Source organism: Dasypus novemcinctus, chromosome 2 (genome assembly GCF_030445035.2).
Source record: "Dasypus novemcinctus isolate mDasNov1 chromosome 2, mDasNov1.1.hap2, whole genome shotgun sequence".
NCBI lineage: Eukaryota > Metazoa > Chordata > Mammalia > Cingulata > Dasypodidae > Dasypus > Dasypus novemcinctus.
The window spans coordinates 39,553,162-39,694,278 of record NC_080674.1 but is presented as its reverse complement, the minus strand read 5'-3'; the positions used below and the strand labels follow the sequence as shown (position 1 = coordinate 39,694,278).

General features: G+C 40.0%; 1 protein-coding gene across 2 annotated transcripts; it reads right to left on the bottom strand.

Annotated features, from left to right (window-relative positions):
- Nucleotides 1–21,292: 21,292 nt before the first annotated feature.
- Nucleotides 21,293–100,141, bottom strand: SLC1A3 (solute carrier family 1 member 3). 2 transcript variants are annotated; one of them, XM_004447208.4, is made up of 10 exons: nt 98,697–100,141; nt 96,776–97,052; nt 76,189–76,326; nt 37,684–37,888; nt 34,887–34,929; nt 31,184–31,476; nt 28,330–28,563; nt 27,591–27,785; nt 25,399–25,533; nt 21,293–23,503 (listed from the first exon to the last, which is right to left on the bottom strand). In XM_004447208.4, the coding sequence occupies exons 2-10, from the start codon at nt 96,954–96,956 to the stop codon at nt 23,299–23,301; spliced, it is 1,629 nt and encodes a 542-aa protein (XP_004447265.1). In that variant the 5' UTR covers nt 96,957–97,052; nt 98,697–100,141; the 3' UTR covers nt 21,293–23,298. The 2 variants fall into 2 exon arrangements, with proteins under 2 accessions (XP_004447265.1, XP_023443514.1); XM_023587746.3 differs by having other exon boundaries at nt 75,744–76,326; nt 98,697–98,830.
- Nucleotides 100,142–141,117: the final 40,976 nt, after the last annotated feature.

Below are 141,117 nucleotides of genomic sequence, written 5' to 3'. Positions count from 1 at the left end.
GGGCTGCAGAACTCCCTTTAATATCTTTTGTAAATCTAGTCTTTTGGTAACATATTCTCTCAGTTTTTGTTTGTCTGTGAAGACTTTAAGCTCATCCTCATCTAAAAAAGTTTTGTTAGTTTTTTAACCGTCATTTTTGAAGCACAGTTTTATCAGAAAAATAATTCTTGGCTGGTAATTTTTCTCTTTCAGTACCTTAAATACATCACCACTGCCTTCTCTCCTCTATTGTTTCTGATGAGAGACTGGCACTTAGTCTTACTGAACTTCCTTTATACATAAGGCATTGTATTTTTCTTAATGCTGCCAGAATCCTCTCTTTATCTCTGGTATTTGTCATTTTGAATTGTACGTTCTCAGAGTAGGTTTATTCAGATTTATTCTGTTTGGGGTGTGTTGTTCTTCTTGGATATTGATGTTTATGTCCTTCATAAAGGTTGGGAAATTTTTGGTCATTATTTCCTCAAAAATTCTTTCTGTCTCTCCTCTGTTCTCTTCTCCTTCTAGGACACCTGTAACACATATGTGTTGTCATTCAATTCCTTGAGACCCTGTTCAATTTTTTCCTTTATTCTGTCTTTCTATTCTCCTGTCTTTTCAAGTTCAGATGTTTTGTCCTTTTTTAATTTATTCATTCTTCTGCCAATTAAAAGCAGCTATTATGTGTCTCTAATATAACTTTAACCTCATCCATTGTGTCTTTCATTCCCATAAACTCTGTTACTTTTCTTTGCAGGCTTTCAAATTGTTCTTTATGCTCATTCAGTGTCTTCTTAATATACTTTATCTCTTTAGCTGTATTTTCCTTCAACTCCTTGAATTGATTTAGGAGATTTGTGTAATTATCATCAACTAGTTGTTTTAAATCCTGTGTCCATCAGGATATTTGGTTTGTTCCTTTGGCTCAGCCATCTCTTCTTCTTTCTTAGTATGGTTTGTAATTTTTTGCTGATGTGTAGGCATCTGATTATGTTGGTGAATTTACTCTGATGGTCAATTTTTCTCTCTCCTAGTTGATTTTGTTTCATGGGTCTTCTTAGACTTTTGTTTCAACTTATTCTAAGTCTTAAAATATGCCCAGCTTAAGTTATCAAAATAGGTGCCAGGGACCCACTAATGGGGCACAGATCAGATCCACGGGTTCTGGGACATGAGAGACTCCAAAAACAATTTTTCTTCCTGCAGTTTCTCAGCTTGCCAGCAGATGGCACCATTTGGCAACTCTTTCATGGAGGTGTCTCTTCAACCTCCACATACCTGTGATTCTGGTCTGGCCAGAGGTGAGAGTCAAAGCCAGTTATCCTGGCCAAACTCACTGAAGAAAAACCACTCCCAGCCCTCCATTGCACCCCTCCTCTTCCTAGGGAAGATGCCTGTTCCCCTCTCAGTTGACAGCAGTGAATCACAGGTTTTACCCACGCTGTTTGCCTTGAGGGTGGGGGCTGGGTGCCATTCCCAGCCACAGGTCCTAGCAATGCACGGTTTTAATTTCAGCTTCTTTGTCTCCATTCCTTGTCCTCCTGGAGGATGAACATTACTCTCCTAGTCTGCAGATCTCCAAAGCAGCTCCCTTGGACAGCTTTTTGACATTTTTCTATTACTTTTTTTTTTATAAGAGAGTTAAGCCCTGTCTACCTACTCTAATGCCATCTTCCCACTGTTTATTATATGAGAATATCAGCTAGTATTGATTCATTCTTTGCTGTTTTCTTATTAGCCTTCCACAGTAGTTTATTCCTAATTTTTTTTATTTTCTGAAAATTTCCAAACCCATCTTTCTACTCCTGGTCTAGTGAATGATTACACCTATTTCTTTTTTCCAGGAAGTCATTGTCATCCTGTATGAGCTTTCCCTGTTTTGCATTTGTTCCTTTTCTCTTCAGTATCTCACAACATCTACACTCATCTTAAGACCCTTTCTTCCCATCTGAGAGTCAAAGATGTTCAACCACTGGTCCAAAAATAATCTCACCTGTTCTCATAAGTTGTTTTCACAGTATTATCCTGGAACTGGCCTCTTAATCAACTCATCTCATGCTGTATCTGATTTTTCCTTCACCTTTGCCTTCTAACATGTTAGTGGTGCTCATAAATGAGCAGGGGTTATTTTACACAGGTGTGTACACCCCACAGTGCTCAGCTGATTGACAGGGAGCTTATCACCCATTTGTCAAATGAAAGAATGTACACTTGAGGAATGTAAGTCTGGTCCCTGGCATATAACAAGTGCTCAACAAATATTTTTATATGCATTTGAAGGCTTCTCCCATGCTACTTCCTTAGGCTACTACCTCATCATTAGCTTTTCTTTCACAGCCAAATTTCACAAAAGCCAACAGTGTGGTCTCCAAACCTCCTCCACATTCACTCAACTTCCTCCCTTCTAGTTTCCATCCCAAATCCCACCTCCTCATTCCCCCAGGTGCCCTTTCAAAGGAGGGTTCTTAGAACCTCTATGTCCAGTGCAAGAGAAGATATGTTTAATTCAGAATTACATTCTGCTATCACAGAGTAGATATCCAGTAAATGTTTATTAGATGAATGAATATCTAATGACTCTTTTATAATTATAAAATCATGAAATATTTGATCTAGAAGGGAATTCAGCCAATATCATGGTATGGGCAGAAAATAAAAATTGCTTTAGAGAAACACAACAAGTAGCAGTGCTTATCAGCAGGGAGAGGAGTGAGATAAGGGGTGAATGGCAACTTCTATAGTTTTTTTTCCATATATTTCCCCATTGTTCAGATCTCTTATAGAGACTGATTTTATATATTATTTTAAATAATATGTAAATGTAACAACTTTTAATACATCTCTTTAAAATGACTTAGAACAAGTAGTGTCTGCAGAACCATGTTTCCAAGATGCAGTCTTGATTATTTGTGATTGACATGAAGAAGGGCCAGACCATTCCACAACATACCATTTAATGTCATGATATCATGATCAGACAGAAAATATTAGATCATAATACACTCTTTGAAAGTTACCAAGTATGGCCATTTTATTATAAAGTGCATGTTTATTTCAGATTTTTAACACTAACTCAAGCTTTTCCCATTCCCTCCCTCCCTCCCTCCCTCCCTCCCTCCCTCCCTCCCTTCCTTCCTTCCTTCCTTCCTTCCTTCCTTCCTTCCTTCCTTCCTTCCCTACCTTCCTCCTATAATTGAAGGACTATGTTAGATACTGTGTGGGATATAAATAACATATATTCAACTCCTGCTTTCATCACATATGGTCTTGGGTGATAAAATACCTGAAAAGGACAGAAGATTATTTATTATAGAAGAAATGATGTTATAAGCCCAAACTATATGTAATTAGGTTCTAAAGTGTAAACTTTTAATACTGATGCCAATTATAGCTCCCCATGCAAATGTTAGTTTTGAACCATACTTAACCCTTTTTTTCTTAATTGTTCTAGTGCATCAATATTGTACACCTCCATTCTCAAATTGTTATTGTGAGATTAAACTTGCTGACATTTTCCCTTAACCTAAGAAGTCTCAATGAAGTTCTACAAAGTGATTTTACCAATAGTGTCCATTCCTCTTTGCAAACAGTGTTGTGCTCAGGCTTGCACTGTAATATCTCCATATTCACCTGTCACTTGGGAATGTTGCTGTTGCAATGCAGCGTGCCCAATATCACACAGCCAGTAAGAGGCATAGTCAGGAGTTGAACCATGCTATCTGCCCCCGGAACTTGCATGTCTAGCCACTGTCTCCAGGAAAGTGAAGGGAAACTCAACTGAATCGAGCATCTGCTAGGTACCAGGCACTTTGGTTAAGCACTTTCCCATGAATTATTTCATTTAATCCTCATGGCAGTCTTCCAAAATAGCTATTATAATCCCCAGTTCTGTAGATGAGGGAGGAAATGGAAACCCAGAGTTAGGTAAGTTGCCCTAGATTACACTGTTTGCAAGTAGTAGAGCTAGGATTCAAACCCTAGTCTCTCTGGTTTTAAAGCGACAGCAGGTCCACTATTTCAGGTAACAATGATAAACTCTTTCAAAACGTAGTGATGGGAGTTTAATGACACATGGTCCTTGGTGATAAAAATGTTGGGGATTGCTGGTCTATGCTTTCTGCTTGCCTGGCTCCATATTGGGCTTGTATTTGTCAGTATTCCCACTCTTTCATTTCTTTTCTCCAGTCTTTGTTATCTCCCTTCTGGGGTCCTTTCTTACCCCCTGATCCTCTTTTCCTTCCATCCTTCAGCCTCTAGCATTTTCTCATCTTTAATTTCCATTAATAACTTCCTGAGTACCCTGTATCTCTCTTGCCATGACGCCTTTGGCACTGCAACCGTATTAAGTTGTTTTGTAATCATTATTTTTGTTTCCTTTTGTCCTACTCTGAATACCCTGAGGGCAGGAACCACATCTCATTTATTCATCTTTGTTATTCTCAGTTTTTGTGCTCGGCTGGGCCTGGAGTTGGCAATCAACGATATTCCTTCACTTGAATTCCTATCTGGTTATTCATGAAAGCCCATTGCTACCTTTCTTTTATACCACTTATTCCCCAGGCCCCACCCTTCACCATCTGCTTTCTATGTCCCGAGCTCACACTTTCTGCCACAATGGCAATGTTCAGTATCTGTGCTGTCCAACATGGTAGCCCCTAGCCACATGTCATAACTGAGTACTTGAAGTGTAGCTAGTCAGCTAAAGAACTGAAATTTGATTTTTTTTCTTTTTAAACAAGCTTAAATAATTAATTCAAACCATGGATTTAAATAACTTATTTCAATTAATTTAAATGGAAATTGCCACTGCCATATTAAAAAGCACTGCTCTAGAGGAATGTGAAACAACAAAACACATCATGAAATAATATTTGCAGATCATGACTAACAATGAAGGAAAGGCATTGTGCCCACAGAAAACACTCTCTCCAAACATGGAACAAACCAGCTCCTCAATGTGAAACACAAACTGGCGAGCAGACTTTTGCAAGAATGCTGAAGAAATGTATTCCTGAGTTTACAGAAATGAGGTCTGATGGAAAGCTGTACAATTCATTTCCAGCATCGTGTTCACATTTGTTCTCCTGTTGTCTTTGGCAAATCATCATGCAATCTATCAGTGGAATAACCTTGGAGACAACACCTGTCATCCATAGGGTGGCAGCTCCATTAAAATAACATTCATGTCTAAAGGAGAATAAGAGGGAGATGCCTAAGTGATCTGTTATTGAATTGCTCTAAAATCCCTTCAAAGACCATTGAAACGCTAACTGGAAAAAATCCCCTCCTTATCCCTCCCCTTCATTTCTGTCATATTTAATTTTCTTGTTTTCTTTTCCTGAAACTCTAGTAGCTGTCAAGAATATATTGCTGGGAGCCAGGTTTGTCATATTATCTTCAGTAGTTGCAGAACTTTGATTTTTTTTTCTTTCTAGGGGTAATGCACCTCCATTTAGAGGACAGCTAAGTGAAAATGCACTCCTGAAACAAGATTTGTTCTGCCAGCTTCCTTCAATTTGTCAAAAAGACAAAAACCTCACCAGCCTCACTTTGTAATAAAGGCTTGAAATTATTTGGAATCATCTTCCACCTACTTTTCTTGTCTTTATTACCTAACATGGGTAGTAGGGAAGAAGAAAGTGAACACATTTACAATTTAATGTTCTGCTTATGAGTGTTGTCAAAGCTAATTGTTTTAAGCAAGGTATTTTATCTTTAATTAAAGTGATCAGTGCCTAGGAGCATAAAAGAAATGAGGGATTTCACAAAATGTTTTCATAATTGTCCCAAACTTAACCCTTCCATGTGCTGACACTGCTAATCAAGACACAAGGCCTGACTTACGCAATGGTTCTGCAGAAGGAAAGGTGGGTGGAAGAGTCATTTATGAAATTCCTTAATGTTCCTCTGCGCTCTACCTATTTAGAAAGAGTCGTATTTTTAAATTCCCATTTGCAGAGAAGGAAACCGATCACCAATCAATGAAGGGGTTTTTTGTTTTTTCTACCCAACTGAGTAGAAAGGATGTTGAATATTCAACATAACTCGAAAACCTCCTAAATCCCAGCACCAACTTCAAAGCACATAAGGCATCTCTTCAGGGTAGCCGTTTGCTCCTGACATAGACTTGATGTCTGCTGTTTACATACTAGATGTTAACAATGGATAATGAGAAGTCAGAAAGGAATTTTTATTGTCTTCACCAAGGAATCAAATAGAGAAGGGCAAATGCTACCTCGTCCTGACCCTGGCAACATTTCTTTTTTTCTCCCAGATTCCTCCTCCTCTCCTTCCCTCTCGTCCGTGTCATGGGCAGGCTTGTCACAACAATGCTATTTCTGGACAGTTCAAGTTCCCTGTCACCCAAGAGGGTCTCCTGGAGCTCCACCTATGTACCACATCTTTTCCTGAGCTAATCTTCAACTTCTTGTTGACTCTGCGATCATGTGGCATTTCCATTTCATAAATGAAAAATAGGAACCTTAATGAGGTACAGTGAGTCGCTCATGTTCTAGCTGGTAGAAGGTGAAAGCTCAACTTGGAAGTCCTGTCCTTGATTCTAAAGCACCATGCCGACTGCCCTCTTTGCAAAGGATAAAGCTCCACTTCATAGATGGAGCTTTAGCCTCATGGTGCTTCCAAACTGTGAGGAGCAGAGCACTAAGCTGGAAAATCTCTTTGTGGGAGGAAACCTGGCACAGGCTTTTGTGGTAGGTCGAATAATGTTCATGCAAAGAAGTCCACTTCCTAATCCCTGAAGCTTTTGACTGTGTTACCTTATGTGGAAGAAGGGACGCTACAGATGTTATAAATTAAGGATTTTGAGATGGGGAGATTGTACTGGTTTATCTAGGTGGATCCGATGAAATCATGAAGGTCCTTATAAGAGGGAGGCAGGAGTTTCAGAGTTAACAGGGGAGAAGGTGGAAACAAGAGGTCGGTGTGATGTGAGGCAGGGGCCTCCATGCAAAGAAGGTGACTGTCTTCTAGAAACTAAGAGAGCAAAGGAAAGGATTCTCCCCTGAAGCCTGCAGAAGGAACGCAGCCCTGCTGACACCTTGATTTTAGACTTCTGACCTCCAGCACTGTTAAAGGATAAATACGTATTGGTTTAAACCACCAAGTTTGTGTTAACTTGTTGCAGCAGCAATAGGAAACTGTACAGCTTATTTTCAAAGCTATGTATGACCAAAAAGAAAATGGTCACCCAAGGGTTCAGAGGCCAATTGCTGTCTATTCATCAGAGCCAATGACTCCTGCACTTTTTTTTTTGCTCGATACTCCAGGAAGGCCTCATATCAAATATATCATGAAGAGCTCAGTTCTTAAAAGGTGGTTGAATGGTTCTTGTGCTAGATACATGTTTGTTTATATTTGTATACATACATGCTTATGTATCTATATATATTGTGTGTGTGTGTGCATCCAAATATATACACATTGTAGACACTATACTAATGAATACCCCAAAGGTAATACAAAACTAAAAGAAATGTTCTCTAAGTTTGGTTTCTGTGGCTTCACAAATCAAAGTAATGTCTTACAGGGCATCACGCATCTTACAAAACAGAAAGAACATAGACCTGGAGTAATTTGCAAATGACAAGTAACTGACAAGCAAAGGTATTAGATAAAATTCCAGAAACGTCATGGATGCTTGAATCATGGAAAGTATATTCTGTCCAAATCAAAACTGCCTTTCAGCAACAGTGGTTCTCAGCCTGGGAAAGGAACATCCCAGGGGACATTTGAAAATGTGTGAAGGTAATTTTGGTTGTGGCAGCAACAAGAATGGGAGGGTGGGGTATGGGGAAGGATGGTGGTGAAGGTAGGTGGGTGGGAGGATGGGGGTGGGCACTTATACCAGAATTTGATACCCACAGGTCAGGAACGGCCAATGCCTGCAGTTCTCAGGGCAGTCCCACCTGAGGAAGAATTGTCCCATCAAAACTGTCAATAATGCTTCTACTGCAAAGCCCTGAAGGGAGATAGTACCCAAATTCATTTATATTTATATAAATATTTAGTGTTTACTGTATGCCAGGCCCAGTGTGAAAAACACACACTTTGGCCTCAAGAAGCATGTAGTTTAATGGTGGACAGACCACATCCTTCCATGGTAGTGGTAAGGCAGGAGGCCAAAGGAGGAGACCAGAAAGGCTTCCTAGAGGACATGCTGCCCCCACTGAAGTTGGAGTCAGCCAGGAGAAGGGGGGCAGGATGGTCTGGGGATGTGAGGGCCCTGGAGTTAGGGAGGTGAAAGGTTTCTGAGCTGGTAAATAACGTGCCCAATTAAGGCCTGGCCGTTGAGTGCACAGGGTCATTGGGGTAAAGTGAGAAGTTCAGTCTGCCAGCTGCCTCGTTTCTAATGTTGGGGAGTATTGAGAAGTGAGTCTTGAGAGGGAAGTAGAGGTCAAGTAATGGAGGACCCTGAGACTGTTTATTGGACTTTATTCTGGGGCCAGAAGAAACCACTGGAAGATTTAAAGCAAGGGAATGGCAAGACTATAAGTCAGATATGGAACCACCTAACTTGAGGAGCTTCACTAGTGACAGTACTGCTGTCACTTGCCTTCAGACATGGACAGGAGAGTCACCTGGGGCCGGAGCTATCTCTATCTCTTCTTAAGGCTCTCCCGAACACTTGTGGAGGTTGGACTGGCTTCCCTCACTAAGTTGGCCATGACCACCTCCACTGTCATCACCCACCTGGCGAGTGAGTGCCTTCTACGCACAGGCAGAGACTTTTCTGCCTTCGAAATCATGGGCTAGTTTTTAGGAGGCTGGAACTACACGAAAAGCTAACGTAGGAGAATGGCTAAGAACAGTCTCTAGAACCAAGCTATTTAACTTGGAGTTCCAATTTTGCCATTGTTTGCTTTGTGAACTTTGGGAAGCTATTTAGCCTCAGATTTCACATCCTTAGAATGAGGACAATGATAAGTAACATCTCACAGGGCTTTTTATAAAGATTTGATGAGAAAATGCATACAAAGAGCCCCGCACGGCTCAGGTTTGAAACAGAAAGCTCCTGAGTCCGGCCAGCCGTCAATAAATCATTTTTCCTTCTCAAAATTAAAAAAAAAAAAAAAGAGCCCAGTATTTCATAAGCAGTCAGAAAATGTTGCCTATTATAAATGAGAAGCAGCATTTATTATTGACCAAGAGTCAAATTTAGCTCAAAGATTAGAAGTGTGCCCTCTGGAACCAGATGACTGAGTTAAAAAAATTAAGTCCCACCTTGTGACCTTGGGCAACTTACTTTTAACTCACCCACCACATTTTCCTCATCTGTATAATAATAGTGCCCCCTTCAGATGGCTGGCATGACTTGATTTTTTTTTTAAACATGATTTTAAATCTCTTAAAACAACCCCTGTAATGCAGCAAGCACTCCATAAATATTAGCCATTATTTTAATTGTGTGAGCCTGACTGGAAAGAAGACAGACTTTAGATTTTGAAGGACAACTAAGACTTAACATGATAGAAGGGGTAAGGGAATTAATTAAAAAAAAAGAGCATCTGGAGCTTACCATGAAGTAAGTTGTTTTGAGGGTTGAATAGAATAATACACCCCAATGTCCATTGTAGATTACTGTTTTCTTATTCCAATTTTGCAGCTGAGACTTTATAGAGTTTAAGAAGTTTGCCCAGGGAAATGGATGTGGCTCAACCAATTGGACTCTCATCTGTCATATAGGGGGTCCAGGGTTTGGTGCCCAGGGCCTCCTGGTGAGGGCAGGCTGGCCCACGTGGTGAGCTGACCCACACGGGAAAGCTGTCCCACACAGGAGTGCCAGTTGGCCTGCAGAGCTGGCACAGTAAGATGATGCAACAGGAGACACAGAGGAGAGAGAATAAGAAGATGTAGTGGAACAGGGAGCTGAGGTAACGCAAGAGAGTAATTGCCTCTCTCCCACTCCAGAAGGTCCCGGGATTGGTTCCCAGAGCTGCCTGGTGAGAATGCAGGTAGACACAGAGGAGCACACAGCTAATGGACACAGAGAGCAGACAATGGGAGGAAATGGGAGGGTGGGGGAGGAAATAAATAAATAAATAACTCTTTAAAAAAAAGAAATTTGCCCAGAATCACAGGATACGAGAAAGCCCCTGGCTACGCGTGACTCTAAATCCTTGTTGTTCTTTCCCTTCACCTTGCTGAGTCCAGCTGCACAGAGAAAGGAAGTGATTCAGAAGAGGGGTGGGGTCTCGATGCATAAACTGGGCTGAAGTAGGGTTGGTTCTGGTTCCCAGTTTGATGTTTTCCCTTAAATTCCATACTGGGGTGCTGGCCTCTCGACGACCACCAGAGGTCAGTGCTAACAAGTGCTAACAAGAACTCCCGCCAGAACAAGTGGCAGGGTGTGTGCGCTACTTCATTTGGCAAGCAGTATCTGCACATAGAGGGGACTAAGAGGAGCTTAATCTGGTCATAGAGCCCTATGTCCAAATTTACCAGAGTGTGGGATGATTTTCGAGAGTGGGTCAGAGGAAAATCTATTAGCAAAGCACAGACTTTGGAAAATGTGTGGTGGTAGAACACTTGGCTCTTAAAGAAAAAGTCCAAATCATCATCTCCTAAGGAGATGAAAGTTCCTTGAGAGTTGTCAGTTGTGGAAACTGAAAGACACTCTTGAACTCTTAAATCTCACAGGTGAAAAAATATATTGATTGGTTATTGGTTGTTGATTAGCAAAGGCTTGGAATTGCAGCTTAAAATCTTTTTGGGGAAGCAGATTTGGCTCAATGGATAGAGCACCCACCTACCACATGGGAAGTCCAGGGTTCAAACCCATGGGCCTCCTGACCCATGTGGTGAGCTGGCCCACACACAAGGAGTGTGCCCTGTAAGGAGAGCCGCCCCGTGAAAAAGTACAGCCTGCCCAGAAATGGTGCCGCACACATGGAGAGCTGATGCAACAAGGTGATGCAACCAAAAGAGACACAGATTCCCGGTGCCTCTGACAAGAATATAAGCAGACACAGAAGAACACACAGCGAATGAATGCAGAGAGCAGACAACTGGGGGGGGGGGGGGGGGGGAGGGCGGCGGAAAGGGGAGAGAAATAAATAAAAAATAAATTTAAAAAAATCTTTTTGACTATGAAATGTAATTTATTCAGGATGCAAGACTATACATACACACACAATGGAAATGATAATTTTCTAAGACAATGCTTTACTACATGTGATGCACTCTGATTTTTAAATTCTATGCTACGCTGCGCTATGCTATGCTATGCTATCCTATCCTATGTTATTGTATTCCATTCTATTCTTACATTTAAAAAAATGTTAGATGGGAGCAACTGAGCTGATTTAATGACCCCAGATTGAAAATACTGACCTAGAACATCATTCTACAGTATATTTTAGATAAGGTCCTGGGTTTTCAATGCTTGCCCAGAGTTTGTTTCCAGATTTAGAATAGTCTAAGGGGGGTGGGGTGGACATCTGCTTTGGATTTAGATCTGGATTCAAATAGCAATATTACCTTGATTCTCTGAATCTCAACTTTCTCACATATAAAATGATTTTAATGATGCCTGCTAGCAGGGCTGTTGTGAGGTGGATGGTATATAACTGGCTTTCAAGATACGTGTCCCTTTCTGTGCTTAAAGATTTTTATATATGCTAAGAGAATTTATAATTTAACAAAACGCAGGTATTTCTGATGTGGGAGGGGGAGTAAGCACTAAAACAAGTGACTGGGAATCTTTAAGAATGGAGCAATCCTACTTGGGTAGTAAGGGCATAATTGTGCTCAGGGCAGAGTGCTGGACTGAGGGCCTCTTAGAGGTTAGGGGAGAAGAAGACACACCCAGTATACAGTGGTGCTTTCACTGGCTGATCCTCTCCTAGTCCTAATCGCACAAAATATTATTATTACTTGCGTAAATGTTTTTCCTTGGCAAGCGGATGTGGCTCAAGCAGTTGGACTTCCGTCTACCATACCAGGGTTTGATGCCCAGGGCCTCCTGGTGAAGGCAAGCTGGCCCGTGAGGTGAGCCAGCCCACGCGGAGTGCCACCCCACACAGGAGTGCCGACTGACATGGAGAGCTGGTACTGCAAGATGACGCAACAAAAAGAGACACAGAGGACAGACAATAAGAGATGTAGCAGAACAGGGAGCTGAGGTGGCACAAGAGAATGATTGCCTCTCCCTTACTCTGGAAGGTTCCAGGATCAGTTCCTGGAGCCGCCTAATGAGAATACAAGCGGACACAGAAGAACACACAGTGAATGGACACAGAGAGCAGACAATGGAGGGGGTGCAGAGAAATAAATTTTTTAAAAAAGTTTTTTCTGCTAGGATCTGTGTTTGACTGGTAAACAGTAGGTGCTCAAAATATTGTTGAATTCATGCATAACTATGAATGAGCTTGAGGCTGGTGGGTCAGACAGCCTATCTGGAGAATCTTGACCAAGAAGCCCTGTGAAGTGCTGAGGGAGGAGCTGGGAGGGTTGAGGTTTTAATTTTCAAGGTAATAAACACTACAGAAGGAACTGATTTGTTTTATAATGGAGCTGCGTACATTGGCATTCTCGGAGTCTGTGGGAAACTCATGGTTGTGCTGCCCGAGGAAGAGACCCAATTTTCTTGCACTTCTGCTCCTTTTAACCCCCGGCATGATAATCCATACCATTGTTGACATTGTTTCTTGTGATATATTTATTTCTCTCCTCCCCATTTGGATTGTAAATTCCTTGAACCTGTATTATAATAACCCATTTTTGTGACCTGCTCTATGTGTGCATGCTCACGTACCCTCTATGTGTGCGTGCTCATGTACCTTAGCAAGGTAAACATTGTTAGTTATCCCTATTTTACAGATGTGAGAATCAGAGATGGAATAAAACTTCCCTAAGGTTATACAGCAAACAGCAGAAACAGGCTCCAAACACCCCTCTGAGGTCAGAGCCTGGGTACATACATTCCCACAACACTCACGGCCTCTTCCTCCTTCGTGGCTCTGCACAGCTGCTAACACCGCACAGCATGTCTGTAGCACTCAGTAAATGCATGCTGATGGTGGGTCGGGTGATCGACCCAGGACTCTGTGGTCCTAGAGAAGGTAACAGCTGCCTTTCAACTCAGCTCACATCTGATTCTCTCCTCACGCCTACTCTCCAGACAAACAGGTTGGAACTGAGTGCCCCAGAATCTGGGTCTGGCCTGTAAGGGCATCACTTCAGAGAGCAGTCAGGGGAATGATGGGTGCCTTGGGGAGAAAGGAAATAGAAACCCAGTAGTCAGGGGGAGGGAGGGGGGAGGAGAGAGAGAAAGAGAGAGAGAGATTGAGCAATCAAAGGAGAGCAGAGAAGAAAAAGAAGGAGGAGGAGAAATTCCGTGAGCCTCAAAACGAGTTGCAGTCTCTCAGGACACCTGCAGATTCCCACCTGCCTGCGTGGGAAGGAGCAGGTGAGGGTGCTCCTTCCAGCTTGGACCCCTGGCCTGTGCTACAACCTGACCCTCTTTGAAATGACTTGATTCTATCTATAGATTATAATAGAACCATGAACCTTGAGAGGTGGGAAGGATATTGGAGATTATTTGCTGCCATCCTGTGGCAAGATTTCTCTCTTTCCAGATAGCGTTATTATAGACAAACTTAAAAAATATGAATACTAATATTGATAATAACAATAGCTAGAAGGTGAGAGTGAAAACACTTTGTAACATGCAGTCGGTGGGCACAGGTGCTGACCACGCAGCAGTGCCATGGAGGTAGGTCACCAGTGTGCCCATGGGGTGCACCCAGCTGAATTTCAGTGCTGGGCATAACTATTATTTACTGAACACATGTATGTGTGAGCACAAACTAATTATTACCTAATTAAATATCCAAACATTCCATGATCCTAATGATGTTTCAACAGAGGAGGAAACTTTAGGTTCTGAGATGTGAAGTTACTGTCCAAGGACATCCACTGCGTAAGCAGAGGAGATGGGATTTGAACCAGGTCCCTGTGACCATAAAGCTCAAGCTCAGGCTTAACCATTCTGGGGGACTCACAGGAGACAAGTGGGAACTATGAAGCATCTGCCTGGAGTCTGCCGAGTATGAGATGTGGATGAGGAAGTCTTTTTTATTCTGCTTATATGGACTCTGATTTTTTCCAACAAGGAGTTCCAAGCGGGGCCGTTATTTCCATCCTGGTCTCTGGTTCTTGTGTGGTATATAGTGACTTCTTTCCTATGTCAAGATGTTCCTTGAGCTTTTCCTGGAAGATCTGAGAAACACTTGTATTATTTTTACTTCAAGTCTCCTCTGCACATCAAGAGGAAAAATGGCCAGATTGGATCCAGGCACGGCTCTGCAGGACTAGCCGCTCTTGCATGGGTTCCAGTATAGCTTCGGAGCTTCATAATCCTGATCTTTCTCCAACAGGGATGGATCCTTAGCCTTTTCTCTCATGAATCTTAGTCCTACTCTAAAGTGGAGCCAAGAGGTCCAGGGTGACCTGACAGCATAACCTGAGTCACAAACCCAGGGGAGGTTAAAGTGTAGGAAATTAAGGGAGTGGTAGACATAAAAGCCCAAAGTAGTTTGAATTTTATAAATGAACAAATCTCAAAGGGAGAAATAAGAACTTCTTTAGTAGGAGTGGAAAATCAGCCTTTGAAAAGACACTGAAAAAAATCCGTGGACTGAAAAAGGACCCCCGTAAGGATTTCCCTGCCTCTATGCCTTATTTTTCTATAAAGATGATGATGGTGATGATGTAATATGGGGGGGAGGAGGGTTAAGTTGATATGATTTTCTCTTTTGCTTTTTTGAATATACTTTCTTCCAAGCCAGCCAGGGACATTCACCTACCTTAAAAAATTAGGATGGTTACAGCAGAAGGAAATCAATGGTACTCAGATTCTAATACTCAAAATAGGAGCTTATTTCAAGGCAAGAAGCTTGAGAGCAGGCATTGTGCAGAGGGAAGATTTTCTAAATTCCCTCATCTTCTTGCTTAGCTTATCAAGAGCTGGGCTTGGTGAACGAGACTCACAGAATTTTACATGACCCACGCAGGAAAAGAAGCGGGTTGCAGAAAATCCGCTCCTTCCAGCCATGGAGGTGGCTGAACAAAGAAGGGAGACCACGAGGAAACAGGGGCTCTATACGCTGAGGAGAACCCTGCGGGCAGAGGGCTCTCACCCCTCTCCCTCATTATGCTGGGCAGCCCGGTGCCAGCGTGGCATCAGGTTTGCATGTCTGAGCCTCTCTTTCCTTTCCTGGGAGGTGTGGATGTCAGGTTGAGAGCCAGCGGGTCTACCCCGGGCCCTGCCTTGGTAGGAGCACATTCCAGGGCCAGATGAAGAATGTGGAGAAGAGGAGGGGATGGGGGGAGCCTGAAGACTATGGGCTTGCCGTGAACAAGCCGAGCATTTAAACAGAAAGTGGCCGAGTTACCCAAGGGAGGCGACTTAAAGGGGCAAAGACAGGATTGTGAACCTACAGGGAAAACAGACAAACTAGAGATCAATTATGCCATCTCCCAGCTACCAAACCCCCAGTGGAACCCCCTCTCACCTAAAATAAAGTCCTCACTGTGGCCTGCAAGCCTCTACCAGATGAGCTTTCGGCCCCTCTGGCCCTCTCCAAACTCCCTCTCCCTCCAGGCACACTGGCCTCCTCATTCTCCTCCAATGCAGCAGGCTCATGCCCACCACAGGGTTTTGCACAGCCTTTTCCTTCCTGTTGGGAATCACAGGCTTGATCTCTCTTTTCAAATCTCCCCTCTCCCCCTCAGGAAGCCTTCCTTAACTGCCCTATTTAAATAGCACCCACATCCCTCTCTAGCCCTTATCTGCCTTTATTATTCTTCATAAAAATTATTGCAGCTTGATTCTACACTACACATCATGTGTACTCTCTGGCTTTCCCATTGGACTGTAGCTTTGTGAAGCGGGGGACTTGAATCTGTACTTCAGTGTATCGACAGTGCCTTGGCACGTATTGGCACTCCATAGATATCTGTTAAATGAATGAAGGAACTGCATTTTCTCAGCACATTTGGTGGTAGTATGAACAAAATGTTGTCCCCACTATAATGGCTCCCCAAACAAACACCATTTGACCGGACCTCATATACCTGTGAATTTACCTTTGTTTCCAATGTAGTCCTGGCAATCCTAGGGAACCGGAATGATTATCTTCATGTTAGGGATGCAAATGGCGACATGGAGAGGTTGAATAACTAGTCCAAGGTCGCACAGCTCAAAATTGGCAGAGCCAGGATTAGAACCCTGGTCTGTCAACTCCAAAGTCCTCTTTTTTTTTCAGGCCCTAGACCAGTGGTTCTCAAACTTTAGTGAGTATCAGAGTTACCTGGGGCGCTTGTTTGGACAGCGCTGGGCTCTAACCTCAGTGTCTGTTACGTCTGGAGCAGGAGCTGAGAACTTGCCTCTTTAATAAGTTCCCGGGGGTGCCGATAACAGAATCCCTGCTTTAGACACAGAGGGCTTCGAGATCCTTTCTCCGTCAGACTTCTGAACTACTCTCTGTTTCTATGGCCTTCGGCCGAGCCCATTAGCGTCTGCAGTTGAACGCTCTGCTCCACGGGGTCTGGTCAGGGTGCTGTGGGCCGACTGGGCCTTGGCCACAGGGTGGCAGCACCATCTCAGATACGAAGGCTCGCCTCCCGCTCTGGACCTCTCATTAGCACACGGCCCGAGTTCCCACAGAGCGCTGGCCTGACGGGCTCTCCTTTCCCCTTGGCAGGAAGGAGGGTGGGAGGTCGCTGGCGTACAGACGGGCTGTTTTGTTCTCCGGGAGACTTGGGAGGAAACTGGGTGGTCTCCGTAGAGCATCGAATTGTCCCCTTCACAAAACCACCACGCAGTGCGTGGCTGCTGAGAGAGCCGGGTCTCACAAAAGGCCGGAGGAGACGGGCAGGGGCTGCTCCGGGCACAGAGGCCTGGGCCCCTCCTGGAATCGCCCCGGCGTTTTCTCGTGATGCCAGTTTCCGGGGGTGACGGGCCTCAGCAACGCTTCCCGCCCAGAAACGTACGACTGAGGCATCCTCCGACGTCCTTCCTGCTCACAGTAGGCCCAGATGGAGGCCGGAACTAGCCTCTCTTCCCCGTCAGTGTTACAACCACGCCTCGAAATCCTTTATTGAGCCAATTTTGTTCTGAAACATCTTAAGAAGCTTCCTAAGTGGCAGGAACTGTGCTGAGAATTTTATGTATATCATCTGTTCTCATTGCAGCCTCACGAAGAAAGCATTATTAAGTCCATTTGAAGACGAATCTGCCATTTGCCAAGCTTATTTGACCATAGAATCCAACTTTAACCTGGTAAAAGAATTTGGTTGGAGGTTGCTGGTTTAATCCAATTCCTACATGTGCAAATGAAGATTACTGAGTTTGAAGGAGGCTGAGTGATCAGGCCAAGGTTGGTTAAAGGCAAGACAGGCTAGAGCCACGTTCCTGATGGCCCATCTGCTTTGCACTGTATCTGCCCAGTGAAGTCATAGGAAAACTACACTAAGTTGATACAGTGTGTGCTAGGGTTAAACTGGTTCTAGGGACCCTGATGAAACTGCTCACAAATCCAGGTGTAACTAGCATGAATTCTACCCACTACTGTGTACAAGTTTGGATTCAACCGTCATGTTGAAGCTGAAGTTCTTTAGGTTTTGGAAAGATGGAAGCTATTTTAGGTCTAATTGTTAGTTTCCTAATATACACACTGACTTTCTTGAGTTTGTTTTCTACTTTGTTAGATAACAGTCATCCTCCTTGTAAATGAAGTGTGGTCATGCCAAGGCAGTGGAATTGGGTGACAACTTTTCAGACTTGTGTTGCTGACAGAATCTTTGTGTGTTAAGTTTTCCCCAAAGCAGGCCAGTCACCCGTCCATTGAGTTTACTTCTGAATAGCCTTTATTTTCTCCTGCCACAGCCATGTCTGGAAGTGCCTGGCTGGCTGCCTTCAGGACTTTCATGATCTCTTGAACCTACGGAATTGGAAAAGAAATCCAGAAGTTGTAATCTGATACCATCTTCTAGGAGACTCATTGCAATCTTTAGCATATGTGGTTATGATTTTTAAGAGGCATATTTTGTCCCCCTTCTGCAGTACCAATTGGGCCTTTCTTTCCATTCCCTTCAGCCTTGGCTTAAAAAGGGGAGTTTTTGTGAGAATGATGCCCAGGCTTCTAGACTAGAATACCCTAAGAGACTGAAAATTATCTCATTCCCAACCTCACAGTGTCTGGAAAAGGATCATTTTTGAATAGCACAATATGAAAAAAAAAAAATACAGGCACTTTTTAATAAAAGTTGCACACCTAATGAAAAAAATGTGTGTCCATCATTGGAAACCAACATGCGAATGCCAAGTTTTTCAGCCTGTACTGTATTGCAGAAAATATTTTATGTTTGGGGAGGCAAGCAGGAGTGAGAAAGGAAAGGGAAGAAAAGAAAAACAGATGTCTTAAAATATTTCAAGCATGGATAACTGAAACACTGCTTAATTTATTTAATATATCTGTGAAGTCTTAAAGGTGATTGATCCAGCTTTTTAAACTGCAGCCACAAGATTTATAAGGATATAATGAGTGATAATGTCCCTAGAACAAATAGTTGGAAATGTCCCAGATCTGGAATGCCTTTTGTAGCATGTTTTTGCCTGCAGAGAGAAATTAAAATAGGGATAATTATTTTAAAATGAAGGCTCCCCCCCCCCAAGAAAAATACCCAAAACTCTTTCACCTATAATATCCACTTCATTGAGGCAAACATGAATTTTCTTGCGTTATTTCACTTGTAAGACTGCCAGATTTAAGCAAATAAAAATGTAGGATGCTTTTGTAATATTTTGGGACATGCTTATACTAAAACATTGCTATTTATCTGGAATTTGACAGGGTGTTCTATGTTTTATCTGGCAACCCTACTTGTATGTGTATATACAGTAAAATGTGACTATTAGAATGGAAGGGTGAGGTAGCAGTTCTGTGGGGCTTGATGAGGGAAGACCCTCTAGAAAATTTTACTGTGTTGACTTCTGAGTACTTGTCTGTGCCTGGGAAATCTTAATATAATATAAGCCATGGAATGGGAAGATGAGAATCCTGAACAGGATGGTTAAAAGAGGGTAGGAGGAGAGGAGAGAGGCAAAGTACAAGGGAGGCAAAGTAGAGCATACCCAGAAAGGAAAGGTGCTTCTGGGAGAGAACAGGGGGGAACCTGTGTGAGCTCTGCTTTGGGGGAAAGTAAGTTACCTGAGGGAAAAGTGAAATGGGAACAGATTGATCTTCCCTTTACACTGCGGATCCTGTAACCCAGTGTGGAATTTTCTAAGTGCATTTTCTTGGAAGGTCAGCCCCTCCTGATGGGGCTCCTGCAAAAACTCCCGGGATGAGCTCCCGGGTTCCCGCTGCCAGCTCGGATTCCCCAGCGATTTCTCATCTTCCACTTTCCCTCTAACCACACTGCCCACCAGCCTCCTTCTCTCTCTTCCTTCCTCTTTTTCATTTGGCTTATTCAGGCCTGCTCTCGGCGTGACACCTCCCAGCTACCCTGCCCCTCCTCCCCACCCCCCCTCCCCAGGATGAGGCCACACAGAGCTGGGCATTGTCGACCCAGTTCTGGGACCACCCGGGTGGGAGCAGGGGAAGCTCGCCAGCCGCGGAGGCCGGTGACTGACAGCAGCCTCCCCGGGTTAAGTGCCCCGCAGGGGCCTTTGGAAACGAAGTCCCTGCTGCGGCTGGGTTGCCCTCGCCAGGATCATCTGCTCTAGGCTCCTTCCAGCAGAAACGGGTCGTTCCTTCGGCTCCATACAATTACTACGTTTTCTGTTTTCAACGTGGTGTATATGAGTATAAGCCTAGGGGAAAGAAAAAGGATTTTACTGGGACAGTGAGATTTTTCAGCCGGGAAAAGAGAAGTTTACTTGGGGTAGGGACAGCAATCATCAAGGGGTGTGTATGGGGAAAGGCGGACCTAGACCCCCTACTACTCAGAGGGGATGCTTGTGAAAATTTATTAGGAATGTTTTTATTCAGGAAAAAAAAATGCTACCCTGAAATTTTTTCATAGTTCCATTTCTGAACAGATCTGTGACTACCACGTGTAGGGAAGGATTTGTGCTCCTCTCGGCATCATCCTAGTCTTATCCAGAGAACTGCCACCTCCCTTAACAGTAATGGCGTTACCACACATCTTCCGCAGCTTGGTGACCAGCTTCTCAAGTTTGCACTGTGGAGGTGCGCGGAATCTGGCGACTGGAGGTGGAAGCAGTTCCTAGCAGTGGCTGTGTGTGGGGGGAGGGAGGGGCACTTCCCTAAAAGCTTCCCAATGTCCAGAATGTTCCACAAGTGTGTAGATATTGATCTCCTCAGGATGGCCAGAGCTGGTTTAGTTCCCCCAGCTTCTGAGAGCTTCCTCCCCTTTCCCTCAACCGGCCATGCAAATATCACGCATTCCTTAAAAACAGGATGCATTGTTCAAGCAAAGTGATTTGTAAATTTTTTGGTCCTAGGATCCTTTAGAAGAACCTGCTGGAAATGGAAGATTTCATCATAGGTAAAGGAAAACGCAAAAAACTTTCTCCACAATTTCAAGGGTTTTGTGAACTCACTTAAGTCTTCTTCACTTAAGTGACTTGGGGATCCATGGGCTCCTTTTAGGAGCCTCTCTGCTATGTGGCTGCCACTTACAGGCAGAGAGAGGGTCAGATGAAAGGGTCTCAGACACAACTTCACTCTTGGAATTCCAAGCTATCGTCTGCCAATTCTTTTTAATAATTGTAATAAGTACAACAGAAATAAAATTGATTTGCTTAAAAAAAAAAAGCTCAGTGGAAAAAAGCAGTTGTCCATTAAGTTGTTGTGAACGATTAGAGTGGTTCACGGGCACAATGGCTGTTTCTGAAATACCCCTTGCGAGCTTCCTCAGTTCTTTTCAAAAATGACAGTAGTAATCACAGCAATAAATCTACCTAATTTGATGGTCAGACAGGAAATCACTTTTTTTTTTTTTAAGAACCAATAATGGCATTATACTTTTCTAAACCGAACAGGAAAATGATTCAATTTATCTAAGAAATTTGACCTTGACATGAACAAGTAAGTAACGCCTCCTCCCGTTTGCAGCTCCAGTTCTAGGAGTTGAGCAGGGAGAGCTGGTCATTACTTAATTTCTTGTAGTGAGCTCCCCGCTGCTGGCTCTGCCAAGATTTTACCTTCCCCTTAGGCTTGCCACGTGGTATCTTTCCCCAGCATTGCCCTGAGCAACTTGCAGTAATTGCATGAATGGAGAATTTAGTTTCCTTTGGGGAGAAGAACAACAACATGCAAAGAGATAATGTAAAACTATTTCTTTTTCTTTATTGAAAATACATCTACAAAGTAATGCTTCTCAGTCCACACTGGGTGCATGTACATACAGAGCCTGTGATGGGCTGGTGAGAGGATCATTTCCAGAAGACCTTGTTTCCAGAAGAAATAGTTAATATAAAAACAGATCACACTATAACAGAATTAATTTGACATGATTAATTTTGTTCTATTGACATGATAAAATGTCAGCCATTTATATTAACTTTTGTAGTGTATTTCCCAAATAGAGCCTTGACATTAAATGTCTACTCCACCATAGCCTAATGTTAACATTTTTTTTTTTTTTAATAATGCTTGCGATCTCTATAAAAATATCTCTAACTGTATATCAGAGGATGTTTGTCTAGATTTTCAGTTTGTTAGCATAATTACATCCATTCTTCACCATTTTCATTCCGGGACTCAAACACAGCTGGTATATTCTGACAGCTCCCACACTTCACTAGATATTCCTTAAGAGGTAAAAATTAATCTCTAAACCTGGGTGCTGCCTTACCTGAAACTAATACTCCTGCTGTTACTTGCAATCTCATTGGCAATGCCTTCATACCAACTGTCTTCTACCATTTCTCTCAGGGACACAAATGAAATGAAACAAAATAAAACAAAAACCTACTCCAGCTGAAGGTTTTAAATGATTTGGTAAGTGGAATTCCAAAACAAGAAAATATCTTGTTTCTCTCATTCTAAAGTAAAAAGTTTCAAATAAGAGACCACCCGCCTGGCTCATGGATCCCTATTAGGGCTCATTCATTTCATTCCTGTAAAAAAATATAAGGAAATGACCTTATAGTTTGATATGATATGCAGACTTCCTCTCCTTAGAGGATGATTTTGAACTGAAGAGAAAATTATTTCAGGTATTTAAAAAAACCAAACAAACCACTCCTTTCCTATTCTTCCTTAAAGAAGACAGATAGCATTGGTGCTTTAAAATCCTCTCTTATTACTCCATTCTTTCCTAACTGGCTTTTTATAGTGTTTCATAGTAAGTCCATAAGCACCCTCACTAGTCTGATGTTTTATTTTCTAAACATCTATGGTCAGTTGAGGAGTGGCAGGAGAGCTCTTTCCTAGAGCAGTCTCTCCTGTTTGGGAAGAGTAGGAAAGCAATGAATACTTCAAAGGGTTTATGAATCATTCCACTCCTGGAAGGGCCTTTGGCCTGGTGACTCACAAAACTTGTCATTTTGGACCCAGACCTGGTGAGCTATACAATGAAATGATCACTCCCAACAAATATCGATTCTGAAAGCCTCACATTCCGAAGAATGATACTTGGTAGAGGATATTCTGAGGGGAAATAGACGCCAAGGTCTTTCATAATGTCACAGGGGTGTTCAACCTAGAAGAGACCATAAGGGCATCTAGAAACACACCCGTTTTACAGATGAGGACACTGAGGCCTGGAGATGAGAAATGGCTTGCTCAAGGCCACACAGAAATTTTACTTTCTACCCCTCCTCACAACTGTGCAAGATGTGTGTGTATTTTATCCTGCTACCAATAAAATAAAGACACAAGTCAGAAGAGAAAGGAGAAAGCCTTTCTACTGTCCAACTAATAACCAACTGTAGTTTCTCAAATTATATATTGAGACTAAACGGAATTGCTCTGAAGGATTTAAAAACATCTTTTTTTTTTGCCTACTATTTGATTCTTTAACTTATATTAAAAAAAAATCACATTTACAGGATTGTGTGCCACATAAACTGATCAAGAATATTTTTGATCTCAGTACCTTATTATGCAAGACTAACATGAAATGATTTAAATTTTTGAAATGTCGTATGAAAACCATGCATTTTGGCCACTGAAAAATTCTCCCTTGCGTTTGGATGAGTATGTCCAGTATGGGAGGAAAAGCAAAATAAGGGGCTTACTGTTTAAAACTGAGTTTGAATGGGATGGAAACATTACAATGATTTTCAAACATCTGATGCTCAAGAAAACGTTTCTTTGTGTTAGTTTACATCTTGGTCTCACTGTCAATAGGCTTCTCAGTTTCATTTTCCTGGGCAATCAGCTGATATGGTTTCTTCATTTCGTTCTCTTCAATCACTGAGTTTCCCATTTCAACATCTTGATTCTTCAGTTCATGTCGTGACAAGTGCTCAACAATCCCGGCTCCAAGGGAGTCTCCCAGCACATTGGTGGTGGTACGGAGGCGGTCCCTGGGAGGAGGGTGGGGATGGAGGGAAAAGAAGAGTCCTGTGAATATCACACAGTTTCAACTTACTCCACAAACTGCCTGGCTAAGTGTTTAGAAGCATCTCTTAAAATTTCATTTGGAGTATCCACCAACTGCTTGATTATGATACATGTAATGTTTATCATAATAGTTATTAAATATTATAAGGACATAGAGATTATTAATTTTCAGTGACTACTGGACTGGAAATATCAATAATGGGGAATGACCCTTCCCTTTCTTCTTTTATTTAAAATTCCTCTTTGATTCTCTAGAGAACCTTGAGGTCAAAGCAATTTTCAAAATAATGCTATGGCATTGGGGAGCAGATGTGGCTCCAGTTGAGCACTTGCTTGCCATATGGGAAGTCCTGGGCTCACTTCCCAATGTCTCCAAAAACAAAAAAAGAAAACAAACAAAAAAACCAATGCAGGTGAGCCAATGTGGCTCAGTGGTTGAGCGCTGGCTTCCCACATGGTGAGATCCTGGGTTCAATCCTCCATCCTGGTACTTAAAAAAAAAAGATGTTACTTGCCCTTTTCACTCTCATTTTCTTATGGATATATAGTGGAATTCTGCAAAGACTTCGTGATGTGTGATATCACAATAGGTTGAATCAGAAGTAGTTAGAAGACTTGAGTGGACTTCCTTCAAGCCAGACATAAAGGAGAGTTGGAAAAAAAAACGATACCACAGTTTTCACTAAATTTTTGATTTGGAAAATGGTTATTTTTTAATAAAAATGTTTATTGAACATAAGATGGATTTCTTTGTAATCTGCAGTTGAATTTAAAATTTTTAAAATTTCTTATTTTAAAAAATATGGTAAATATTGATATATTTAACCCATGTAAGTAAAAGCTTTTGGGGCTATCAAAAAGTTTTAAGGGTAAAGGGGTCCCCAGATCAAAACTTTGAGAACTATAGCTTTCTATTATAAAAGTGCTCACATCGGATAAGGGTTGACTTGGACCAGAAATTGGGCTAAATATTTTCCATGCATCATTGCATTTAATCCTTCCAGTATCACTGGGAGGTAGATGACAGTATCATCCCCATTTTACACAGGAAGAAGCTAAGGTTTGATGTGGTTGGATAACCTGTCCAAAGTCACACGGAGTCAGGATGCAAACACAGACCCAAGTGACTACAGAACCCATGCTGTCCACTGATAACCCCACTCCTCTCATTCACTGTGATTTCTGTTCACTTTCAGGCTCTTCATGGTTATTAACTCAATTTGGACATCCTGGGAGAAAATTCTAGGAAGTGGAAGGGAACTTGTGAGAGAAAAAAGGCCAAGAAAATGAACTGGAAGGATGGGGAAAGCGGGCAGAGGTTAGGGTTTGAGAAAGTAGAGGGTATAGTTCTTGGAACTTTCCCTAGAGCCAAGATTCAGTTCCACTTAGTGACGCGAGCTTTCTTCCCACTGTCTGCATGGTCACCCCTCTCCCAGTTGGGTTCAGATGGGAACATCTGCCCTGCATTACACCATTGGAATGGGAAGCACAGGAGGATGGGCCTGAGAAGCCGGCAGCTCTGTTCCAGCCTCTGTGGGGAAGTGTTGTGCAATTCAGAACCGGCCCGGCTGATTTATGTTGGTTTTGCAGACAGCAGGTTTCCTAATCCTTGAAGGGCTTTATGGAGTGAGAAGTGTAGCAGCCAGATGTGCCTTCAGGCTGATAAGGGAGTGCCTGCATAGGGCATCTGGGGCTCTGGTAAGGACCCGGCAGCAGGAAAGGAGGATAGTTTCAGTACAGGCAAGCTGCCCTTCTTGGCGGAGTTCTGTCTGGCAGGCGAGTCGGGCTGCCTGGCGCCCGAGAATGTCAGAGGAGGGCCCTGGCACGGTGCGGCAGCTTGAAGGCTGAGCGTACTCACAGGAACCAGTCCACGGCGATGATGAGTGTGATGTCGTCGGTGGGCAGGCCCACGGATGTCAGCACAATGACCATGGTGACCAGACCCGCCTGAGGAATCCCAGCAGCCCCGATACTGGCGGCCGTGGCTGTGATGCTGTCAAAAGAAGTGCCGTGACAGAAAAGAGGCTTACAGATCTCTCCAGGCAGAGAGCAGACCCTGCAAAACACTCCCTGTGCAAATGCCTGACATGCCGTTTTAACAGAAGAGGGAGTGCTTTGGTAAAATGCAAATGAGATTTCAAACGAGTGTTGAGCTAATAAACATTCCAACTAATATTTGTCAAATACTTATCACGTGTCATCTCATAGGCTAAGTGTGGCTTACCTCATTGGATCACCACAACCCGGAAGTCATATTTATTCCTTAGCCATATTTCAATGAAGAAACTTGTGGCTATGTAATTTTTCATGTACCTGGAAGTTTTAAAGTCTGAAAAAGGCTGTACAGTTAAAACAAAAATTTGTTTCTAATAACTCCCCTATCCAAGTGGGATTGCAAGGAGCCAGAATGCATATGGTATGTGTGAGAGAGAAGCAAAAATGGCAAAATGTTAACTATTACTAGATCTAGGTAGTGGATGTTTCTGTAATATTCTGAAGTGGTTCGGAAATGTATGTACCCCAGAAAATCATGTTCTTAAAGCTGATCCATTCCTGTGGGTGTAAACCTATTGTAAGCAGGACCTTTTGATGGGGTTGCTGAAGTGAAGGCATGGCCCAGAGTGGGTCTTAATCCTCTGCCTGAGTTCTTTATAAATGGGATGAATACAGAGAGAGAGACAAAGCCATTGAAGCAAGCAGCTGAAATCAATGAAATCTGGAAGAGAAGGGAGAGACCAGCAGAAGCTGCCATGTGCCTTGCCATGTGGCAGAGGAGCCAAGAATTGCCAACACCCAGTCTTCAGGAAGAAAGTATAACCTTGAAGATGCCTTGATCTGGACATTCTCAGAGCCTCCAACTGTAAGTTAATAAATGCCCACTGTTTAAAGTCAACCCATTTGTTTGGTATCTGCTTTGAGCAACCTAAGAAACTAAAACATATTCTTTCAACTTTTCTATATGTAGCACAATCTTTATAATAAAAAGGTATTAGGGAGAAATCTACCTTATTTTAGCTCTAAAATATATGTAACAATGAATATCAGTCTCTAGGATGTAACAATGAAGATCAGGGTCTGACTAGATTATAAGGCTTAAAGTTCTTGTGTTGTTGTTAAGTTTGTGCTAACTTTCAGTTAACAAAAAGGGGGGATTATTTTGCATATCCACATGGATAATCATGCACTTTCTTCAGAAGGCAACAAAAGATACTGGTTGCACCTGGAGAAGGAAACTAAGAGATTGGGGGAAGGTATGGATGGGAAAATTACTTTTCACTAGATATCTCAAATATAAAGACTCTATGGAAATCAAATTCTCATGGATGCTTTACCTTTGAAATATTTTTTAAAAAAATGAAAAGAAAAAAAAAATCAAATTCTTATCCTATTTGACAGTGAGGTGTGTCATCTATCTTACAGTGCCTAACAGCCCAAGAGAACAAGGTAATCCAGTTTTCTCAAGTACATTTTGTTTCTAGTATTCTCAAATAAAGTTAACATTTTAATACTTTTAAAAATTGAATATAATCTGACATTTGTTAGAAAGAGAACTATCGTACTATATATTTTGCAGCTTTTAGAAAGAATGAGGTAGATATATTGATACATTTATAGATGGTATAGTAACAGTCAAGAGGCAAACAGTAGGTATAATATGATTCCATTAATTTTTTAAAAAGTGTGTATATATTTAGGCATAGAAAGAGGTCTTTACATACACCAAACTTTAACAATGGCCATCTATAGAAAGATGAGATAGGATGGGGGTCGGGGAGAGAAGTGATGATGGCAGACAAAATTCACACCTTATTACTTACTTCTAAGTAATTTGCTTAAAAGTTACACTTCTATATTATTAAAATTTTGTTTTTCATTTGTGCACATCTGTAATTTTTTAAAAAACTAATAAAAATACCTAAAAATATAAAAAACAAAAGTACTCTGAGCCCAAACCACAATCTCCTATTTATGTGTGATCCCCTTCCCAGTTTCTGCACCCAGTCCAAAGTCATTCTTAAGAAAACCTTGTGTAGAACTCTTTCCTCGTACCTGATAGTAATAATCTGCCCAAAGTTCAGTTCAAAGTTGTTAACTTGAGCAATGAAAATGGCGGCCAAAGCTTCATAGAGGGCGGTCCCATCCATGTTAATGGTGGCCCCCACGGGAAGCACGAATCTGGTGACCCGTTTGTCCACACCATTGTTCTCTTCCAGGCACTTGAAGGTGATGGGTAGAGTGGCAGAGCTGACAAGAGTAAAACAGGGCACGTCAGCGGACGGTTCTGGTAGTTCTGACTGTGTCTGAGTTTGGTCTTTAGCACAGAATTTCTTCCTCTTCCATGTCCTCACTTAAAAGGAAGTGAGTCAGTGCTTGTCTAAATAGGACAGCAGGGTTAGAACAGTGTGGGTCCCCTCGTGGGGTCACTTGGCAGCTCTCCTGCCTTTGGGTTCCTCTGTGAGGCATCTCTTGTGATTATCCCCCATCTCAACAGAGATGCCCTTTCCCCCTCAAGCAAATGTAAGCTAGAAGGAGGAAATGACCCAGTGGGCAGGAAAGGACAAATGAGTTCTGTTTTGTCCCCTAAAGGGTCCATGCCAGCCATTCCCTAATCTCAAATAGATCTGATTAGCATCAGAAGTGGGAAAGCCAGTTTATATGCCTGGAAGTTTAACACCCAGAACAAAATGCTTCCTTTTCCTCCCAGTCTGAGGACTTTGGCTCAAAGTAAAGTTTTAGAAAAATTTTATTATAGGAGCAAGCAACATATATATGACACGTATATAGGTACCTTGAGGAGGTTCCCAGAGCCGTGATGAGTGCTTGCAGCAATCCAGCAATAAACACCCAAGGGTTTTTCCGTGTTACCAGGAAGTAGAGGAGCGGCAGGACAATGACGGCATGGATGAGTAGGCCCACGATGACAGTCACCGTGTACATGGCGAGCTGCCCTCCAATTACTCCCATGTCTTCCATCTCAACAATTTTGCCTGCAATCAGGAAGAGAATGCCAAAAGGGGCATACCTAGAGGGAAGCAAATAGATGACAAAGTAGGAAGACTGATTTCCAACAAGTTATTCCATATCAGTTACCAAATCAGAACAAAGTGAAAGATGGTTGACTTCCAAACTTTCCTGTCCAGCATAAAAGAATTCTAGAAACTGTGGGTTTTTCCCTTTCCTTTCCTTTCCTTTCTTTTTTTTTTTTTATGAGGTATTAGGGCTGGTGATTAAACCTGGACCTTGTACGTAGGAAGTTGGTGCTCAACCACTGAGCCCCATTGGCTTCCCTGAGTTTGTTTTCATTTGTTGGCTTGTTTGTTTTTCTCTTTTTCTTTTTTTTTTAGGAGGCACTGGAAATCGAACCTGGGACCTCCATGTGGGAAGCAGGCACTCAACCACTTGAACCACATCTGCCAACCCCTTTTCATTTTTAAATACAAATTTCCCCCGGTTCTCGCAGGCTTTCCTCTCACAATTACTCAAGGACACCCTTTATTCTCCTAAACCTGTGATAAAAGGCAGGAACAGAGGTTTTGTTGACCACCTCCTTTTTTTCCTAGGTAACTAGCCTTTCTCGACATGTATGTCATTTTTCTGGTCCTCAAAAGCCATCCATTCCCATATGCTCCTCCCCTGCTATGTACCCTGAACTGCCAGAACCCACAGTGCCAATATTCGGATCTTCAGAACATTTCCCGCTCAGAGCTTGATTCTCAAGTCAAAGCAAGATGCTGATACTGCCAGTTCAATGTTTGAGATTTGCAGTGAGCTTTCTTATTCAAGTACCACTTTTATCACCTTTTCCATATCAACACACCACTGAAAGTATTACTTAATGTTAACATTCAAATGAACCTTAAGTAAATTCATTTTCAGAGGAAATTCTGTTATAGCACAAATGAAAAACTCTGGTACCACTTGCCAAACATAGAAGACACTCATAAAACAAATTCAGAGCTATTAAAATTAATAATGTATATGCATAGACTACCACAATCAGGGTTGTAGATGTTTTAATTAAGTAATTATTGCCCACAGGGTGCTGCTATCATTTGTGTTTCCCCACAGACTGCATGAATGAGCAACTGAGACACAAAGCTACTTACTTGTACTTATTGAAATAGGCCCAGTTGCTTGGAGAGCCCCTTCCCTGCTTTTAACTCTCTTTGCCTGATGTGTGCAGTAAACTACAACTAAACTCACATTACCAAAAACAGGGAAGCCAATCACCCTTAAGGAGAAGGGTCTGCTGGGAACTGTGAAGGACTTATTGCACCTTTTAAAAGCCCTTTTTAAAACACAGGCCAGGAAATTTAAAGAGTACCTGTTTTCAGAAATGTAATGTTGAATGTGCAGGTAAATGTACAGCTAGAAAAGCTACATATGAGGTTCGTTCAGTGGCCTTGAATTGGCTTCTTTTATAAAAGAGGTGAAAGGTGGAGACATTTTAATAATATGAAGATAAATGTCCACCTTCGGCTCTGCCAAGATTTCAATGGAGCCTTTCAAATGGGGGATCCTGTGAAGACCACATTCTGATTGGTCTTTGTGACTCAAGCTCATATTCATCTTGTACAAGCTCCTGAAAAATGGATTTTGCTGGGCTTTTGTGGCAATAAAGACAAAGGATATTTTTAATCATGTTGATGACTGAGTGCTTCTCTCAGAAAAAGGATGCCTCCCTGCCTCAGGTGCCAAGGAGGAGTTTAGATGAAAAATAAAGGATAAAAGAACAGCAACCCCACACAAGGCCTAAAGCCATCAAACGGCACTCTTCTTGCTGGGGAGAATTTACTTTTCAAGGTCAATGTTCCTCTTTGGATTTAGTCTTTTCTTTTGTCTCCTGGTCTCAATTTCATTAAAGGAAATTTTGTTATAAATTTGCCTTGGCATTCTATCATACTTCCCATAAATCCTTCTAGCATGCAGCAGACCATTTACATTTCCTTCTTAGAGGAAAGCACAGTTGTTTTGAGTGATGGTCCAGGGGCCCCTGAATTTGCTCTCCCCTCTACTGGGAATGTATTTCTTCTGGCACTCTCGATGGCTGGTAAAAATATCACCTTCTCAGAGGTCTTTCTGCACCATCCAAGGCAATTTCATGCCTCTTCCCTAGTTACTTTTTAATAACATCGCCTGCTCTTTATTTTATTTTACAGCACTTGTCACTAATTTAAAGCATATGGTTGACTTATTTGTTTATTTTTCTCTCTTCCTTCAAAATAACATCCTTGTATGTTTTCTTCATTGCTATTCCTACAATGTCTGGCACTGCATGCTTGGCACATAGTAGACACTAAATATTTAATGAACGATTGGCTAAATAGATACAAAAGGGAAGAATGAGGAATGTGATCCCATCGGCACTGGGATAAAGGAGTTGGCACTTTTTCAAAGCAAGTAAGTGAATTTAGTAAGATACGCTTACAGGTAAGTTCCAGGTCTCTAGGGTCCAGAAATTATTTATTAACTTTCTTGTGCTTTCCAGGGTGAGATCATTGCAATTGGCCATCCTGCTGTTTAGCCTGGTGGCATCTTCCTCAATTCAGAATGCATGTGAATGACAATTCCTCAATCCAGAATGGATGTGGATGACAATATGCATCTTACATATACATACATAGCAAATTGGAAATACATACCACATTATCACTGCTACCAATCTCATGATGGCTTCATTAAGAGAATCAAAGAACTCTTTCAGGGCTTGTCCTTGCTCCTTCATGTTTCCAATCACAAAACCAAAGCACATGGAGAAGACAACTAGCCCCAGGGCATTGACCCCATTCACAGATCCTGGGACTGGGACCAGCTCCTCTGTGATTCGCATCAGAGTCTCCATGGCCTCTGACACATTGCTTATCACGGCACCCACGAGTGTTTCATTGGACTGGATGGGCACTTTAACGCTTCTCGTCTCATAGTTGGTTTTGAACTTAAAAGAGAAAAGCACAACAGAGATTGCAGGTGATTTTTATTTTCTTTGTAATTTCCTGTTGATCAAATTTTCTATAATGATATACATTACTTTGTACTCAATGTTATAGAAAGCATATCTATCATCATCTTATATCTACATATCTACGTAACTCTGTCTACCTACCTGTCTGTCTGTCTGTCTTCCTGTTCTGTTATAATCCCTACTACCTCTTCAACAGACACAGAGGCAGACACCATAAGCACAAACACTCAAATACATACAATAGGACAGAAATATCTGGTTAAAGACTTTGGATTTAACATACACCTATACTTTTGCTTTCTTCTGAAACCTTACTAAAACAGCTATAATGGATTAAAAAGACCATAATTCCAATTATTCACAATAGTCTCCTTTTACTCTTAATGGGATCATGAACAAATCCCTTAACATCCTTTTCCTTATATTCTGCATCTATGAAAAGGGATATTATAATCATGTTGGTTCTACCTCAGAGGGTTGTTGTGATGATGAAATTAAATAGGATGTATGAAAACATTTTGTAAACTCTAAAGCACTATATTAATGTTGGCCGGCAGTACTCAGTGACAAAGTCCTTCAGGAACCAGACTTAGTTGGATATTTCATTTTTAAAAAATGAAAAATCCCTATGGGAGTCCCGTGTGATGATATGCATGTTTGTTTTGTAAGTTCACAACTTTTACTATACACTTATTGTTTATGTATGTTCATCTATGTATAGTATACTTCATTAAGAATTTTTTAAAGGAAAAAAAAATCCCAAATGACCAGTCTTCTAGGCATTCCCAATGTTATCAATTCTTAAGAATAGGTGCTGGCTCCATTCTTATTTGGAATTGACTTTCTCTATTGTAATTTTGTTCCTATTTATTTTTAAATTTTTTTGTTTCACTGGAAAGGAAAGATGATGCTCAGTTTTAAATGTTAAAAGTGTACAAGTAGCTTTGTTAAAATAAAACTAAATGTGTACACACACACACACACACACACACATACACACAAGAATAGGTGCCAGGAAGCAGTGTGGCTTAACCACTTGGGTACCACATGGGAGGTCCCGGGTTCAGGTCCCGGTGCCTCCTAAAAGAAGATGAGCAGATGTCACCTCCCACTGCAACAGAGCTAGACTCTGCCCCTGCCACAACAAGCAGAGGCCACAAGCCAGCAAACGCCACAGTACACAGGGGCCTCTCATGTGGGAGGTCCCAGGTTGGGGTCTGGGTGCCTCCAGGAGAAGGCGAGCAAACTATAAGCGAACCATCTGAGAAAAGGGGGGGGGGGGGGAATAAAGAAAAATGGAGGAAAATAAAAAATAAATCTTAGGAAAAAAAAAGAATAAGTGCCTGATTAATTGATGGTGACAACCCACTTCTCCCAAGTCCATAGTGATATTTCGCTGCATATTTAAGAGATGGTCTTTCCCCCCATCACTTCTGCATAGATGCCCCAGATGGGAGATAAAACAATTAAGCCCATCTCTCTTTGATTTTAACAAGAGCAAAAAAGTCCTGACTTGATGGTGATGGTGGTAGAATATCAGGGAGAGCAATAATGTAGGGATGTTAACTGAATCTATGGTCTAGGCATAGCTGTACAAGAAGTCTGGGGCCATTTCTTTACCCAGTCAGTGAGAGACTTTTTGTCACCTGGAAAGCCACTGTCTGCACATAAGGACATGGTCGACTGACCATACTTGTAGACGTGTTGCTGAGCAATCCATGGCACTGCTTGTTATTGCAAGCAACAAAGACTGGCCCCTGCCTGTCTCCTATTCCAGTAACTCTCAAATCTCTTTATTTCATTGGGGGGCTAATGCATTTTATGGATTGTCCCGAGTGGGTTTTCAATCTTGATCAGCCTTTCTTGTCCTTCCAACTCTTTTCTTTTAGACACAGTTGGTAGCCTACACAGCAATTGCAACCTCATTTTCATTCTGGTTGAAGCCAAATAGATCAGGGAACATACATTTGCTTCCCCTTCAAAAATCCCATCAAGGCAATCCAAAACCAAATACAATAAATTTGCATGAGTCAGCACTTTTCCCATCTAAAAGATCTGGAAATCAGCATTTTTTATATCATCCGGTGCCAGCTGACTAACTGGAACAGTCAGCCCCATGATGCCGGGGTTGGCTGGTTGGATTGAAAGGGGTTTATTATTTATGGTCACAGCTGTTTTTGAATAAAGAATGTTAGATTTTGGCTTCTTGAGCTTTTTTTTTTTTAAACAAAGGAAACTGTTTGAATTTGTAGTGTAGGCATGTATTACCTATTAAAAATAAGTTAAAAAAATATAAAGAAAGGGGGAAACAAAGGGTGGCTTATAAGTGTGTAGAACCTCATGGAGGACAAAGTTTTGTTTTGTTTATTTAACAGATCCTAAGCAAAAGGGATAGGGAATTACAACAGGGTGATTTGGCACTATCTGGAAAAATGTTTGGGAACTCTTTATTTAACCCAGAATGTCTAACTTTTTTCCCTTTTAATATTTAATAAAGCAATAAGAATTTATTAAAGTGAAGTTGGAATAAGTCTTAAGAATGTTATCCCCTAACAGTAAAGTACATTTGAATCTACACTGCAGAGAATTAAATAAATATGGATATGGGGCTAAAAGGAATGGACCTCTCTTCAGCCTCCAGGTTTCTTACCACCCTGGATATCCCTTTCTTGGAAGCAGAATGGAATAGTAGAAAAAGGAAAGAATTTGGAGGCAACACAATGGATTAGAATTCTGGGTCCACCATCTACTACTTGTGAGATATTAGACCTGAGCTCTTAAAATTTGAGCTGCCTCAGTGAAATGCAGACAGTGATGCCTAATCATACTTATGTGAGGATTAACTATAACGTTAGTGCTTGGTACATAAACAGGCATTCAGTAAAGTGATGATGCCATTCCTTTTGGATATTGCTCTTCCCTCAGAATTCAAAAGGCCCTTAGTAGAATTTAAAAGGCTTTCTAATCAAACCCAGAAACCTGATGACTCTCCCTAAATTTCCTTAAAGCAAATCGTCATTGGTGTTTACTTGCTCAGTGTGCTTTTTTGTATGTGGGACATGGGAGCAGAGGGAGGATCAATCAGAGGTCTCCTGATCAATCTTCTTAAGGATAAGAGACTCAGTGAGCTATTTGTATGTAAGGCACACACAGTATCTGGCAACTAGTAAGCCCTCAATACCAAGTAAGAACTACTTCCCAGTCCACCCCACCTCCTAAAAAATACCCCAGAAAATCCTAGTACTTTCCATCTGGTTGGCAAGAAAAGTGTTTCTTATTGCAGAGAAATGGGAAAAGAAAAAAAAGGAAGGCCCAATTATTTGATATGGTAAAGGTGACAAAGAGGAATTTCAAAGGTGAATTAGTGGCTATAGAGAGTTTACCTGTTTAAAGCAAGCTTCCACCAGATTTGGAGGGAACATGTTCCTGCAAAGAAAATAACAGTCACTTGAAAATTTTCCAAATAATAACTTTGTTCCTTAAACACTGTTTTATTGTGTCCAAGGTAAAGATCACATTGAACCAAGAGAAAAAAAGAGAAAAAATATGGTGGGTTTTATCACTTGAAATGGGACAAATGAGCCCAGGAGGCCTGTATTTTTCAGGGACATCCTAAATTCTACTCATCTGATCCCTTGTCAGACAATGTGATTATTAGTTCAGACATTACACCATCAAACCATCAAAACTCTACTCCTTGTAAGATTTGACATGAGAATGGAAATGCCTTCTGTAATAAGCCTTTAGGTTAACTGAGACGGTGTTCAATACTGGCCATTTTGTTATTGTGCCATGTGTGTAGGGACCAAACATTCTAAATTAAAACTCATAGTCAGACTGTGGAATTTTGTTCTGTCTTGGGTCCAAAGGCCCTCTGGGACTTGGGATATTGATACTGGATTGTTGGAGCTTTGAAGGCTGTTTGGTAACCAATGGGGAAATGGCCCATAATTTCTGAATTTGAGAACCATGTGGCAGGGTTTGGTGCTTCCTCAGAGATTGCATCAGTGCATTTTTTATTTCAATGAGTGTCAGGACCTTGGTTGAGCAGTCTCTAAGAAGTTGTGTGACCTTAACCAAGTCATGGTACCCTTTTAGGTCTCAGCTGACTCATCTGTTAAAGAGGAGAATGGGTTAAATTATTCTTAAGCCTCAAGGTTGAAGACTGTGGGAAGAAGAAATACGAATTGGGGTAGTTATAGAGATTACAGCAGCTGTGTGTCATCAAAGTCATATTTTAAGATTATAAACCCTTGTCCCTTTCTTCTTACCACCTAGGCCATCCTGTTTCCTTTTCTTTCCCATCAATGCTTTATGGACTTATTTCTATAAACCTTGGTAGAAATGCAAGTTCAGGAGAATACATCAAAAATGCTCAAGCCAAGTAGGTTGGTGGGGACAGCACACTGGTCACTGGGACAAGGAGGGACAGAATTGCACAATGTTGATGGATCAACCAGAGAGCAGGTGATAAGGATTAGAAATGATAAGGACAGAGTATAAGAAAATACTCTTAATCCAAACTACCTGAAGGCAAAGTTCCTTTAAAAAATTGGTGAAAAACTAATTCACTATATGAATCGAATAAAAACAGAGTTATTGGGTGACAACTTGGGATGAAATGATGATGTACGATGGCTGTTATCTTCAGTCTCCAAAAAGGACTTTCAAGAAGAGGCCCCATGGGGTTGGGTTGTGCTTACATACAGAAGAAAGTGCAGAGTCATCCATGGTAGGATTTCAAACTAGCTGTCCAAAAGCCCCCACTGTTTCCCAAGTCTCAAGTCTACCTGACAGATGTATCCCTTGAGATACCATGTGAAATCTAGCCGCTAGGCAGAGTTTCCTTCAGATGATCAATGAGGAACCCTTTAGACTAGGTTATACTTCTAAGATTGGTAAACCAGTCCTTGCAGGTAAGCTGTAAAGAAGGAGGGGAAATGACTAAGTTTGAGGAGGATAGGCCGGGCGGGGCTACATGGCGGAAGAACCCTCAGCAGGTAGGGACTCTAGAGTCCTGTGCTGGGAAATGTTCTGTTTGTCCATGTGGATCCACTCTCCACTCTGCTCTGTGCCCTGGGGGGCTGCCCTCTATGGACTGTAGCCTGTGGGTTCTCTTGCCTTCCAGTTTCCTATTGGGTTTGTCCAGTAGGATGTACTAACAGATCTCAGAGTAGGGGCACTGAGAAGTGAATGTATATATTCTCCCAACTCCTTCTGTGAAAGGCTGTGGCTTGGCAGCAATTCCCTTAGTCTAAATTAGAGCTATGGCTCCTACCTGCAGGTCTCCTTCTATAGCTATAGCTCTTCCTGGGTTCTGACAACAGCTCCTTCCTTTACCCCTTCAGAGCTAGGGATGTTAACAAATTACCTCCTATTGTTGCTAGTCCCCTGGTGCCTCACCATCACTTATAGGTTCCTTGAACTGTGCTCACACTTTTGCAAATCCTCTTCAATTATACATTTGCATATGCAATGTGCTTCCTGCCTGGACCTTGACTGCTACAAAGGCAGATGTGTAGAGCAAGCAAGCAGGAAGGTTTCAGGATCAAACTTTGGCTTACTTCATAGTTCTAGGTAAGACTAATCTTATTATCAAGTCTGCTTTAAATATCAGATAAAACTCATTTGTAATCAGTGTATGACTTGCATGCAAACCAATGTTGAAGAAGCCATCCTTTAATCTTTTATTACTGATCTGCCAAAATCTTTCATGATAAATATTACAAAAGGAAAATCTTGGGACCGGTATAACCACATGATCTCTGAGGTATCTTCTGGACCTACATTGTTGTGTATGTCAATGATACAGATCACAAGTTCTACATTAAAAGAATCCAACTAACACACCATTTTTGAGTAAAACCTGGTCTTAAAGAGCAGGACTTGAGTAAAGTAGTTATGACTCATTAATACGCCAAGGTGAGCTGCAGAGATGAGAGGGGAACCAAGTGACCAGATTTTTTGTGTGTCCTCAAAGAAAGCTCTCAAAATCTCACTTCTTTCACAGGTGTTCAGAAAATGGATCAATGCTAGAAAGAAGTGAAGATGTGGCCTCCATTTCAAGCCTGGCAAGGCTGGTTCAGTCAGATACCTCTTAGGGGGTTTTATTAGATCCCCAGCATAAGAGGGGTTGGGTGGCCAAAATACACCCAAAGGGACTGGCTTGCAAGGACATACCTGATCAAGTCCAGGAAAGCGTCTGCAGCTGTCACTTGTACAATTTTGCCTTCTCTGTGCATGTTTTCTTTTGTGCCCTTCCCAGGATGGATGATGATGACAATGATTATGCCAATCACCACGGCAATGATGGTCGTAGTCATGTAATAGACTACAGCTCGCATTCCCATCTTCCCTGATGCCTTACTATCTAGGGCCGCCATTCCTGGTGAAGGCAAACAGAAGGAGATTTTCAGAAAGTCAGTCCAGGGAATTCTCCAGTGGAAGATAATGGGAACAGCATTTCCTTCTACACTCCCTTACCCTCATCCCACTTGGAATGGTATTTTGTAAATGTTGTGAGAACTTGATTCCAAATTCAATCTGGGCAACAAAAAATGCAAAGGGAAAAAAAATCATAAGTGGCTTGGCATCAGCTGTTGCAGAGAACATGTGCTCTCTGTTTTCTGCCCAAAGAGTAGATTTCACATGGTCAAATAAAAACTATTCTCTATTGGTTGGAAAATGCAATCATTATTATTTCCTAGGTTACTACTAGCTTATAAGTGTAAGGTGTGTGTGTAAAAAGATATTCTGAAAATTTCCTGGAAGAATAATCTAAGCTTACCTTAAGCGCAAGCACTGGTGTGAATTGTTCAGTTTACTTGCTAATAAATTATTTTAAAAGAGTCCTTATCTTATAATGTAGTTAGGAGTTTTTTGATATTTGTATGTAATTTAAAGCTATTATTCTGATTGCTTACTGATCTGTCTTCAGTTTGCATTTAAAGCAGACATCAGGTCATGAGGCCAAAGTCCTCAGATACCTCTCTGATGCTTTATTTTATCTCATCTAATAAAAAAAATATTTTTTTAAAATGTTATTTTGGTGGGGTTCTTCTCATTCTCATACCTTGCCTTCCTCCACCTTGTCCTATAGGCCTAAATATATCATCATCCCAAAGCAAGCATTCCTCTTACCCTCAATTTTGAGGACATCATGAAGTCTACTGCGGGCAAGGTGCCATCGTAGATGAGGAAAGAGCCAAGAATTTTAAGGTTTCCCTAACTGATCTAGAAAATGGAGCACACCTTAAGGCTGTCTGGCCTGGAAAACAATTGGAAGCAACACAAAACCCAAAAGATAGAAACATCTACAATAACATGGTTTCTTCTATTTCCTTATTCTTCTTCCTTGTGTCCCCTTCCCAAACCAACTGAAAACACTAAAATCCAATTATAGTTAAGCTATTTCTTTACAATTTAAAATTGTGTTTCTATAAATGTATTAAAGGATTATACTGAATTTCAGTGATCAGTACCAGATTTTAATGGTCATTTAATATTTAGCTTGTGACCTCATTCATACAAATATATTTACAGTAAGGCAAAATACTGAAAAAACCAGGGTCTGTGATTGCCAGATAACTTGGCTAGACTTGTCCAAAAGTCTTGATACAAAGGTAATCAGCTTCTTTGGGAATTGAAACAGCAACGTTCAACCTGTAATTCTACTTGCATTAGAATCATAGCGTTCATACTTTTTACAATAAGCACTTATTTAGTATCTGATATGCTCTTATTTTTAATGACGACCTCTAAGGCAGCTTAAACAACAAATAACTGGCTAAGAATGGAATGGGAACTCAAACCCAGATTTTAGCTGAATTTAGCGAGCTTTTTGCCACTAAGGAAAACAATTGTAGCTCCTGTGAATAAGGGGCCCAACTTTGGCTTTAGTTTATGAACTCTTTTATCCTTACCCACTTTGTGAAACCCAGTGTTTGATGCTATTACTGTACCACACTTATCCACTTGTTGGAATCCATGGGATACAATATTTCACTACCACTGAAAATGAGCTAATCTGTTTTCAAAGTCTCCCTTCCTCCTCTTTTCATTCTCAGGTCTGAATCACATCTCACAATATCTCAGCTTTTCTGTTATCAAAAACTGATTTCTCTCTGAAGGGGTCCAGTGTCTTTCTCATCATTGTCTCAGATCATTACCACTGAGGGCTAGAATCCTTCAGCTCTTTCACTCTGAACCCAGTGACGGGTATGAGCACAAGAGGCCGGATGTCTCTGCTAGGGGATACTGGGCAGCAGTATTTTCTTCCTCTGAGATGCTTTCTTTCCCTCTCGCCTTCTATTCTGTGGTGCTGTTCCATTCTCATGCTGACTCTTCTCTGATGCTCCTGCCTCTACTCTTCAGAGAAAGCACTAAGTGGTCAAGGCAGAAAGTGGAAAACAAAGGGTGAGGCTTAAATCACATCACGCCCCACAGGCAAGGGCGCAGGGGAAGTTGTTTTCCCTGTATCCACAGCTACAGGGCTCTAAGACATGAAGTTTACGGTGGGGTGTATGTGTGTTTAAATTTCATTTTAAAATAAAAACTAATAGGTAAGTATTTTCTCCATACTTTCTATTTCTGAAATAGCTGAAGATGACCATCAGGGCCTTCTGAACAATGAGCACAGAAGAAAAATCAACAGAGCTTAACGAGAGTCTGAAACATCTTCTGCTCTTTTCCTTTGAATAATGCAATAGCTGCTATTGTTTCAACCAAGGAAGAGGGTGGGGTATCGTCATTAACCAATTCTCCATGTACCTCCTTCTCCTGTAGGGAGTCTGGTAGTCCCACAGGGGGCTACTCCAGCATCCTCATCCTCCCCCCTTCTAACTCTAACCACCCCCTTCCCTCTGAAACAAGCCTACAAAACTAAAGGGACCATCAGGAACCAGGCCACCTATGGTTGTCAGGGAAACAGCAGGATAGCTGGAGATAATCAGTTGCACACAGGCCTGAAGGAGAATGGCCTTGATACTGGTTGGGACCAGGAAAGTGGAGGCGCTGGAAGACAAAGCTCAGAATGACAGGCAGTGTTCTCCCTCAGCCACACTTCACGGCCCTCTCCGTTCTCCAACCCAATGAAATATGGAGAATAAGGTTTCCACCAGAGACTAAACACACATTATCAGGGCATCTGGGGCCAGGGTGAAATACTTAATCACTTTATAGAAAGGGGAACTTAGGCAGGAACCGCAGTAAACTTCTAGGAAGAACATTTGACTTGAGCCTCCTCACTTTAAAAATAGAAAGAAAAGGGCATGGGGGCCACGAGGAGACAGCAGGTCCCTTGGGTATGTTATTAATTGTGGGAGTGTTTACAACTACCTGGCATTCACCTAAATACATATTTGAGAAACACATTCCAGAAGAAGCTGTAAAGATAATGATCTTGACTGGTCACTTTTTCTTCATTTGATCTGAGCTTAGCTAAACCAGCTCCATTCTAGACACCCTGTCATCTCTTTTAGGAAAACAAACTGTCTTCACAATCAGCAACCTCTGGAAACTCAAAGAATTACTAAATTGTATTATTGCTTGAAGTACCATGATGCTTCTTCTAATTATGATGACATTGTATGGTTTGTATATTTTGAGTTAACTTTTGCACTGGTCCACTAACTCACTCATCAAGTTCTACTCTGACCAGTGGCACATATTTATTTAATTCCATGACAAATGTACGATGTAGATATTGTTGGTACCATTTTAGAGGTGACAAGGTTAGAGAAATCAAGTACCTTATCCAGTACTGCACAGCTAATAGATATGGACAAGCTAGGAGTCCTCTGTATTTCATTTGATTGTTATCCATGTTGGCTTTCTCTAATTTTCTTGCACATGAGTTCAGTGTTGAGAAGAACCACTTGGCTTGAGGAAAATTCCATGAAGGGGTATAATTGTGGAAAAACTCCATCACATTCCTCAGTGCTCTGTAAACCCCCCCTGAAGGCTGAGATGGCTACTCTGATCACCAGAAAGGCTAGCTACAGAGCTGATAGATCAGTCCAAATTCTTCTGCATTTCTCAAAAAACAGCCCAGAGCCTGTTCCATCAGGGTGTGGAGGGCTGTGGAGACCTGCTGGCCATGGGCACGTGAGCTTTGTTTTCTTTTCTAAAAATCACCCTGTCAGTAACCAGTCATCAAGCAAACAGTCAGTTGTTTCTGCAAACTTATCACATGATCATCAATGTGTTAAACATCTAAAGAAGATTGAATTAGACATTTGCTGGAATATAAGAGATGAAAACTTGGCTTCAAATACTTGGGTGTTTTAGCAGCAGTCATTTTGAAGAGAGCAGGGAGAAAAGAGAGTTTCTTGAAACAAGTGGGTAAGGATCTCTTCGTTTATGAAGAGAGGTTAGCACAACAAATATGCACCAAATTCATGACTTTTCAGGGGCCATAAATATAGTGGGGGAACTCTGTAGGTCTCTACTGTAAATTATATTTCTCTGACTTTTTCTTGGGTAAATGAAATATGTGGTGGCCAAGTATCTAAGAGTGACATATAAATAATGTGAGTTTCCAAAAGTTCTACCATTTACACGGACTTCATTCTGCCTCCTGATGAACTTTTGAAAACCTGTGTCTCATACATTTATGTGTCTCAGTATATCTGCTCCAACAATTCCTGTCTCTGGCTTTTGAAACATGAAATCTTGTCCTGCCACTTATCTCCATGGCATTTCATTGTTTTTCCAGGATCACTGAACCAGACCCCAGAGAATGGAAAAGGGGTGATTCAAGAACAGAATATTGTTCTGTTAGTTTTTATTTCATGCTGGATGTAGTCCTTCTCCACAACGCAGTGTTCAAACACTCATCTAATGAAAGCCACCTGTTCTCAACCCTCATAGGATTTGAAGATGGGCAAATTTACAACAAGGAAATAAAGGATGAGCGCTAATATGCACCATATTCATTTGACTATAAGCTCATGACTTTTTATATAAGAAAATTAAACTCTAAAAATTACCATGAACAATATTTAGAGATTGAAAGTAGGCTCCTGTGTCCTCTGCCCACCACTGGAGTAAGGGCACATTGTAAACTGCTGACAGGAGGGCGCAGGAAAGGAGCATGAAACAAACCCTTTTAAATATGTGTAAAATTATGTTTTTCTGCACTAACGTATTTTCATCTGGCCCTCTTATAGACTAGATTGTGAAAAAGTAAAGTTCTATGGATTCTATGGGTTCTGGAAAGCAAAAGTTTGGTTAGAAACCGTAATTGCATCACAATTTCGAGTCAGCAGTTTGAGCCTCAGACCTTAAATCTAAAAGACAATATTCAAATTACTTAAGGCCATCTTTGGGTATTTTCAGAAGCATATCCTTTCTTTAAGATTAAAAGTGTGATTAAAAGTTCAGACTCTGAGGTTAGAATACCTGGGTTCCATTCTTGGCTCTGCTATGTGTGCCTTCCCTAAGCCTCAGTTTCCTCATCTGTGGAATGGGAATAATGAAAGCTCCAGGGTTTAGCATGTCAAAGGCATCCAACAAATATTAGCTGTTATTATCACTAGTTAAACAAATAAAAAATAAACAAGCTATTCACTAGGTATTATTTTACCCCCAAGCCTCCATACCTCATCTAAAAAAGAAACTAATAATATCTGTACTTCAAGGTTGTTGGGAACACTGGCAAAAAATTACATCAAGACTCTGTACAGGGAAGCGGACTTGTCCCAGTGGTTAGGGCGTCCGTCTACCACATGGGAGGTCTGCGGTTCAAACCCCGGGCCTCCTTGACCCGTGTGGAGCTGGCCCATGCACAGTGCTGATGTGCCCAAGGAGTGCCCTGCCACGCAGGGGTGTCCCCACGTAGGGGAGCCCCACGCACAAGGAGTGCACCCCATAAGGACAGCCGCCCAGCACAAAAGAAAGTGCAGCCTGCCCAGGAATGGTGCAGCATACCCAGAGAGCTGGCACAGCACACCCAGAGAGCAGACGCACCAAGATGACACAACGAAAAGAAACACAGATTCCTGTGCCGCTGACAACAACAGAAGCGGACAAAGAGAACATGCAGCAAATGGACACAGAGAACAGACAACTGGGGTGGGGGGGAAGGGGAGATAAATAAATAAAATAAAAATCTAAAAAAAAAAAAAGGACTCGGTATAAAGTACTTGATAAATGATAGCTATGATCATATATCTCCCTCTGAATTTTAGGGCTAGGAGGGCAGAATTATATGTTTTATTCATTGCTGTAGCCATAGTGCCTACACAGAGAAGGCACCTAATACTTATTTGTTGAATAAATAGTCATTGTCATTCCTGTTATTGTTATTATGGCTGTGAAAGGTCATGAAATAGATATATGTATATATAATACTTAGATGAGGGGACTGTATGAATTACAAGTACTAAAGTTGTTTTTTTAAGTAAAATACTCTGAAATTCTGACACACTAATTTTGATTGATCTTCCCCCAATTCATCATAAATAGTGAGATTCATTCCATCCTGAGCACTGAGAGGCAGACCCTGTGAGGACACAGTGACTGCATAAACCCAGCATCCCCTAGAGCTTCCTTTCCAGAGACTGGGAGTCATTTCCAGGTGTCCTCAGGCTGGACAGGGAGTCCAAGAGCTGCCTTCCCTCTGCCACTCACCGCCAAGAGTTCCCCTTTCTCGCTCCTATAGTATTTTTCCTCCTTTGCTAACATGTTTCACTTTTGCAGATGAGCCTATATTAGTAATTGCCATATTAGCCTATATTAGTAATTGTTATAGTTCCACCTATGCATATGTTAACAGAAGAACAAGCAAATGAATGAAAAAATAAATGCAGAGAAGGGAATGGAAGGGGTCAAAATTGGTGCTTACTCTTGCAGGTCAATTGAGTAAGTCATGACTTGTCTTTTTATCAATGAATGAAGAAGAATAGAGGAGAAAATATCAGGGTCCACCATATGTGGTAAAGGTAAATACTGTTTCACAAAACTTCTTTTCAACTGTATATTTATCTGCATGTGTGTTCTGTGGCACAATGTAAAATATATTTATTACTGAGGGTTCTGGTAAAAAGAGAAAGGAAGGAAGGAAAGAAGGGATGGGTGGAGGGAGGGAAGAAGAAATTATGGAAGGAAGGATGGCAGGAAGGAAGGAAGGAAAGAAAAGAAAAAAGAAAAGAAAGGAAAAGAGAAGTTTGCAAAACATCAGTAAATATCCACAGTTAGTAGTAGAGACTTTACAAAGTAACCGTGAGCTGTGGTCTTCCCTCCCTGCTGCCTTCTCTACTTGTGACCTTGGTCTGTTCCTATGACCTTGGTCTGCCCACCATTCCCAAGAACTTGTATCATCTTGTTAGTGGAGGAAATGAACGTGCTGATTCCTGGCATCTGGTCACTTCATTTGATCTGAAATCCTATGGACATTGTGATGAAGCAGAAAGTTTTAGAAAAGCTTTATCTCATGGAATTTTGAGTTACACCATGTCCACAAAAAGCTGAGAAGGAGTTCATGGAATTTATAGTCAATTGAATCCCAGTATTTTCACATGGGTTTTCACCCTGACCAAACCTTGTCATTATGCCTGTTTATAATATCGCAAAATGGCATTTCATTAGCCTATAACACTACTTAGCTCTAGGAGGTCACATTTGCATGAAAATGACAAGTGAAACTTTTTAAGGATTTGCAGTTTGTGATAGCGTACAATTCAGGCAAATCGATTGTTTTTATAAGTTTGACCCTTAAAACTTGTCAACCAAAGTCTTTTTCTTTGAGCTCTAGTGTTCACCAGTAAAATGAAGTGCGGAAAGGTAAGAGGGGAACATTCTCTTTTGAAAGATTGTTAAATGGAAAAAGTCAGTCGAGCAGGCAATATTATTAGTGGCAGAAAAAATAAAGTCAAATAAATCACCTTTTACTCTCTGTCTGGTAGGACAAAGCACACAATCCCTCTTCCCTGACTGTCGTGAACCTTTTGAGAATGAACTTGCATACCATGAGGGGAGACTGAGGCCCAAATTCAAAACCACGGGTGCCTCAAATTACAAAGAGTTTCCATTTCTCTGCCCCTTCACCTCTGAGATGGAGATGCCCTTTCCTGAGTAACCAGCCAGTGAGGCCCCCACGTGGTCATGCTTTGCTTCTCTCTATGCAGGACTTGACATTCAGTAGACTCTCATTACAGCCTAACAAAGCCCTGCAACTGTTCCCTTGATATCGTTTGCCAGGGCGCCCATCGCCTGGACGTCCTCTCCCTCTCAGCAAGGTCACAGGAAACTCTCAGAGGGGCCAGCTCTGAAATTCACTGCTCAGAGGCCCAGCTGCCGGCGCAAGACCCACTGCGAGGTGATTTAGATACCCATTTACCCTTCACATTAGCCCATCCTTTGCTCACAGTATTGGAATGTGCCGCACAATATGCTTTTTTGAAGAGGAACCAGGGAGTAATTCATCTTCTTTATGTGTGCTCAGCAGAGCAAGAGGGAGAGGCGAGTGGGGCCTAGAGATGCCGGGGAGTAGTGATTAGTAACAGCTGACAGCCGCAGACCAAGGCCCTTTCTTTGGTTCCTCATTGTAAGAGCCGAGTACAAAGGAACGAGTGTCCTCTTGCCAAGATTCAGAACCCAGGACCACAGAAAATAGCCGCTAAAAGAGAAAACGAGTTTTGGGCAGTGGGGTAAGAGCCCAATTGGACCAACTCTTGGGTATACCTGTAAAACCTGGCTTTGAAAAGAACCCTCTAGAGTGTGGAAAGACATGAATCCAAAGCAGTGGCCCATCAACCAGCACTGACCAAGAGTTGAAGGAGCAAGGAGTGATGCGGTGAACGCACTAGTATCAAAGAGAGTGCGGGAGTGCGGCGAATTGCTTTGTTTAATGAGAGGAAGTTCTTTGAAGGCCAAAGTCTGCTGTGTTGTCCCCACCCCAACATACACACCTTTTCCCCCAAAGCCATCATGACTTACAACCAACCACTGACTGAATAGTTTGCAGTTTCCAAAATAGACTCTTTACTTTGGATAGTTTCTTGCTGTGGAAAAGATCTTTATGTTCCAGGCCCCACATGCCTTTCTTGGGAAGATGATGCTTGAGACGGCACATTTCCTAGTTGGCAGATGCTGAATGGTACAGAATTCCACAACTGGGCCCAACTTGTCCACGGTTAATAAAAGGGCATCTCAAGTTGCTTGCAGAACATGTCAGACTCAAGGGGTGCCCTTTCTTCCCTTGGAAGGCCCGTCCATCACAGAAGAAAAGCAACTGAAACCTTCATAGAAGTGGAAAGCAACATATGGATGTTAAAAACCATTTCGGTCTGGCCCCACTTCCCAAAAGAACAGTGGAAGCAGGAGAATGAAGTCAGGCCTTGCAAAGAAGCTGGGAAGAAGCAGAGAACCCCTGGAGCCAAAGAAGCCACACACACCTGGGCGGTGGACATCTGAACCATATCTTTGTGACCTGATGTTATCCTCCCATCTTCCTTGGCAAGCAAAGAGTCTGAAATCATAACACAACCTGGGAATGCTGCAATGGATTGGTGTTAAATTTGTTGCTTAGAACTGATGTTAAGATTAAAAAAAAAAAAAACCCACACAATTAGAGAATAGAATGCAAACAATTTACCTACTTTCTAAATTAAATCAGCTAAGTAGAAGTTTATGTACTATACAAAGGAATACATTTAAAAAAATTAGGTCCACTTTCTGGCCAGTGAAGAGTCAGAGTGCATAAAATTAAATCTTTGGGAAAAGGGTTAGGAGATCAAAGAGAAGGGAAGGAGGAGTTTCTGGAGATAACTGAGTCAAGAAAATGACATAGGAAAGAAAAAAAGCCAAAACAAAACAGAAAAAGGAGAGAAAGGGAGACCACGAGAGGAAAATGGAATAGAGAAAAAGTTCAGTAAGTGCTTTTATCTCAGGCAGCACATTTCTTGGGCAGTGGCCAACACACCCCCTCAGCAGTTCTGATTAGTTTTCTCAGCATTTAAAAACTCATCAATTGTTCTTATCTAATCTGTAAAGGAACAGTCACACCCAGGGATTGGGGGATTATTCTCTCAGCTACCAGAGTCAAACAGGGAAGCAGTATCACTTCCTAGAGTGAAAAAAAAAAAAGCCCTCGTCGTAAAATCTGGAATTGGTTTGGCTTCCCTCATCTAAGTCCTTACCTGTAGTCGTAGTAAGAGAACATTCCTTCCTTGGAACAGGAAAAGCTGCATTTTTCTGTCCCCAGACCAAAGGACAACAATGGGACTGAATTATTCCTGACATATTCCAGAAGTAGTGACCCAAGCAAGCACTTTCACAGCTTTTCCCCTTGAATAGAAGGGGATTGTTTCTACATATTCTACTTTAGTTTTGTTACATCAAAATATTTTTAAGTGTTTTAAAAATCTCAAAAATTCTTCAAGGAAAATTGTGGGTAGTGCATCACATCTAACTTCATGTATCCTGAAGACTTCAGGGATCCTGTTGAGTGTACAAAGAAAGAATGTGGAAATGACATGTGCTTCATCAGAGACTGATGTGCATGGGGTGGGTTGGGAAAATTATTCTTTGACCTGAAATTTAGGAATTGGGTGGGTAATGATGCAATCACCAGTGTTTGGAACAAATGTAATTAATGGATAAGTAAAATATACTCATACTAACTGATAAAAATAAGAAGGTGTTAATGATAATGTATTAATGGTCTTAATAATAGGGGCTGTGTGGAAAAAATATACCAAATCTATGCTATGGACTATTGATAGTGGTAAATAGTCTGATGATATAACATAATCAAAATCTGTAACAAATGTTACAAAACAGTGTAAGGATTTAGTGGAAGAGTGTTGTATGGAAATTCTGCACATTATGCATGATTGTTTTGTAAACTCACAACTTCCCTAATATATATATATATATTTTAAAGAAATGGGAACATTGTTGTTAAAAGGAAGTATGGGATAAACAATTTATAAAAAAGGCAATGAGAAGGGTGTCCAAAAGATTGGATTCAAATGAATGATTCCTAAAGGGCTACGACTACCCCATCACAGTAATTTAAAGAATTGGTAAGGGTAGGTTATGTTAAGGGTGACTTACTTCTTCTCAAAGTCGTTATATTAATTGCTTCTATAATTATTATTATTTCACTTATTCTTTCAACCTTTATTAAGGACTTTTGCAATGCTCTGGCCAGACATGACCATTAGGGCTCTGATTTATTGTAATAAGTAAGACTTAGAAAAATATATTACTGTGAAACAGCCCTGAACAAACAGAACAAAATTATCCAGCAGAGTGACTTGGAGTGGAATTGGGAGAGAACAGGGACATTTAATGGCTTGTGTTGGGAGAAAATGAATGGAAAGAAACATCAACTCTATAGCCCCCTTGGCTTGAAGACTGGCTCCCCATTTATTAACCTGTGGCTTTGGTCAGTGCCTCAGTAAATGATGGATAATAATAGCATCTGCTTCATAGGATGTTCTGAGGATCAAATGAATTAACATGAGTGATGGCTTAAAACAATACCTGCACATATAAATTAGCCATGATGATGGCAATACTTTTTAAAATTATATATATTTTTATCTCTGAGGGCTCTTTAGAGCATTGCTGTAATATGTGAGAACTCGGCAAGTAAAATTAGACACTATAGTGCCAAGCACTGTGCTAAGAACTTTACATGCTTGAACTGATTTAAATCCTCTCAAACAACTCTACGAGGTGGGCGCTAACCATTATCCTTATTTACAGATTAGGAAACAGATGAAATCAATTGTTTAGTGTTACACAGTTAGTGAGTGGCATTGCTGGCATTTGAATTCAACTCTTTCTGATTCAGATCTGTTTGATTACTATGCCTACAGCCCTTGTAAAATAATTCTTCTTTGCACCGGACTGGTATCAATTGTTGATTTGCTTTGATCCATCTAATAGGGAACCATGACAAAAGCTAGTTAAGGGGAACAGATGTAGCTCAGTGACTGAGTGCCTGCTTCGCATGTACAAGGTCCTGGGTTCAATCAATACCTGGTACTTTCTTTAAAAAAAAAAAGGATGCAAGCATGTTGTATATAATAATATAAAATAAATATAAAACAAAGCCATGATGGTAGGTCAAAGCACTGGGAACCCTGCACTAGAGTCAGTTTAGTGCCTTATAGAACTGGAGAGTCATAAGGTGCCAGCTTTATCCAGAAGGTGATGCACTAATGGATATCAGGAACCAGAGAAGAAAGAAAACTCAACTATGGATAGTTATACATTGCAAAGGTTTTCGATAATTTCTAGAAGTACAGAATTTAGAGTTGAAAGGGACTCTCAGGCACTTGGTGAAGTTGCAGCATTTTTTTTTTGCTATGCTAATTGTCATACTCTCCCACGATGGCGCTAACCATCTCCCAGGCAAGCTCTCTATTATTGGGCAGCTTTGATTTTTAGAAATTGGTCCTTAGAAAAAACTGAAATCTAGTTCCATGCAATCCTTTTCCCCTTCTAATTTCCACTTCTGGCGGAATCCTGAGCCAAATCTGGTCCAAATGTACCAGAAGGTCCTCAGCCTTCTTTTCTCCAGACTAAATACACACCATACCTCCAACTGATCCTCATGGATCCTTATTTCCGATTGTCACAAACCTGTGATGCTTTCTTCCACTGGCTACCAGTCAATGTCCTCATGCCCTGGCCCAAATCTTCTTTTCTCAGCTTCATTTCCTACCATAGTCTACCCTATTTTTACAGGCAACATAGACTACTCAATATTCTCAGTTTTCCTGACTTTGCATTTTGCTTTTAATGCTTCCTCTGCCCTTATCCTCATTTCCTCTTGAAAGCCTACTGCTCGTCTGATTTTCCACAGTGCTTTCTTTGTGTTTCTCTGTTTCATAGTCTGTTTTGTTTTATTGTCACATGTGTACCTGTCAGTCTCTGTTTAAACTTTCAACTCCGAGAGCCTGGGAATGGCAATGTCTCTTCATATCTTTATTCCTCACAGTTAGCACAGTGCCTTGCCCGAAACAGAAGTCCAATAAGTACATCCTGGATTGGATTCAACACTCTAATAGCAGCTACTTTGCTTTGTCAAAGCTTCTCCTGAATGCGCTCAGACCTAAACAAATCGCTCCTGATGCAGTGTGACCAGTGCAGAGTACAGTGAACTATAAATACTTCTAACAAGGAAGCACACGACTATATTCTTCTTTTTCAGCTGCCACATCCTACTGTTGGTTCATATTAAGCTTGGTCACGTGAAGTGCTGCCAAGCTTAGTTGCTTTCCATCCTGTGATTGCACAATTGCCCTTTGAATCTAAAAGAAGAAATGTACATTTATGCCTTGTTAAACGTCGACGTGTTGGCTTCCATTCAGCATTGAAGCCTATTGATGTCATTGGGAGCCATGATCAAAGGCCTATGTGGCACAGGCCATCCTTTCTGGGCTTATGTCATCTGAAAACATAAGGTAAATGCCTTCTATGTCTTTGTCTAAGTCATTGGTAAAATTATGGAACAAGGCGGGAGTTTAGTTTATTTTTTAAAGAATACATAGGTATTATGGAAAACCCACACATTTTCAGAACTGCGCTAACAAATTGTATCAGGAATTCTACAGGCAAAAAGTTATTATAGGAAGGGAATATTTTTAAGATATAAAAAGAATTCTAACAGTGCATGGAGCTATTACTATGTGCTCAGTGGCTAATGTGGTAGGGACTCAGTAGATATTTTGTTGAATGAATGATGAATGACAAAGTCTGCAAATTCACCAGATGAGGATAATTAATCAACCGCACTCAGCTCACAAATCGAGTTACTGGTGTAACATCTACTATTAACAGGAGTGTATCACTGCAACTGTACAAAAAGAAGTTCCTACTCTCAAAGAGTTCTTTTGTTGAGCAGGCAAGTCATATTCTTACCAAACAATTAGAGAATATGATAGCATAGAATGAAATGTTAAACCGCACATGACATAAAAAGTTAAGTTCAAAAGTATGGGAAAATTGTGAAAATATTTAACTCATGGGGAGAAAAGTCTTTGGGTGGAACAGTTAAGGCAACAAATGCATTATAAATTGATCCAATATGAGTCCATAGGCCGCACCTCATTAGGGGCTGCACAGCATAGCAGAGAGGAGGCCCTTGGTGACACATTGATCTGAATTTGAATCCAGCCTCAGCCACTTGCTGGCAGGGAGACCTTGGTAAATTTTGAAACTTCTCTGAGACCCAGTTTTCCCCGCCTGTAAAATGAGGATATGATGACCTTGAAGAAGGGATAAAAGTATGTGTATACAATGGTTGAGGTGTCTTTTATGCTAAATAACTACTAGGAATGATTATGGCAGGGTAAAATTTTAAAATGTTCCTGACCAACAATGAATAAACCTTCCAGCAAGATGGTCATTTTACCACTTTAAGGTATAAGACAATAAACCTAATCTGAACTCAGTGTCAAAGGCTCTTATACATTTACAGCTTCAGCTATAAAGCTCTCACTGTTTTGCTAATTATCGAGGGGCTATTTGTGCTGAGCTCTGTCCCAGGCTAAGGAAACTGTGGTCTCCAACTTGCAGACAACTTAATGCTACCAAAAGTTGGTTGTAGACAACAGAATTCTGCAAGGAATCTACAAACACCCTGGGAATCCACGTCTGTTATCAAAAGTCCGAAAACAGGATCTAGGTTATGGCTGGTGCCTTCAGGTCTGGTGAGCACAGCCAAGGAAACCGCTAACTTCAATGATGTATAAAATGACACCACTAAGTGGCAAGGCTAGGACAGAATCACAATCTCACAGTCTTTTGTTAATGTAAAGCTGTTTAAAGCTTTGCTTTAGCAAACCAACTTGAAATTGGTTAAGTTTATGATAAAGGAAGTTTTCCCAGTCCCGGAACGCCACCAGCTTTGTTTGCACGTGGGTTTATCCTAACACAGAAATTTGGTTGACTTCAATTGTTTATTCAGGATCACCAATAAGCAGCTTTCTTGTTCAGAAATACCCACAAGCTGCAGTGAGCAGGGCTTAGGAGACAGCAAGTTGGCTTAAGGAGGGGAGGTAATAAGCAGCATGATTTCTGAAACTGACCAGCAGTTATTGACAAAGCCAAGGTGTGATCAGTGAGAATGCCATCAGGTAACCTGGGAGAGACTGTCCACAATGGCTCTCTCTGGGTAGGACCTAGAGGCAAACACAAGGAGGGGCCTTATGTGTGGCTCTCTCCAGAAAGGAAGGCAAAAGGGCCTCTGAAGTCTGATGTGTACAGTACTGGAGCAGCCTCTAAGAGTGGTTGTCTGGTGCCCACATTTCACAGAAAGCAGACTCACTTCGTTGATAACAACTGAGTTCACCTCGGGTCCCCCATGAGGCAAGTACAAGTATTTTTTAGTACATTACCACTGTTATTGCTGTTCCATAAATGAGGGATTGAATGATGAAGGGACGTCCCCCAGTCAATGTTGCAACTAGTATAGAGACTAGCCTGGTGACCCCGAAGTGTGTGTTCTTAAGAAGCAAGCAGGTAGAAGTAGCCACAAATGGACACAGCCAGAGCGAGCGCCCTCTTTTCAGAACATGCGTTGTGCACCACTGAGCTGGCCCCACTTCAAGCTTCTCAGATGTGGACAAATAATCTCTGTGGATAAGGGAGGTGCAGGGCCTGGGGTCCTCCTTCCAGGGCCTGGGGCCAGATGCTGAACGGCCCTGTGACTTCCTTCTCCAGCATCCAGCACAGTAACTGGGGCGGCTCAGTACTGAATGGATTAACAACCTCAAACTAGACAAAGCTGCTGCGCCTGAGTGCAATGAGGAGGAGGAAGGGAATGGGGCATGAAAACATATGGCAGAGGCTGTCAGTGTGATTGACTGTGAATCCAGTGAAAGCACCATGCTATGCGAGGTTCGACTGGGAAAATAAAGGAAACGGCGGAATCTGTTCCCCTGAGAAGTGTGTCAGCTCTTATGGAGGACACAGCACACATAAGATACCTCACCAATGCTTGCGAAGTAACTTTCGAATGAGTGGAAATGCAAACTATTTCAAGTAGGGAGATCAATTGTATAAAGTGAAGTGAAAAGGCTATCTACCCACGGGCGATCTGTGCGGAAGATTCACAAACACACCCCTTCATCTACCAGTGAGAATTCTGAAGCACAAAAACATTTCCACCGTCCAGGTAACTTGCAGTGGGTTTTTGGTGTCCTGCCTAACACCCCTGAGGAGAAGCCCCTCAGGTGGATTCTGTGTCTTGTGATGCTCAAGCTGATTAATAGGAAAACATTAACATTCTCCTTATTCTTGGCTAACCATCCTTGGCTCACTTGACACACATTTATCTAGCACTTGTATTTCTAGGCAGAAATAAAGCCTCACACTTGCTGTAGGCTCCAAGTCTGCGTGGGAGCACAGCACTCTGGGAGGCAGAACAGTGTGTCGATCCGGGCCACGTACCAAGGGTTGGGCAAGCAGGGGTAAGTGTGGAGCAGAAGAAGAGAAAGGCTTGGACAAAAGGACTTGGAATTCTAGTTACCCATAAGCTGGACTTCTGGCAACACTTGACTTTATTGTCAGTGGCAACTGGAAAAGTGCATTTAGAAAGGATCCACAATTTCGGTGCCAAATTAGATCTGCCTGTGCATGTTTACCAGATTTGACTTTGAGTGCCAAGGATTTAGCAGTGCTTTTGCAGAGCCAATAAATAGGTTAGGGAACTCATGAGGAGTAAATACGGACTCAAAGGCTAAGTATTTACTGAGCACTGAAAGATGTGAAAGGCCTAAGAACCAATGAAATTCTATATATATAAGACATGAAATAACCCCAAATTTGCAAACTAGTACCCCTCACAATGCTGCCAAGCACTTAGCATCTGTTCAAATCTATTAGGCAGTGTTTCCTCGGGGAGGGAACATGCTAGAATTGTAAGCAGCTGCTGAGGAGCATGTAAGCAGGGATGCTGCTTCCACATTGAAAATTTATGTTTGGACTTATTCATCAAGCTCAAGCTACCATTAATGATTATAGGAATGCTGAAAAATGGACAAGAAATTCCATTACAAAGCAAATGTGAGGCCCTTGCTTCTAAGCGGTCACAAAACAACTTCGAAGAACACTGTGGAATATGCATTAAGAAGCAAACTAGCAAATCTGTATGTCTACTATCATTTGGCTTAAAAAGATGCACCTATTCCTTCTAATGGAAGCATTTCAATCTTCATTTCCTTTATCCAAACTATGTCAAAGCCTGCAATTAATTTACAGTTGCCATGCCCACTTCTCTAATGCAACTTTTGAGGTATTAAATTTATTTTTATTTTCTGGAAAACCTGTGTATGGTTCCTAAGAATCGTTGTTGGTAAAAATTTTCTCCTACTGTCTCTGCATTTCCATCCTAGAGTCACTATGGGAGGAGAACAATAAAGCCATGCAATAGGGCGGCTATATTGAGTTACTTTCCTTTTATTAAACATTTTAGGCCCAGCTTTTGCTCCCTGGGTAACTCCGGGAATTCTCTGGAGGCGTGCAGAAGACATGAATCTAGCTCTTTGTGTTTGTAACTGTATACCTGTTATTGATACAGAGGATGAAAAGAAAACACCAAACACACATTGTTCTATTTTTAAGCTGTTGTACTCAGTGCCAGGGGAGGGAAACGCACCCTCTCTCCCCTTGAATGTTACTAAGAGCCAGCTATACTGTTATAGAGTAAATGTGATTTCTTTGAAGATAGATGATCTTAAATACTGAGGAACAGTGTTTGCAGTGTGTGTTTGTGTTGGGGCCGAAGGTGCCAAAATAAATCTTTCCTCACATCCGGAAATGCCTATCAGGGAAGCAAACTAGATGGCAATCAGAAAACTCCAACGTAATAATGTTCACGGTTTTAAGAGGCATGCACTTCATGTCCGGGGGCAGAAGTGCATGTCATGGCTTCTAGTATGCACTCCACCAAATATTCACTGAAAGACTGAATCAGCAAATATTTCCAGGAAAGCTCTCTTTGCCTGCTTAAAAAAAAAAAAAAAAAAAAAAGCCAACTGCACAGATTGGCAGTGGGCGCAATAGTTCTCTAAGTAGAATGCCCAAATGTTGGCTTTTCTGGTCTGATTCTGCTCCAGGAAGCAGAGTCCTAGTTTCAGAAACAGCTGGGTCACCTTGGAACTTTAACCTTTCTTCCCTCCAATATCAATCCCTCCAAAAAATGTCATGCAGGGTATACTACTTTTTGCATGAAAGTAGAGAATTTTATGACACTTGCCAAAGTAATTGACTCTGAAATCCCATCAAAAAAGATTGTTGTCTAGTTTCCAGGGATAGAGTGATGAACAAAATGGTCCCTGCTCTCATGAGGCTTACACTCAGCTTGATAAGGGTATATGACGACGACGGAGCCACCTAACTACCCTGCGTGGCTAGGACAGGTTTCCTGGAGGAAGTGACATCCAGGATAAGACGTGAGGGTGAGAAGCATTTTAAGGTGGTGGGGGGGGGGGCTGGAGGGGAAAATAGGGGTGGGGGTAGGTAGCAGGGGTGGGAGTGGGAGTGGAATTCAAGCATATGCTGTGATGGGGGCTAGGCATAGAAGTAATAAGTAAGAGTGGAAGAGAAAAGCAGCAGCTGTGTAAGCCAGGCTCAGAAATTTGGATTTATTATAAAAGCAATGTGGGTACTAAGCTTGGAATTGAGTTTCAGGAAATTCACTTTGTGTGAAAAAGTAGATTTTCAGAGGGCAAGACTTGGGATTGGAGGGTGGGGAGACTAGTAAAGGAGTTGTTGCTGTAGATAAGAAATGAGAGGTGGCGGACTTGGCCCAGTGGTTAGGGCGTCTGTCTACCACATGGGAGGTCCGTGGTTCAAACCTCGGGCCTCCTTGACCCGTGTGCAGCTGGCCCATGCGCAGTGCTGATGCGCGCAAGGAGTGCCCTGCCACGCAGGGGTGTCCCCTGTGTAGGGGAGCCCCACGCGCAAGGAGTGCACCCTGTAAGGAGAACCGCCCAGCGCAAAAGAAAATGCAGCCTGCCCAGGAATGGTTCTGCACATACGGAGAGCTGACACAACAAGATGACACAACAAAAAGAAACACAGATTCCCATGCCGCTGACAACAACAGAAGCGGACAAAGAACATGCAGCAAATAGACACAGAGCACAGACAACCGGGGTGGGGAGGAAGGGGAGAGAAATAAATAAATAAATAAATAAATAAATAAATAAATCTTAAAAAAAAGAGATAGTGTTGGTCTGGACCAGTCTGGAGGCAGTGGTCAAAGAGGAAGGTCAAAGAATGGGAGTTAAAGAGGTAGAATCAACTAGACTGGGGGTGGAAGAGGACTCAAAGAAGGGGCCATTTGCAGTTTAGCCCCCAGTTTCCATATTTCCCTTGATTAAAAAAATTTTTTTCAACAGCTTTCTTTATCCTTTTTTCTAAATCCAAAAGTGCTGAATTCCCCTTTTGCCAGGAATAAATTTATTCTACATGTAGTACCTTCATAATAATGAATCGATTTTGTAAAATCTTAGTAACTTGAAAAGGACAAGTGGATCCTTTGAGGACAGGGGATAGAGCTGAGAACTACGAAATCTTTATTGTGTCTGTAAATTTATTTTGCAGGAAATACTAGTTATGTGTATAGCGGGTGTCTCATCTTGTAACTCTCTTCCACTTTCAAACAAAAGAATAGGTCTAAGAAAGTGGCCATCACATTGCCAAAGGGTGGTCCTGGTTAATTCAAAATCCTTTGGCCAACTGACTTTTACCAGCTTGCAAAAGCTGTGGTTTTGAAATTCTCCAAGGCCTCTTTCAGCTATAGATCTCTACTGCTCACATCTGTGAATCTCAGAATGGCAAAATGATGGTCTGGGGGACAGAGGAAGATACTAAACAACATCTTGGAGATGTAATCAGCAAAATCCAGATTGTGGAAAACCAATTCCAATTCTACCTGAGGAACAACCTGAAGTCGTCAATAAACAAACGGAAAGAGAAAGGAGTGAGAAGAGAGACTTAGAAGGATAGGGACAGAGATCCTACAGATTAAAAAAGACAAAGTATATATCAAACAAATTCAACAGATGAATATGACTTGCTTCAAACCGACAAACTAAAAGGAGAGAAAAATGGAGGTATCTGAAAACTGACTTTATGTTTGCTAAGAGATTATTGTTAATTTTTAAGTGAGTGATAATGGGCATTATGGTAGTGCTTAGAGAAAAGAATCCTCTTCCAGGTAAAGGACTCCCAATAGAAACCCTCAGATTATAGAGAGGAAGTCCCTAGCCTATGTTCAGGAGAGAAGGCTTTCACTCTGCATTCCAGAGCTAGAGGTCAGGGGAGAAACAGAGGGCAAGTTCACCCGACATCTAATCCAAGGTCCCCACCTGCATCTACACTAGAAAATGGATACCCGAGATAAAAACAATAAATTGGACTGATTTCCAAACTCTACTTTTCCATTTATCAAGCAGTATATTCCTGAAAGTGTAATCAATGTTCCTAAAGGTTTGCACTGATTTTTAAATGCACCAAAGTAATCCACGGTAGATCATTTTATAATCCATTAAGGCATGTCTCACTCTGGGGTAGAGGGATGGGAGAAATTAGGATCAAGGTATTTTAATCCACTTTAGGGTCCTTTCAAACCACACACATTTACATAATACGTTCTGTGCTCCCCTCCTCCAAAAAACAAAAACAAGAGGTTATAGTAGCTACTATTATTGAGAAGGGTGATTTTTATCCCTCAAGTGTGTTAGGGCTGGAAAACTTTTGAGAACCCCTGATCTGGACTTTTCTTTCAGACATTTCCTCAAACTGAACTATGCCTTGTCCTTTCAAAACAGTCAGGATTTGTTTCAGAGTAAATCTGTTGGAATGAAATTCCTGAAAAGATAGACATAAAGCAAAAACAAATAACAAGCTCCATAAAAGCTAGCGCACGTCATCCCTGCTCTTTATGTCAACGTTCAATCTTGGTCTTGTCAACCAACAGAAGATAGGATCATGTTTTTCTTTGGGAAGCTTAAAACAAGAATTTAAAGCCAACTGCCCATTTCTTGTGATAGAGATAAAATTCCCAGGGAATCTTTCACCCAAGAGCCAATCAGATAAATTCATTCAGGTTGGACCACTTGTGACTTGTATAATTACAGATATATAAAGAATATAATAACTGATCTGTACATTTAGAACTGCTAATTATATATATTATAAAATTATATATTTGTGGTGTTTCTTTTGAATGGTTTTCTGTTTTCATTTTTTTTCTTTTACTGGGATCTTATTAACCCTTGAATCACAGGTTAATGTGGAGGGTGGCACGCGAGATAAAAGGCCCACACTTTCCCCCACCGAATTTTTTCACAATGTACCTGGTTGAAGGGAAGGAGAGAATTGCTATCTGCAAAGACCAGTAGCACACTGGACCTGTTCATGCTTAAAGACCATCCTTTCTAAGTTTCTCCCTTGAGGACCTACCCTTTTCGAATGTGAGTTCTGACTCTCTGTGCCACCTGGGAGGTTGGTATTAGTAGCTTAGTGTCACAAGAGGGCCAGGGCAGGTTACCATGCTAGACTGCTGTGTTAATGAACAAAGTCCATCCAAGCCATAAATACCTCCCAAGGGCAATCAACGTTTGTAAAAGCCAAACTCTCAAAGACTGCAGAGGAGGAGACAGTAGAAGAGATGGTACAGAGTGCATTCTAGGCTTGTCCATAGGGCTGACTAAGTAAGGGGGGAAATGGGAGAATCTGCAGGTTCTAATTAACTGAGGAACTGTGTTTCAAATTATATTAATTGTCAATAAAAATGTTTATTGACATAAATCTCAAGTGTCCTTGGCAAGTTCTTAAGTTAAATTTTTGAAAGTAAGATTTGTTTCTCTGACTGGCATAGTACTGCCCCTGGGGGTGAAAGACTTGAACTTAGAAACCTTTTTTGCTTTCTTTTAACATTACATTTTAGAAAAATTGATAGTGGAAAGTCATTTAGAAGAATAAAGCATTCCTCTAACACATATCTGTATGCTTGGATCTCAACAAAAAAAAAAGGAGGGGGGGGAGGGTCAAACAAAAAACACACTTGTAAATTTAATGATGATTAACGCCTTAACAACAGGAAATTTCTAAGTGAATACCTAGAAACGCATAATATCTAATATTAACTCTAACTCTACAATGCTATGGAGAATAACAGGACCCTAAAATACCTACTACAAACTCACAGCAATCAGGGCCCCCCACATTCATCCCTCTCAAAATCAATCAGGATAAATTGGAAATAAGAAACAAAAAAGCCATAGCATTACTGCAATAAATTGTGATAAAAGAGGCTACTTTCTTTCAAAGTATAACAACTGTTACCACTTCTGCCTTTTTTCAAAAGCTGATTTCAGTTGTAAAACTAAGTTGAAGTGGGTGCATGGAGTCTGGATGTTTGTTAAGAAAATGGCCCTTTAGTCAAAATTTGATCAAAATCTGTCATTGTCTGATGTTGACAAAAGTCACTCTTCATGAAATAATCACTGATTTATCGTAATTGTTTCATGTGTTCCTAGGTGTGAGTAGATGAACTGGGAGACTGGCAGGCATAATGTGTTAAAAGAAAATTGATTAAATTAGCTTTAAAACATTTGGTTTCCTTCCCTCCCTCTCTCTTCTCTGAGCGAAGTTTGGAACCATTTTAAATGCCAAGGGAAATACTCTATTTAACAAAAGATATATTTGAATTTGACTGAACATCACAAATGAAAACATTTATTTGGAAGGATTGAGGATGCTTTGCTCCAGAGGAATTCATGGCAGCTAATTTTGTCTTTTGTACATTGAAAAAAAGTTAAATTTCATTCAGATCCTCTAAATACGTTGCATTATGACCGGTCTGTGGCCGAAAATAGAAGTTGGTCAGGAGTGAGTGTTTGCTGAGTATTCACAGGACTCGTGAGTATTTTAAGAAGAAAATGATCATATTAGACTCTTGCATGAAACTACAAAAGAGCTACACATTTCCATACAGAGTAATTAAAGAAAAGCAAATAAAACCTAAAATTCCTTTTGCAGAATCCTAAACTCTCTCTCCACCTCCCGTGTGTGAAGTTAGGGGCAGGCAGAATCATTATACACTCTTGCAAATGTGAGTTTTTTCACTTTTATCACATGTCAAATGAGACTTACATTTTATTAGAGTAGATACATCTTGGCTAATGCCACTGGGGGCTATGAAATAAATTATTTCAAAGAGAAACATCCCATGGGACCAACTTACCCCTGACCTTTACCCTTGACTACCACAATGAACGTGGGGAGAATTTAGTGTACCTTTCAATGCCTGCCAGTAGCTCTACTTCCCTCAAATAGCACTATTTGTACCACAATGAGGCAAGAATTACTTGTGCCCACAAAATATCGAAGAATCTTTTTCTCAAAAATACCCTTTGGAGCATTATTTGTGGGTACTATCTTAAATAGAGTTTTCAAAGACTTGGGAACCACTTGGTGGAATTTCTCCTACAGAGACCACAAATACAGTGCCATAAATTGTTTTCCTTCTAATACCAAATCCATAGTTTCCCACTAGGGGGTTTAGATCATCGCCATCAACTTGAACACTCACAGAGCACTCTGCTGTGTGGCACATACCGAGGAGTCTGAGGGCAAAGCTTAATCCCAGCGGAGCTGGGCTGTTTGCCTTCATGTAGCTTGTGCTTAGAGAGGAAGCTCTAGAGAGACCAAAAGCAAATCACAGGGCTGAAGAATAAAGATGGAGTGCATACCAGAGTGTGGTTTTGTCCAGCCATGGCAGGCAAATATTACTGAACAATGTCTAGCATTTAGATTTCCAAAAAGTTTGAGATGTTTTGTTTATTTTTGGAGGGTTTTATTTTATGCCCATGTGTAGATTTCGACACAGAAAAGATCATCTCAAACAGTAACACAAACAGAAGGAAACAACTGCGAGTGAAAAAAGGCCGGTCCTTGTTATCAAGGGTAGTCTATGTAATACTCTATCAGTGTTCAGTAAAATTCCAGTGATCTTTTGGTCAGACCAATAATGCATCCTGTCTCCAGCAGCCACATCAATGGAGGTTTTTTAAAAATGTTTATTAATTTTCTTAACCAATGGAGGTTTGGACGGGAGAGCATGCTGCCTTCCTCGACATGAACTTCTAAAGACTCAACAGCCTGTAGTTTTCTCTTACAATTAGAATTTTGTTCCTTAAAGGGGTATTCAATGGTTTAAGTTTAGTTCACATCAAAGAGCCCCTTGGAGGTTTTCCTTATTGAATGCAAAGAAATGACTTGTCAGCATAAGCATTACTTATATATCTGTAAGAGGATGTTGACGTTCATGCAGGAAGTTGCTTGGGTTGTAGACTTACTTATCTGTACTACAATAAATTAGCTCATCAAGTAAAAGTAAACTGTGCATTCAAGACATGAGATAGAAGTTGAATAAAAAAAACCCCACATTTCTGAGAAGATTCATCTTAACCTCTTTCTTGCAAGCTTCACTTTGGCCCTAGCTAATGGTCAAAAGGCAGTGAAATCATTCTTTAAAGATGCAGAGTTCAAGATTTGAGTTTGAGGTCCTCCTCCTAGTAGACCTCAAAGTATCCTAAAGAACCTCCTTGAGTGGCTCTTCTTGCAATCACTCTAGTGCAGATAATTAAGGAAAACAAACATTTACTTTCTTTCTGATTTGAAAATAACTGACCTGGAATTATAACCCATAATGGAAAGAATTATAATGAGTATATAATTCAATGCTATTGTAAAAGACTTGAACAGGATTTTCAAACACAGGACCACTCTGTAAATTGAGCTATACCAGGAGACTGAACCAGCTCATAAAATCTACTTCATACCAGTGGAGATTTGTATGAGCATTGCAATGTTAGTCACCACATTCCTTGGAGAGAGTATGGAATCCAGAGGTTATCTTGACTTAATCAACCCATCCTCAACCCCATCCACTTGAGACAAACAGGGCTTCAGGAATGTCAAGACTCAGTTATCTCATCACTGGCCCCAAGACTAACATTCTGGACAACCCACATATCTATATTAGTTAATTCTCAAAATGAAGTCTAAACATAGGGAGAAAGCCATAGGTGTCCTTTGAAATGCTTATGTAATAATAACTATGGTAGTTTAGACTTATAAGCAAGAAACCACTTGGAATGTGCCTTTCAAAAGAATCGACATTAAAATATTCAAGTTTCATCTTTTAAAAATTAATTTTATTTTTATTTACTAAAAGTGAAGTCAACAAATACTGTATTTTAATGTAACAAAAAGTTGTAATTGATGTTTACCATCTACATTTTAAAGGATTTCCACAATTACTCAGTATAGTCTAAGACTTAACGTTTGCATTTTACCATTTTTGAAATGTAAAATATGCCATTTTTAATACCTAGACTACATATCTTATAACTTCAAAAGTTTTAGCCAACACATGAGTCTTTATGGTAAAAGAAAGAGTCCTTCTACACCAAAGGCAAATAAAATGTACTACTGGTAAAGTGCCACTAAATTAGACAATGCCGTTTCAACTATTTCCTTTCTGGGGAGGGTGAGCAAGTGTTATTTCAAAGTTCATAGTAGTACAGGACAAGTCATTTTCACCACTATTTTATTACTTGCCTTATTCTTTGTAACAAGTACTTAAGAGTGCTTATTTACAGTAGGTAATAACCACATTAAAGAATTGTTCTCAAGAATGACCATAAAACAAGCTGTATAATAATCATTGTATATAAGTTAGTGCCCAGAGTTTTTAAAAAGAGCAATTGGAATATATAAAGAACTATTGCATTCAATAATAAAAATATAAGCAACCCAACTAAAAATGGGCAAAAAATCTGACTAGATAATTATCCAGAGAAGATATACAAACGGCTAAGAAATAAATTAAAAGATGTTTAACATCATTAGCCATCAGGGAAATGCAAATCAAAACCACAAAGATATCATTTCACACCAACTAGGATGGCTATAATAAAAAACTGAGAAATAGGAGCCCACATACTGTCATTGGAAATGTAAAATGGGGTTATCTACTTTGGAAAACAGTTTGGCAGTTGCTCGAAAGGTTGAACAGAATTACCATTTGATCCAACAATTCCACTAGTAGATATATACCCAAGAGAAATGAAAATACACGTTCACATAAAAAATTGTACATGAATATTCAAGCAACATTATTTATCCATAATAGCCCAAAAGTGAAAACAAGGCAAATGTATCTACCAACAGATGAATGGGTAGATAAACAAAATGTGGTACCATCAGCAATAAAAGAAACTAAATACTGATACGTGCCACAATGTATGGATGAACCTTTAAAACATACTAAGGGAAAGAAGCCAGTAGCAAAGGACCATATATTATATAATTCCATTTATATGAAATATTCAGAATAGGCAAATCTATAGAAATGGAAAGTAGATGAGTGGTTGCCTAGAGATGGGGGCTGATGGAATGGGGGGCAGTAATGGCTAAATCAGGTTCCCTTGTGGGGTAATTAAGATGTTCTAAAATTGATTGTGGTGATGGCTACACAGCTCTGAATTACTGAAAGCCAAATACTAAATTATACACTTTAAATGAGTAATCATGTATGTAAATTATATCTCAAAACTGTTAAAAAGTGCAATTTTGAAATAAGTTAAAGTCAAGTCTACTAATATCAAGAAATAATTTTAGGGATTTCAGAGAAATAAAGGAACCTCTCTTTCTATATAGAATATGTTCCTACCATTCTAAGGAACAAGGAGAGTTTAGTGATGAATGGCAAAGACTGGCAACAAGTGTGTTTCTAGCAGTTCAAAGTCTGACATGCATTGCTACAAATGCATCTTTCACATAAGAAAATATAGTTATATGATAAATACAGTACTTTTCAGGCATTTGTCCTCACTAGGTAGTTACCGTTTAGATGTTTACTCAATGGGAAATTATATAGTGACTTCAGGCCATATTCCCACATAACATCTGTGTTCTGTAAGCAACACCCAGATGTTCTCTGCTAAAACGAAATAATGATGCCATGTGCTCAATTCAGAGTGAAAAAAATTAAAAGCTAGTAGATTGAATTCTCTCAGTTTTAAGATTTTCCACCATAAATTTTTATTAAGCCTTAATTGCCTATTACTTATTCTAGTAGATAAAGGGCTTAAAATCTATGAAATATTATACTTAAATGATATTAGAAAATTTGAAGTTGTCGTTCATTCTTGGATTCAATTGCTTGTAACTGTTTATAAAAATATGCTTATAGTTTTGCTCTTTATACTGTCTAAGAGCCATATTTTCTCAGTGTTCCTACTTCACAGTATAGAATATATAAACATTTTTAAAGTATCCCAAAATACACTATTCATTTTCAATCTGCTATCCTTAAATATGTTTAAGAACTATTAACATTGATGTCTGACTCTAAAATGATCCATGTAAAGGAATGCTTTCTGATAAATCTTTAAGCATAGAGTCCCAAGGTAAGATTACCAAATTCCATTCTAAAATGAAAAAATTATAGCAAGATTCTCACATAGAAGCTACTAATGTTTCCATTTTTCCTGAAATACCTAGTTTGTAGTTAAGGTATGCTGATATTAGGGATTTTTGTTTATTTATATATATATTACTGTGTTACAATTCGGGAAAAATTTGCAATATACTTTCAGGAAGTTAGTTTTCAAATAAAGAAACTTCAGGTTTTAGCACAAACAGCTCTGTGAACATGCATTCAAATTACAGCTCAACTAGAAATTAGTTGAGACATCTAAAGTACAAAAACAAAATCTCGACAAGGTGTAAATTAAAAAAAAAAAGTTACAATTAATAGAGGCACTACCAGGCTATGGTATTTTTCAGAGTTGGAAGGACATTGGAAAAAATAACATATACCAAGGTTTTGTGTGCACTTACACACACTCATATATTGTGCTATGGTGAAAAATTGTGTCCCCAAATATCATAGTGTAAACATTTTAATTCAGCATCCCCTACTAAAAACCTATTCTGCTCTGGCTGTAGGAAAGCTTTAGTAATTAATATAGAGTCGGTACAAAAGCTTGTACCATAAATGGAAATAGGGTAACAGACATCAAGAGCTCTGACTGGCAACAATGTCTTCATGTGACTGACAGCTCTTGTTGGGAGTGAGGTGGGGTGGAAGAAACACAAAGTATGTCAAAAATCATAAAATATTAAGACACAAACAGGTCATTTTTTTTAAGGGTCTTTTGCTTTTAGAAATGGAATGGCTTATCTGGCATTTACTTCAAAACAATCCAATGGTTGGAGCAGGACGTAGGTAGGGGAGGGATATCACAGATGAAACAAGATTGTGCGTGCCTGTGTGTGGGGGGAAGTATATGTACAGTTGTGTTTTTTTTGTTGTTCTCTTTTTTTTTTTATGGTACTGAGAAATCATGGTAATGTGGATGCCATTTTAGCAGGCTGGCTCAAGGAGGCTGGCAATCATCTTGTTCTTCTTATGGAACTTATCCTAAATGATTAGCTAGTAGCCTTTTCTGAATAGCTGAAGACCCCAGGATCACAGAGCCCAGACACTGGCCTCTTCTAATCCAGCGCCCTGTGAGAGGAAACCCCCTCAGTTAGGGGAAGTTTCTTATCTCTGAAGAAAGCCCAGATGGAAACTTAGGTAACTATTTAACAAGAGTGCTACACTGGTAGCATGTTTGTTGATGGGTTACTAAAACAAATGGAATCATGGGATGGTGGGTAGGCTTTCAACGAAGATTTGAGATCATTGCAAGGACTGTCTCCATGAAAAAACTGAGAGACGTTAGCTTGCCTGGTGAACCTATATTCTACCCACTCAAAATTGGATAGATCATTCATTCTGGCTGTTCAGTCCTCCAGCAGTAGAGAACTTCACTACTCCAAAGCTTTTCTGCCTGTCACAAAATGCCTACTAAACAGAGGAAGACAGGAAACTGTCCCCTAGGGAATTACCACCTGTGCTGTTGCTACAGAAAGTCTTGTCTGGCTTAGACTCCTTCTCCCCTCTGCCGTTCTCTGCTGGCAGAGACTCCAGCATCTTTTTATTTGCCTCTAAGGGAGACAGAGAAGTCCTTTTTAATGGGATATAGGTATCCAGTCATTCCCAGGGTGCAAGAGAATGGATGTCTGTGTGTGTGTATATATGTGAGTGTGTGTATCTAAGGATACTTTTGTGTTTTGCTCCATATATTTCTACATTAAAAAAAAAAGATTTGTTTTATTTATTTATTTTTTCCTACCTGCTCATCATTGTTTTGCACTTGCTGTGTCTGTTCATCTTTCTTTTCTTTAGGAGGCACTGGGAGCTGAACCTAGAACTTCTGATGTGGGAGGGAGGCACCTAATCGCTTGGGTCTCCTCTGCTCCCTGCTTTGTTTTCTCTCTCATTAAGTTTTCCTCCCCGAGTCTCTTGTGCTATCTTGTTGTGTCAGCTCGCCATGCCTGCCCATAGCATCAGCCTGCTCTCTTCTTTAGGAGGCACTGGGAACTGAACCAGAGACCTTCCGTGTGGTAGGTGGGAGCTCAACCCCTTGAGCCACATCCGCTTCTCTACATTGTTTTAATTATACAAATAGTATGCATTCATATATCACTTGAGTACAAATTTATAATAGAGAATACCCTGCTTTTCTGGCATACAATTTAGAAAAATTGTGCTATTTCAAATGCACGTATTTGCTACTCTAATTAGTTGCTTTTAGTAACCAATTCATTGTTGTTTTTTTAAAGCAAAATATTATCGCTTGATAATAAGGCATATCAGCATATATCTATGACATGTTTTTGGTCATATAAATCACATTGCTGAACAATACACATGATTCCACTCTTGTAAACAATGGAATATTCATGTGTAAGTTTTTAAAAAGTGTGTGAAAGATTATAGGTTATGTAGGGCTGGGGAAGGGCTGCTATGGGGTGTGGAGTTTTCCTTTTTGGAGTAATGAAATTGTTCTAAAATTTTTTGTGGTGGTGAATGCACAGCATTGTGATTAGACAGATCATATGATATGAGGATGTATCTCAATAAAACCGTTTAATAAATTAATTAATAATTGTGCAAGAAGAGCCAGAAATAGCAGCTATGTACAGCAGGGAAAGCATAGAGAGATTGAGAGGTGAAGAATTTTCTTGTTTGTCTGGTTTTTGTTTATTATTATTATCGAAATAATAAAAATGCTCTAATAATGATTGAATTGATGAGTGCACAACTATATGATATACCAAATATGACTGATTGTATGCTTTGGATGAATTGTACACTTTTATTTATTTATTCTCATATACTTTATTAATACGTATCAATAAAATTTATTTGTTTCAAAAAAAGTGCATTAAAGATTACTAGCTCACATTGTTGAGTCGTTTTGTGTTAGGTAGTGTTCTAAATGCTTTATGGGTATTAATTTGCACCTTCAGAACAATTTAGTGAGGTAGGTATTATTATTATCCCCATTTAACAGTTGAAGAAACTGTGGCAGAGAGTGATTAAGTAACTTGTCCAAGACGTAGAGCTGAAAGAAAGTGGCAATACCGGGCTTTGAGCTCAGGTCGTCTACCTGGAGAGCATACTCACCACTACGCGCTGCCTATCCAATGGCTTTCACCCTCTTAGCAGTAGCTACCTCTGCAGGGGGGATTTCATTTCCACTTTATACACATCTGTATTTGTGTGCGTCATTTTACTGCAAAAATTGTGTATTGCGATACTTTTTTAAAAAACTCACATTAAAAATGGTAGGCTGACAGGCAGGATGAACTATGTTCTAGGGGCTATGAAGTTACAAAAATATATTTAAAAAATGCTCCTAGAGAAAGCCTCCAATTTGGTTTGCAGGACAAGATGTTTGCACAAAAGTCCATCTAGGGTGAAGCAGTGTGTGCAGGTGACAGCAGGAACAGCCAGAGTAAGTGCTCCCGTGGTCTAATAGAGTTCTTACCTTCAGCTGGAGCAAACACGGACAATGTTACAGAAGAAGTAAAAGGTAAGCTGGACCGTTAGCAAATTAAGGAATTTTGATAGAGGTGGGGAAAAGACAGGTTCAAGAGGGGAACAGTGTTTATCAAGAAAGCAGTGGACAGCAAAGCAGGTAAAGTGACTTGTGAAAGCTGTATGGTGTCTTATTTGTCATACCAAAAATTAGGACTCTATTCTTTAGGCAAGGCAAAATATGTGCCAGGCAAAGACACAGTGCTTTCAAGAAACTTTTGGGAGAGGCACTGGACAGATAAGTTAACTGCAAATTATCTTTCACCCAAAGTACTGGTCTATTTTTTTTACCACAAAAATCCTTCCACAAACATTCGATTCTGGGGATTTTCGATGACCACAAACTTAATTCCTCTGAGCCAATGGTTTGATGCAGTTCATAAAACAGCCGTCCCAATCTCAGCCTGTATTAACAGAAGGATTGGATCTGGGTCCTTCTTTGTCACATGACATCAGGAGCTCTGGGTTCAATGCTAGCCAATCCAGTCTAATAGGAGCACAGTGGGGTGCAGGAGCTGAGGCAATGGGATGGTGGTGGGCCTGGAGAACAGGTGCATAAGATGTTTGGGAGAATTGGGAAGCTGGGCCTGGTGTTCAGGTGCTAAGAGACTACTAGCTACTCTTCTGAAAACATTGGAAGAAATGTCATCCTCTTTTGCTCCACATGACAGAATTGGGACCAATAGGTGGCTATAACAGGAGACAGACCTCCGCTCAACACGTAAACCATCTAAGAATGGAATGTTCCAGCAGAATCTGGATGGCCACTTTCCAGGGCTGCTGGAGAGCAGGTGGCTGCTCAGGTGCAAGTGGTACGATAATACTCTACATCCCTTCCAGCTCAGAAAGTCTCAAGACTCCTGACTTCCCCCTAAAAGGTGAGCAGTTCCCCTGCTATGAGGTAAGTTTCTGTGGTTGAAACCCCGTCAAGCACCTCTTCTCTCTGATTTCCCATCATGGGAACCCATTCCCAGAGGCTACTGTTGTTAGGAACCTCACAGGGCCTCCATCCCTGACTCTTACTGCCTTTAATGGAGAAAGAGTCAGGCATGAGGAAAACAATGCCGATCAAGACAAAGGTCCTTCTTCCTGTTAGCAGTGTTATGTCCAGGCAAGGAAGCCTGACTCCTGGTGAGCAGGGGAAGAGGCCTGATTGCATTGTGCAGTCCCTCCCTCGCTTCCCCACTGAGCTCATATCCCTGGCATCCGTACCCTATGATATTGCAAACATGAGCCTCTCTCCCTACCCGACCTTGAACCCCTATGGACAGGAACCATGTCTTGTTCATTTTTATATCCTCAGGCCCTAGAAAAGTGCCTGGTACCTAAAGCGTCTCCATAACTGCATCGAATCAAGTGGGCTGTAATGGAAGGGTAGAACTTTTCTGAGACAACTTTGTTTACATCTCACCTAAGCCCAAAATCCATTTTAAAAAAAGCATTTAATTACTCGGATTCCCTTTCTACAGGATGCAAAAAAGCCAGGTGATTTCTTAACGCACAGTAGGGTTCTTCCCATTATATCCTACACCTCCCTCTCAAATGGTCACTGCTTAGCTTTCTTCCTCACAGCCCTAGTGAGAAAATAAAGCAGGACCCGTTGACTCAAATGGACTTCTTTGTGGCTTGTTCACAGGCGCCTAAGTGTTGAGACAGAAGTTCAGTTTGTCTGAAGTTTTCTTAGCTGGGAAGACTGTTCACAGTGTGTAAGCAGCTTGTGGAATCTGCTGTCCCTAGGCATCCGGGGCGCCACATACTGGGGCTGAGTTTCTCAGGAAAGATTGGCCAGTTGTATAACCAATGATAATATTTAGAGTTATGCAGCCATGATAAGTGTAATTGCATCCCATGCTACAGGGCAGAAACCAATCCGTTCCAGTGGCAAAGAAGGAATTCTCTCTGGCTCCCATTTTATTACTTATTTAACTTCATGGTTTCTTTAATTTATCTTTAGTAGGAAAGTGATTGCTGAAAGGATCATAGACCAATGACAGGGAGTCTGGAAACTTAGTTATATGCCCCTGGACTGAAGCTCTGTAGAATTCTTAGTACAAGGTGGGTTGCCAGTGGAAAGCTCTTGCCCTATGACTCTTACTGCCGGTAGCTACCACTAATTAAGCACATATTACGTGCCAGGTGTAAATCCTCAAAAGATCCCTAAGAAATAGGTTTCATTATCACCCCCATTTGACAGAGAATGAAAAAGAGCTCAAAGAAACACCCCCTCCCCAAATGAGATACATAGTTTTTTCCCCCTGATAAAATGTATACGTGAGGGGAAGGGTAGAAAGCTACTGTCCTTTTTCTTGTACATAAGGGTCCAGAGCATTCCAAATAGGCTTCACTGTACACCAGATCCATCACAATGAAGGATTTAAAATATTAATGTTTTCTTAAGTGATTCTTGCTCTCATTTTTGCAAGCCCTTACCCTTCACATACCCAAGCACTAAGAATTGTCTAGCTCATTTTCTTCCCCCTTTCATATAAATGTAATGACAAGACTTTAGTTCACTCTTACTGTGGCTGTCATTTCTCTGAAGCCACCTGGCCATACTTTGAGCTACGTTACTATTTTACTGTTATTATTATCCCAGGTAAGAGAGCCCTTTGCTGGTGATTCTAGATTGTTGGCTCCAATTAGAATCAGGTCCCACATTCCACTAAATTCACTGGTCTACATATTTGAAAGGAAGCTGCCCAAGTAATAGGGGACACATCACAGAGCTTGTCATTGGGAGGAGGTTACAGGCAGGTAGGGATTTTTGTTTTGTTTTCAGGTTTTTTTTGTTTTTTGTTTTTTTTTGTTATAAATTTGTTTTGTTTTGGATCCAAGAAGAATTGGTAGAGTTTTTCAAGGACAAATGGGTTTCCAAGAACATATAGAATTGTTCAGGTCAAGGCTGGTCAATTGCTTGAAAGACACATTGCAGGAATTCAAACATCAGCTAGATGGTTGAACTAGATCAGTTCCCCAACGGGGGGTAAATACAGGGGTACAGAAACCCCACCTTAATCAATATTAAATCACATAGTGAGTGAGTCATTCTTTTCAATTTTTTCAGTCCCTTGGATTACAAGAAAGAGAAAGTCTCATTTTGGCACTAGTGTGTATTTTGTGTATTTAATACCTCTTCTTCCCACCCCCACCCCCCCCCCCTTTTTTTTTTTTAACATGGAGAGTACAGGTCTCAGCCCTCAGAACTTTTGGCAGGCAACAGTATCAATCTAGAATTTCAAAACATTGTAATTTATCTCCTTCACAAGACAAGTAATAGAGGAGCTCTCGGTTTTGGTAATGATCTAAGAGCAATGAAAGAAAAGGGCATTGATTTAAAGAAAACTTTAAATAAGTGAGAATAAGGGTGGAATACCAAATGGAAAGTTCTGGGTTGGAGATGTCATGACTGTGAAAATCAAGATTTGGGATCATGCTCTTAAAATCAAGCAGATTGTCTTTTTTTGGGGAGTGCAGGGGACCAGCCTTAATTCCTCAGGGTGCATGATTTAAGGGGTGCAGGAAACTCCTTTTCCCCTCCCTCCATACATCTTCCTGGGGACTATATCTTTGTATTCATGTGTCCCCAGTGTCAAGCTCAGAGCCTGACATGGCAAAGGCACAAGAAAAATTTGCAAATGAATGAATGACTGTTATAGATAAACTTGGTCTATTTTCTAATCCTACCTCCTGTGTGCCCTGCCATAGGTACCAGAACTCTTTCTTTTACTGCCTATGTAGACACCTCCCAGCGCCCCTTACTGACAATATGCCCAAGTCTGCAGAGATTGCCTGTCAAAAATTATGTTCCCCTCTTCTGGAAAACTAGGGAGACACCAGGGATATCATCTGAGGTAAGTGGATGTGGGAGAATGTACACTTAGAATGAAAAAAAGCACTGCATCTCTGAAATGATTCAGAAGTAAGCACAAGGTTATAGCTGTGTCTACACAGCACAACCTGAAATGGAACTTAATTGTTATCCAGTGAATTTAATCAGGCTAAGCCAGGCAAACCAACTCATATGTCTGGCATAAAATATCTCGTTTGGCTGCCTATCCTGACCAAATACATCGAAAGAGGTGCCAAATCCCTATTTTATTGAGTGGTGTGTTGGTACAGACATATTATTCTTGTTCAAAGAAAATAAGCACTTAAGTACAAATCCAGCCATTTGGGTTCTTTCCAGCTTCCCTCAGGCGGCTTCTGGAAGGCTAATACACACCAAAGATGTTTGTAAAGTTTGGAATTTCAAATTCAGGAAAAGGAGAACATGAATTATAGGGGTTTTAGATGTTTGTAAAGGTCGGAATTTCAAATTCAGGAAAAGGAGAACATGAATTATACTTGGTTGCTTCAACTATAAAAACCTAACAGATTTCTCAGTTTAAATATGACTTCAATACAGCTAAGTGCATTGAGTATGCAGCATGTTTCCTAGAACTTTCTAAAACAAAATGCCTAACCCAAGAAATGGTATAAGGGTTTCATGCATTTTGAATTCTGTCTGCGCAGAACCTGGGCCTTTTGAACTTAAAAGCACTAAATCTGTCAAATATTTTTCCCATTGGGAAATGTCCTCTATGGGAGTGTAACCTCTGAGTTCTTATTCTGGTGTGCCTGACCGGTGCCGAAAAGACTAGCACAGTTATTGCACAACTCGGTTATAACCAGACAACGGAGAGGAGAGGTTTTCCAATAGCTCAGTGTTTAGCTGACAATAAATATGGTATTTCAGTAGCTGATTCCATCTTACGAGTCAAGTTTTGGCACAGAACTATCAATAGTTGAATAAGACAACATATGAAACCGAGTGGATACCCTGATACACCGGTGTACAGGTGTAACAGTGCATTTAGTGTAATTAAGAGCACTGACCTTTAAACCTAAGCTCTGCTAGTATTATAGTAAGGCAAGGGGTTGGATTTGCAGATGGGCTTTGTTTGGTTTGCAGGAGTTTTGTTTTCAATTGTTATCAACACTTCAAAGCCTGAAGGGTCTTCAAAAAATTTGGTATTCTGGATTCTCTTGAAAAATGGGAAAGTCTGGCTCTTGTTCTCACATGACAACAGCTGGCTGGAACTGATTGTCTTACACTTTACTGGTCATAATCATCTCTTTGCCTCCCTTTTGTCCACACTATTGTGCAGCTGGGTCAGTTGCCACTTATCATCACATTTGTCTCTGTCACTTCTGTAAGAGAAATATTTCTCTGTATCCATGACCCTTATCAAAGAAGGAAAGCAAGAAGTCGCCTGAGTGGGCAGCTTCCTATGGATACATCTCCTGCTTGGCCACCGGAGGCCGTTCCATTCACTTTTGCATTCTCAAATGATGGGGCCTGACTTGGCTCCCTCGCCCAGCAGCACAGCCCCCAGGAACATCTCCCACCACTCACGGGGATTCTTCAGGGGTGCGGGCCATGTGCACATGCTCCCTTCTGCAACCCCCCTGGGTCATACCCTCATTGGTTTAGACCACTCTTCTCAAAATCCGGAAGGAAGTTCACATTCAGTCCTCCATTGCAATCGATCAGAAGTATCCAAATTACTGCGGAACTTGGAAATTACTCCTTTGAGAATAACACCTTAAAATGATCTTGGTGAACTAAATTAGCCCCTCGCGCTCCTTCTCTTAACACAGTCCTGGATGAGAACAGAGAAACTTTTAACAGTCCCCAGGTGGAGGCACTCCTAACTTGCAGTGAGGTTGCATTTTGAAAGATCATTTTAGGTTGGAAGTTTGAAACTTATAATTCCTTTTTCTTTAATCACATTAGAAATGTTGATAATTTCTCCCAGGTTTGACCACAGATTTCTCTTAAATGATGCAAAGGGATTATATCATAAGTATTCTTTTCTGCAACATTATTCTTTCTTAACCAAAGCTCTAATTCCTTCAATATAGGTGGTGTAGTAAGTATCAGAAAATACCACAAAGTTCTACTTCAAGGTATCTGTCATCTAGTACTGCTCCTGAGGTGGAGTGACACATTCACTAACCGTCCTGAATGAGGGCTTTGCCTGACCTTCTAAAGGGTAACACGGTAGTTTTTCAGCACAGTTGCCAGAATGCCGTAGAAAGCTCTAAATACCAGTCCCATCCTTGAAGAGATAGTGTAAAGGAATCCAGGACCCCTCAGTTTGTGTCCTCGACCCAGAAAACTGCAGGTAATCAATCCAGACGCCATGCCAGTAAGAATGGCAAAGAGGGACTTGCTGCCCCCTAAATAAAATGGTGAATGTGAATTCTGTCCTAGAAGTGCTTTCTGCAAAAAACTTGTTCTCCTCGCCCCCCCAATGGCAGCACATGGATAATAAAAAAGAGGATGTGCCCTTATGTAACAGCATTTCATACAGTTTCTGTGGTAATAACTGTCATTGCTGTGATTATCCTTGGACAGCAGTAGACCAGGCCAGTTTTGCAAACAAGTATCCTAAATTACGCTGCCTATATAGTGGTTTTATGGGCAATTTATCCTCCAGCAGGAGCTCATGTACATGCAATAACTTGTTTAAGGCCCCGGACATGTGCAAGCCAGTAGAGATCTGCAAAGCAGTGAAGGGAAAATCCAACATAGCTCTGTCCAAGTAATGGCATGGCCTAGAAAGCACATGATAATCAAAACCTTGTCCATGATTTTTGAGTTGTATTCCAAGGTTCTTACTACACAGACAGCTTAAAAGATTAGAACTCCCTAGGGTCAGAGATGGTCAAAAGCCAGCCCACATAGAAGCGTAGTGGTCTGCCTAAGGTGGGGAATGGTAAAACAGGGTAGAAAGAGAAAATGGTCAATAATACCTGAGGTCTGGGCTTTAGCTATGAGCCCAGAAACATTTCTGCCAGGACAGTGTCTACAGAAATGCCTTCTCCAGGTCAGAGATGTGCCATGGGGAAAGAGAAGAGTGGGCAGGAAGGAATGCACAGCAACATTTTTTCCCCCTGCAACTCTCTGGCTCCCTTTCTATTCACCAATCAGATATGAAAATGGCTTTAACCTTTTCCAGTGCAGGAGTAGATGGTTATCTCCTTGTCACAGAAAATAGAATCCTATCCAGCACGTTTCCACTTGCTGAAAATCTAAGCGTCAACTTGATGAAATCTCCAGGTAGAAAATCTCCCGCCCCCTCCCCATTCTCCCACCAACGTAAAAGGTAATGGGGGTGGGAGGAGACAACCGAAGAAGAAAATGAAATCATGCGGGTACACCAGAAAAAGATACAGTGTTGGTGGCAGCAGAGTTGGGTGAGTGTGTGGTGGGCATTACCTCTTGATGAGGCTTCCAAGAAGGCTCCCGCTCAAGTCCTGGTGGCTCTGAGAACAAGCATTCTTGCATCAATAGCTAATAGGCTGTCCAACCAGATGTTATCTGGGTGGGATAAGAGGGTGAGAAAACAGACCTGTTGTACGCTGTTGTCAACTACATCACTGTGGTCAGAGAAGGCTGGTTGTGTAGTGTTTAGCAGGGCACCTCTTTCATAGTGAGTTAGACCAGATTACGTAGCTGTTTAAATCCGTTTCCTCTTGTGATTGGTAAAATACGAGAGTTATAATCATTCATGCATTATTAAAGCCTCCTTTCCATCATTTTGAAGGGACTGTTTTGTTTTTTTTTTTAGAACAGAGCATGCATCCAGCAGAAACCTAAAGCGTTTGCTTTTTTAAGCAATCTTTTGCAGTAAGCGCACTTAAACACAAACTGCCTACGGTACCTGTGACAAGACTGGAGACGATAAGTGGTAACACCAACATCTGTAACATCCTCATCAGCAGTTCCCCAGGAAAGGAGAAGTATTTCACTTCCCGGTAGCTCATTTTGTATGGCCGGAGGGTAAATCCGAGGATTGTACCTGAAGATAAAAAGAAGGAGAAGAAGAAAAGAAAAATTGAGTCTTTTCTGAAACTGAAGCAACAGTCTAAGAAAAATGGGCAAATATCTGGCTGGTGGTTACCCTGTGTCCAACAAAGCAACAAATGTTTGTGCTGCTTTGGGAACAAGGACTGTGTCTTTCTTTCTTTGGAATCATCACCTGGAAGGGTCTGGCTGAACCCAGGGCTTCAAGCAGAACTTATAGAAAAAAATATTTTTTTTAAAAAATAAATGGTTTTATTTTTAAAATTTTATTTAAAAAATAAATGGTTTTAGCAGATGAAAACTTTCTTTGTCTACCTTCAATGCAGTGAAATTATTTTGACATGGATCAGTACAGTGTTAAAGAGACTGGGACATAAGGAGGAGACAAATTACATGTCCATTAACAAGGTGATATGGAGAAAAGGCCCTATTATAATGAAGTTTTCTCATAATTACAGATGTTATAATTGCTAACATAACTATATTTTTGTAAGGGATAGTGCAATTTTATTATTTTTTCCAATAAAAAAACAGAACCAAATCTTTCGTTCACATTGTTAATCCATTTTAATCACCTCCCTGTCTGCACACCATACTTTTTCTCTGTCTTCATGGTCTTGACATTGCCTTGGCAACTGTACTGTGCAGACTTGTTACTTGCTGGCAAGAGATGACTTCAAAATAAATAAAGCTTTTTCCCCCAAGATTTTTTCCCTTTAAAAAGCAATTTCCTCCTTAATTTTCTTTCTGCTCCTGGAACTTTAAAATATATTTTTTAAATGATTATTTTTATATAAGTCAAATTATAAAGTATGACACCTTTTGGAATGCTGAGAAATTAACAGATATATTGAATAAATTTACTCCCTCTCCCATTTCCCTAATTTACTATCTTCACCCAAGATAATATACTTATTCCAATATTGTGAATATTTTCTCCTGCTACTATTAAAACATGTGATTTGATGAAAAAATAAATAAATCTAAGTTATAGGGAAAAGACAAGTGCCTGGTATAGAAGTGAAGGATGGAGACGGGGGGAATAAATATTGGATAGACATAAATTTTTTCGTAGGAGTCAAGAAGCACTTTAGGGAAATGGAGCTATCCTAACTTCTTATGAACAGGCTTTGGGGACACCAAAGTTCATTTCAATTATCACTGCAACTCCAATTTCAATTCTGGGGTCTCAACAACAATGAAGTATCCATTCTTTGATCACATACCATAATATTCCAGTAAGTGTCAGAATCTATGTGATGAGAAAATCCATTTGACCTGTTCTCATGGCCTTTAGGAAAAAGCATATGTAACAGAAATATGTTCAAGAAAGAAAGATTGATTTGGAAAATGCACAAAAGCAGGTGGCAAAAAAACTCTTAGTATGCCACAGGAATAGTCATCAGTGCTTGACATGTACTAACAAAGTTAATCCTTACAAAAAACCCAGGCTATGGGTACTATCTCACCACCAATTTACTAATCCACAATGAGTTTAAAATTTGCCCCAAGCCAAATAGCTACTCTAGTTGCAGAGCTGGGATTTAAACCCAGGCAGTTTAGTCCCTGATCCCATGCTCTTAACCACCTCACATACTCCTGGCCACTTCTGCAGGGCAAAGACCACCACAGCTAGTGCTTCAGTGCCTTTTTCTTCAGAGTGTTTCCACACAGTTAAATTTATTAACTCATGCAGAATATAACTTTTCCACAGTCATCATGAACATCAGTTTCTAACCTCATAAATGATACCAAGATTTATTTAATTTTTCCTTTGTTGAATGGTTTGTTTCAATGGTTTGCATCTTTTACTATAATGGAGAATACCATGACGAACATAGGAAGGCTATTTTGTGTCTATGAATATATTTTTTTTAGTGACGTTTGAGAGAAAAGGAACCCATGGGTCAAAGGACATGAATACCTCAATCCCTGTTACCAAATTTTTTCTCAAAGACTTTGGGCCCAGCAGGTTATGCTTCACTAAAGGCTGAGAAGACCTTATATCATCTACCCCCAGGAGCAGAGTATATTAAAATATTGTAAAAACAAACAAAATTTGCTAATTTGATGAATAAGTAGTATATATTTTTTCATTTTCTTTTGTATTTAATTGATATCTAGTGATATTTGATCATTTCTCCTTTTTTAAAAAAACAAACAAAAACTAATCATATTTTCCCTAAATGTCTACTAGGTCCTAATAGTATCTTAAATATGTGTATATGGGTTTGGTTCATACAAATGAACCAAGTGTGTGTGTGTGTGGGGGGAGGAGGGGGCGTGGTATGGAATCATGTGCAGGGTATACAGCTCTTCAAAAATATACAAATGTTTTGCACTTTTGTAAGATAAATAAATGTCTGTACACCTTTTTAATTAGGTGATTTCTTCAAAAGCTATCAACCTTAATTTCTACCCCCATTCCAAGTTTGATAAATCTTTCATCATTTTTCCTCAATTCACCATGACTTTGCTTGTTTCTTTGTTCACTTTTTAAAATATTTAACCTATCATCTTCCTGGATCTTTGTTTGGGGTCAGCCATCTATTCCAATTTTCAATGTGTGCTATTCAATACAGCAGTATAGATAGTAGATAGGAATCCTGCTTGCTCATATAAAGGTGTCACAATGAGATAATATGTAAATATTTATAAAGTTTGCTTTATTTCCAATCAAATGTAACTCTGACTTTACCAGAACTGATTGCTTTATGAACATTTATTTAAATATGTTTAAACACTTGTTACTGAATTAGATAAAAAAATGTGTATGTAAAACACACTCACTTTGGGAATCTGGAATTTGAACATGTTAAGTTCTTAGGAAACTTAGGGATCCCAAATAACAATTTAAGACCAGGCTTGGCTTTACGAGCTCATTTTTAAGTTGGCTGCTTGCTGTTGGAAAAGCATTTACTCATAAACAACAATATTTCCAAGAGTGATTATTAGGATCCTGGCTAGTTCCAGAAAATCTATTTAATTCACAAATTATAAGCAATTAATAGAACAGCTGGTCTATTAATAACTGAGGAACAAGTGACTAACCAGCATAGATGAAGAAAGAGGACTAGTCTTTCAAATACTAGATGCATTGGTCCCATCTCCCAAAGCCTAACGTGTCCAATACTAACACTCGTCCTCCTTATAATCACAACAGCCATATGCACCCTCTTTCTCTCCCTAGGTGCTCCATGTACCTTGTCTCCTCTTCCTCTATCAAAGCCCACATTTTCTCAGTTCAATCAATTCTCATCTAGGTGTTATGAGGAAAAATAAGTTGGCTCACCTTTAACTGTCTAACCTGTCAAATAGATAGGTAACAGAGCAACAGCAAGACCATCACATAGGAAAAGTCTCAAGACAAGGCGATATAGGGAGCGGATTTGGCTCAACTGATAGAGCGTTCGCCTACCACATGGGAGGTCCAAGGTTCAAACCCAGGGCCTCCTGAGCCGGCCCGTGCACAGTGCTGTTACGCACAAGGAGTGCCTTACCACGCAGGGGTGTCCCACGCGTAGGGGAGCCCCACAGGCAAGGAGTGTGCCCCATAAGGAGAGTCACCCAGTGAGAAAAAAGTGCAACCTGCCTAAGAATGGTGCTGCTCACACAGAGAGCTGATGCAGCAAGATGACACAACAAAAAGAGATGCAGTTTCCCAGTACTGCTGACAATAATGTAAGAGGACACAGAAGAATACACAGTGAATGGTCACAGACAGCAGACAACAGAGGTGGGGGGAAGGGGAGAGAAATAAAAAAAAAAAGACAAAGTGGTATTTTTCTCTTATTTCCTTCTAGTCGCCAATCCAGTACTGCTTGGAAGTTTAGTCTGGCATCATCTACTTTAGGATGTGTCTGTTTAACATTTTCTTTACATTCTCCAGTACAGACCCCACATTTTCTAAAAGATCTTTTTTACTATAGACATGGTGTAGAAGAGACATCATTTATTTATAAGGGAAAGCTTTAAGTCAAATGTTTTGAAGAGAGGAGTTTAGGTGACAGCAGATACATTTTGCATCAGGTGTGTCCCTGGTTTGGTCAGTTTGTTACCTCTGGGTTTAACAAATAAGTCATTTCCACGCTTGGGAAAATGAGATGATACTGAGGACAGAAAATATTTACTGAGCCCTTACTATTATGCATTAATGATGGTATTTAATTCTCACAACATTCTGAGGTAGATATCATTATGTCTATTTTAAAGGCGAATAAACTGAGGCTCAGAAGTTAGTTTACTTGCTTAAGGGTACAAAACTAGTAAGTGGCTGACCTGGGGGATGCCAAATAAAGCCTAGTTGCTCTTTCTGCTATACTTTTCTGCCTCCTAAACGCGAGACATCTCTGTAGCCTGTGCCTGAGAATAGCTCTCAAGTGAGACTGGCCCCTGGGACTTCCTAAATTGTGGATGCCCTTGATAATAATTTTGAGCTGTTAGAGCTGTCTGGGCACATCTTCGAACCCTTCACAGGTTCTCTTACTTTTCGAGGACCTCAAAGAATGGTTATTACTCCCAGATCATTGTTTCAAATGGTTATACCAAATCTCTCTTTATGAAATGATTTAACTTACATGAAGCCTATTAATGACCTGCCCATTTTCCCTCTACTGTGCACATTTTAATCCTTGGAAACCATTAGTAACAAAGGTGGGAAGGGCTTTGCTTCCAGTTTCCCATCCTTAATAACAGCAGCTAACAGTCATTGACTGCTCAGAATGTGCCAAAAGCTCACGAGCTCACTGCCCACAAATACCAGTGACGCCAGGACTATTATCTGCATCTGCGTTTTACAGATGAAGAACCGAGTCATTGAGAGGGTAGGCAAATTGCCAAAACTAGTAGGCAGCGAGACGGGTCAGGTTACTTTGGACCTCACACCCAGGCTGTCCAGCTCTAGAGCCCACACTCTCCAAACTTATGTTGCACTCACCGCCTCTCTCAATAGTCCCCTTGCTAAGAACTTAAGTTACTAGGAACTATTTTGCTTACTCTTTTGCTCCATTTCGAGTTAGGCTAACAAAATCCAGAGCTTAAGTTAGGGAAAGATGTTGTTAATTTTTTTGTGAAGTCAACATCTACGGTTTCCCCCCCAACTCATTCGCTGAATGAATAAGCAAGACATTTTTCTTCAAATCCAGCTTTCTGCTCCAACAGGCAGCGCAGGAGGTAAAGCCAGTGATAAGGTCAGCCAGTTACCAGCAGCCAATCAAGAGGAAATGCTCTGAATGCGAAGACTGCTTTTTTGGTAAGCAGTTCAGGTTTCTGATTACATTCTAGCCCAGCAACGAAGCCTTCCCTGAAACGTGTTCCCACAGCCTTTTCAGAGTCCCCTTCATCCAGCCCTTCCGACCAATTAGAGGTAGTAGGACCCGGTCTCAGGAGCCTGGTAGAGCAGCCCAATTAGAGGTAGTAGGACCCGGTCTCAGGAGCCTGGTAGAGCAGCCCGCAGCCTCTGCAGAGCTGAGCGGTTAGTGGGCACCCATTTGAAGCACGTTGCTGGCGGTCCCAGGGCTCATAAAAGGCTTAATGATTGCAGCCTCTTAACACAAGGGAAGAGATCTTTATTATTGATTACTCTGCAGGAATAAAAATGAAGAGCAGGAACACCTCTGATTTCAGCAGAGCTGAAACAAAGTATGCTATTCTGGAATGTCTTACTAGAATATATAGGATGATCAAAATTAATCATGCTGGGTGAATGCTTTGATCAAATATGCATTTTTGTTTAAACGGTTTCTCTTTCCTGTTGCAGAAAACTCAAGAAGGGAGTCCTTGAGGGGTTCAGTTCCCCTTGGGGAATCTACACAACAGAGACTTCTTTGGAAGATTAAATGTCATCTCACTTTCTAAACTAAGACACAATGTGCACACACGATCCTCAGAAAGAATACACTGAAGTCTTGCTTTTGAAGGGCAAACATGTACAACAAGGTAAAAGCTAAAGACCTAGTCCAAGAATTTGGTCCATATGCAAACTAGCCAATGCCCCGTGAATCTGATTAAATTATTAGAAATATAAAGAAGCCAGAAGGTACTTAAAAATAAAAGAATGAGTCACAATTTGAAGAAAATTTGGACCAAATGACCCATTTTCACTTTGGGTAAATGATGGAATTTGAAATAGAGAAATTTTACTCAAGTCTCTACCTTATCCGTAATCTCTGTGATGAACAGACCAAGCCTTCTAGCATTATTACTCACAATGCAGAGTTCTTCAGAAAAAGAAGTGGTGCCCAAAAGAAGCCCAGATGACAAAAAAAAATTCACAAGTAGGAGTAGCATCAATCTGGAAAGAAAGACCTCACATTCTGAGGTTGATTCTAAGAAAGCTACCAAAAGTTCAGCTCACCCAGGAGGAGCTAGTCACCTCTTCTAGCATTTACATTGCAAATCAACCAGAGAACAATCAAGCTCCTATTCAGGAAAAGCTAGAACTGCAGATTTTTTAGCCAGAAAAGGGATTATGTTGTCCACTTCAGGGATGCAAAATGGCTTGAGGAAAATTAAAGTATCAAATATTTTTTTTGATAGCACATGCTGTGCTATGTGACACAATGTCTACTTCCCAGTTAGGATCTTTTCATTTATGTAGTGAAAAATTAGCACTACTTTGTCTTAAGTTTCCAACAATCTGGCGTTATTGTTAGGTAATCGCATGGGAATGACACCATAGCCTTTGCCATGTGTTACTGGCTAGAAGCAAGTCATGGTCCGCCCACACTCAACAAATGAGCATCATATCATGATAAGGGGTTTATCCAACATGCAAAAGTCCCTGGGTCTCCTTGCCAAGTGGCTTCAAGTGTGGCACAGACACACTTACAGAGAAAATGCCCAACAGATGCTTGGTGAATGAATGATGTCGGGTTCTAGTCCTAGTCCTGTCAGCAGTCGGTTCTCCATATGACTCTGTATTAAGTCCTATATCTCTTTATATGCTTCAATTAAAAAAACTAATTATATATAATTCCAAGATTTAAATGGTGCTCTCTTCACGTGGACTCGTGGAATAGTCTTCTAATAGGTTCCCTGCTTCTAACCTCACTCCTGGACAGTCTATCCTCAATATAATACCCAGAGGGACTCTTTTAAAACTCAACCCAGAATGTTACTTCTCCCTCTGCTCCTTCCTCCACTGGCTCCCTTTCTCATGCAGAGTAAAAGCCAAGGCTGTGTGATGGGCTCTTTTTGGCCTGCTCCCCTACCTCTGCCACAGCTCCCCCTTGCTCACTCAGTTTCAACATTTGCCTCCTTATTATGTCTCCATCACCTTAGATGTAATTCCTACTTTGTAATGCTCTACCTAGAATGCTCTTCCTAGATTGTCACTAGGTTCATATCCTTCAAAACTTAATTAAATGTCACCTTCTCAGCGAGGCCTACCCTGAACCCTCTTCCATCCTACCTGTTTCAAGAGTTACCACCTTCTAAAATACAATATAATTTTCCAATTTACTATGTTTGCTGTTTATTGTTGTCTGCTCTGCTAAAATGTAAGACCCACAAGATAGTAGTTTTTATCTGTTTTGTTCATTGATGTATATCAAGCCCTGAAAAAAGTTCCTGGCACATAGTAGGTAATTAATATGCTATTGAGTGAATAAACAGAATGCCTTATTCTCTTTTAGATGACCAGTATCTATCAGTGCCTGGCTCCCAGCTAGTGCTGAATATACTTCCTGAATGGAGAATTCTCCTTGCCTCCTACTCCACAGTAAGTCTTATTCCCCATTGCATACTGTGAGCATAGTAGCCTATCCCAAAGGGATATGCCCAAAGGGGCATCCCTTCTCCATGACACCATTTTTGTCAGATCTTTGAAACTGGATTTTGACTGTACTGCTATTTCTCACATGCTCAAGTTTCTACATTCACAACGTAGGAGTGAGAGCCCCTGATAGCTAAGGAAGTCTTGAGTATGCAGGAGAGCAGATGCGATGCTCTAGAAATGTCCTTCTTTGACTCAGAGCCAGGGAGGAAGGTTCTGTACCCTATCATGCCAGTAAATTGTTAGTAGATACATTTGCCCAAGGGTACGTGGTCAGTGAGTGATGTGGCAGAATAGGGCTTCACACTTCGATCAGTCTGTTTCCAGAGCCCACATCTTCAAATCACATCATCTCTTTGGGCCTCCAGTCCGTAAAATGGGTGGGACAGAATAGAACAGGCGGTGTCTAAGATCCTTTTGTGCTTTAATATTCTCACCTACACATTCTGAGTTTTAAAGGGGCATGGAGATCTCAGCTGCTTTAGATGAATTCATATTGTTTCTTCTAACAGATTCAAAATCCTTGATAATTATTTGATAGATGGAGTAAAAGTTCCCATTTAAGCACTTGGCCAAATCATGGCCCAATTTGGACAAGTCATAAGTCACTCTCTTTCTAGCCCCATTTACTTATTTTACAAAGAGGGCAAGGGCATAATGGTGAGCTGACTGTCCAAGAGGTTCGTCCAGTCCCTGGGTCTTTTGTTTCAGCCCAAACTTCCAGGCATTTCCTGGTGAGAAGCTACTCAGGGTCTGAGGCAACTCCTTGGCCCTCCCCCACTCTCCCGTTCCCACAGCCCTCAAACATTTGGGCCCTGGCTTGGTTCATTCTTTTGTCCTTTGGTATTTCCTGTTGCTGGAGGTGGGAAATACCTGCTCCAGCCTGGTTCCTTCAGTAGAGCTGGATGAACAAGCTCTGGGCTACCAACAGAGCAAAGAGGGTGCAGGCAGAGACTCAAGCTCACACAGCCGGTGACTCTGAGATAACTGTGTCAGAACTTTGAAGTTCGGAAAGACCTAGTGCTTTCTTCCTAAAACTGCACTAACAAGGGCTAGGTGAAATGGCAATTTGATTTACAAATAATTCTACTTATTTTTTTAATGAATATTTTATCAAAATATATTATGACCAGTTGGGTTTTAGCCCAGGAATGAAAGGTTGGTTTAACACTAAAAAAAAAAAAGAGAGATGTAATTCCCATTAACAGAATAAAAATTAAAAATCATACATTCATTCTAGTAGATAGCAAAATTGCATTTGACAGTATCCAACATACATCTTGATAAACACTTTCAGTAACATAGGCATAGAAGAGAACTTCTGTAACTTGATTAAATCCTCTTCCATTCTGGGAAGAGTAACCCACATCATCAGAAATTTTGTCATCCTTTCTGGAAAAAAAAATTATTATGAGTGAGCTGTAACTGGAAATGAAATATATTTAACATTTTTGCTAGTTACTCTCCCTGGGCCTTTTGCTAAATCACATGCTCACACACAGCAAGGGTGTGCCATCTAGTCCCTCCCTCATCTGTTCTTTCAGACCCTCTAATTTGCTCTTGTATATATATCTGTGCAGTATGAATAGTAAAGCTTACTCTTATTTCCTGATTTTATGTTCTGTCCTAGAGTCCAGGAGAGGCCCTTTTGTGTTCAGATCCTCAGGTTATTGGCACCAGTATTCCAAGGATTTAGGGAGAGGTAGCAATGCCTAAGACTGTACCCAAAAAAGCCAGGGCTGGACTGGAGTCAGGAATCCTGGTTTCTGTAGCTTATTTTCAATATTTCTTATTTCTAAGTACCTCTGGAAAGTCACTTGATACTTCTGTTTCTAAACTTCTACTAAATTGGTAATGGGATGAGGGAAGGATGAAAACTCAAACCCTGTTCATCTCCTTTATAGTTTGCTGTGAAGATTGTATGTAATAAGAGACGTTAAAAGTGCTTCAAACAGTTGAGTTATTATACACATAAAAGCTGTGAGGAATCTTATCTGAATTAAATTCATACTTTCTGAAGCAGAGAGATGGGAATGCTTGCATTTATTGGAGTCTATCCTGAAACTGCATTTTTTTCAATGAGGCTATTGCTTCCTTTTCCTCTGTCTAGCCAGTTCACACAAACTGCAATGTTCAAGCATCCTTACCTCTGGCAGTGGCAAATGCAGGGCTAACTCTTTTTTAAAATCCACAGTTTAGGGAAACGGACTTGGCCCAGTGGCTAGGGCGTCCGTCTACCACATGGGAGGTCCGCGGTTCAAACCCCGGGCCTCCTTGACCCGTGTGCAGCTGGCCCACGCACAGTGTTGATGTGCGCAAGGAGTGCTGTGCCATGCAGGGGTGCTCCCCCGCATAGGGGAGCCCCACGCGCAAGGAGTGTGCCCCATAAGGAGAGCCACCCAGCGCGAAAGAAAGTGCAGCCTGCCCAGGAATGGCGCCGCCCACACTTCCCGTGCCGCTGAGGACAACAGAAGCGGACAAAGAAACAAGACGCAGCAAAAAGACACAGAAAACAGACAAGCGGGGGAGGGGAGGGGAATTAAATTAAAAAAAAAAAATCCACAGTTTAGGAGAGTAAAATAATAACCTCCAATTTAGCAATACATATCAAAATTACAAATGCACGTTCCCTTTGACTTAGAGATTTCTCTTCTTGGGATGTTTCTCACAGATATATTTGTACCTGGGTGAAATAACTTTTTTGTAAACTTATTCATTACACCATTTTTATACTATCTAAAGTTTGGAAAAAAAGTTTTTATTTGGAATTGCTTAAATAAATTATGTTACACCCATACAATGTGGCACCAAGACAGAATAGGGAAGCTCTTTATGTGTTAATAAGGATGAATGATTAATGAAAGGTATATTATAAATTGGAGAAAGCAGGCCATATACTATCCTATCCTTTGTGTACCAAGGGGTGAAAAAAAGAAGAAATATATTTATTATTATATTCTTAAAATAACTGTAAGGGCATGTAAAGTGGTAATAGTAATCACCTCCAGCAAGGTAAATTGGAACTCTGGAGGACGGAGATAGGTAGTATAATTTTCATTGTCTTTTAATTTTTTTTATTTTGGTATTTTTAATTTTTAGATTATGTAAAATTATTTATTCCAAAAGGAAAGTGATAAAATAAATAACCAAAAATAAATAGAAGGCTCACAATTTTTAAAAAATCTTACTGAATTCTATTCTACATCATTTCTACCAAATCCTGGGATCATTCTAAAAAGTCATTTGGTTGGTTGGTTTCTCCTCTGTTCTGCTTTAATTTGCTTCAGCAATAATTTACTGAATTTGGACCATGGAGAGGAAAGTCATTAGTTGTGCTCTGGTTTGATCACTTTCAGACCAAAGAACTCTCTATTTTTCTAGAGACTAGGAAGTGAATCTGAAAAAACCTTGAACTCAATCATTATAAGCTCATGTGCTGCCTCAGCCAATTAGCCCTTGGAATTACAAGTATACCAAAGCTGAAAACACACATTGTAAACCTAACTCAACAAAGGTAATATGCTTTTTATCATCCATTATATTGTGCAAAGCACAATATGGCTAGCACTTACAAAGACTCAGGAAGTGTGATGAATCTCAGACTTGCTTTAATGATTACTTCATCTGCCTTAAATAAAGCAAATCTAGGAAGACAAAAGTAAATAAATAAATAAGATGATCACATTGGTCCTAGGCAATCTCTTAATAGACTCATAATTCAGCTCATTCATCAACCAGCGTGTGTCCTCTGAAGCACACATTTACTGGGGTTTTGCCTTACTTGCTTTAAAGATGGAATTTCAAGCAACACAATGTGTCTAAAATCAGAAACCATCTTTTCAGAGTAAGAAGGGCAGTAATTGTCTATCCCTACGCTCATTAGGGATAAATGAGCAGAGTCTTACAAGGTTCTGAACACAAAGTCTCTAACAGCCTGCTGTCTGCAGCACGTTATGGCCTAGAATCATTGTTGGAGAACTGGAGAAGTCTCTTTGGGGACAAGAAGAATGAATGCCCTCCCTGGAGACAGGAACTCAAGTCTTGTGCCTTTCAACTTATTGCCCCTAAATTTACCTTCAAAACTTTGATATGAAACATTGAAAAAAAGGAGTGCCTTTTCCTCTCTTATCTTAAAAATTTACCCAGGGTATATCTTCCTTTATCTAGTTTTGGGGTTTTATCTTTCTTTTCTTGGTTCTAAGCCCATTTGAACAAATCCCCCGATGGGATAGTGACGTATTTTTGGCCTCGGGAATAAGCTTTGTGCAGTGTGCTTTTTTAAATCTGTTTTTATTACAGAAGTTGTGAACTTATGTGTGGAATTCACATACAACACTCCCTCACCAACACACCACACCGTTGTGGAACATCTCTTACAGATTATGAGATAATATCATCAGACTATTACCACTAACTATGGCCCATAAAGTACATTTGGCATTTTCCTACTCCCTTAATATTAACACAGTACATCTTTAGCATTGATGCAAGAATATTACAGTATTGCTCTTAATTATAGTTCATAGATCACCTTAATTGTATTTTTCCCATGCTTCTCCACATTCCTACCACCCTGCAATAGTGATGTCCATCCATTCTAATTCACTCTGTGCAGTTTTTTTTTAAAAGATTTATTTTTTTTATTTCTCTCCCCTTCCCCCCAACCCCAGTTGTCTGTTCTGTGTCTATTTGCTGCGTGTTCTTCTTTGTCTGCTTCTGTTGTTGTTAGCGGCATGGGAATCTGTGTTTCTTTTTGTTGCATCATCTTGCTGTGTCAGCTCTCTGTGTGTGCGGCACCATTCCTGGGCAGGCTGCACTTTCTTTCATGCCGGGCGGCTCTCCTGATGGGACGCACTCCTTGCACGTGGGGCTCCCCTACGCGGGGACACCCCTGCGTGGCACAGCACTCCTTGCATGCATCAGCACTGCGCATGGACCAGCTCCACACAGGTCAAGTAGGCCCGGGGTTTGAACTGCGGACCTCCCATGTGGTAGACGGACGCCCTAACCACTGGGCCAAGTCCGCTACCCTCTCTGTGCAGTTTTGATCGCACTGAATCTTGACATAAAACTCATCATTTTTATAAATGGTGAGTATAACGGCTAAACTTTGTGGGCACATGTCCTGAAATGCTCTGTGTATTTCCTCATCTGATAAATGCAGAGTGACAATGACATAGCTCACGTAGCTGCCAGACTAAATACTTAATGAATGATAGCATCCCAGTGTCCCGTAAATACCAAATACTCTAACACCTGGTATATTCAACATGAAAAAGGGGGCACTTCAACCTGGTCGCCTCCTCCAAACAACACAGGTTCTTTATACCCTTGTTTTCACTCTGTAATAAAAACAAAGGGCCACACTTTTTTTCTTCTGTTTCTTGAGAGATGGAGAGAAGACTGAAGGGCAGAAGTGGCTTTCACAGGTATCCCCTACTCTGTCCTCAAACACTGGTTAAGAAACACTGATGATCAGACCCAGAACCTGGGACTTGATGGCCTTCAAGAAGTTAAAGGGAGAGGAGATGTGAAAGATTCAATTTTACAGTGTCATGGACTGGAGAAGTTGAGGAAACACTTGTCTACCTTACTTTACATATTCTGATGCTTTCCAAAGGTCTAGGCAAACTAGACCTAAAATTATTGGATGTTGGAGTTGGAGCCAGAGTCTAAACTTCCTTTGCTGACGAAGAAATATGAGGTCCAGGGATTTATCTTAAATCACAAAAAGTTAGTTTATGGCAGAGCCAGGTCTGTAACCCAGAACCCTTAGACTCCCAAAGCTTTCTTAGTTGCACTCCTTCGACATCTGCAGGCACTAATCAGAAGAGGAATAGACTAGCCATGGAATTACACTGCTATCAGATATAGTGGGAAAGTGCTTTGTTAACTGTTAACACCACAAAAATGGAAGGTATTATTATTCCAAGTAACTGTTTTGAATACACCCACTTATTTGATTACCTACTTGAAAGAGAAGCAAATTTGAAATTGCCTACTGTTTTCTCAGTGATCTGAATTATCAGGAAGAATATAGAGCAAAATAACATCCAGAGATAATCGTAGGACAACATTAAGCTTTCTATTCCCTACTTCGAAATAATCTTTACCAACTCCAAATAATCTTTACCAACTCCGTTGGAAACCACCCATTTCTTTCACATTTCCAGAACCTGCCCCAGCTCACCTGCCTTCCCTATGATGGGGTGGGAGTTAATGAACAGAAGACACCTAAATGCTGGAGAAAATGGAGGTAGAGAATTCTCAGATTGGCCTCAAGTGAAAAAATACACTTGAGTGTATAAAAACACTTATTAAAAACATTTCTCAGCAACTTCTTATTTGCCTGAGAGGGATGTCTAGGGTCAGGCGCCCCTTCTGTTGAGTAGTCTGTAATGTGGTAATGGCTACCTGGAGATTACTTTCTGATTTGTCTCAGGAGCCCAGGTGGTAACAGACAGATAATGAAGGTATTACTTACTCTGAGGCTTTCATCTCTGCCTCTCAAAGCCCTTTACAACTATTAAGTCTCTTTTTACAACTCTCTGGCTCTCTTCTCTAGTCAAGGACATAGAAGCCACTTGTAGGCCTAAACCAGGTGACCAGCCTCTTTTTCCCCACACCCCTGGCCAGGTTTTGCAGGTCTCTGGCAGATCAGTGTCTCTCAGTTAATGTGCATTACTTGGTATGGGTTCAATACCATACTAAAGATGTAAGCAAAAGAAGAGTTTTGCAATCTCTGTGAATACTTCATCTGAGTTTAAGAAAATTATTAAAGTTACATGGCTTGTAAATGGCAGAAATGGGGTATAAATATAGTAAGAGAGGTTTTCTCATTATTCCATTGTGCACAGGGAGAAATGGAGGCTCAGTTCCAGACCTGGGGCATACACCTGGGTTGTCTGACTTCAGAACCCTTTACACTAAACCCCCCATGAAAGGAGACAGTTCCCAGAAGGGGGAGAGAGGACCATGGGGGCTTTTGCCAGATATTTGCCATCTCTGGCCCTGATAATTGTTCAGTATTTCTGCAGACTCTTGTCCTTATATCCTCCATTTCTCCCTGTGCACAAGAATTCAAAAAATGGTGGATGCATCTCCCAGTCCTTTGCCACCCAGAGGGGAGCCTCTGCTGAGTGACACCAGGGGGTGGCCTTCCTTGGGCACCACAGCTCCCCAGCTTCTTGAAATTGCCTCTCTCTCTTTTCCAGGGAGTGTTAAAGAAATCATAGATCTGAACTTGGGAATCCATCCACCATTTTTTGAATTCTTGTTATTTGATCTCCATAGAAATGCCCCTCTGTCATGGGGTTCTGTAATTGGAGATGTTATCAGTAAGGGGCTACCATCATGTGTCTATTCCACTAACTCAAGCAACTGGCCAGTTTGGTCCCATTGTCACATTGATTAACCAACCTATCTGGCTCAACAGGTGGTACCACTCAGCCAACCTCAGCTAGAAACTGAGGCATCAGCCTGCAGTCCACCCTCTCTCTCAAGTTGCATTCATATCAACCAATCACCAAGTCTCACAAGTGACCCTTCTAATGATAGAAAAATTCTTCCTCTCCTGTCTGTGCCTTCTGTTGATGCTTCAGAGCAGACCTTTAGCTAATTGCTGTAATAAGACTAGAATGGACATTCCCTGAGGGCAGGAACCAACCCTGAGAGCATGTATGAACTCTGAGCCAGAATGGCGTATTGGACTTCCACTCAATACGCTGTGTGGTGAGTGATCTGCACTTGGTAGTTTCCTCATCTGTAAAACGGGGATAATAAAAAGATCTCCCTCTTTGGGTTGCTGTGAGGATTAGATGAAATTAATATACTTATAGCACTTAGGACAGTGCTTGGCACACAGTATGTGCCCTGTATGTGTTAGCTATTATTAGTAGCAAAATACATTATAGATGTAACGACAGGTGAGGAAACTGAAGCTCAGAGTCTTCTTTAGGCTCACACATTGGGCTCCCAATGCAGCTAATTAAAAAGAACATGGTACTTCTAAAGTGTCAACACAGAAAGATGCCACACTATGTAGAACAGTATACAAACTATGATCGCATTTTAAAAATGTTTTGCATTATTTACAAACTTCTCTATTACTACGGAATGTTTTCTATGCTTTCATCATCTTATTTTTCATCCATCCCTCTTACTAAACTACCTGACGGCAGGGACTCCTGATTGCACAGCACAGGACTAGGCACATAACATTCAACGTGTAGTAAACTAGTGAGTAGCACTGAATTTTTTAAAAAGTCTAAATAATTAAATTATATAATAGATAATCTATGCATGCAGTAAAAAAAATTCAAATTACACAACACTTTATTCATAGGAAAATAATATTCCTTTCACCCCATTCCCCAGACAGCCAGCTCCTTTCCCATGAGACAGTCAATAGCCAGGTTGCTTGTATATCCTGGAAACACTCTAGAATTGCAATGAATTTTAGTGCAATTTGAATTAGTGTCAAAGAGTATTATGGAACAGGAGCAATGCTTTATAAAATTTTGGTCTGGGGTGCAGATATAGCTCAAGTGGTTGAGCACCTGCTTTCCATGTACAATGTCAATCCCTGGTACCTCAAAAAAAAAAGTGGTCAGTATGTTTTCTTTCCTGAGAAATCACCATTTACTCTCAAACCAGTATAAAGGCCGAATCAAATGTAAAATATTTTATTCTTTTCTGCAAGATCAACAGCAGAAAAAGATGCTAGTTACAGTATTTGTGAGCTCCTCCAGGCAAAACCACCATCTGATTCTACACAATTCTGTTTACAGCTCTTGCAGTTGATCTTAAGAGCTATTTCTTCATAATTCTGTGGCCTGAGATTTCATTTTATTGAGTGATTTGTTTCCCGGACATGTAAAGAATCAGCATTCTGCACTTGAACATGACTAAAGACATTCACGTTCTTTCAGCTACACGTCTGATGTCACCCTCACACAACTTAGGGCAGCACACAACTTAGGGCAGTTTGAAATGAGAAAGTGCTTCCTGGAGGAAGAAAGTAACCACTTTTCTCAGTGTTGTTTTTGTCAGACATATGTTTGCAACAGCCCTGGAAGATGCTTTATCTAATGCTTTAATAATGAACCTGCTTAGAGGGACTCAGTTCTTGGGTCACCAGCTACTGTCTGGGTGTTAACTTGCTCCTCTAACGTGGATTTCTCTCATAGCATGGCACATTCAGACTCTGACATTGCTTAGAAACAACATCAAATTCCACAGGCAGTTCTATCCCTGTGCTTGTAGAGGAATTGTTATGGAAATATTTACAATTCTTTGCTTTATTCTGAAGCTATGGATTCACATATCTCTACTCCCCCCCCATAATATTTTTCTAGTTTCCACTTCCGTATATAAAATGCATATTCATTTTATTTCCAAAAAACAAAACAAAATAGATTGAACACACAAAAAATCACCCAATACGTAGGTTTTCTCCATCTTTTATTAAGCCCAATCAAAAGCTAAGCATTTGAAAACTAAGTAATAACTATTGTTCATCTCATTTCCTCTTTGGGAGAAGTAACTATTTTCTTCCTTCTTTGCTAGCATCTTTCCTGTTTTTTTCCAATGCTGCAACAAATAAATTAAAGAGTTGGTGTCCAGGTATGTTTTTTCCCTATAATTTATTTTTTTTAGGGTTGATGTAGACACGGTACCCAGTGACAAGCTAAATGGAGCCCTTGTTTCCACTGGATCCTCAATGAAAGATTCACCAAAAGATAACTGAAGGGTTCTTCCTTCCCTCCTAAATCTGCTACTAAGTTGTCTATTTGCTATCCTGAATCTTTGGTGTAGATTCAGTGGTCTCCCTGACTGTCAATAAGTTCTTTTTAGTTATTTCTTTGTTAGTGACTTTTCTTGTTTCTACCTCCTTGGTTTCCATCAGTAAAGCCAACAACGAGGCATCTAGCCAACTCATCTACCCCAGCTCAGCCAACTCTTATTGCAGTTCTCACAAATCTTCAGAAAGGCCTGATTGGGCTAGGAAAGGATTCCAGAATTCCCAGAGAAAGAACTCTTAAATCTTGGCATTATCTTCTTTAATATTAGAGATGTTATTTTTTATACTAATCACTTAGGAACTTCCTTTTCTATCAATCTACCTTCAATGTTTAGGTTTTATTATTTCCTATTCCTCAATTCTTTGACTGAAACATTTCTACTCTAAAAATTGAATTTTTCTGGTGGTACCATTTTGAATAGGCTTTTCTGCATCTTTTCCAAACATAGACCAGTTTCTATTAATACACCTGTAGCTGTAAAATAAATGGATGTTCATTTAAAAAAAGGAGGGAGATGTGGCTTTATCACTTACTGGAAAAATTTAAGTTTTATGCTGAATTTAGTTAGGTAAATCATATAGTAAAATTATAAGCCTATGTGAATGCATCTAGTACCCTTGCTAATTGGCCTCCACCAAGACATAGCAGCATTTCTCTTCCGGAATCTATCACAAGATGTCAACTAATCAGCAGAGCGAAGGGACAAAATGGCAGAGAGATTAAGAGAATGGCCTCAGGTTCTAACCAGCCTGGGTTTGACTTCCAGTTCTGAAATTTACTAGCTGTGTAACTTTGGGCAAGTTGCTTGATCTTTCCGTGCTGTTTCCTTATCTGTAAAATTATAGTTAATTCTATCTACTTACTCACTTTACAAGCTAGAGGATTAAGTGAGCTCATATATGTAAAAACACCTACAAAGTAGCTGGAATAGTAAATAGAATATACATGTTCACGATTAATATTATGTAGTTATTGCCTGGATTGGCAATGACTGAGTCAAAGCAAGAAATGAGGTGAGCATATTGCACTGAATTCCAGAACAATGGGATGGTACTAAAATACTTCTTCCAGGAATATGTTCAAATCTGGGAACCTACTCAAGAAAGCCATTATTTTTCTGGCTGAATTAGGACATTTTTCACTTTGAACATCTCTAAAATTGATACAATGATCATTAATCACCAACAATTACTAAAAGGAGCCCAAGATGTTGAAATGGGACATATCTAAAGTCTTATAAAATCCTGCTTTATTTCTATTTGTCCGCAATTTAAATATTTTATTTTAGGGGCAAAGTTAAAATTACATTTACATGCTGTGGAATTTTTTAGTTTATTTTATTAAATTATTACTTCTTTATAGTTGATGGAGCTCTTGGGCACTGCCAAGGCCAAGATTAAAACTATATGATAGCAATGGAAGAAACTGTATCACTGCTGTGGAGGCAATGGCCACGGGAGTTGCTGAGGGCAGTGAAAGGGAACAAGAGGTGTTGTGGGGGCATTTTCAGGACTCGGAGTTGTCCTAAATGATACTGCAGGGACTGATGCAGGGCATTATATATCCTGCCATAACCCACTGAATGGACTGGAGGAGAGTAAACTACAATGTAAACTATAATCCATGTGGTGTAGCAGTGCTCCAAAATCTATTGAACAAATGCAATGAATGAGCCACAATGATGAAAGAGGTTGTTAATGTGGGAGGAGTGGGGTGGGGTGGGGTGTGGGGGATATGGGAGCCTCTTATATTTTTTAATGTGACATTTTTTGTGATCTTTGTATCTTTAAAAAAAAAGCGAATTAAAAATTTAAAAATTAAAAAACAAACAAAAAACAGAAAAAACCCCTATATGAGTGCCTTTTTTGGTGTGTGTGGCAAACTGGTAGAAATTTAAATGAAAGCATTTTTTACAACATGGCATTGATTTATATGCTCATCAACCCAAGGATTTCTATATATTGGTTTGGTCATAAATTCCAAGTAGGCAGTTTTTGTTTTTCTTCAGCTATCTTTTAAAGTAGGATCAATGCTACCCATAATTATTAACTTATAATTTTATAACTTTAGGTGCCAATAAACCAACCAAACAATAATGTTTTATTAGTACAGATTGCTATTAGTAAGAGACAGAAATGTTTCCCAAAAAAGGCTATGGCTGTTTAAAGCAGGCACCGTGAAGTAATGAATGAAAGAAAACACTTTTCCCAATTCACCTTTCCCAGTTGATGAATGAGAGTGCACCCTTATAGATTCAGCCTCCATGACTAAGCATTGGTATTTGGTTTCACATTGGTACCAGTTAGAATACAACTAATATTATGGACCTGTATCTTATTTTTGGTGTGCTGATTGTATAAATTAGTTTTAAATAAAAGTGACGTTGTAAAATGATTACATTTTGGCGAATCTAGCATGCTTACTTGTTGTTTTTTGACTGCTCATGCCTAATGATTAAATTATCATTCTTTTATCCTTAGCTGGGAAAACATTTGGTCTATTTCCCTTCCCCACACATTCATTCAATTTGCATAATGCCTAATGATGCTTCTTTCAGATTCTCACATTTGCCATATATTGCTGCAAACATGCCAACAAACTGTCACTGTGGGGAAAAAAAAATCTTCGGAGTTCAGGAAAGCCTGGGCTACCATTCTGAATTCCCACAATTAGTCATCTGATAAAGTTCCCAGGCAGCCTGATGCCCCAGAAGAACATGATACAGATGATACAGTTTTCTTTTTCCTTCCTTCCTTTCTTCTTTCTTTCCTTCCTTCCTTCCCTCCTTCCCTACCTCCCTCCCTCCTTCTCTCCCTCCTTCCTTTTCTTTCTCTCTTTCTTTCTCTCTCTTTTATCAAATGACTTACCCACAATGACAGCAGTGACAGTCAGGAGGACAAAAGCATTCCGAAACAGGTAATTTTTAACATCCTCCTTTGTGATGTTCTGCACTTTCTTCTTGGCCAAGAGTGTGCGTTTACGGACTCCTTGCTGAAACCTCTCCATCCTGCCCCCCATCTTGGGCTCTTCTCCATTGCTTTTAGTCATATTTTATTTCTCTAGAAGTATCTCTTCTTTGCACTTCAATGTCTCTGAATCACTCCCAGAAAGTCAAACCTTCTTCGTCGGTGTTAGAGAACACAACTAGAATGAAGAGAGAGAGACAAAATTTACAGCCTCCGGGGGTGAGAAATCAGTGCTGCTCCACACCAGTTCAAGTCATTTGGTAAATTGTATAATTCCAGCAGGAATCAAGGATAGGAATGTGGCAACGCCTGGTTTCAAGGCTAGGATATGTATATATTACTAGACCATGTGTGAAAAATATGCATAAGTTCAGAATAGCTGTTTATTTGCTTTAAATTTGTCTTCTCCTATCCAAAGAGGCTTCCTCAGACCTGGGTGTGACTCAGAACCCTTTATCCCCATTCCTACCCACAAGAACCCAGCCAAGTGCCTTGCGCAATGTATGGATTCCATAAAAGTCCAATGAATTAAGTGCACAGGAAGTGTTCAATAATTGTTTGATAACTTATGTTGTATACATGGTGAAGGCATAACCAGGTCAATAAAATGTATTGAGATATGGATATTTTGGCAGTTAGGGCCTTCCTATTATATATAGTAAAGCGATTAGTTTCTTTATTAAGAAAACAACAGAATATTAATTAGTAAATATTGTTAAAATTGTGCTTGTTTTGGCAGCACAAGTACTAAACATGGTCAAAAAAAAAAAAAAAAGCAAACAAAACAAAAACCCACAAGTGCCCACAAGACACGGGAAATACATTTTGACTCCCTTACGGGGTAACTTTAAATTTTTTTTTTCCCTTGAAATAAGCAAAGTGCTCTGGGCACATTTGTAAATTATCAGAAATTATAATTCATTTTCATTTTGATTACAAGTACAAACACAAGTACTATTTGCCTCTGTGACCAACATCCTGGAGCCTTCTGAGGACACTATCACTGACTTCTAAGTATTGTAAAATTTAGGAATTCTAGAGCAGATGAATCCAATTTTTATTCCAAAGAGTAAAGTGTGTAGTTTCTTTCTTTAAAGTACTCTGTGGTTATCCAAGTCTATCCATGTAAGTCCCTTTCCTTGGTGGAAGCCAGCTGTTCTGAAAAAAAGCACACACACACGGGGTTCCTCCTGCTTCTTTGGAAGATTTCTAATTCATGGTCTTTGCCTTGATCAATGCGAGTTAAAGTGAGACGCGACTGTGGACGTGTGGTTCTGGCAACGCAGGCAGCCAGCGTGTGCGTCTGTGGGGGAGGTAACGGGAAACCCAGGGACACCTCGGGAAGCTTTTGACAAATCCAAGTGTGGAGGGAAAAAAAAAAGGAGTACTTGTCTTAAAGGTTTTGGACTTTTAAATAAAATTACAGGTTACGGTCAGTGACAACACGACCTACAACTTGTTTAAGATTTCACAGCGGATTAAAAGCTTAGGGAGAGAAGTGAAGGGGAGAAGGGAACGACCAGAGTTTTACAAATCTCTGATTCCCTTTACTTTAAAACAGCTCTGGCAGCCTTGATTCTTTTCTGAATCTCTAACCACAATCTGACCCCCCGTCCACTCTGAATTACTCAACTCCAAATTAAGAGAGGACAGCCTAAATAGACAGTGCACGCTCACTATATTAAATGACTAACGTGAACTTCATCTACCAAAATGGCTAGCTTTTACTCTCGCTACTCCTCTGCTTGGGAATGAACCTAACACTGGCAAAGAAATGGAATGAGAAATCGAACCCAGCAGAAATATAGGACGTTAGGCTTACCTTTTCTGATTCTGTAGCGGGTGGACGTATGATACCCCAGGCAAATGACAGAGTGAATTCCCCAAGCAGGTACAACGGAGGAACAAAACGCAGCGAGCGAGCCAGCCTAGCTCTTGGCACTCTGCATGCGCTCTGAGACCGCAAGTTACTATCACGGCAACTTAAGAAAAGGGGAGGAGTCTGTGCCCGGGAAATGGGGAGTGGGGAAAAATGGAAACACCACAAGAAAGGAGGAGGGGAACATGGGGTTTCTGGAATATTGATTAATCTTGGCACACCAGAAAGCTTGCTAGCTTTGTTTTGCTTCTTAGGGCACTTGCATGCTTTGTCAGTTCACTCTCATTAGAAGTGCAAGATCAAGATCAGGAAGAATTGAAGAATCGGGCGCACACATCCTCAGAAAGCTGAAAGTCTTGATTAGAAAGTTTTGAGTACTTTTCTAAGGGTAAATATAATTATCTCCCATTGTCGCAGGTTTCTTCCTCTTAAAGAAACACCAGAGCGTGCTCCTTTGCCTGGTTGTACAAATGTTATGGAAGAGTGTCTCTTTTTAGAATTGGGGAAATAATTGACATTTCTTGGAAAGGCTCAAAATGCAATCAAATATGGAGGAAAAAATGCTACAATTCTCTAAACTTTGCCTAAAGTTTCTCAAAATACAAGATGAGACGTGTCTCTATTTTAGCAGTTTAAACTCTGTCATAACTAATCTAATTTAGCTCAAATTGCCCGCATTGCAAAGACTGAAATGGTGAGAAACGCAAAGAGATCAGGATATTGACAAAATTAGGAAGTAAAAAACAAACAAACAAACACTGTAGGATCAAGAATGAAATACACACTTGAAGATTCATGGTTGCAAAAGGTAAGTCGCTGTTCAGATGCCTCAGTTTTAAAGGATGCTAAATTGTCCCTTAACCCCTGTCTGTCATCTTTAGGGGTTGGAAAATTCTCATTACCTTTATGATAGAACATGCACATCAAGTCCACTTTTTTAAAAAGAAAAATAGATTTTAAAAAAATTAAAAATTACTTTTTGAGCTTGCCTCACCCCCTAAACTTAGAACTTGTTTAGCAAATCGAGAAAGAGTTAAATAGAAACAAATATGCATAGCAAGAACCACAGTCAGAGTCCTGTAAATTTCAAGTTTTCTATAAAATTTGCAACAGATAATCTGTCTGTTATCCCACAAAGAAGTATGTTTTTCCCCCCTCATTAGCAAATCCAGGGAAATTATAAAGAAATGTTTCTATTAGCATCAATCTATGTACTTTTGAACAACTATTGGTTGAAAGGCACTGGTGAATAGTATACATGCTTTAAAATGATAAATCAGCAGCAATTATAACAACTTTCTAATTTGGCACCATTTTAAGAGTTTATTGAAAATACATACTGTTGACAACCCTAGCTCAGGGATCTTTCCCTTCCTCTGGTTTCCTATGTCACTTTGCATCTGATTCACATTGTGTAACACTTAATTACACCCTGTTTTATACTGCTTATTTTTAAAAATCATGTAAGTTTTGGCTTCTCAACTAAATTGTAAGTTCCTTGAGGGCAAGAAACTGTCTTATGCCTGATAAGTAACCCTTATAAATGGATGCTTTACTATAAGAGTTGAAACAAAATGCTTCTTAACCTTCTGTGTTTAAACAAAAATTATTTTTATGTTAGCATCCCTGGCCTGGGTGCATGGAGCAGAGCATTTCTCAATACCATGATTACAGTTAAAAGGATTTATTTACTACACCAATTCCCATCTGATCCAAGGGTTTCATGTGGAAGTGACTTTTATTTCAAGGGGTTTTAAAGAGAAATCTGATGACTTTAAATGGAGTTTCAAGCTGAGTGGCATGTCCGTTTTTTATTCTTTTTTTCCCACTGGCAAGAAAAAAAGAGCTGGAAAACACACTTTGGCTAGATAAGAAAGCTCTGATGCTCCTTTTTTTTTTCTTTTTTAATTTGGAAATCTTGGTTAAAAACCATTACATTATTTAGTTTGTGCAGACTTTATGGGAGTCTGGTGTACCAGTGAGAAGGGAAGTAATTCACCACCGAAAGTTTTGTTGGCTGTAATAAAACCTAATGAGAAAATGAGATGCAAAGAGTTTCAGTTCAGAGTTCATTTAAATTACAAGGTTTTAGTCAGGGGGAGATATTGGGAATTACTTCTTTTAAGCACCATTTTATCCTTTGGAATGCTATAACAGTAATATCCTGGGAGCAACCTGGATTTACTCAATACTATTCCTACCTTTCCCTCCTACTTTATAAGTAAGCCCTTTGAGCTTTATAATATTTCTTTCTTTTTAGAAACACCAAATAAATGAAAGGTCGAGAAATCATGAACAAACATCTGTATGTTATATTTCCTCTAAAGCTACTCGAGAGTAGAGAATACTGAGTCAGGGGCTCATATTAATTTTATATTCCAGTGGGAAAAAAGAATACATGCAACAAATGCTGCTCTGAAAGATTTTTCTTTGAACAATTTACTATTAACTATGATATAGATGAAAGTTTTTGTTTGGGAAAAATTGCCAATAGTACAAGAAACAACTGTATCAACCCACCCTTAAATGGAATATCCCCATTAATTAGTTTGAAGTGTGAAGTGCTAATCTTGACACTGTACAGAAGCATTTAATTTCAAATTTCAAGTTAAGGAATGAGGGTTAATTGGATATTTTGAAGAAGAGATTTAATTAAAAACCTTTTAACTTTTATTGGCTATTTTCCACTTTTATTTTTAATTTTATTAGGGATTTTATCACTCCTGTTCTAATAGTTTGCATTGTAAGATCATCATAAGAAATGTCAATTCTCACAAAATTGTAGAAATTTCAGAGTGTTAAGATAATGAGTGGCACCTGATTTGATCCCAGAGTGTAATAGTGGAAGTGCTAGAGATAGTGGTAGAATTAGTGGTTGTGGCAGTAGGTCTTACATTTTGTTTTACAATTTTTCTTAAGTTTGAATGTAAAAAGCAAAACAACAAAAAACCTGTGGTGAATTCTGATTAGTTGGTTTTTAACAGACTGGTATTTTTATACCCATATGAAGTCTGAAAATTCCAACTGTAGAGAGGTTAACTAAGCTTTCTAATATTCATTCATTCAATCATTAATTCATTCAAATGAGGAACTACTATGCTCCAAATACCTCTTCCTTTCTTCAAGGAGCTCGCAAACACACATCTGTGTGTTTATTATTCACAGTGGGAAATGGCAAGGTGCCACAGTTATGGGAATTCTGTGTGCTAAGATCTATTTGCCAGTTAGTCTCCCCATGAGACAGAGCTCCTTGAAGGAAGGTTCTGTGCTTTGCTTACCACCATATACACCGGGTCTGGCATGGAGCCTGCATGTAGTTGGCGTCATGCAGCATGGCAGGGAGTGGATAGGGTTTTAATGCTGGAGTAGACTAGCATGACATAAAACCAAACTAAAGAACTTGAACTCTATTCATAGGGAATGGGGAGGCACAGGATTTAAGCACTGGAGTGCCTTTAATTTTAGGTAGATACAAAGCCTTTACAGAAGTAAGATTTGAGTCAGAAAGCCTAAGGGGAGGATACTGGGATAATTCACATTCACATTTTTTAAACAAATTGAGAAATATGGGACAATCTCACAAAAAGGAGACCCTTCAAGGCATGGGCAGGCATTGAGCAGGGGCTGCTTCCTTTAGATTAAGTATGTACCCTCCATGTTACTGGAATGTCCCATAGCACATTCTAATGTTTTGACCTCTGGTGGGATTTAAGAAGAGGTCTGGGTGGGGCCAGAGGTTTAGGGAACCCCAACACAAAGGAGAAGGTGAGCAAGAACTCCCCAAAGAGATCCCCCAAAGTGAGAAGTTAAACCAGGCATTTTTATCACAAATTAAGAGTTGGAGGTAATGGGGGCTAAAAAAAATTAACACATTTTTTCCATACTAAATCTAAAGAAGGTCTGTTTTGTTTTTTTTCAATGGAGATTTCGTGGGTGTTATTGTTATGTATTATCACCTATATTGTGAAATGGCATTTTCCCAGTTGGCCAACACAAGCCAAACCTCAGTAGGACCAGAGTCTTGGTTTAGTTGGGAAAGATCATGCAGGTTAATTGGAATTAATGTCTTCAGCAGGTTAGCCATAATAAATAGCCAACGTTTTGCATAGGACTTGATAGTTTTATAAGCACTTTTACACACATTATCTAACTTAATCTTTGTGATAACCCATTGAGGCATATTATATGATTACTGGTCCTGTATATCCAGATGTTGAAATGGAGTTTTGTAGAGATTAAAAAACTTGCCCAGGATCACACAGTCAGTGAACGGTTTACATTCTTAGCAGTTCTCAGAACTTAGTGATTTTCCATATTTTTCAAAAGTTCTTGATAGCTTTTTTTAAAGACAGACAGAAAAGAAAGTAAAAGAATGTTAAAAGGAAGGCCTCCTCTAATTGTTTCAAATCAGTGAGATTAGAATAAGCAAACTCAGAGAGTCAGAATCTAGAATATAGGTTATCAGGGGGTCAGGGTTGATAAGGGAATGAGAAGTTAAGGCTTAAAATGTGCAGAGTTCCTATTTGCAATGACTGAAATGTTTAGGTAATGGATAGTGGCAATGGTAGCATAACATTGTGAACATAATTAACAGCACTGAAATAAATATCTGAATATGATTAAAGGAGGGAAATGCTTGATTATATATATATGGTAACAGAATTAAAAAAAAAAAATCCATGGAACTAAACTATACAAACAGGGAATCCCAAGTCAAACTGTGGACCTAAATTAATAGTACCATTATAAAAATGTGCCATCATTAATTGTTGCTCCACAACAATACAAAGTGATGGTGTATGGGAATCCTGTATTTTATGAATAATTATTCTGTAAACCCACAACTTCTTCTACACAAAGGAAAGCCTACCATCTGCTGTTTCTTCTCGGACACCAACCCTAAAGTTCCCTCCCTCTACAAATCTCTAATAAGATTTGATTGGCTGTCTCTCCTATGTGTTCCAAAGCTGATGGGCTTTAATTTCCAGAATAATCACTATTTTGTGCTACAATTCTCCCCTCCCTCGCTTCCACCCCCACCCCCACCCCAGACTGTGAGCTTTTTGAGAGCAGGGCCTGTGTTGATAACTAACTACTGCTTACCCAGGAATCAGTACAAAAGGTGCTCAGTAAAGAGTTGCTGCACAAATAAACAGAAGTCACACAGCCACAAACACAAGTGATTTTATCAGTCCATCTCTAATTCTAAGACTTGGGGAAAGGACATTGATAAAACCAAACTTAGGAAAGAAAGAAAAGTCCATGAATTCCTTTTAAAATCCTTATGATATAAAATAGATTCAAGTGGAGCTGCTCTGAACTTCTTCAGGTGGTCCCTACCTCAGTGTCCCCCTCTCTCTCTCAGTAGGCCTCTGAGGCACCTCCTCGTGGTTTGAAAACAAGGATGAATGAGGAAGTCAAGTCAGCTTGGGCCATAACTCCTTGGTTATGGTATAGAACTGAAATTCTGCCTCAAAACTACAACTTCAACTCTTACCTGAATTTCAGGTTTAGAGCACAGGTCACCTACAATGTTTTAAAATTACTAAAGCAGATGTCCCCCCTACCCCAATTCTGAATCTCATCTGGAAAATGAAGTTAGACTACATTATTTTTCTCAAGTCCCTTTCCCTATTAACATTCAGGAATTCTAAATCAAGTCATGCTAATAGGCTTGCCGTATCCACTTCGCTCTATTTAGTTAAAGACGCAAATTGTTATATCCACTCAATGATTAATGGCTTCTCATTAGGTTTCCCTGCCACAAATTAAACAAAAACATATAAACAGTTTCCGAAGGAAGTCTTTTGATGGGCACTGGTTTTATGAAGCTCAGTGATGACATGACTCTTTTATAAGTGTTTGCTGGTATAGAATCAAAATTACAGCAATCAAGGCAGATACACATCTCTTGTAAGGAAAAAAAAAGTAATTATAATTTAAAAACTCACAACTCAAAGTTGCCATTACAAAAACGACTATTATAGCAACTATTTCACATTTGGACATTTTTTTGGCAGGAGGTCTGGGCATTGTTTATTGTGAGTCAGAAACAGGCACTGAGAAAATATGCAAATTTTATAAGCAAGAGAAATGCCGCTTTGAGTTGAGAAAACAGGGTGAAACGGTCTGGGCCCTGAACACGAATCAACCTTAGCAGTGGAAATATTTTTTGGTCATTGGATGCTCTTATAGTAATCTGGGGGTAAGGTCAGAATAAAGTTAGTTTATGCTTTAAAATATGCATTCTAGATGTACGCTGTACTCCAGAGTCAAATTTCATCTTCTGGTAATGTCCTGTGTCTGTGGATGGATAATAAGCAGAAAGACCAGGGGAGAAAGACTGCAGAATGCTTAACAATTCCATTTTCCTTGGCCTAGCAGGAGAAATGCTAACCCTCTGAAGCAGTTTACCTCTGGGTTACAGAAGAGACAAAGGTAAGCCTCTTTCCTGACCCAGCTGCCTCCCCGTACCAGATCACATTTGCAAAGTGTGTGACCAGTTCAGTTCACTCATGCCAACAGGTCCCAGTTGTGAGAGAGTCTCTATTTCTATTGGTGCAGCGTAAATCCAGTAAGTTCTTCAAAATTTCCTAACACCAATAGGTGAAATCAAGGCAGGCAGTAGGGCACTGGCGATATTGCGCTGAGACTGCGGGTCAGGAGGTCTGGGTGGTGTATACTTGAGTGAAAATTGTCTTCCCCTTCCCAAATCAAAGGGTGCGAAGAGATCTGTGTTTCAAACTTTTTTAACCCTTTGTTCACACATTGGCTTTAGCCTGTAGACAGGTGAGGGGAGCCCAAGAGCCTCTAGGCTTGCCTTCCTCTGGTTTCCCCCCCAGCTCTCCCCATTGCCAGCATTGGACCCTGAGTGGGCTCCCAGTGGCCAGGGTAGGATATGGAAATGACTGGATCAAGTAACATGAAGTACTCAAATTCTACAAACAGCATTCCCATAAACTGGAATAACCTCTGGGTAAAACGAAAGACATGAAGTGGGTCTCTAAGAACTCCACAATATTGGTGATACCTCAATGAATCAATCTTGCAGTGGCAGGGCTTGGATGCATACGGTAGGTGTTTCAGGTCCTGGGTCTAGCCCTAGGGAGGTGGGTGGGGATAAGACACTGATGGCCTGGTGACCTAACTAAACCTCAGGGCTGATGGGGGAAAGGGAACCCATTCAAATAAAATGGCAGAATGGAGACCTGAATCTAGTGTGCATGCCTTCCAGGCCAAATTTAGAATTTATTTTTAGAGAAAGGCATTGTCTTATAATAGGATTTGGTTGTTTATGAGGCCAATGTTTTAGAATCTCTTATCATAAAACTATGCTGGGCGACATGGTAGCTACTGGCCATGTGTGAGTAATGAACACTTGAACGTGGCTAGGGCAAACTGAGATGTGTTGCCGGTGTGAAATATACACAGGATTCCAGAAACTCAGTCCCCAAAAAAGTAATGTAAAATATCTCATTAATTATGTGTATTGATTGCATGTTGAAATGTTAATATTTTGGATATATTGGGTTAAATAAAATGCATTAAAATTAATTTCACCTGTTTGTTTTGCATCTTTAAATGTAATTAGTAGAAAATTTTAAATTACAAGTAAGATATGACTTGCGTCATATTTGTATTGGACCACACTGTTAAAATGATGGCTCTCTTTACAGAGGAAGAGCCTGGAAAGAGTAAAATTGACAGTGAGGGAAAGTCCCTCCCTGGCCCACTCTCTCTCAATTTATTTAAATGGATTAACAGGTGGTGAGAATATTTGGGTTTCTTCACAGAAACTTAATGCTAATAAAAATAGCTACCATTTATTAAGTCTTCCCTATATGCCAGGCACTGTACCAATTGCTTTACATTGCCTCGTTTACTTGTCTCAACAATCCTATTGTTAACTAAGTTTTCTTATTCCCACTTTACCAATGAAGAAATTGAGATTCTGAGAGCATTAGCAACCAGCCAAAGTCACAAGCTGGTTAAGTGGTAGTAGGACTGGAATTCCACCAGAGGCCACTTTCATTCAAAGCTCAGGCATTTAAGTGTCACCCAATTCTGCTTTGCATAGACCTACACTCCCAAAGAAAATACTTCCCTCAGAAGTCAACAAGTTCCTACCACGCTCGAAGGCCCTGGAGGTGGGATACACAAAGAGGGGCAAAATGCTTGCAGTCCTCAAAGCTCTTACAGTACAGAAGGAAAAACATATGCACAATTAAGTACACAACAAAGATTGAATGAGAGGGAAAAAAAGTAAAATTCTCTAGGCAGACAGGAGTCAATTCCATTTGTGGGGGAAACGGAAGAGTTTCATAGAAGAGGCAGCATTTCAGATGGACCTCTAAAGATGAAGAGTTTTTCCCTGTTAGGAATAGCTAGAAAGAGTCATTCTGGGTGGAAGAACCAACTGGAGTAAAGAGGAGGAATCCAGCAAGGAGTCCAGATTGGCTATTTATACATGGCAAGAGGTAGAGAAAAGTCTGAAGAGGGAAGGGAGCATACTATATTTTGGACAAGTTGAAGAGAAGGAGGAGAGAAATCAGAAACAACTTGTACACACTGCCTTCTTGGCAATGATGTCACGGCACTTCCTGGGTTGGAAAAAAGACTTTTTAGGTGCGACTTTCAAAATCAAAGGTGTTTATGCATTGTGTTTATGCATTGTTTCCATGTTAAAGCCTTTACCACAACAAAACTGGCTCCAAGATTTTCCACGAACCACCCAATCTTCATGAGCTAAATGTACCAAGCAAAGACACCACAGATGCTATCCCTCCCTTGGTGGAGAACATTCTTCCATATTTCAGGATTTCTCTCAGCAAAAACAGAGGACTTTCATTCTCCCTGCGCATATTCATTTCCCCTCCACTCCATCAGAAGATTTGTTTCGGGGTAATGGGTTGACTGAGGTAGAACAATTGCTAACATTTGAGGCAGGTAAGAAAAGACTAGAAAAATCACCTTTCACCAGAAGTAGAAGAGAGAGAATTTTATCAGATGATCAGTTAAAACCTATTTTTAGATGGCTGCCATGCCTTTCAAATGTAATATTTAAGATAGAACTCACCCCTCAAACATAGTAACTGGAGTCTCTAGAGGGCTCCTTAAACTTGGATCTCTGCTCCACCAAATCTAGTAGAACTCAGAGCTATTTCTTATTCCTACTTCTGCTTTCAAATTCTTCCAGGAAGTTGGAGTTATAGGGAGGGGCCTATTGTAATGGTGGTATTTAGTGATTAGAATGTAATCCCAATCCAATCCTAGCTACAGATTGCCTCCTGTTTAAAATGTGGGGTGGGGAGTGATTGCATCTCTGATTAGGGAAAGCAAAAGAGCTAACAGACTTTTAAAAACCCTGACCTGGGGTCCCACACATGCAACTCACTCTGCAGTATGCCTGTGGTCCTTGGTGTGGACTGTGTACTTTTATCATTTTATTGTTTCTTAATGAACTCTTTATCCCCTTGCCTACACTATGATGCGCCCTGTAATTCTTTTATATGGAAGCACAGAAACCAGAGCCATCCTGAAACACTTTTACCACAGATTCTTTACCATAACCATGCAGTGAGCAAACTCTGCCCCTTTTGGAACAGCTCGATACTGTTAGATGTCGGCGTGAGACAATTGGGAAGCGGAGGCCAGCAATGGCAGGCAAGGATTTATTGAGAAAATCCAACAGGAAGGGGACTGAAGATAGAAACTTCAGCCTGCCGAGGGGCAGAGGCAGTCATGAATTTATACAGTACATCTATAGGCGGGAACATGGGAGTGGATTTGGGTTTAGGTAAAATGCAAGGGCCTATAGGGATGGCTAGGGGGCGGTGGGCTAGGGGCAGTGAATTCTAGGGATGTGGGATGGGTTGGTGGGGTCATGTGGCTTCTTTGTCTATTCTTGTGAGGAAAGAACTGTGTCTGGACACATAGGCTCAGGATGGGGGGCTGTTCTATGTCACGGGATGTGGCTCCTTCTGAGTAAACGGCTGGTTGCACTTCCACAATGGGTAAGTTAATAATAAACCTGCAGCTTCTGCAAGTTGTGGCTGTTATGGGGGCTAGGGATGGGGTCTAGTCCTGTCATATACAAGGGGGCATTTATTGTCCATCCCAGAGCTACTGTTCACAGGTTTTTTGTTTTTTTTTTGTTTTTGAAATAATTTCAAACTAACAGGAAATTTCAAAAATAATACAAAAATACAGAGAACTCTAATATACCCCCTATTCAAAAATTCAGATTTATCAAATTTTAATATTTTGCCACATTTATTAGCTCTCTATCAATCTATCATCTATCTATTCATCATCTTTCTATGTCTATCTACCTACCTACCAATTCTTAAATATTTGAGAGCAGATTGCATGCAACATGCTATTTTAATATTACTTCTTTGTGTATTTCCTAAGAACAAGGATATTCACTTATGTAATATCTTAAGTACAGCTATCAATTTCAAGAAATTTAACACTGTTATAAAGCATATAGTCTATATTCCAGAATTTTCAATTGTTCAACTTTTTTCAAATGTTCTTTTGGATATTCACTCCTCCATTATTAGATCCATTCCAGGATCATGTATTGCATTTCACTGTCATTATCTCTTTAGTTGCTCTCAGTTTTAAATTGTGGTAACATATATGAAATAAAATTTGCCATGCAACTGCTCCTCTGCATACAATTCAGCAGCATTAATCACACTCAGAATGCTGTGCTACCATCACTGCCCTCAGGCATTTCTTTTATCCTCCAGGTATGAATGGTCTTTCCAAATCCTTATCACAAAAACCACAAAGCCTCAGTTCCTAGTTAAGCTGATTTCTGTTTGCTGGCCATTTCACATTATTTTCTTGGATCTCCTTGATCATATCACAGTCTATATTTGAGTTGTTAAGACTTTATGAGAGAAAGTCCTTCCCTCAGGCATGTCCTGAATTGCTGAGAGCTATCTGGAGATTGAAAGATATACTGCATGAATTGAAATTGGGGATTAGGGTGAGAAAACAGAAAAAACCAGCAATAGGACAATGAGCAAGGACACAAATAAATGTCAGAAAGGTAGAAACAGGCTACAGCCAAAACTGGGATTTTAATTCTCATAGTGGATGGCTCCCAGCTGATCTCTTAGGGTTGATACATTTTCAGATTCCTCACCTCCACCTGCCTCTCTACCCTTGATGTTTTTCTCTTATTATAATGTTCCTTCTGTATTTTCAGAGAGTTTAGATTTAACCAAACTTAAATAAACTCTTCTCTTCAAAATTTTTGAACATACAGATCTTCTAAATGATTTCTCTTTTCAAAAGAGTAAAAAATTGTAAAATAAAATATTAAAGCTCCCCTCTACATGACTCTACACTCCCAACCTTCATCCCACATCCAACAGTTTGCCCCCTCTCCATACAACAAATATTTATTGAGCCCTGACTGTGTGCTGGGTGATGTGGATAGAGTGGTGAACAAATACGAGGTCTTGGCTCTCATGGAGCTTCCATTTTAGTGATGGGAAGACAGATCCTCAACAAACAAATGCAATTGTTTCATGCAAAGACTTCGAGATTTCACTCTGACATAGGAAGCCATTGTAGAGCAGGAGAATGACATAGCCTTTTAAAAAATGCTTATTCTGTCTGCTATGTGGAGACTAGTTAGGTGGGTAGGAGATAGGAAACTATTGGAGAAGACCCAATGAAAGATGATGGCGGCTTGGATTAAGACTACTAACTATACAGGTAGTCAGAAATGGTCTGCTTTGGAATTTGATGATAAATTGGATAAGGAATGTGAGAGAAAAAGAGTAGTGAAGGATGAAAAGAGAAGGTTTTTGGCCGGTGCAACTGGGTGAATGAAGTTTAACTGAAATGGGGTGGAGGATAGGTTTCAGGTGAGGCGTGGGTTAATCAAGAATTCAGACCTCTAAAGGGAGATGGCCAGGTGGCGGCTGTCTATGAATCTGGCATTCAGAAGAGAGATGTAATTGGGTTTCACATTTGGAAGTTGTCACACGCAGGGTATTTTAAAGCCATGGCTTTGTATGTGCATGCCAAAGGAGGGAAGGAGGGCAGAGGAGATTCATAACCTAAATGGAATTGAATAACTGAAAATTATATTGCCAAAGTTATTTTGTTTAACATTACATTCAAGTATACTAAACATTATTATGAAGGTTGGAATTATATCTAATCAAATCTCTAATACCATGCCTCATTTTATTAGCCAAATTTTTATAAACATTTATTGGCTCAAAAAGGATGACACCATAGTGTTCTGGCCTGAAGAACTACAGGAATGTAATTATAATGTACAGATTTGGGGAACACTGGGGAACAGACTTTCGTGGGGTGTGGTCAGGGCAGGAAATCAAAATTCTTCGACAATCAAGTGAACATGATAAATAGGCTGTTGGATAGAAGGGAATGAATTCAGGAGAGAGGCCTGGTTTGAGATTGGATTTGGTGTTATCAACAGAAATAATGTTTAAAGCTTTTGTACCTTTTAATATGAAAAAGTTGAGTGAGGTCACCAAAGGGTGTGAACAGAGATAGATGATAATCAAAAACAGATTACTAAAGATTTGAGCCCTGGGAAGTTCCAATGTCTAGGGGTAGAGAAGAAGAGGAAACTGGCGAGAGATAGTGAGAAAGGGAGGACAAAGTAAAAATGTAAACTGTTGAGTTAGATTCTTTCTAAACTTGACATAAGCACAGAGTACAATAGATCTCTGTATTTAATTCTGAATCTTTCCAAGATTATAGACACTTACCTGCTAAAAAAATAAGTATGTCATATAAACAATTTGAGGGTTGTTTTCCCAAGGGTATTGGGGCCATGTTTTCTACTAATCTGTCTTGCCCATGGACTAGAGGTTTTGGCAGAGTGTGATGTGTGAAGCTGCTGACACTTAGAGCATTTCTTCTCACCCCCCTGACTGCCATGCCGAACCGCTCCTTAGACTCACTCTGCCATGAATTTAAAGGATAAAGAACTGGGTCCATGTTCCTCAATGTCCAGGGTTTAATTTCCTTTATTTAATTTCAAGTCAGGTTGGAATCTTTAAGTAATACCCAGGGGGCCACCCCACTTGACTGGACTTTGGGCTTTGCGTTTCTTTGCCTTTCGGGGTGTGTCAAGATCTTTTGTGGGGACTTGGCCCAATGGCTAGGGCGTCCGCCTACCACATGGGAGGTCCAAGGTTCAAACCCGGGGCCTCTGTGACCTGTGTGGAGCTGGCCCATGTGCAGTGCTGCTGAGTGCTGGGGTGTCCCCCATGTAGGGGAGCCCCACACACAAGGAGTGTGTTGCGTAAGGAGAGCCGCCCAGCACGAAAGAAAGTGCAGCCTGCCCAGGAACGGCGCCGCACACACGGTGAGCTGACATAACAAGATGACGCAACGAAAAGAGATGCAGTTTCCCAGTGCCACTGATAGAGATAGAAGCGGTCACAGAAGAACACACAGCAAATGGACACAGAGAGCAGACAACTGTGGGGGTGGGGGGGAGGAGAGAAATAAATAAAAAATAAATCTTTAAAAAAAAAGATCTTTTTTGGATGGAATCCAAAAGTATGAGCTTGGGTGGGAAGAGCACAGCATCTTTCTTTTCATTAAACTTTAATGGAAAAGTCAGCATTTCCTTCAATTTTGAATATAGATATCAAACCACTTTTGCTGCCAATAGAAATCAGAGATTTTCAAATCACCTTATAATTGTTTCAGATGTCTCAAAATGTTATCTATGCTGACCACTACTTCAAAAATTGCAATAATTAGACCTGCTGCTCTCTCTTGTTATTTATTAGATTGATAGAGAAGCCTATACACTATATCACAAGATTAAAAAAAATTTTTTGGTAACTTTTAAAATATAATTCATTCCCTTTCTCATCTTGTGCATTTGTTATATGCACTTATGTATTTTATTTTATTCTGGGAAGGGTTCATAGGCTTCATTAGCCTTCCAAAGGGGATAATGTGCAGAGGTGAAGAAGCTCTGTGATCCATCTCTGAACTAGCATCCTGCATTCTGTTACATACTTCCCACTTCTGGACCACTCCATTCTTGGTGATAAGTGTATTGAATATCTTGAGGTTTCGGTCAATGTCATTAACTTTGTTCATGGTGACTTTTCTTGTCAGAAGTTTTAAATTTTAGGTGGTGAAGTCTGTTATTATCATTTCTTTGTTATCTGTGGTTTCTGGGTTTTGGGTATTTCTTGGAAAGTTCTTCCCTACTCTGAAGTAATAAAAGTACTGTACTCTCCAATATGTTCTTCCAACATTTTAATAGGATTTTTGTTTTGTTTTGCTTTTCATTTAGTCCTTTAATCCACTTGTTTATATGTTTGCTGTGAAGTAAGAATCTAATGTTTTCATAAAAGGATAGCCAGATATCCTAATATCCTAACCTACCACCATTTATTGAATAGGCTATCACAATTATTTTTATTTTATTTTATTTTATTTTATTTTTTGGGAGGCACTGGGGAATGAACCCAGGACCTTGTACATGGGAAGCAGGTGCTCAACCACTTGAACTGTATCCGCTCTCCTAGGCTATCACAATTTATTTAACCAATTCCCTAATTATGGATATTAGGTGGTTTTCAATCTTGTACTATTAAAAACACTGCTGCAGTGAATACCTTATACTTATATCGCTTTGTACATATATTGGTAGAATATAATTCTAGAAGAGGCATTTCTGAGTCAAAGAGTAAGAACATTTGTAATTATTATTATTATTGTGAAATTGTTATAAGTAGAGGATGTATCTACCCAAGATGTATACTCAAAGAATAATGTATTAGTAGTGCTGGTTATTTCACATATTATTTTATGGAGATCTTTAAAAATTATTTTTGCAAAAAGGGTAAGCTGTAGTTTGTATTTGCATGTTCTTTTCTGATGAAAGATACTGTGTGTCTTTTCATATCTTTACAAGCCATTTTATTTTCTGGGAAATACCTTTTTATAACCTTTGCCTGTTTATGTATCAACTTGTTAGTCTTTGTCTTATAAATGTATAGACACTCAATGTATTAGAGAAATTAGATCTTTTTTTCCCTGTAATTTGTTTCTAATATTTTCAGCCAGTTTTTCATTTGTCTCTTTTTTTTTAAATTTTTTTTTGTTTTTAGATTTTTGTAGATTTACAGAAAAGTCATGCAGAAAGCACAGAGTTTCATGTGCCTTTCACCCCGAAAAACACAGATTTCCTATTATTAGCATTATGCATTAGTGTGTTACCTCTGTTACAATTAATGAAACAATATTATTATAATTATATTATTGTTAAGTATAGTCCATAGTTTACATTAGGGTTCCCTCTCTGTATTGTATAGCTCTATGGATTTAAAAAAAAAATTCTGTTAACATATATGCAACTTGAAAGTTCCCATTTTAAACACTTTCAAATATACAATTCAGTAATATTAATTATATTCACAACATTGTGCTACCATTATCACCGTCCATTATCAAGACTTTTCCATCATCCCAAACAATAACTGTACCCATTAAGCATTAAGTCCCAATTCCCCACCCCACCCTGTCCCTGGTAACCTAAAATCTTCTTTCCATCTCTTTGAAATTGCATGTTGTATTGTTTTTCATATCAGTGAGATCATACAATATTAGACCTTTTGTGTCCAGCAGATTTCACTCAACATGATGACTGCAAGGTTCATCCCTGTTGTCTCATGTATCAAAACTTCTTTCCTTTTTATGACTAAATTGTAACCAATTGTATGTATTTATCACATTTTGTTTACCTATTCTTCCATTGATAGACATTTGGGTTGCTTCCATCTTTTGGCAATTATGAATAATGCTGCTGTGAACATTGGTGTACAGATATCTGAGGTCCTAATTTCAATTCTTTTAGGTATTTATCAAGAAGTGGCATTGCTGGATCATATGGTAATTCTATTCATTACTTTCTAAGGAACTGCCAATCTTTTCTATTTTCTATAGCAGCTGCACTGTTTTACATTCATTGTCATCAATCATGTATGAGGCTTCCTATTTCTCTGTATCTTTGTCAACACTTGTTATTTTCTTTTTCTTTTTTGAAATTTTATCAATAATCATTCTAGTGATTGTGAGACAGTATCTCATTGTGGTTTTGACTTGTATTTCCCTAATGGCTAATGGTGGTGTACATCTTTTCATAAGCTTATTGGCCATTTGTATATCTTCTACTGCAAATTGTTTATTCAAGTCCTTGGCTCATTTTTTAAATTGGGTTATCTAACTTTTTTGTTGTTGAATTGTAGGAATTCTTTACATATTCTGGATATTGACCTCATCAAATATATGGTTTCCAAATATTTTCTCCCGTTCTGTAGGTTGTCTTTTCACTTTCTTGATAATGTCCTTAGATGCCTAAAAGTTTCAAATTTTGATGAAGTCAAATTTAACTAGTTTTTCTTTTATTGTTTATGCTTATATAGTTTAAAAAAACTGAGTCTATATAAGTTTCTGAAGATAATCCTCTTTGTTTTCTTCTAGGGATTTTTATCATTTCAGTTCTTACATTTAGGTCTTTGATCCATTTTGAGTTAATTTTCATATATGGTGTGAGGGGGGTAAATTTTTATGTTGTTGAAATAGTCAGTCTTTCCCTTTTTCTTTTTTGGTTTCTGGGGGTATATTAATCTTAGAAAAACCTTTTTCCATTGTAGGATTATAAAAAGCCTCTGATAATTTCTTCCTGCGCTTTTATGATTCTTTTTATTTTAAGTTGAAATCTTTATTCTATCTTGCCATAAAGTATAAAGTATGGATCCAACTTATATTTTTTCCAAATGGCTGTCGCAACACTATTCATTAAATTGTCTATCATTTCTCTACTGATTTTTGGGTCTATTTCTGGACTTCTACTCTGATCCATTGATCTGCATTTATATTTAAATGTGCCGGTCCCACAGTTTTAACTATTGGAAATTTATAATATGAAGAACCTCTTTTATTACTCCTGTTTTCAAGATATTCTAACTTAGATATTCTTACTTGCTTATTTTTCCACATATACTTGAACATCAGCCTGTCTCTTCCAGTATCTCATTAAATCTCAATATTTGGTTGGGATGTCCCTAGGAGCCAAATATATAGTATTTCTTTTTCTTGTCCAAATCCCAAACAAATTGAGAGAAAAGATAGAGAATTAGGCACATGGAAAATCAGAACACAACCTTTGTTGTAAACCAGAGCTGAGTTGGATAGCTAAGAACAAACTCAAAATGAACTTGTAAACTGAAACCCATTATTAGGCAGATATGCCCCCCACCCCTCCAGTTACAGGCAAAATGTTGGTCTGGGGATGGCCCCTTGGAGTAGGAGCTGTCCAGGTAAGACTTTTATAACCAGTGCTCCTTGTGGCCTGTTCACTTCCACAGAAGTCGGAAGAAATTGAACTAAGATGGTCCAGTTTATTTTTCCCAAGTTTGCCAGTTGGGAGCTACTCCTCATCCCAAAGGAATGCGTGAGGGGTTGGAGAGATGACTGGAAAGTTACACCTCCATAGGGAAGGAATCAGAAGGCTTTCCCTTCTAATAATCTGATGCTTATAAGAGGAAATTTCCATTCCACATTTTAAGATGAGAGACATGATACACAGAGAAGCTAAGAAGAAAGGAAACCTTCATCTACCTCAGTTCATTTCATATGCAAAGCCTCTCTTGCCTTTAGCAAATCCCCTATATTAATTACTTTGGTTCATTCTCTCATCCCAATGTAAACATGAGAGAAATCATAAGGATATATTTCTCTACTGGTTTGGTATTTTCCCCTTGAAATGATTTACAAATGATCTTCAATCCAAACTTCATCTGTTTCCAGTTGGAATTCAGACACCAAATTCAACTCTTTCCAGCAGTACTTGTTTCAGACTAGAATTATTCATCTTTCTTGGTGCAATGACTTGAAGCGGTCTATACCCTAGAAGAGTATGTTCTTAAAGTTACTCCATTCCTGTGGGTGTGAATCCATTGTAAATAGGATCTTTTGGTGAGTAGGATCTTAACTTAGATGTGACCCACCTCATTCAGGAAGAAGTTTTTAATCCCCTTTCCTGAGTCCTTTATAAGAGAATGAAATTCAGACAAAGAGAGAGAAAGCCATGGAAGGAAGAAGCTGAAAGTAATAAAACTTGGAAGAGAAGGGAGAGACCAGCAGACACTGCCATGAGCCCTGCCATGCAACAGAGGAGTGCAGGATCACCAGCAGCCAGTATTTAGGAAGAAGGCATTGGCATGATTATGTCTTGACTGGAATATTTTCATGGCCTCGGAACTGTTAGCTTGGATGTTAAAAAATTCCCATTGTAAAAGCCAACACACTTCATGGTATCTGCTTGAGCAACTTAGTAAACTATAACACTTGGTATCCATCACATGACTTGGCTTTGTCTGATTCTCTAAGCTCAGCTTAACCCCAAATAATGTCAAGCCACCTGCATGTGCCTTTACATAGTGTGGCCTTCAATCCTTAATGTTTGTCTACTACAGATCCTGATGTGAGAGGGAAAGGCCCAGCATCCTCTCTGACTTGTAGGTTTGAAACTAGATTATTCAGGGCTAATCATCCATCCTCCATGCATTCTATCTTTAACCCTTGGGGTTTAGCTGCCCTAAAACTTCCCAGTAGTGGAACAAATAAGTGTCTTGAAGGATCCTTCTACCTTGTTTTTTTTTTTTTTAAGATTTATTTATTTATTATTTATTTATTTCTCTCCCCTCCCCTGCCCCAGTTGTCTGTTCTCTGTGTCTATTTGCTGCGTGTTCTTCTTTGTCTTCTGTTGTTGTCAGCGGCATGGGAATCTGTGTTTCTTTTTGTTGTGTCATCTTGTTGTGTCAGCTCTCTGTGTTCCTGGGCAGGCTGCACTTTCTTTCGCGCTGGGCGGCTCTCCTTACAGGGTGCACTCCTTGCGTGTGGGGCTCCCTTACGTGGGGGACATCCCTGCGTGGCAGGGCACTCTATGTGTGCATCAGCACTGCACGTGGGCCAGCTCCACATGGGTCAAGGAGGCCCGGGGTTTGAACCGGGGACCTCCCATGCGGTAGACGGACGCCCTAACCACTGGGCCAAGTCTGCTTTCTCTAACTTGTTCTTATTCACATGTTCCTTTAGGTCTTAGATCCTTCTTAGCCCTTCTACCCAGTACTGCCACCCATTCCCTTAAACACATGGCTCACTGGAATTCCAGGGCATGGGCATTAATCACAAACATATGCCCTGAAACAAAATAATTCTTACCTTTAAATTGATAGATAAATATGGTAGGTGCATAAAGGAAGAGAACGAATAATCTTATATGTACATCATTATTGGAACTGACAGAGAAGAATACATTTACTTTGAATGTACTGATGAAAAAGGAATTCAGTTTTACTGCATAACCTCCCAAAGAATTAATGCGAGTTATGGTTATAATAAGCTTTAATGATCTTTCTCTCTGTTTTCTTTAGTTTTAAAAATCATTCTCTCTCTTAGTCCTACTGAGTTCAAGCATACTCCACTCAAGAGCTTGTTAACATTCATCACAGCATCTGTGTTGTTTTTCGGGAGGTCCGTGGAACTTAACTAGGAAGAAAGTTGGCTCTAATTTTTTCTTTTTGTCTCCCCACTTGAAAAAATAAAGGATGGCTGTTTGAAGACCCTTTTTAAAAAATCATTCTTTAGCTTCCTCTTTATTTGTGTTTATTGCTAAAAATTTTCCCAGGGGAGGACTGAAGGCAACCCTAGAACAGCTCAGTCCTTCTGTTCTATTCCCTTTCTAGCCAAGGGCTCCAGATAAGAGCCCTAAAGAAGGGAATACATTCAGTCCTCACAGTGGGACATTAGTGCTTTAAAATAACGTCTCCCACAGCCCCAAATCTCTTAGTACTATTTAGTTTACACTGGTACTCTTAACACATCACAAAGGAAGACTCTGAAAATGCCTGGACCCCATATCCCTGCTGAGAGTCCAGGATGCAGGATACTGCACAGCAGTCTTCAAAAAGCCCCTTCACTATATTTGTGTCTCTGATTTCTGAGCTAGAGTCTTCTGCTTGTACCAAGGAAAGAACAGCTGTATAAATAAATACAGATGACTGTAACAGGCTAAACGCTTCACCCAATTGCAGGCTCTGCTCACAGAGACTCTCTGTTGATTGTATGCAGGAGGGACGAAGACACAGACCACGAGTATTGCAATACATAGTATTCAGGGGGGAGAAAATTCTTTGGTATTAAGCACGCATGAGAGTGTTCTGTATAAACAGGGACTCAGGACTGATGGTTGATCAGAAGCAGTTAATTGTTTCACAGTATGTAGTTAGGCATTTTCAAAAAGCCCCTTTTCCTAAGACTTTTCAATCATTCATTCTGGATAATAGAACTAGGGATAAAAAGTTTAAAAAGAAATAAAAACAAAATAGAGTTACTTTGGCTATGAGGTTTAAAACGAAGTGGGTGAGTCATTCTGGAGGTTACTCTTAAGCAAATCTCAGCCAGATATCACAAACTGCCAAAGTATGCAAAGCCTCAAGCAACAATGTTCCTCAAAACCTTGTGGATATCCGGACACCACAAACAAACCACGAGAAAACTCAGTCAACTATTTAATCTGAAGGACATTCGGAGCATCCCAAACATCCACCAACTACAATTTATGTAATCTTTTTCTTCAAAAAGCCTTACCTGAAAGTGCCAAGACAGGACCCAATTTGAGTTGCTACCTGAATTTGTATTTCCCAAATTACAGTTCTAAGACCCCAGATGATAAATGCCTTTATTGCCTTGCAGCTTACTTTGTTATTTCTTGTTGACAGTAGAGACATGTTAATAAGGAATCCTGGGGAGTGGAGGAGGTTGGTATGTGGAAACTCTATTTTCTGCATCATATTTCTGTAAACTTACAAATGCTCTAAAAAATAAAATCACAAATACATTTTTAAAATTAATTTTTAAAAAGTTAAACAAAAAAAAGAGAGAATATTTCCCAAAATCAACTGGTCTATGTTCAAGCGTTTGTTTTATTACCTACTACCGATGTGGCCTTGGGCAAACTGCAAAGCCTTTTTGATCTTCAATTTTCTCATCTGTATTATTACCTTCTTTACAGTGTGGCTGCTTGGATTAAATGTTGTGAATGATGTATAATAACTGCCACATAATAAACTCTCAATATAAACATTAACTACTGTGTTAACTAGGATATGGACTTAAGTTGCAGTAGCAAAGAGGACCCCAAATCCCATAGTATATCATAATAGAGGTTTATTCTTCTCTCAATCCAAAAATAGGAAGTCAGGGGCTGTAAGAACAGTTCCACCATTTTTAAAAGGTTTCCATCTCTAAGACCAAGATGGCAGCTTCAGTTCTTACCACATCCCAGCAATCAGGAAAGGGGAAAAGTTCTGGAGGGTTATGCTTATTCCTTTTGAGGGAATTGTTTAGATAAGGCACATACTATTTCTGGTTACTTCCTATTTGCCAGAATTTTGTCATTTGACCATGTCAAGTTGCAATGGAAGAGTGGGAACTGTAGCCCCTTACTGGGTGGCAATGTAATCAGTTAAAAGCATACCTCTACTGTGAGACATTGACTATGAGCCATCTCAGCTACAGCTGAGATCAAAAGCCATTGTGGTGGAGCAGAGGAAGATCAGTGGTTGAATGCCAGTTCCCTATGTACAAGGTCTGGGTTCAATCCCCAGTATCCCCTAAAAAAAAGCCATTGTGATGGACCATGAGCCATCTCAGCCATGGCTATCACTAGTGGCTAGTCATAAAACAGATGAAAATCTCTACTATGGGAGCCTTAAAAGACAGTAGGGAGTGTCTTTTAAGGCCCCCATAGTAGACTCCTGGACACATGAAAAAAAGAAAAACATTCCAGATGGAGGGATAGAGTGAGCAGAAGCATCAACGAAGAGATGTGTTCAGGTGATACTGAAAAATCCAGATTATCTGGAGTGTAGTTTGTAAAAGCAGAGCCATATGGAAAATAAAGCCAGGGCAGAGGCTTTATTAGCAGCAGATCATGAAGTTTGTAAGACATTTGGACTATATATTTTATGCAACAAAGAAATAGCTCAGTTTTTTTGTGTGTATAAGGAAAGGAAAAACCAGACTTGTGCTTTAGGAATATATGTCTGACAACAGTGAGTAGAAAGAATGGATTGCTGGGGAAGCAGATTTGGCCCAACGGATAGGGCGTCCGTCTACCACATGGGAGGTCCAAGGTTCAAACCCAGGGCCTCCTGATTCATGTGATGAGCTGGCCCATGCACAGTGCTGATGCGTGCAAGGAGTGCACCTGCCATGCAGGGGTGTCCCCTGCGTAGGAGAGCCCCACGCGCAAGGAGTGCATCCTGTAAGGAGAACCACCCAGCGCAAAAAAAGTGCAACCTGCCCAGGAATGGCGCTGCACACTCGGAGAGCAGACACAGCCAGATGATGCAACAAAAAGAGACAAAGATTCCCGGTGCTGCTGACAAGAATACAAGTGGACACAGAAGAACACACAGTGAATGGACACAGAGAGCAGACACCTGGGGGCAGGGGGCAGGGAAGGGGAGAGAAATAAATAAAAAATAAATCTTTTAAAAAAAAAGCACAAAAAACAAAAAACAAAAGAATGGATTGACCAGGAAGTGAACAGAGGCTGGGAGACCTATTGAGAACGCATTCCAATAAACCAGGGGTGAGATTTTGAGGGATTGAATTGGGCCAACATAGTGGTAGGCTGTGGAAAGAGTGAGCCCTATGGGAAGCACCATTTGGAAACAGATCAACAGGATATGATAATCAAGAAAATTTGGAGTGAAGTGAAGAGAATGGCTTAAGAATGACTCAGATTTTGCAGCCTTGGTATTTGTCTGCATAATAGTATCATTAATAATACCAGGAAAGCTTGGAATAGGGGAGAGAATAACTAGAATGGGTTGAAGTCTTGTAGGCCAGGGAAGGAAAGAGTTTGATGGTACCCTTATAATTGAATTTATTTAATTTTATTTTTTGATAATTATTTAATGTGTCTTTTCCTCCACTAGACTGTAAGCTCTATGTAGCAGTCATGTATTGCCGTCTAAAAAACCACCTCAAACTTAGTGGTTTAGGACAAATAAATAATTTATCATCCTTATCTTTCATGGTTCTGAGGGCAGATTGGTCTCAGCTGGGTGGTTCTCACTTGGGGTCTCTCATTTGATTGTAGTCGGAGAGAGGCTAGAAGTAATCTCAAAAACTTCCCTACTCATAGGTCTGGCTGTTGCTGAGGGTAACTTTCAATTGGGACCTCAGCTGGGACTGTCAGCTTGAACACCAACACGTGGTCCCTTCATATTGCCTTGGTTTCCACGTTGCCTGGACTTCTTCATAGTATGGTGGCTGGGTTCCAAGAACATGCACATTAGAGAAAGCCAAGGAGAAGCTGTATTACTATTTATTATCTTGTCAGACAGCATCATTTCTGCATGCTGTTCATTAGAAAGAATACATTAAGACCAGCTTAAGGTCTTAATGGTTAAGATCATGTGAAGTAGGCACTAAACCACTGAGCTACATTGGCTCTGCATTCTTTAACTTTTAACCTATGTGTTTTTGTACTTAAAGTGAAGTTTTTGTTTTTTTTCCGCTGTTTACAAGTTTAATTCTGAGTTGCCACAAAGATTATTTCCCCATCCCTTTCCCCATGTATTCCTCCATTCAATCTTGCTGCCTCAACCAGACAGACAGAAAGTATAAGGACCTTTGTACCTTTGTTTTTTTTTTTTTTTTTGCATCTGTAGTGGAAACCTTAGCAGCAGACAGAAACTGCTGCAGGTCTTTCAGAGATAAATAAAGTAAAGATTTTAATAGATGCCATAGATTTGGTCTTGCTTTCTCTTTTCTTTTTAAATCCAATCTAACAGTCTCTGTTTTTCAGTTTGCTGTGTTTAGACCATATATATTTAATACAATTATTGATATGATTGGAATTAAGTCTACCATATTGTTTTTGTTTTTTTAAATTTTTACTCTCTGTTCTTTTTTCCGCACTTCCTGCTTGTTGCAGGATTATTATTTAGGATTTCACTTATCTCCACCATTGTCTTATACATTATAACTAAATATAACTATACCTCTTTGTTTGTTTTTAATTTGTTTTTTCTTTTGGTGGTTGCTCTAAGATTTACATTATGCATCTTTAACTCATCACAGTCTACCATCAAAAGATTTTTATACCACTTCCATAAAATTAAAATTTTAAAATCATTTACTTCTTTTCCCCTTCATTTTTTTTTGTTCTGTTATTGTGATAGATTTATTTCTCCATTTGGCATAAACCTAAAAATGTTTTTTTGTATTAAAAGGCAATTATAATTTAAAGACTTTAAAAAATGAAAACTAAAACCTTGCGTATTTATCTGCACATATATTATTTCTGGCATGGTTCATTCTTTTATTCAAATTTAAGTTTTCTTCTGAAGTTTTGCCCTTCATCGTGAAATATTTTCACATTTCTTAAAGTGCATATCTGCAGGTAATGAATTCTCTCAACTTTTGTTTGTCTGAAAAGGTCTTTATTCAACTTCTTTTTGAAAGTTTTTTTCTTGCTGGATATAGAATTCTAGGGTGATAGTTTTGTATGCTTGTTTGATTTTGATTTTAGCCCTTTAAAGAAGTTAGTCTACTTTCTACTGGCTCCCATTTTTTTATGACAATAAATCAGTGATAATCTTATCTTCCTGTCTTTGTGTATGTGCCTTATTCTTTTCTCTTGCTGCTTTTATGATCTTTCATTTCACTATTGATTTTCAGCACTCTTATTATGATGTGCCTTGGCATGGTTTTCTTTGTGTTTATTTTGTTTGGGATTTCTTGAGATTCTTAGATTTTTGAGTTTATATTTTTCATCAAATTTGGAAATTTTTGGCCCTTATTTCTTTAAATATTTTTCTTGTACTCTCTCCAGGACTCCAATTACACATTATTAGATCATTTGACATTGTCCCATATGTCACTAATGCTATTGCTTTTAGTGCCCTTTCTCTCTGTACTTCAATTTGGATAATTTCTATTGCCTCTTTTCCAAGTTGCCCTTTCTTTTATAGAGTTAATCAGCTATTAATTTCATCCAGTGGATGTTTCATTTTGGGTATAGTATTTTCATTTCTAGCCAATTGATTCTTTTTTTAAATTTTCCATTTCTCTCATTATTATGTTTATGTTTTCCTCTAAATCCTTGGGCATACTTTTATTTATTCACTTATTTTTTTAGGAGGTACCAGGGATTGAACCCAGGACCTTGCATATGAGAAGCAGGCACTCAACCACTGAGCTATATCTGCTCCCAATGAGAGCTGGGTTTTTTTTGTTTGTTTGTTTTTAGGAGGTACTGAGAATCGAACTTGGGACCTCCTACTTGGGAAGCAGGCACCCAACCACTTGAGTTACATCCACTCCTCTTGTAACATTTTTAATAACTCTTTTAATCTATTGTTCATTAATCCCATCATTTCTCTCATTTCTCTTACTGTTCTATGATCAGCTTTTCTCTTTGTTATGAATCATATTTCCTTGTTTTTTTGATCATCTAGTGATAAAAAATTTTTTTTTAGCAAGTCAGTTTTACTGGTACCTATAATAAAGCATACAATCCATCCACAGTGTACAATCAGTGGTATTTAGTGTAATCACATAGTTGTATATTCCTGGATTCAATCTTTATTAGAGAGTTTTCATTATTCAATAATAATAATAATAATAAACCAAAAATAGATGAACAAGCAAAAACTTATCACCTCTTAATCTCTCTATGCTTACCGTACTGTACCTAGCTGCTATTCTGTTTCTGTCTCCCTAGTTTATTTGTATTTATATTTTGTATAGATGGAGTCAAGCAATATGTAGTACCCTGCATCTAGTTTCTTTCTCTTAGTATATTTCCTTTTCTTTTTTACTCTTACTGAAAGATTATTAATATATTACAATATCTACAGTCCATAGTTTACTTTGGCTCTATTTTTGCCTGATATTAACATCTTGTAACATTAATGTACATTTTTTAGTTTCAAAGAACAAGTCTTATATATTCAATATTACCCATATTCATAGTTCACATAAGGTTTCACTGATGAACAGTCCATGTTATATTTTTTAAAATTTCAAGCACTTCTATTGAGATATATTCATATACTAAATGCTTTATTAGAAGTATATAATCAATGGTTTTTAGAATAATCACAATGTTGTACATTCATCACCACAAAAGATTTTAGAACAATTTCATTACTCCACAAAGGAAAACCCTACATCCCTTAGCAGTCCTTCCCCAGCCCTACATAACCACCAATCTAACATCATCTTTATAAATTGATTTATGTTTACATTTTATATAAATGGAATCATACAATATGTAGTATTTGTATCTGGTTTCTTTCACTTAGCATAGTCTTTTTTTTGGTCTGATATATTTAACATCTTGTAGTATTAACATACATTAGTTCAGTTTCAAAGAAAAATGGTCTTATATATGCAATTTTACCCATATTCATATTTTCACATGCAACTTACAATGCTATATATTCCCATGTTCCATTTTTAGTAACATACATGACCCTAGACTTTCCCTTTAAAATACTGTCATAACCATATAATAATACTGCTAGTTACAAACATTATGTTGGCCTTTTACTTTCTCTATTCATTTCCAAAGATTAACACACATGCTTTCTAGAAGTACTGCACAAGTTAACCCTCAGCTTTCCGTTCTCTAACCTCATTCTATTTTCTGGTGACCCATATTCAAGTTATTAACTCCATGAGATTACACAATATATGTAGTTCATAGTAGCACAATCATACAGTATTTGTCCTTCTCTGTCTGGCTTGCTTCACTCAACATAACGTCCTCCAGGTTTATCTATGTTGCCATATGATTTATGACATTACAGCATTTCATATATGCCTTACAGCTGTATAATATTTCATCGTGTGTATGTACCACAGTTTGTCTATTCATAGATTGATGGAGACCTGGATTGTTTCCATCTTTTGACAGTCATGAATAATAACACCACTGTGAACATTGGTATGCAAATTTTGTTTGTGTCACAGCTCTCAGTTCTTCCGGGTGTATACCTAGTAGTGGTATTGCTGGGTCACATGGCAAATCTATATTCGACTTCTTTAGGAACTGCCAAATGGTCTTCCACAGTGGTTGTACATCCTCACCAACAGCGACTAAGTGTTCTTATCTCTCAACATCCTCTCCAACACTTGTAGTCTTCTGTCTTTTTACTAGTGGCCATTCTAATTGATGTGAAATGATACCTCATTGTAGCTTTGATTTGCATCTTTGCCCATTTTAAAAAATTAGGTTGTCTTTTTATGGTTGAGTTGTAGCATCTCTTTATATATCATGGATATTAAACCCTTATCAGATACGTGATATTCAAACTTCCCCATTGAGTGTGATGTTGGCTGTGGGTTTTTCATATATGCCTCTTATCATATTGAGAAATTTTCCTTGCATTTCTGTCTTTTGAATTGTTTTTATCAAGAAAGGATGCTGGATTTTGTCGAATGCCTTTTCTGCATCAATTAAAATGATCATGTGTTTTTTTTTCCTTCAGTTTGTTAATGTTGATTTACGTTGATTGATTTTCTTATATTTTCTTATATTTTCTTATATTTTCTTATATTGAACCAACCTCCATACCAGCAATTTATCTCAGTTGGTCATGATGTATACATCTTTTGATATGCTGTTGGATTCAATTTGCAAGTATTTTGTTGAGAATTTTTGCATTTATGTTCATTAGACAGATTGGTCTGTTGTTTTCTTGTAGTGCCTTTATCTGTATGATGTTGACTTCATAAAATATGTTGGATAAATTTCCCTCCTCTCTAATTTTTTGAAGAAGTTTAAACAGGATTTTTAATTTTGTTCAAAATGCTTGGTACAATTCAGTTGTTTAACCATCTCTTCCTGGACTTTTCTTTGCTGGGAGATTTTTGATGATGGATTCAATCTCTTTAAATGTAATTTGTTTGTTAAGTTCTTATATATCTTGTAGCATCAGTGAAGGTTGTTTGAGCATTTCAAGTATTTGTCCATTTCATCTAGGTTTAGTTTGTTGGCATACAGGTTCTCATAATATCCTCTTATGATTCTATTTTATTTTTTGGGGTCAGTCATAATTTCCACCTTTTCCTTTCTGATTGTATTTATTTGCATCTTCTTCCTTTTTATCTTTGTTAGTCTTGCTAGGGGCTTGTCACTTTTATTGATTATCTCAATTAACTATCTTTTGGTTTTGTTGATTTTCTCTATTGTTTTTTATTCTCAATTTCATTTATATTTCTGTTCTAATCTTTATTATTTCTTTCCTTCTGCTTGCTTTGGGATTGGACTGCTGTTCTTTTCCTAATTTCTCCAGTTGTGAGATCTTTGATTTTAGCTCTTTCTTTTTTTTTTTTTTTTTAATATAGGTGTTTAGAGCTATAAATTTCCCTCTCAGGACTGCCTTTGCTGTATCCCATTAAGTTTTGATAAGTCATGTTCTCTTTCTCATTCCTCTCAATGTATTTACTGATTTCACTTGCAATTTCTTCTTTGACCCACTGATTATTTAGGAATGTGTTGTTTAGCCTCACATATATTTGCAAATGTACTTCCTTCGTGTCTATTATTGATTTCCACTTTCATTTCATTATGATCTGAGAAGGTGCTTTGTATAACTTCAATCTTTTATATTTATTGAGGATGGCATTGTGACCTAACATATGTTCTATCCTGGAGAAAGATCCATGGGCACTTGAGAAAAATTTATATTCTGCTGAGTGTGGGTGTATGACAGTTTGATATTATTTAAGAATTCCAAAAGGAGATATTGATTATGTTTGTAAACTGGTTTGTTTCTCTCTGTGTGAAAGCTTTTGATTGTGTTAGATTCAAAGACTTTACATTTACTTGATTAAATCAAGATTAGGGCTTGATTCAATCACATCATTAGGGTGTGCAGGGTTGAGTCCCTCTCCCCTTGGTGGGCTCTATAAAAGGACGCTCAATAAAGAACACAGAAATAGATAACACAGAAGAACACAGAGGAAGATGCACAGCTCCATAGACACAGCAGTGGTCCTGGGAAGAGAGATGAATCATTTGCCTGACAGTTGACAGCAGACCTTGTGAAGAAAACAGAGCAGCTGAGCCTTGAAAGAAACAAGACCCGGGAAGGAAGATGTGCCTTATGCCAGCCTATAGCTGAGATTGGAAGAAGCTGGACCCATGGAGTGTCAAGAGGAAGAGAAAGGCTGAACCCTCACAGATGTCACCTGCCATCTTGCTTTAAGATGTGGCAACAGAGTTTAGTAAGGAAGTAACCTTGAGTTGGACTCTTTAGGACTTTGTAATTGTAATATTTTACCTCAAATAAATACTCTTTATAAAAGCCAACAAATTTCTGGTACTTTACATCAGCACCCCTTTGGGCTGACTAATACAGGGTATAAGATTCTGCATATTTCTGTTAGATCTTATGTGTTTATCATATTGTTCAAGTTCTGTTTCCTTGTTGATCTTCTGTCTAGTTGTTCTACCTACCGATGTGAGTGGTTTGTTGAGAAATCCAACGATTATTGTAGAGATGTCTATTTCTCTCTTAAGTTTTGCCAGAGTTTGTATTTTGGGACACCCTGTTTAGGTGCATAGACATTTATGACTGTTATTTCTTCATGTTGGATTGTCCCTTTTATTAATATATAATGGTTTCTTTATCTCTTATAAACTTTTTGCATTTAAAGTCTGTTTTGTCTACTATTAGTATAGATGTCCTTGTTCTTTTTTTGGCTACTGTTTGTGTGGAGTATCTTTTCCCAACCTTTCACTTTCAGCCAGTTTGTATCCCTAGGTACTCACTTTGTAGGCAGCATATGGATGGCTCATGTTTTTTTGTTTTTGTTTTTTAAATTTTTATCCATTCTGTCAGTCTATATTTTTTGACTGGGGAATTTAATCCATTCATATTCAATGATATTACTGTAAATGCATTATTCATTTCCACCATTTTATTCCTTGGTTTTCATATGCCATACCTTATTTTTGTCTGTCTTTTTACTCTTTTGGTTATCCTTTCTACTATTCTTGTCTTCTATACTCTCCTCCAAGCTTCTCTCTCCTGTCTGTTTCTTTTGGGGTATAATGCTTCCTTAAATAGTTCCTGCAAAGGTGGATTCTTTTTATGAACCTCGTAGTTTCTGATTATTTGTGAATGTTTTAAACTCACCTTCATTCTTGAAGAACAATTTTGCTGGTTTAAGAATTTTTAGCTGGCAGTTTTTCTCTTTCTGTATTCTAATTGTATCATACCACTGTCTTTCTCCTATATGGTTTGTGATGAGAAATCCACACTACATTGTAGTGTGCAGCCCTTGTATTTGATAGTTTGCTTCTTATTTGCTGCTCTCAGAATTTTCCCTTTATCTTTGATGTTTGACATTCTGAGTAGTATGCGCCTTGAAGTAGGTCTATTCAGATTTATTCTGATTGGGGTATGCTGCAGTTCTTGGACATCTAAGGTCATTTCTTTCATGAAAGTTGGGAAATTTTCTGTGTTTTTTTCCTCACTCTTTCCTCCCCTCTTTCCTTCTCTTCTCCTTCTGGAACTCCAATGATAGTGTGTTTTATGTTATCATTCAACTTCCTGAGCCCCTTCTCATTTTTTCCCATTCTTTTCTGTCTTCAATTTAAGCTGTTTTGTCTTCTGTATCACTTATTCTTTAATCTATCATTTCAAGTCTGCTGCTCTATCCTCTAATGTTTTTTTTTTTTGCCAGTAAAAAGATTTTATTGAGAAATGGGGAAAAGAACAAAGTTGCAGAGAAATGGGTAAGAAGGATGGAAATACACACTGAGATTTGGTGAAGGCTCTTCTAGGCAGAGAGAACCTAATGTGTGTGTGTTTTAATATTTATTTATTTATCCCTCCCCATTGTTTTGCACTCACTGTCGCTCTCTGTACCCATTTGCTGTGTGTTCTTCTGTGTCTGTCTGTCTTCTCTTTAGGTGGCACTGGGAACGGATCCTGGGACCTTCCAGAGTGGAAGAGGCACTCAATCTCTTGCACCACCTCAGCTCCCTGGTCTGCTGTTCTTTTTTCATTGTCTCTCCTCTGTGTCTCTTTTTTTTTTTGTTGTGCCATCTTGCTGCACCAGCTCTCCATGTGGGTCAGCACTTCTTGTGGGTCAGCACTCCTGTGATGGCCAGCACTCCTGTGTGGGCCAGCACTCTGCATGGGCCAGCTCTCTGCATGGGCCAGCTCACCACATGGGCCAGCTTCCCTTCACCAGAAGAATCTGGGAATTGAACCCTGGGCCACCTAAATAGTAGAAGGGAGACCAATTGCTTGAGCCACATCCACTATTCCCTGTGTTTTTTGTTTTTTTTAAGATTTATTTTATTCATTTTTCTTCCCTTCCCTCCCCCTGTTGTCTGCTCTCTGTTTCCATTTGCTGTGTGTTCTTCTGCATCTGCTTCCATTATCTGGCAGTGCTGGGAAACTGCATCTTTTTGTTGCATCATCTTACATTGGCTCTTCATATGTGCAGTGCCACTCTTGAGTGGGCTGCACTTTTTTTACACAGGGTAGCTCTCCTTACAGGGTGCACTCCTTGTATGTGGGGCACCCCGATGCGGGGGTGCCCCTGTGTGGCACAGCACTCCTTGTATTTGGCAGCACAGCACGTGGGCCAGTTTACCACATGGGTCAGGAGGCCCTGGGGAGTGAACCCTGGACCCTCCATATGGTAGATGGATGTTCTTTTTTTTTTTTTAAAGATTTATTTATTTATTTAATCCCCGCCCCCCCCCCCCCCCCACTGGTTGTCTGTTCTCTGTGTCTATTTGCTGCATCTTGTTTCTTTGTCCGCTTCTGTTGTTGTCAGCGGCACCGGGAAGTGTGGGCGGCGCCATTCCTGGGCAGTTGCACTTTCTTTTGCGCTGGGCGGCTCTCCTTATGGGGCGCACTCCTTGTGCGTGGGGCTCCCCTACGCGGGGGACACCCCTGTGTAGCACAGCACTCCTTGCGCACATCAGCACTGCGCATGGGCCAGCTCCACACGGGTCAAGGAGGCCCGGGGTTTGAGCCACAGACCTCCCATGTGGTAGACGGACGCCCTAGCCACTGGGCCAAGTCCGTTTCCCTAGTTGGATGTTCTATCAGTTGAGCCACATCTATTTCCCCCTAATGTGTTTTTGATCTCACCTGTTATGTTTTTCATTCCCACCATCTCTGTTACTTTTCTATTCAGATTTTCAAATTCTTATTTGTGCTCACCCAACGTCTTCTTGATATCCTTTATTTCTTCAGTCATATTGTCTTTCAACTCATTGATCTGAATTTGGAGATTTGGATGAAGCTCATTGATTAGTTGTCTCAAATCCTGTGTCTCATCTGGGACTTTGTTTGAGCCATTTTTTCCATTTTCTTAGTATGACTCATAATTGTTTGCAGATGTGTGGGCATCGGATTACAACAGTGTGTTACCCTGATGCTCAATCTCTCTCTCTTGTTTAGGGATTTAGTGGCAGGAGGCTGGGTGTTATTGTCATTCTTGGATTTTTCATTCGCCTTGTTCTAAGTCTTTAGGATTGTCTCTGTTAGTGGCTTAAGTCTGGTTCATAGACCCAGTAATGTTCATAGACCCGCTTCCAAGGGGAGGGTGCCTGCAAAGGCAGGAAAAAGCTTCTCTTGCTTGCTATATATATATTTATTTATGAGGTACCAGGGATTGAGCCCAGGACCTTGTACTTGTGAAGCAGGCACTCAACTACGGAGCTATACCAACTCCGCTACTTATTTACTTTATTTTCTTCAAATGCATTTCCTTGGTGTGCCAGCAGTCTGTGCTCTTTGGCAGCCCTTTAAGTTGAAAGTCTGGTCACCGTGTTTGCTGCAACAGTATTACAGTGTGACAGAGGATCCTTCCTCGGGGCTATTCATAGCCTTGTAATTCAAACTTTCTCAGAGGCTGTTCTACAACCTTTGTTGGCAGTCCCCTTCTTTTTCCCAGGTAGGAAATAATTTCACTCCCCTTCTACATCTCAAAAACCAGTTCCAGTCGGTAGAAAGGGTGTTTGAGAGGGCTGGATTTCAAGCCCATGCTGGATCCCAGGGCAAGTGGCTTGGCATCACCTGGCCTGGGAGGGCTCATGGGACACAGCAGACCAAATTTGTTGGCCAAATGCTGAAACAGCCCTGGGTTGCATCCCTCTCTCTTCCGTTTCCTGGGGAAGTTGATCACTGCAGCCCCCTCCATCTGTAGCTACTGGCCAGAGGCCAGAAGATTCAAAGCTGTCTCCCCTGAGTGGGGTGGGGAAGGGTGCTGGCAGCTGCAGCTGCAGCTGCAGCCTTTCTTCACAGTCTTTCCATTGAGATTCTTTTCCTTTGCCCCTCTCTCTTCTGGGTGGTGTCCAGCCTTTCCCTGGTATCCTAAACCCTAGAACATTTTTTTTCCAGGCTGTTTCTGCCTGTCCTCCAGCTATTTTTCTGGAAGAGAAGTGCGTCCTGTCTCTCTAATCCACTATCATCCTGGTAGTTCCCCTTTAATGAATGGATACTGAACATTGTGAATGCTATTTTGTTGAGTTGGGTGTTTTTACCTTCCTTTAGAAAGAGAGTGGGTAGATTTCTTCTGTCAGGCAATTAATTTACTGGTATATTGGGTTCATCATTTTGAGGCTTGTGTTTTAAGCCTTGTTAGTGTGGAGTAGCTTTTATTCTAGCCCTAGTTTGACCTAAAATCCAGAGTGTTCAGTGAGGTCTCTGTTCTAGTTAGTCAGAAAATAAATGTGTTCTAATCCAGTGTCAGCACTAGTAATAGTTTTGCTTACAACTCCCTGGCCATTATTCTTTTGTTTCTCCTTCATTTGTCTTATATGTAGCATTACCCTATGTGTGCAAAGATTAGTATTCAGTCAAATACTGAAGGAAATCCCTATGCAGATTTCTGAAGCTATTTCCTTCTTAGCTCAGTGAGACCAAAATACTTGACTTGTTTTCTACTTCCATGGGCTGGGGTCTGGTAAGCGCCTGCAGAGAGAATGTGGAAGTCATCATAAGGATCATTTCATTTGTTTCCCTTAACTAGGGGTTATGTTTCTATGCTGCTTGCTGTTCAACATCTAAAAACATTTGTTACATGTATGTTGGCCCCTTTTTGGTTTGAAGCCTAGAGGGCTGGTCTGGTGCTTGTTATTCTTTCATGGGCAGTAGTAGGATGACTACATGTAAAAAATATTTAAGTAACATTTGTCTATTCTCTTGTTTTGACATGTTGGGGTACAATTAGGCTTGTGTTTTCTCTATTATCTCAACTAGGAATTTCATGGAAGGTTATTTAATGAAGGGAAAGATGTTCAGGTATGTGTGGTGGTAGGGCAGGTTGGATTGGAAGAGCAGGAAGCTAGAGCAAAAAAACATTTTAGAAGGTTGTGATGATTTGAAACTGTATGTACCCCAGAAAAGCATGTTCTTAAACTGAATCCATTCCTGTGGGTGTAAATCCCCTGTAAGTAGGATCTTATGATGAGACCACTTTATTTAAGGTGTGACCCACCTGCATCAGAAAGGTCTTAATCTCTTACTGGAGTCCTTTACAAGGGAATGAAATCAGACAGAAAGATAGAAAGCTATGGAAGCAAGAAGCTGAAATCAATGAAACCAGGAAAAGAAGGGAGAGACCAGAAGATGCCATAAATGCTTTGTCATGTGGCAGAGGAGCCAAGGATTACTGCAGGCAGTCTCTGGGAAGAAAGCAGTGCCTTGGTGATGACTTGATTTGAATATTTTTCTCAGCCTCAAAACTATAAGCTTATACATTCCCATTGTTACGGCAACCCATTTCATGGTATCTGCTTACAGTAGCCTAGGAAACTAAAACACAGGTTTTTGCAATAATCCAGTAGGACGTGATGAAGGCCTGAACTAAGGTCATAAAATGTAGGAAGAAAATAGGAGTTTAAGAGAACTTTGAGATATCTAGATGATTAAATAATCTCAGAGAAAATAACCAGCCTTAGATGGTCAAAGATAGGACAGAATTCTTCCCTCCCATGGTAGCATATGGTATCATATGGTATCATATTTTGGCAATAAACATGTCACTTAGATGCAAATATATTACTCTGGAATTATCTTAAAATTGACCACATTCTTTCTTCATTTTTCAACTTATTTTTGCATCCCATTTTTTAAATGTCATTTTAACTTAGTAGTAAACAAGCATTAAATATTCTTGAGACAGATACTGCATAAGTGGGCAAGGAACATAGAGGAATATTAGGTGTGCAGCTATAAGACTTATATAATAAGATACTGATACACTTAGAAGTAAAGAGATTCAGAATACCAGGTACAGTGAGAAAATCATATACTGAGTCTGAGTGTATATTGGATCAGAGTACACATGGGCACATTTATATATAGATAGTACATGTACACTGGTACTACATATCCTCTGGAAAGGAGCTTACTCAGGTTTCAGGGTTTTTTTCTTTCTTTGCTTTTTTAAAAAAAATTTTGTCTTTCTCTTTTTAAAAGTGTTTTTTTTTAAAGCTTTACTTTATTTATTTATTTCTCCCCACCTCTCAGTTGTGGTACTTGGTGTCTGTTCCTCTTCCTTTCAGGAGGCACTGGGAATTGAACTGGGGGCTCCCATGTGGGAGGAAGGTGAGGCTTCCACTTGTCCAAGCCACCTCTGCTTCATTCAGGTTTTCTGATGATTGCAGAGTGATTGAAAGGGACTGGTCTGGGGCCATGTATTTGGGGTTTTGGATAGGAGTGAGAGATATTACTCATCACAAATAGAGTTCTATTGCATAAACTTTGTTTTCTAATTGTGATGATTGCTAATTATGAGATCCCGTGTGTGGATTTTTTTTCTTTTTTGATTATAGAATGAAGTCTTACAGTCAAACATGTTAATAAAAGGATAAGAAATATAGCATACTGGCAAAAAGAAATAAGCTAGAAAGTGAAATTTGACATGCAATTCTATCTTTTCCTAAATTGTGCTAAAGTTGATGGATACTTGTGAAGTGGGTACATTGAAAATAGGGGTGAGGAAGGGGGAATGGGAGAAGTAAGTGTTGGGTTAGGAGATTTTAAAAATGTAAGCCCAACTTCTTTCTGAGCCTTCAATTGAATGCAATTAGGTGGCATACTGTTTCCCAATATTTATTCTCCCTTCTTAGTAATGGAACCATAATTTTTAGCTACGGACCAGCCATTTGGAATGTAGACTACCTTTCTAGCCTACCTTGTAGCTAAATTTAGCTCTGTGATGAAGTTCTGTTTAGAGAAATCTAAATGGAAGAGTTGTATGGAACTTCTTGAAAGAATCTCCTCTTCCCTCTTGTCTTCTACCTCTTCTGTCTCCTTTCCTTTCTATTCATTTTCTTTTTAAAGATTTGATGGAGAGTAATTTGCTTCCCATGATAAAGAAGAAATTTTCTGAAAATAGATATTGAAGTAGCTATGCTACTTCTATTCATCTCTCTCCTCTCCATGGATGAGCAGGCCATAAACACTGTTGGCCTAACACTCTCGAGTTAACTAGAGTCCTAGCTGAGAATGTCAATTTCACTGGAGTTCCTGGCTTGCAGTCTGCCCTCCAAAATTTGGACTCATGCATACCCACGGTTGTGTGAGACAATTTTATGGAATCTCATAATATATACAGATATCCCCTGTCAGATCTGTTTCCCTGACTAATACAGGGTCCTTGCAGGGGAAATTCTTTGGCAGGTGGCCAGGGTAGGCATTCAGGAAGTTGATACTAGGGGGCAAGCAATTCCTCTCTTCCTAATCCAGGTTCTGTGTTGGGAAAGACCAGTCCTTACTGTTAGAGATAAGATGTGAGCTAGATCTTCTAAGGGGAGGCTTAGAGGAGGTGGAATTGAGGTGCAGGTAGACTGGATGGCTCAACTTCTTTTACTTTCCTATACACCTTCTGGGTATCCCCCTTTTTCCTCTTTTTCAAATTCTAGTGAGGTAGATACCATTTCCCTAGGAGCAATAATTTTCAAAAAAGCTTTGTATTGTGCCCTTAAATAAACAAAGAAATAAAATAAGACAAATATTTGTTCATTGTAGAACATTTGAAAAAAATTTGAGCATCCTTAAAGAACATTATGGATGCTTCCACTGGTCAGGGGAATATACCTTATATGATATATTTTAAAATAATATAGTTTGATACATAGTTGGAATAATATAATAAAGTTGTGCATCAGATTTTTCAAACTTAACATTATAACAAAAGCATTTTTCCTAAAATTTCTAGGTCTGCTTTCACTTGTGTTGGCTTGGGTGAGTTATTAAATGTCTTTAAACTTCAGCATCCTTATCTGTAAAATGGAGACGATAATACTGCCTTCCTTTACATGATTGAGGTGAAAACTAAAAAAGATAATATATGTAAAGCCCTCAGCTAGTGCCTGGCTTCTGGTAAGCACTCCTTAAATGCTAGCTAATATTAACATTTTCATGCCATGCATGAATTCATTATACTCGGGAAGTATGATTTTTCAGTGTGTGTCTGAGTGGATGGGAGCAGATTACGAGTGCAGTAACCTAGAAAAAAAGGCAAGCTTTTCGTTTTTTGCATGGTCTGTTTTTTACTCTGACTGGAAATGTGTGAGCATAACCCTCCAAAGCAAACTACATACTGCTCTGGTTTGAAATGAATGCCAGGTTTTCTTTGCAAGAAAGTTTATGAAACCCTGAACAAAAATTTTGAAAAGGCAAGCAAACTATGCCCAACCCCTTCTAGATGAGACTGATCCTAAGAATCAGTAACTCTTCTCTCTCTGTGAGACCCTTGTCTGCCTTGAAATATCTCTAAAAAGCAAATACTGTTGAACACCTCCAGGGTGGGGAGGAGGGAGCTGAACATACAGATGAACAAGATGTTGGCCATACTCTCCAGTTCAGTGAAGGACGACAAACATCGAGCCCCTCAAGTTACACAATGTGCTGTTAGAGAATTATTGCTGAGGAATCTTGGGGCAGCGTTCTTTCTAGTGTGGTGGAGAGGGCACTGGATTTGGAGTTGTAGGTTCGTTCAGTTTAGGATTTCGGGTAACTTTCTTCACCTTTGTACTGGCTGTAAAACAGCCGGAGGCACATTCACCTGCAGCTCACCCTTGCAAAGCTGGCCTTCTCCCTCCACTTCCTAACTTCTTCCTTCCCGCAATGAGTCATCTATTTAAGTCTAGGTTTACACGGTCTAAAGGAACGAATAGTGTTTCACTCTGAAAGGGGTATGTATGAAATAACATGTATGGAGGCATTTGGCAAATGCGAGAGCATTGTTGTGGTTTGGGAGGAGGGAGGACACAAGCCGGGAACTTAAAGAAGAATTGACTTTTCCAGCAGGGCTTTTAAAGGTGGTTCTGGCGTTCACCGGGGAGTTGTGGCGCAATAGCAGAGGGGCACGTCCTGCAGCAGCAGCTGGACCAGGGCCTGGAGCTGCGGTGGCGAAAGCGCTCCGAGGAAAGGGAAGTGGAGCAAAGGGGAAGGAGCGCGGGGCCGGGGGACCAGCCGCAGTCGGACCTGGCCCAAGTCCCAGCCGGGAAGGGGCGCTCAGGCCGTCGGGTCTGGAGGTGGGCGAGCTGTTGGGGACGCTCAGGTCCCCCAGCACCGGAGAGCACAGTCAGGAGAAGCCGTCCTTCCTCTGCTCCTGTTCCTCCTTGCTATATTCCAAAGGGAGAGCCCTGGTGAAGAGGCTTTAAAAAAGTAGGACGGGGGAAAGATAAACCAGTCTGGGGGGAAGGGGTAGCCCCGACAATAGCGAGCGAGGGCTCGGGCCAGGGCGGCGAGGCAGAAACCACTGAGAAGCGCGGTGCTTTGTTGAGCATTCAAACGCGGTGCGGGATCCAGGGTAACCAGCCCGCCTCTCATTCCTCCTTCCCCTCCCCTCGAAGCCACCCAGACAGGGCAAAGGGAGGAGAGAGAGTGTAGAGACCGGCAAGAGGGGAGGAAGGACGAAAGAAGGCGAGCGAGTTCACTGGGAATCATTTTGATTTGGGGTGCTTGGAAAACAACGTAGAAGAAGGAAAGAGTGCACTCGAGGGGTAGGAAAGACGTAAGGCATCGGGGGCACCTGCCCTGCAGAACCGGGGGAGGACCGGGAAGCGCCAAGCTGCCGCTGTGCATGCGCCGACGCTGTGTGTGGAATGCCGCTCTGCGCGCGCGCAAAGCGTCAAATACTGGCTCTTTTGAAAGGAAGGGCGCTCGCAGCACCCTTTCCTCGGAATGTGTTTCCTACACACCCTTTCCAGGGGCAGATTCCTGTTCCTCAGTGTTCCCTCCTGGACAGGATAGCTCCTCGGTGAGAGCTGAAGTGTCTCGAGCAAGCAGAGATGCAGCCTAGCTGGAGGTTAAAAGCGTGCACCGTGGCACCATTCCCTGGGTTTATAACCCAGGTCTGCCGCTGGGGACACGTTTCTCAACCATCCCGGGACACTCAATGTCGTCATTCGGAACAGGAGGATAATAGTATTAACTGTAGGATTCTTATAAGATTAGGTAGGTGTATATAGGTGAAGCACAGAGAAGACTGCTTGGCGCGTGGGAATAACTGTGAAGTGTTGGCTATTGAAGGTATTCAATAAATATTAACTGTTGTCAGTAAAATCATTATCATCAAATAATTCTGGAACCCCTGTGTGTCCATGTTGTTATGTTCTATGCTAATTTATGGAGCTGGATTGAAGAAATGACATAAACACTGTTATGGACATACACAAAGAATTTAGGAATAAAATAAAAATAAGGAACATGAAAAATAATGCACCGAAAAAGAAATATGCTAGTATAAGAAGTCAGCCAAAATTTGCATTGACTGTCTTTACAAAACAACGTATTTCCTTACTGGTAGTGTTTTAAAATCAGCTGAAAGGTAGATTTGTGGCTGTTAAACAGTCCTGTACCAATTTGGAAGGAGGTCTCTGTTGGAATATCACAGGGATCATCCTGATAAATAATTTCCAATAATAGTTTATTCCTTATTATAATATAAATAGTAATAATAAGCATATATTACATATTTAATATGTTATATTGCATATAATAGTAAATATGATCATGTTTGTAGCAATATTTTATTTATAAAATATATTGAGAGATATACCAGCCAATATGTCATTTATTTATTTATTTAGTTGAGATCTTGGGGCTGCGAATTGAACCCTGGACCTCGTATGTAGGATACTGGTGCTCAACCACTGAGCCACATGGGTTCACCCATTATGTCATTTAATCTTCACAAGAATCCTGTGACATGAAATACCGTATTATTATTTTTTAAAAAGCAATTTTATTGAGATATATTCACATACCAATACAATCCGTCTAAAATATACATTCAAAGTGTTTTGGGGGGAAACAGATAGGGCTCAACCAATTGGGCTCCTATTTGCCATATAGGAGGTCCAGGGTTTGATGCCCAGGGCCTCCTGGTGAGGGCAAGCTGGCCCATGTGGAATGCCAAATCATGTGGGAGTGTGGCCCCCCGCAGTAGAGCTGCCCTGCATGCGAATGCCACCTCACACAGGAAAAGCCTCCCTGCGCAGGAGTGTGGGCCAACCTGGAGAGCTGGTGCAGCAAGATGATGCAACAAGAGACACGGAGGAGTGAAAATAAGGAGATGTAGCAGAACAGGGGTGCTGAGGTGGTGCAAGAGAGTTATTGCCTCTCTTCTACTCCAGAAGTTCCCAGGATCGGTTCCTGGAACCTCCTAATGAGAATACAAGCAGACACTGAAGAATACACAGCGAATGGACACAGAGAGCAGACAATGGGGAGAAATAAATAAAAATAAATCTTTAAAAAAACAAACAAAAAACCCCCCAAAGTCTTGGTATTATGGAATTGTGTATTCATTACTACAGTCAATATTAAAGCATTTTCATTATCTCAAAAAGAACCTCCCCACCCCTCAGCAATCACCTTTCAATTCCTCTATCCTTCCCCTGCAATACATATCCACTAATCTAATTCCATCTGTACAACAAAGTATAGTACTTTGTGTCTGGTATTTGTCACTTAGCATAATTCTCTCTCTCTCTGTTTTTAAAAACTGATGAAAAATTAGCATATTGCTATTCCTTATAGTCTATAGTTTGCTTTAGGTATATTTTTGCTGAAATACCACCCTATTAGTAACATCTAATGTTAATGTACAGTTTTTTGGTTCATGGAAGAACATTCTTATATTTGTACTAATAACTATTGTTCCCATTTGACAGATGAGAAAACTGAGACTTACGTTGAAATTGTCCAAGGTTACCCAGTTAATGAAAGGCAAAGCTGGTATTTAAGTTTAGAACTCTTTGAATGTAAAGTCCATGTTCTAAATGACAAACAACACAAAGCTAATTTGGACAATCAAATAGATCCCCAATGAAATAGAGCTATGGACCAAAACTAATAAGATTAGGTAAAATGGGGATAGGTTCAAAATTCTGAATATACCTTCAAAAATGTTTGGGTACCTCCCTCCCACATGGGATGGTCCCAGTTTCAGTTCCTGGTGCCTCCTAAAAAGAAGACAAGCACACAATGAACAGACACAGAGAACAGACAGCAAGCGCAAACAATAAGGGGGAGAAGAAATAAAGAAAATAAATATTTAAAAAAAATTTTTTTGAAATGGCAAACAATGGCTTAGTTACAGTTCATGTGAAATACACCTGGGTTTGCTTTTCTTAAACTTTAGAAAATTTTAAGTGTACTATCAACTGACGGATATGTAACATGGCTGTACATAAAAGCTGATTGATGAGGTTACAACTATAGAAGTATTATCCTCAGAAATACATCTAAAAAGGGATAGGAATTGGCACTCAGGAAGCATTCGTGACAGTGAAGGGTCTGGAAAACACATTTGTTTCTAACAATTTCAACAATGAGGAACTGTTGAAGGAATCATGGTGGGTTTTTTTCCCTAGAAGGCAGTAATGATTATAATAATAATATCAAACTACAATATAACACTTTCCTTGACCCTTCTGTATTAACTCTTTTAATACTTCCAACAACTCCATGGGTAGATCTATTACTACCCCCATCTTATAGATGAGAAAATTTTTTGCACAGCACAGAAAATGAATATGTTAGCCCTTCTTGTGCGTTTTAACTTTCACCATGGCCACATATAAGAGACATGTGCAGTGAATAGGACTTTTACTTTAACTTGTGGTTAAATCTGAAAAAGGACCAAGGAACTTTTCTCTCTTTTTTCAACCATTTCCAGATGAAATGTAATTAGGGACCCACCTCCCCCATTTTCAAGAACAGCATACAGCTGGTAAAAGGAAATGCAC

Excerpts from the sequence above, each read along its gene's own strand:
- SLC1A3 (XM_004447208.4), bottom strand. The coding sequence starts at position 96,956 with ATGACTAAAAGCAATGGAGAAGAGCCCAAGATGGGGGGCAGGATGGAG. Across the intron at positions 37,889-76,188 it reads CGTCTCCAGTCTTGTCACAG|GAATGGCGGCCCTAGATAGT; the intron begins GTACCGTAGGCA and ends TGCCTTCACCAG. Across the intron at positions 25,534-27,590 it reads GGGCAGATTATTACTATCAG|CATCACAGCCACGGCCGCCA; the intron begins GTACGAGGAAAG and ends TTCTTTTGACAG.